General features: G+C 40.4%; 2 protein-coding genes and 1 long non-coding RNA gene across 6 annotated transcripts; 1 reads left to right on the plus strand and 2 right to left on the minus strand.

Moving 5' to 3' along the window:
* Positions 1-338: 338 nt before the first annotated feature.
* On the minus strand, positions 339-9428 carry NUDT15 (nudix hydrolase 15). Of its 4 annotated transcripts, none has more exons than XM_072135217.1 (4): positions 9394-9428; positions 5188-5381; positions 1862-2058; positions 339-645 (listed from the first exon to the last, which is right to left on the minus strand). In XM_072135217.1, exons 2-4 carry the CDS (start codon positions 5343-5345, stop codon positions 515-517), a joined length of 486 nt encoding a protein of 161 aa, XP_071991318.1. In that variant the 5' UTR covers positions 5346-5381; positions 9394-9428; the 3' UTR covers positions 339-514. The 4 variants fall into 4 exon arrangements, with proteins under 4 accessions (XP_071991318.1, XP_071991317.1, XP_071991316.1 ...); XM_072135216.1 differs by lacking the exon at positions 9394-9428 and adding an exon at positions 8278-8333; XM_072135215.1 differs by lacking the exon at positions 9394-9428 and adding an exon at positions 5725-5869 and having other exon boundaries at positions 340-645.
* A 37-nt stretch (positions 9429-9465) lies between these two features.
* Positions 9466-65212, plus strand: SUCLA2 (succinate-CoA ligase ADP-forming subunit beta). Its single transcript, XM_072135213.1, has 11 exons — positions 9466-9623; positions 34911-35088; positions 38788-38887; positions 42893-43055; positions 49602-49730; positions 50917-51055; positions 54239-54400; positions 57766-57908; positions 58441-58561; positions 59799-59887; positions 62600-65212. Exons 1-11 carry the CDS (start codon positions 9486-9488, stop codon positions 62672-62674), a joined length of 1437 nt encoding a protein of 478 aa, XP_071991314.1. The 5' UTR covers positions 9466-9485; the 3' UTR covers positions 62675-65212.
* A 51482-nt stretch (positions 65213-116694) lies between these two features.
* On the minus strand, positions 116695-120184 carry LOC140116529 (uncharacterized). The gene is made up of 3 exons (XR_011852794.1): positions 120158-120184; positions 118000-118214; positions 116695-116790 (listed from the first exon to the last, which is right to left on the minus strand). It is a non-coding gene; the product is annotated as an uncharacterized lncRNA (long non-coding RNA).
* Between the last annotated feature and the right edge of the window lie 23995 nt (positions 120185-144179).

The raw sequence follows: 144179 nt of genomic DNA on the forward strand, positions 1-144179 counted from the left end.
TAACATGTTTAAGTGTTTCTGATTATGCACGCCCCTGTACCTCCCTGCTGGGAGCATGGGAGAGCGGAGTGATGTCATATGAGAGGCGTGAATTCATGCCTCAAGAGGGAGGTGCAAGGGCGTGCATAATTAGCAGCCTGGAGCGCAGGACGTCTCAGCATCTCCGTGCTGCCAATTATCATTTTCTAGGTGATCCCAGTGTGTCAGGATAGCAACGGGCAGCACCGGGCTCAAGATAAAGAAGAGCAGAGGTGAGTATTTCTATCTTTTTTTTGTGGTTGATTTCCTTTAAGGTAAGTCCACTACATTAAACACTATTCATTTATAGATTCAGAAAGTAGGATTTCTCAGTGCTTCATATATTGTTTATAGATTTGTACAACAATAGTTCATATACAAACGTGTTTAGTTTGTTGACTAAAAAAAATTAAACATTACCTATGTATAAAATTTCCATTTATGTAAACAGAATAAATACACTATACATTACAGAATATATGGAAGCTCAACAGGTTCATTTTGGTATCGGTCTTAGATGATCAAAATCTTCATTAAAAGGGTCATATCCTTGCTTTCGTAAGCAACACAAGGCCCAGAATAGTTGGTGGTTTGGAGGAAATTCTTCCCATTTGACCCAATTCCAACCTGCAACATACATATCTATCATTAGCCAGTAAATATAGATCTGAGTTTGGAGCAGAACTGTAAAAAGTAGCATAGAGTCCCAGTATGGGTGCTTGCTTCAAGGTAGACTGGACAGCACTGGATAATCTAAAGTACAAAATAAAGTAATCCAAGGAAACAGCACTCCTGAAGAAAGTGGAATTTTCTCCAACCATGACACAGTACAACATTTCTCATTGGATTGCATTTATCTGTCAGTGTACTTTTTAGCCATTGTGTGAATGCTGTTTAAGAACACAGCCTTAATGTTCTATTAAAGCGGTATTCCCACAAAGACAAGTTTATTAAATGTACTCAGGATAACAAAACTAACACATTCTCTAATGTGAGCCAACAGCCATCTTGGTTTTCTCTCTCAGCCTCTAACCCCTCCCCTGCATTCCAGGATGGAGCTCAGACTGATACACATACACTGACTTCCTGCCGGCAGCAGCAGCAGCAGCCGGAGGAGAGCTTCAAGCTACAGACAGCTTTATCTGGGGAGACACAGCAGGAAGGCACAGCAAATCTAGCAGTGTGTTATGGAATGTAGGAGAGCTAACTGTGTCATTGTGTGTAATATGCATCTCATCTTTGATCTGTCTGATCTCTCTTTCTATGTTGTTAGATACTAGTACAATGTTCAGAAGTTACTGTTAAATGAAAGTGTATATAAACCTCGTACCCTGATAATCTAACCACATTTTCAGCACACAGAACTAGATGGATCATAATGTGTCTGCTTAATTTACACTGGAATTTTACACTGGGCATCAGTGATTAGAGCTAAAGATCAGAGCTAAAACACCAATAGAACTGAGTAAAATTGTAAAGTAAAGGGTTAAAAATTATTCTTATTGTGTTAACACTAGAGGATTGAAATTTGAGAATTTTCTTTCATGGAGAAACCCCTTAATGACCCCTATCCAAATGCTTTGTGTTATATGCTATATGGATTCACAACATAGGATACAAACCAAGGAGATGAAAGACCATGGATTCCATAAAGTGCTATATTACAGATGTATTCACCCTTAAAAGAACTGCATGTAGAACATGATCCTTCCTGGCGGAGCCATGTAGCTGTACACAGAGTGAATATTGGTTCATATTGCTTACCTGTAGCGATTCGATGCACCATTATAAAGGATTGAGTATGTAGCTTAGATTATAATGTACATTAAGTAAAGTTTCTTACCCTCATTTTTTTCTGGCTCTAAGTTTGAAGGTTCTGATGGATAATTCATGTCTACTTCTCCTTTCATTATTATTGTAATGTAATGATAATTATGTTCAATGCTGACAGAATTCACCACCGAAGCAAAGCGGACATTGTTCAGGTGAAGTCCAGCTTCTTCCAGAGTTTCCCGCTCCGCACAAGCCTCCCAGCTTTCACTGCGGAGCATCAAAATATAAATCTATAACAGCATTGTATGATACCTACAATAATTTCTTACACACAAATAAAATATAAATGTTCTCATATACTTACCTCAACTACTGCAGTTGTTTTTGAATTATGGTATTGTTTAAAAAAAAACAGATGTGAACTGCTTTTATATAAAAACATTTACAGTTTATACTGAACCGACCGTATGCTGTTTTAGGGCCTCAAACAACGAGCTGTGTGCCATTGTTTGCTGCCATGAGACATAGGCACCCAAATGCTGTAGTGTGTTGAGTCGCCCCCTGCTGTAGCTTCACAAGATGTTACACTGGGCAGGAGCATGTCTCACCTCACACCTGCTCCCTTGTACAATGTAACAGCATGTAAAGCTACAGGAAGGAGGGGCTCTGGTAATGCCTCCTAGAGCCCTTATGACTCATAATTGTAAAAGTTGATTTTAGAAGTAAGGCCATGAATAATAAATATAATAAGATTACCACAGTCTGTGAGTAAGTGTCCCTAGTTTATCATGCTTGTTGGTAGATTCGTAGATGGTAGATTTGATAACAAATCGCTCATAGATTATAAGCTGAGGATCCATGAAAAACAGATGCCATTAGCGGACACAGTAGTGGATTGTAATAATATAGTCGTTTGGGACGGTAGTCCATTGGCCACACAAACCGCCCACCAATTTTTATACTGAAAAAGACCTTCACCCATGAAATCCTCATACATTTGTTCCTGCTCTCAATACGCATGTTCACAAAAGCCATTTCAGGACCTTCAGAGGTCCTGAAACCACAGATTGTAAGCAGATAGGTATCCTCCATTCCCTAAGAAGTTTGATTTTAGTGCCATATGGCCATATGTACGAAGTGAATTTCTGTCTTGTAAGGACTATAATATTCATACAGCCCAGGGCAGTCTTAGAGGGAACCTGTCAGCAGATATTGACCTATTAAACCACTACCAGTATGCTGTCGAGCAGGGGACACACCTTCCAGATCATGTTTCTTTCATGGCCCAGTGTGGTGGCATCATCTACCGTATATACTCGAGCATAAGCCGAGTTTTTCAGCACAAAAAATGTGCTAAAAAACCCTAACTCGACTTATACTCTAGTCAAGAAAAAGTGTACTCACCTTCCGACCAAAGCAATGCAGGAGCCGCGATTGTATGGAAGAGGACCTGCTGGGGGCATGGGAAGGAGAGTACAATTTGTTTTCTTACATTCAGGCATTATATTAGGGGCAGGCGGCCGGCCATACACTGCGGGGGGCAGGGGCAGGCAGGCCATACACTGCGGGGGCCACTGAGAGCCATTTCTGTGGGCACTCAGGCCATCGCCCCAGGACAGAGCTCACCAGACAGGAACAAATCCACCAAATCTTTCTGCAGTTCCAGGCAACTTAAAGGAAACCTACCATTTAGAATGGCAGGGGTAAGCTGTAAGTACCGGGGACCAGCTCAGGGTGAGCTGGTGCCGGTACTTACTTTTATTAGTGTTATAAACCGCGGTATCGCGGTTTTAACACTTTTTAAACTTTAGAGCAGAAGAGGCTTCGGCGCTGCGTGCGCGCGCCTACATAGGAAATAGCGGAGATGTCGCGCGCAGCGCCGAAGCCTCTTCTGCTCTAAAGTTTAAAAAGTGTTAAAACCGCGATACCGCGGTTTATAACACTCACGAAAGTAAGTACAGGCACTCGGTACTTACAGCTTACCCCTACCATTCTAAATGGTAGGTTCCCTTTAAGAGATCCTGCTCTCAGCGCTATTTTAAGCGCGGGAAAAGTGAGAAGTTGTGGACAGGGTTGCAGTATCTTTTTGAGCTCCCCTTGCTGGACCCTTCATTCTTCCTCTACAGAGAGACCCGGGAGAGAAGGTACAATGAGAGTATGAATTTGTACTCTTTCTTTCAACTGTATTGGTGGCCTCAGGGGCTGATACGATTGAAAGATGTGGAATAACAGGTAGCAATATGTTACTGCTTAAAATGCCATGTTGGCACTTCATGGTAAATAAGTGGATTTTGGTTGTAGTTTGGGCACTTGGTCTCTAAAAGGTTTGCCATCGCTGCTGTATACTATAGGAGGCTGGCAGGTTATATACTATAGGCCAGTGATGGCAAACCTTTTAGAGACCGAGTGCCCAAACTACAACAAAGACCCGCTTATTTATCGCAAAGTACCAACACAGAAATTTAATTTGTGATTTATACTCCCTTCTCTGTCACAGTTTTCATTGATACCAGCACCTGAGGCACCAATAAAGCAGAAATAGTCCCAGGTAGAGCTGTCACTTTAAAATATCTCTGTGCACAGCAAGTCCTGGGCCGTCTGGGACTGCAGGAAGATACCTGGAGTCATCTCTGGTGATGGCCTGAGTGCCCACAGAAAGGGCTCTGAGTGCCACCTCTGCCACCAGTGCCATAGGTTCGCCATCACTGCTATAGGCTGTGACCAATGCATTTCCCACCCTCAGCTTATACTCAAGTCAGTAGGGTTTTCCATTTTTTTAAACTTAAATGTTAAAATTAGGGGTCTCAGTTTTTAGGCTGGCTTATTCTCAAGTACATATGGGTACTTTGAAGTGAGATGTAAATTGGTTGTTTAAAGCCAAGGAGGCGGAGATTTTAACACTGAAGTCAAAGCCCCTTTCACTGTAATTGATGGTCCTGCATCCACAGACATTGCCAACAAGATCGCTATGATTTCTATGACAAAGGAACAGGCGTTCAGAGCTCCCCACCTTGACTTCAGTGTTAAACTCTCCTCCTCCTTGACTTATACAAATAAATTTACATCTCAGTTCAAAGTTGATTTTCTGTATGACGTCACCACACTGGGACATGAAAGGTGTTATGCTGATTGACAATATTCTGGTAGTGGTTTATTAGGCAAATTGCTGATGACAGGTTCCCTTTAATCCAGTCCTGGGTGGAAAGTGTATGTTCATATGAATGTCCCCTTAGGTGTTGGGAATCACTTTATACCCAGAACTTTTTGAGCTATGCACACCTCTAATAGGTTTGCCCTCATATGCCACTAATGGTACAGGCGGTTGACAATCCTGAATCTATACACCCTTGTTACAGTTTGGAAATTTTGTATAGTGTTAAAGAATTGCTCTCCTACCCAAACTCTAGGTGTCCTCCTGGAAGCTGGTACATGCCTGCCCCTGGCGAGCCTCTTGCTTTCCGTTGTCCCAGTAAAACACAGCCTGGATGGAAAGGGTGTGTGACCACCACCCCAACTCCAACTCCAGGTCTCCCATTCACTGCTGATCCCGACATGGTCTTTCAGAAACGTTATTAACCAATGGAGAGCTTCTGCAAAAAATATGATATCAAATATACAGGAGAATCCAGAGTAATGGAGCAATATTATTATTATAATTAATACCATTTATTCAAATAAATTCCAAGTTCTAAACATACATCTAAATCTATAAAAAACCCAAACTGGTATTAATTATATTTACATATAAAGTGATGTGCAATGTACATATATCCAGTATAGATCGCAGTTTTTAATATCCTCCATTAGATATAAACTATGGAGATAAGCATGAATGACAAGCAGGGCTATATCGCCAGGTGTGAATGCTGGCCTTATAGACCAGGAATAGAGGAGTCCTCCGCCTCTCACACGTACCTGGGTAATCTTACTGACCTAGTATCGTTCACACTGCAGATTCCCTGCGGTTATCAGCATGCGATTAGCTCCCAGACTCCACAAGCATGTGAGCCGAGTCAGTGAGCTGCACAGCGCTCTTCCGGCTCTAGGGGGCGGTACATGTGACATCACTGGCAGCTCACTGCACAGAGTGGACTAGGCTATTGAGCCGCGGCCGCCTAGTGTTCAGGCCGGGCATTACATGAAGCCACTGGTGCATATGTGCAATGTTATAATCATAAGACAGAGTAACATAAAATGCTCCATATCTGCCTAAATAACCCACATGCTGGGGCTACAGCCACACCAATACAGAAATTAGGACAGATCAATATAAATATTAACCCCTTAAGGAAGCAGCCTTTTTGTACATTAAGGCTCAGCCCTTTTAAAAAAAAAAAAAAAAATTGACCAATGTCTCTTCCTGTGGTAATAACGTTTCAACACTTTAACATATCCTTGTGATTTTGAGACTGTTTTCTCGTGAGACATTGGTGTTTATGTTAGTAGTATCATTTCACTGATCAGTTACTTTTTAGGCCGGCGCCACACAGGGCGCTTTGTCTGCGCTTGCAAACGGGAACGAGCCGCCGGTGTTTTGCGTTAATTTAACGCGAAACACCGGTGGCTCGTTCCCGATCGCAGGCGTTTCCATAGAAACGCCGATGCGATCGGGCCGAGGCCCGCCCCGGTGGGCGCGACTTTGTCTGCGTTTGCAAGTGCAGACAAAGCGCCCTGTGTGGCGCCGGCCTTAGGGGGTTAAAAATTCAATAATTTGAATTGGAAAAAAATTTACATTTTCAAAGTTTCAAATGTTCTACTTTTTACTACTTTAAAAAGTCATACCACAAATTTTAGTTTTTAGAAACCTTTTTCCACTTGTCTTCTTTATATTTCCATCATTTGTTTTATGTTTCCTTTATTTTTACGGATGTCAGAAGGTTTATAGTTTTAGCAGCAAGTTCTTAAAAAGCTATATTTTTGGTGACCAATCTAGTTTGGAAGTGCCCTATAAAGGATGTAAATGTACTATAAACCCCCACAAGTAACACCATTTTATGAACCTAACATCTCAAACTATTTAAATCAACATTTGGGAAGTCTGTTAACCCTTTAATTATTTTGCAGGAATCAAACATATGGGTTTGTGGTGAGCATTTTAACCACCAACATGTTGGACAAAATGTAATACAAAGCAAATGGTGCAGAGTAAAAATTGCATTCTTTTCTCAAATATGCCATTTTAGTGCCAAATATAGTGTGCCCAATTCACTCCACTCTAGACAACACACCAAAATTCATTCTGCGGGTTGTCCCGAGTACAGCAATACCCCATATGTGCCAATAATAGACAGGCTGGGCACACAGTAGGGCTGGAAAGGGAATGAGCAAAATTAAGCTTTCTGGGCTCCATTTTCACAAGTTTGGATTTGGAGTGCAATGGAAGTGACACCATTTTTGAAACTTCACCCCTAAAGGAATTTATCTGATGTTGAGGTGAGCATTTTAACCCCCAGCATGCTGGCCAAAATGTAATACAAAGTAAATGGTGCAGAGTAAAAATTGCAGTTTTTTTCTCAAATATGCCATTTTAGTGCCAATTATACTGTACCCAACCCATGCCACTTTAGACAAACACCCCAAATATCATTCTGCAGGTTGTCCCGAGTACGGCAATACCCCATATGTGCCAATAATAGACAGGCTGGGCACACAGTAGGGAAGGAGCAAAATTTTGCTTTTTGAACTCTGTTTTCACAAGTTTGGATTTGGAGTGCCACGTCATGTTTGCAGAGCCCTATATGTACCAGTACAATAGAAACCCCTGAGAAGTGACACCATTTTAGAAACAACACCCCTCAAGGAATTCATCTGAGGTTGAGGTGAGCATATTAACCAAAAACAAAGTAAATGGTGCAGAGTAAAAATTTTATTTTTTTCTTAAAAGTGCCATTTTAGTGCGAAATATATTTTGCCCAACTCATGCCACTACAAACACTCCAAATATGATTCTGCGGGTTGTCCCAGGTACAGCAATACCCCACAAGTGGCAATTATCTAAATTTAAATTTTGGAGTGCCATTTCATGTTAGCATAGCCCCTGGGTACGACTACCATAGAAACTGTCAAAAACTTTCCCCCCCTCAATACATTTATTTAGGGCAGTAGTGAGCATTTTAACCCTGGAGATGTCGGAAATGTAATACAAAGTAAATGGAGCAGAGTAAAAACTATATTCTTTTCTCAAATAAGCCATGTTAGTGCCAATTTATTTAGCCCAACTCATGCCTATTGGGACAAACACATCAAAAATCACTCTCCGGGTAGCAATAAACTACAGGATAGGCACACAGCAGGGCTTAGTAGGGAGCAAGAAGAATTTTAGCTTTTGGAGCTCTGTTTTCACTAGACTGGTTGAGGTACCAGTATAATAGAAACCCTGAGAAGTGACGTCCTTGAAACCCGTCGTCCACAAAAATAAAGCCTTTACTATACATTTCGGACTTTACTGTTCTATTCTAGCCATAGGGGCAGCGTGCACCAATATACCTGTGTTTTTACACCAATTCATCTATTGATCCTTACACCGCTAGTGTTTCACTACGGGTCCCAGGGGACGCTGCAGCCCACCTGTATGACTATCAATTTATACCATCAGTTCACCTGAACCACTGATTCCACCAGAGCACTTGCACACCACAAATATTCCTATCATTTCCAACATTAGGCACCACATGTTCTGCAACTTGACAATGTGCGTCCGGCTGCTCCACACACCACAGGGAGCGACTAAGGCCGTGTTAACACAATCCGCTAGGCGTCCGTTCATAACACAACGCTAGCGCACAGGGGGCAGTCCTCGGCCCCAACGCACATGCGTTTCCAGGGAAACGCATGCGATCGGCTTATCAATCGCATGCGTTTCCCTGTTAACACATGTGCGTTCGGGCCGAGGACCTCCCCCTGTGCGCTAGCATCGCGTCATGAACGGACGCCTAGCGGATCGTGTGACCGCGGCCTAAGGGTCCGAATGCGGTACATTGGAACCCCACATTCTCGTGATCTGTGGGGGTCTCATCACCGAGACTTCCACCGATCAGCAAGTTAGGGCCTAACTTGTTTTGTGGGAAAACCCCTTTGATGGCTAAGCACCACAATAGCACACACTAATCCAAAAATATAATAGTTGCCCAATTTTTGTATGTGCTTTGTTTTTTTAATAATTATTTTATTCATTCTTTTGTTCATTCTTTACATGTACTCTTATGAAAGGGGTGGTTTTTTTTTTTACTTATTTTTAGGTTCGAACAGCTTTCATGGAATATACTGTAAGATGTGTGTGCTGCCCTATACAGCATATGCGCTGCGCTATACAGCATATGCACTGCCCTATACAGCACATGCGCTGCCCTATAGAACATATACAATACACTATACAGCTTATAGCTGCGCTATACAGTTTATACACTGCCCTATACAGTATATACACTGCCCTATACAGTATATACACTACTGCCCTATACAGCATATACACTACACTATACAGCATATGCGCTGCGCTATACAGTATATGCACTGCACTCCGTGATACACTTCTTTGCCCTCAGCTCCAGGTAACGGCCGAGAACTTGTACTTGTCACCATAGAGTTTGACCTTCTACCTACAGCGAGAGATAGAGCGTCTACGTCAGTGCAGGATCCCCGCGCCAGGAGTGCGGCGCTATAGGTTACTTTCTCTATGACACCGGCGGCCGCGCATGCGTGCTGAGCTGACTGCCGAGGCGTGTCTGTCAGAGACAACAGAGAACAACATGGCGGCCTCCATGATGTACAGCCGGCTGTCAGCGGGTCTGCGGAGTCGGGCGCCCCGGGCTGCCCTTGGCAGTGCTGCCCAGGTGACTTGTGTGTCTGAGGCATAATGGCGATGCATTACAGGGTTCCCCGGCTGGTGACGGGGCAGGTGTGGGGTACAGCTAAGGCTCTGGTGAAGACAGTAAAACTATAAGTTTGCTGATCTCTACTTGTATTTGCAGTAGTGACTGGTATTCTGTGTGCAGTATGGCGGCTGACCAGAAGTGGCGCTGCTGTCACCCTGCTCTCTCTCTGCAGCAGCTGTCCTGTCATTGACTGTGTGTCCTGTAAGCAAAGTCACCTACCTACATACCTACCTCCCCTGTGCTATTATAGACCTGATACAGGGATAGGCTGCCCAGGACTGGGCTTCACCAGTAAAGAATCTTAGAGATGGATAAGAATCTGATGCAGATTTCTGGAGCATTTGGGAGAATTGTCTAGTCAGCAGGTTATCACATGACCCATATTATATGTCTGCCATCTGTCATGTGACAATGACAGGTATGAAAGCATAACAGACGTCGTTACCCATAGCAACCAACCACAGCACAGCTTTTATTCTTTTAGAGTGTTCTAAGAAATGAAAGACATGCAGCGATTGGTTGCTAAGGTCAATAAAGATACTTCCTACTTCAGACAGTTTCCTCATTCTGCAGGGTGAGCGCTGGTCTGATGAATCTGTACATGACTTGTGATTTATGTGAACTTCTATGTGAAAGTTTAGTTTATAACATCTGCAGAAATTATTACTGGATCTGGATGCTACATGTTTTTGCAGAACCTAATGGACCCTATTGTATTCTGAGTCATTGGGTTTATGAGGTATTTTGCCCTCATTGTAATACAAAAACTATTACCCGACCATATAAACAGAAGGGGGTCCTGTGAAAAGTGCTAGAGATCAAGGAATAAGTATTTTGAATACTGAGGCTTTGACCCCTAGCAAACACAAAAAAGTGGGTCCCCTGTGTCACTTGAGCTCCACTAAGTTTACCACACACAGAAGGCCACCGAGGGACCCTTCAGCCAGGAATGTCCTGGATCTCTTCCCACAAATCTATTTATCAATTTGTTCAGATCCTCATGTTCTTTTAACAGGACTACTGCAGTTTTAATGTGACAGTTTCCTATGATGAGGTTTAGAGGTAGAGGCGGTCCCCTACTTAAGAACACTCGATTTACACACGACCACTAGTTACAAACGGACCTCTGGATATTGGTAATTTATTGTACTTTAGTCTTAGGCTACAATGATCAGTTGTAACAGTTATCAAATGTGTCTGTAATGAAGCTTTAGTGTTAATATTGATTCTTATGACAACCCAACATTTTTAAAATCCAATTGTCACAGAGACCAAAAAAGTTCTGGCTGGGATTACAATGATAAAATGTACAGTTCCCACTTACATACAAATTCAACTTAAGAACAAACCTACAGACCCTATCTTGTATGTAACCCAGGGACTGCCTGTAATGTTGAAGGCTGGGCTGCAGTTAGTGATTACAGGCAGTCCCCGGGTTACGTACAAGATCGGTTCTATAGATTTGTTCTTAAGTTGAATTTGTATGTAAGTCGGAACTGTATATTTTATAATGGTAACCCCAAACAGAAATTTTTTGGTCTCTGTCACAATTGGATTTTAAAAATGTTGGCTTGTCATTAGAACCAGGATTAACAATAAAGCTTCATTACAGACACATTTGATCATGGTTACAGCTGATTATTGTAGCTTAGGGCTAAAGTACAGTAACTTGGGGTTATCTGTTAGTCGGGTGTTCTTAAGTAGGGGACCGCCTGTAGCGTCTTCAGTATATATTTCCTGGTGCCTCAGAAAAATGCCTTAATTTATCTCTCAATATTGTGCTCCTTGGGTGTACTTCCAATTTTCTGTCATTGGGTTACGCTTTATGGAGTTCACAGCTGTCCACCTAAAGAGTCATTGGGTGTCATTTATCAAGTAAAGTTATGTTGATTGTTTGTTGGGTTTTGCACAATTTGTAGTGGTTTCTATGTGTTTATTTGACTTTGATAGGTGTGTTGTTGAAGCCAATAAACCTGTGAAGTGTCACACAACCACTTTATTTGATTTCCATAAACTTCACTTGTGAAAAACTTATTAACATATATTTTCTGGCTTTATGAAAAATAACAGTAGCCAAATAACAGAGCCCTGGAAAAATAAAAAGATTTAAATGTTAAAAATTATAAATTTCCTACCCGTGGTGTGCAGGGGGCTGCAAGAAGCCCCATTACGTTATTATGGAGGACGTATAAGATCTTTTTGTGTTGCATTATATTAGTTGTGCTTGTCCAAAGTTTCCATTAGGCCTATGTCCTGATGATAACTTGACCTATATAGTCTCATAGTTGAAAGTATAAAATAAATGTAATGCGTCTGTTTAACAGATGCTGAGTGACCTGACTCCAAGACCGTATTCCAGCAGCCATGATGCATTGGCCACAAATCCTGTGGTAGTTGTGGTCTGTTGTGGCCATTATGAATGCAGCATGCAGTACTTATTCATACATATTTTTTTTCTAACTTATTCATACACTCTCTGTATTCACCATGGACACAGATTCATTGATTCAAAGTGGAACTTGTCACTAGGAATGTCATTTTTAGCTGGTGACAGGTTCCAATAGCCAGCTATGCTGGTTTAAAAAATGTGTCAGCATCCTGAATGATTTCATTAGTTTACAATAGTTTGTTTTACATGAACTGGCTGCTCCCTGCCAGCAGTGTCTGGTGAGTCCCGGGGAGGATGGGAAGGGGGAGGATTGTAGCATGTGCATTGAGCAGGCAGGGTAGGAAGGGGGATTGTGTGGAGTAGGGGAAGAATGCATGAAGATTGAATGAATGCAGGGAGCCAGGTAATGTAAATCAAACCATGGCACAAGTGAAATTATTCAGAGTGCTGACCAGGCAGCATAGCATGGGCTATTGGAACCGGTCACCTGTTAGAGATCACATTTCAGGTGACAGGTTTGCTTTAATGTGTCTTTTTGGATATCCTTTTTGTTTGTGGCTCATTCTTTATTTGGATGTTATTAAAAACAACTGACTTCCAGATATTGCAAAAAAATTATTTTGGGACATTTAACCACCGACCGGTCCATATAGACCAGTATTTTGATGTCCCAAATTTCCTTATATCCATAGCAGCCAGATTAAAAAAAAGTTGTACTTAACTGGAGATGAGAGTATCAGACCCAGGTAAGTATAACTGATTTATGAGGAGATACAGTATATGCTGCTCTATCTGTATATTTGATGGGGAGGGGAGTTTTGTATTTTAGGCAACTTTAGTCACACAAACTCTCTCTCTGTGTCGCACCTTGTAAAGACCTACTGAATGCGACAGGTCCCTTCTGTTCAACTTTACTGGTTTTGGACAAAATTTATCTGTGTGCAATGGCCCTACATGTTAGTTCTCTCTTGAAAGCTACAAAGCTGAGAAGCTCTTTATGCATGTGTGTCGCGGCATTGTAGTTTTAGTGCTTACTGGCAAGTGAGGAAATGCTGTGAAGGAGGCAGGGGGAGGACTATACTGTGGAGAAGGAGCTTTGTGTCCTTGCACTGACATCTAAGATCAGCTGTGTTGCAAGCACAAGGAGCCTGGCCGTCCCTTAGTAGTATTGCGCTCCACTGATCTGCTAGTTCGCTACTGTACAGACTTGTACTCTAGACCTCACATGATGAGTAGCCTTCCATAACCTTTACATTCTCTGATAACAATGCTTCTCTCTAGCACATGGCCTTCAAAACATTGAACACATGTAATCTGTGCCCCAGCAGGCATGTGTTAGAATAGTCTTTTCATAGAAAAAAAAAGTATAAATGTGGAATAACAGGAAAAGACATTAGTGCTGACTTAAAGAGGACCTGTCACCTATAAAAATGGCACCAGGAGCTGCTTACTAAAGTATGACCTATCTTTTCACGGGGGAGGAAACGGTACGGTACTGCACCGTACCGCTCCCGTAGGGCGCCGTACGCCCATTGCCCTTTTTGGGGTATGTATATACGTCTCCCATACGGCAGTGTGAATGCAGCCTTACACTGCTAGCGTTATCGGAAACCTCTAATAACACTAGCAGACACTGCTACAATGTACACTAGAAAGAGCAGTCCGGCAAATACATGAGGGGGCCGTCTGAGACGCTGGCTCTTTCCTGGACCACCTCGCCCCCTCCATAGGCCAGCTGTGACTGACGCGCATCATGCGGAAGTTACCACCTCTAATCCTTCCCCCTCATGAATACGTTGGTCTGGCATTTGTAGTGTACATCACAGCAGTGTTCGCTAGCGTTATTGGAGCACTGAGACCCCCCTGATCAGCAAGTTAGGCCCTATCCCGTGGATAAGGCTTAACTTTCCTTCGTGGGAAAACCCCTTTAAGTAGCTATTTGTATCAGGGATTCGAGGCAAAGGTCTTTTTGGACCAGATTGATTGATATTGACGTGGCATAGATAATAGCTTAACTACTGTAATCATAATCTGAAGCTGTGTTCAAGCTTTTGTCTAGTATCTGTTTTTGAACGGGGGAAAAAAAGTCTCTGAATGCGTTGACACGTTAACGCAAGCGCCTTCAAATTCATCACAGCTAAGAAGAGAAGCTTACGCATGCATTTGTAAATGTTATGTTAACGTGTGTGTTGACATTGCGTTAACGTATGACAGCAATGTAATCGGACAAATCTCCACTTCTCATCTGTTATGATGCATTTCAAAATGCAAGCGTAAAAGAAATCGCCTAGAACCCTATGGGAATCATGGTTCACTTTATTAATGCTTTGTGGTGGGGTCACATGTTGCATTGCTAATGCAGACACCAAAGTGTGACCACATTGTGACTGTCATAGAATAAGTGTGTGCTGGAGGTCTATTTGTAATGATTCAATAAGGTTCTCAATGTGCACCACATGCTTATTAGTGCCAGTTTTATTGTATTTATCATGTACATGGGTAGAATTTCCTTTCATTGGTTATACACTTTAGCTGGCCATATACAGCTCTTCGTTCCAAACCCCTGTAGACATGTAAGTTATCCTCTGTGAAGAGTGCTTGTGTTCTCAGTAGTAAGAGTACAGTAGGTGGCACCAGTCACACCTGCCAGGTTCAGATCCAACAACCCAACCCTGATCTCAAGTTTTCTTCTTTGTACATTGCATTTCGGGAGTGTACTGTTTCTTGTTGTTGTTTCACTAATTTACTTAAGTTTTTTATAGTTCTGTTTGTTAGTAGTATAGATGAGCGGAATCCATGTTTCTGTACAAGCTCGTCTAGCACGACGCAGGACAAATTGCTGGATTGGTGGCTGAACATCCAATCTTTCAAATAAACGCCACTAGCAACTATCCACGGCTGTGATTGGCCAGGGACACACCCTGGTTCTTGGTAGTTAAGCAGCCAATCTGGCAAATTGTCCTGGTTGCGGTGGACAGACCAGAACCTGAACGAAAGCATCGGATCCGCTTATCTCTAGTGAGCAGCTTTCCCATATTATAAGCTGATCGTCAAAATATGCTAATATGTTTTCTAGACTAGGCTAGCCCTTTGTTTACAAAATGTTACATGGACTCCTTTTATCAGATCCTGTTCCGAGCACTGTGCTAGGTCTGTGATTTATGGACCGACCATGGTCAGCTAAAAATACCCTTAAAGGGGTATTCCAGGAATCAGCATAATTCATATACAAGTGGGCACTCAAAATATAAGCTGATGTGTAATTAGTTGTTATTTAAAATTTTGCTCCCCTTAGCAGAAAATGCTGATGACATAGACTGTGATGAAGAATTAAAATGTTACTGGCCCTTTAATCAGTCCGTTAATTTCCTCCGCGCGGTCCGTTGCAGGACAGAAGATGGCTGCTGGTCACATGTCCACATCACATGTCCTGCACCTGCCTGGGCAGGTCATGTGAGCACCACTACGTTTGTCTGTAGTCGGTTGGTTGCAGTGCATCCAGTATGGCCGGTGTTTTGGTGATGTCAGTTACACATCATTACTATGGTAACAGAGAAAGAAAACCTGTTACATCATCACTGGGAGCAGAGCATAAGTGGTAGGAGGAGTTACTGAGAACTAAAGGATCATGGAACTTGTAGTTTCCAGTGGCGGACATCTTAGTGATAACTCCACCTACTTTAGAGAGGCCATAAATTTTGTAAATCATAAAATCAAATTATTTAAGCTACGTTTTGTGACTAATGACATTGAGTATTGTTATATTCATTTATTTATATCATCATGGGTTTTTGTGTCAGACATTCATATTCCCGGAATACCCCTTTAAAGGAAATCTACCATCAAAATCAAGCATGGTAAACCTCCAAGCACAGTGACTGTGGTAATCTTCTTATATTTGTTATCCATGGCCTCCTTTCTTCTAAAATCAATTTTTTTATAATATGCTAATGACCCAGCGTTGCTACCCTTACCCCTTAGGCCGGCGCCACACAGGGCGCTTTTTCTGCGCTTGCAAACGCAAATGCAGACAAAGTCGCGCCCACCGGGGCGGGCCTCGGCCCGATCGCATCGGCGTTTCTATGGAAACGCCTGCGATTGGGAACGAGCCGCCGGTGTTTCGCGTTAAATTGACGCAAACCACCGGCGGCTCGTTCCCGATCGCAGGCGTTTCCATAGAAACGCCGATGCGATCGGGCCGAGGCCCGCCCCGGTGGGCGCGACTTTGTCTGCGTTTGCGTTTGCAAGCGCAGACAAAGCGCCCTGTGTGGCGCCGGCCTTACCTGTGATCTGGCTTTACAGACTGGTAGTCTGTTTCAACCTCCCCCCTGCTCCCTCAGCAGTGGTAGGTTGAGACGGTGTAACAGCCTGTAAAGCCAGATCATAGAGGAGCTAGAGTAGCCCAAAAGTAGCTTCTAAAAGCACTTTTCAGCTTTGTATGTAATAAAAAGACATCTGTAATAAATGACATATCTGCCACAATGCATGCCGTGTTTTGTAGCAATCAGGCATTTTTAGCTGCTATTTTTACTTTAACAACAAATGGTGGCTGTCCTTGTATTCAGCTTCTTCTCTGAAGTGAGAGAATTGCCCTGGAATTTTAGAAAATAGCCTGACCTACAGCGTAGTGTGTATAATAACTATACAAGTAGAAGCTGTCCCAAGCGGCTATTAATATTCACTATGTAAGAGGATCTCCGGCACCATTCTTCCCAGCTATAATTGGATGAATGGGTGGGAATCTCAGGATGTCCTCCTCTGCCCTTACTACTGTCCTTGTTGAATAGAGGAAACTTTCTTCTTGTTGCGTCTTGAGTAATGTGATTTGCTTTGATTTCTTCAGCGTTCTTGTGCAACTCTCAGACTGAAAGTTTCCTGTGAGCTTTCTGTTCCCATATATTACGACAGACTAGGAAAACAATAGTTTTTTTTTTTTTTGCTTGCTTGCTTGTTTGTTTGTTATTTACCAAAAACATGGAACACGGTGCCATATACCTGCAATGTTTTTTTACGGCACAACAAGTAGTAGAGAAAATAAAATTTGTGCAGCTCACCTGGTTCAATGTAAATGGTTGCTTGTGGAAGTCTGGAAATAGAAATTTTCACGTGCATTCGGCACGCTAGGAGTGCAGGTCGCGTTGCCTGCTAGGATCGCAGGTGTGAAATGGAGACAATTGACAGAGGAGATCGCGGCACTTCCCAATAAAACTTGAGTCTTTATTCGGTAGTCAGTTAAAACATGGTAGATGAAACAAACATATCGCCTACGCGTTTCGAGCTGTTGTAGCTCTTAGTCATGGCTAACATATGTTGAATCGTGTAAAACTTTTAAAAGAAAAATCCACCAATGGGGTTTGGGGGCGTTGTTTGATCATGTGGTGTGCCGTGTCAAAGGGAAACGGTACGTCATGAGAGGGTGTGTATATATCCCACATGACCGTCTCGCCAGAAAAGGCGTGTCGCGGTCATGCGGTATCACGTCATAGGAAGGCGTGTATACACCACATGATCAATTCAAAGGGGCGTTTCACGGTCATATGATACATGTAAACTTCGGTATTCCGTAGGAATATCCGCACAATAGTATGAATCAAACAAATATACTATACAATCTAACATCAAAGAATCAGGACCGGTAACACCACTTTAAACCCTTCAAGGGGATTGTTATTTCCACTGTAATTTAAAGGACAACACAAACAAAGAAGACATATAAGGTAACTCTAAATTGAATGGAAGCAGAAAGGGATCACAATATATATATATAGAGAGGGAGGATGGACCACAGGAACTTATGGCAAATGTTAAAACGTGTTAGACTCAGAGTCACACATTATATGTAATATTCTCAGTAGAAATGTGTGAGATCTGTTCTATAATTCAAACCCTGAGGGAATCTACTGCCCAATTTAAAAATCCATAGGGCTTCCCTTTGTAATAGAATTTTTCTTTTGTTTCCTCCTCTTTTTGGGGAAAAGATTTTTTCTATACCGTAAAAGCGCAGTGAGGAGGTTGCTCCTGCATGCACACTAGCAAAGTGTTTGGACGCCCCAGACATATTTGTCTGTATTGATTTTGTACTGTCCCTCAGATGCTCTGCTATTCTTGTTTTGAGTTTGCGTGTGGTCGATCCTATGTAAAATAGATTGCATATAGTGCACTCTATAACATATATCACAAACGTTGAATCACAATTGATAAATGATTTTAAGTGAAATTTCTCCAATGAATTATATGATAAAAAGTGGTCCGTACGTTTAGTATATACACAAACATTACAGCGGTTGGTGCCGCAACGATGGAAACCTCTAATGTCGTGCCTACTACTCTCTTTGGATTGATCACTTGAGAATAGACTGGGTGAAAGGATAGAACCCAGGGTCGATCCTTTTTTCGACACAAAATTACATCCTTCTTTCAAAATCTCATTTAGTTTATCATCCTGGTATAGAATTGGAAGATTTCTTTTGAGGATGTTAATGATTTGGTTGTAATTCACACTATATTTGGTAGAAAAGGTGACTTTGGATCTATTGTAATTATCGGGATTTTTTCTTTTATGGAGGAGGGCGGTGCGATCTTTGTTGCTCCCTATCTGAAAACCCCTTTTGATCATCCACCCTGGATAGTCACGGGCCGCTAATCTCTGACTCAACATTTTGGCTTGAGATGTAAAATCTTTTTGTTCTGTACAAGCTCTTTTGAGTCTTGTGAATTCCCCAGTGGGGATTGACTTAATTGTATGTAGCGGATGGTTGCTGGATGCATTGAGTAAAGTGTTGCCAGCCGTGGGTTTCCTGTACAATGTAGTTATAACCCTTCCCTCGACGGGGCAACCTTTTAATGTAATATCCAAAAATGAAATCTCCATTGGATTAGTGTCAAAAGTGAAACTAAGATTTACATTATTATGATTCAGGTAGGAAACAAAGTCTGGCACGGACGGCACACCTCCCGACCATACCATCAGTACGTCGTCGATGTACCGCCCGTACCAGACAACGCTCCCCCTGAACGGGTTATGATCGGAATATATGAATTCCTCCTCCCACCACGACATAAAAAGGTTTGCTAAAGAAGGCGAGAAACGAGCCCCCATGGGTGATCCTCTAATTTGAAGAAAAAAGGTTTTATCAAACATAAAGTAGTTGTGGGATGTTTGTGTATATACTAAACGTACAGACCACTTTTTATCATATAATTCATTGGAGAAATTTCACATAAAATCATTTATCAATTGTGATTCAACGTTTGTGATATATGTTATAGAGTGCACTATATGCAATCTATTTTACATAGGATCGACCACACGCAAACTCAAAACAAGAATAGCAGAGCATCTGAGGGACAGTACAAAATCAATACAGACAAATATGTCTGGGGCGTCCAAACACTTTGCTAGTGTGCATGCAGGAGCAACCTCCTCACTGCGCTTTTACGGTATAGAAAAAATCTTTTCCCCAAAAAGAGGAGGAAACAAAAGAAAAATTCTATTACAAAGGGAAGCCCTATGGATTTTTAAATTGGGCAGTAGATTCCCTCAGGGTTTGAATTATAGAACAGATCTCACACATTTCTACTGAGAATATTACATATAATGTGTGACTCTGAGTCTAACACGTTTTAACATTTGCCATAAGTTCCTGTGGTCCATCCTCCCTCTCTATATATATATATTGTGATCCCTTTCTGCTTCCATTCAATTTAGAGTTACCTTATATGTCTTCTTTGTTTGTGTTGTCCTTTAAATTACAGTGGAAATAACAATCCCCTTGAAGGGTTTAAAGTGGTGTTACCGGTCCTGATTCTTTGATGTTAGATTGTATAGTATATTTGTTTGATTCATACTATTGTGCGGATATTCCTACGGAATACCGAAGTTTACATGTATCATATGACCGTGAAACGCCCCTTTGAATTGATCATGTGGTGTATACACGCCTTCCTATGACGTGATACCGCATGACCGCGACACGCCTTTTCTGGCGAGACGGTCATGTGGGATATATACACACCCTCTCATGACGTACCGTTTCCCTTTGACACGGCACACCACATGATCAAACAACGCCCCCAAACCCCATTGGTGGATTTTTCTTTTAAAAGTTTTACACGATTCAACATATGTTAGCCATGACTAAGAGCTACAACAGCTCGAAACGCGTAGGCGATATGTTTGTTTCATCTACCATGTTTTAACTGACTACCGAATAAAGACTCAAGTTTTATTGGGAAGTGCCGCGATCTCCTCTGTCAATTGTCTCCAATGTTTTTTTACCCTTTTGTAAAATGTGGCCAGGTTTCTTCATTATGGTTTTGTAGGGAATTACACAGCGACCAAAAAAAACCTCTATATTTTAGTGCTTACTGTGATGGCTGAATGTTATGAAGTTTTACATTTGTTATGACGCTGTGTGGCTTCAAACCCTTAAAGGGCACCTACCACCACAAATCTACCTATAAAGGTAGATCGGGTGGTAGGTGGATCAATGGGACGTGAGGATAGCCCTTTTAAGGGCTAATCCTCACGTCCCCGCACTTTTTTAGTAACTTTTATTAGCCTTGTATGCAAATTTTCTTATGCGGCTACTGGGGCGTGGGGTAGCCGCATCTGAGGGTACATGGCGCGGCTACTCCACGCCCCGGTAGCCTCTTTTTCCCCTCCTACTCACCATCTTCGGCGCGCAGCTCCTCGTGGCTGCATGCCCTCGTCCGACGATCCTGCTGTTCTGCGCATGTAGCTGCGGGCCGAAGATGATGGAGGGGAAAAGAGGCTACCGGGGAGTGGAGTAGCCGCGCCATGTAACCTCAGATGCGGCTACTACACGCCCCAGTAGCCGCATAAGAAAATTTGCATACAAGGCTAATAAAAGTTACTAAAAATGTGCGGGGACGTGAGGATTATCCTTTAAAAGGGTTATCCTCATGTCCCATTGAGCCACCTACCACCCGATCTACCTTTTATAGGTAGATTTGTGGTGGTAGGTTCCCTTTAACTATGCAATGTAGTATAGCAGTTATCTGGCTCTGAACGCAGCAGGTTTAAGACTGCATTCACATGGTGCGTTTTGATTGCAACGCAACCCAAAGGCTTCTCCCGTGATCCCATGTTGAGGTAACATTGTGTATTCATCATGAGGAAACCCAATGCTACATCAACATGTGATCACAGTAGGATTCTTTAGATTGTGTTTCCAAACACAGTAAAAATGCACCGTGTGAACGTGGCCTAAGTTTTGCAGTCAAAGACACCTGTGTTGGGGTTTGTGGATTGGGCTGATGGCGCTGATTGCCTGCCATGATGGTCAGGAGCCTCTTTGAGGCTTACATGCTGCCTGTTTGGTCATTTCTATTGCAGTCTGAGTTTTGCAGTATGAGTGATCAAATACCCTTGGGGGGCCTTCAAAGGGCATCTATCAGCAGGATGAAGGACTGTATGCAAATGAGCCTGAGGGACTCCTGGCTCCATAGTTGTCAATGGAGCCTGATTCCCCTCAGGCTTATTTGCTTACAGTCTCTCATCCTGGAGGTAGATGCCCTCTAAGGTATCATTGAGAAGTGAACGCAAACTGAAAAAAACAAGCTCTGATCTGCTCCCCCCCCCTTAACTTTAGTGTACTTGGAATATTTTCCAGCTTTCCAGTATATGGCACAGCATATAAAATTGGTGCCAAAGGGCGGTACAATTTATCCTGCAGATAACCAGTTTTGGCATGCTGGAAGTGGAAGAAAACGCAAATGCATAAACTGAAAATGCCCTGGTTCTAAAGGGGGTTAAGGAAAAGCAAAATGTCAGTTCTCCACAGCCACTTTCAAGACCCTTAAATTGTAAAGACACACAAATACTTATCTTAAAGTTCCAAAACATCTGCTAGTATGCCAATACAATTACTTTTCTCTCCCATTGAAGAATGGATGTTCCCTTGTTTTATGCTAATGTTTGGTTCTGTGAGCTACATAAGATGATAAAGTAGCAAATTCCTGAAGAGATTTTTATCTTTAACCCATTGAAACTCAGGGTTTTTTGCTTTTCATTCCTCTCATTCAACAAGCCATTTCTTTTTGATATTGCCATGTACAGAGCCATATGAGGGCTTATCTGCGACACACATTCAACTTTTTTTTTGTGGTACTATTTATTATTCTGTGCAATGTACTGGAAAGCTTGAAAAAATTGTAAATCTCGAGGAACTGGCAAACGGAGATGCACTATTTTTTTCATGAGTCTAGATGACCCCTTTCTTTCTTTGGCTCAGTATTATTACGTATTATCAGTATAAAGCGCTGCTGAATTCGTTGGCGCTATATAAATAAATATTATTAATATTATTTACTGTTATCACAACTTCTGTGTAGTGTTTTATTTTTTTAACATCTTGTTTTAATATATTTTCAGCATACTGCTTCTGTATTATAGCCTTGTGTAAAGTTACTCATCTCAGGCAACAAGTGACTTCCCAGTTCGTTTGCATATGAAATTGGAGGAGATGTAATTTTTTTTAAATATGTAAACCGGTGCATTTTAACATTAACCCCTTCACGCAAATGGATGTAATGGTAATCTGATGCTACTATTTAGTTCTGGTGCTGGCTCTCTGTCACATCTCCCTTAGGCTACATGCACACAATGTATGTCCGCCGTACATCGGTGCCTGGGAGACGAGTAGGGGGAGAGCGCTGCTCACCCCCGCCCCTCTCCAAAGAAATACACAGCGCACGGCACCATATTCCGGGAGAGATAGGACATGTCCTATCTTTCGGTGGGCTACAGAACGGTACGGTGCCACACGTGTGCTGCACTGAGCTGCTTCCGTACAGCACGCAAGGCCATTGAAGTTTTTGGGGAACGTATATATACGTCCCCCATACGTTTGTGTGAATGTAACCTTACACAGAAATAATACCGCTGTAAACATGGTGATGCAAAAAATTTTTATAAATTTTCTATTTTCTCCCATATTGTTTGGGCAAATGTAAAAACCACTACATAAATGAGGTATAGCCGTAATTGTAGTGGCCCAGAAAATAAAGATGACATCATATTTTTTTGGTATGGTGAACAGAAAAAAGAAAAAAAATAGCTATAAATCCAAAAAAGGAATTGAGCATTTTCTTTTCCTCCACCCAAAAATGCTATAGCTGAAACAAATGGAAGCATCTGTGAAGTGCATCCTCTTATTGCAAATAAAAAGGAGCTGTCACTTGCACTTCAATTTTTGTTTTAAGCCTTGTGAAACACAAAGGGGTTAACAATGTTCCTAAAAGTTGTTTTGAGGGGTGTAGTTTCTATAATGTAATATTAATGGGGTTTCATTATTATAAAGTAGCTATGCACAGATCTTGAATTCTTTATACAAAATAATTTTAATGAGATAAACAGTGTTACAGTATTCATCATTGTTTAGGCCGAGCTGAACTTTTCTTCAAAACGTAAGATTTCATGAAATTGTGAAAAATCACACCCAGAGTTCTAATATCCTAGAAACGAGAGAACACATAAAAAACTTCCGAACATAAAGCAGGCATTGGTTTGTGAATGAAGTTATTTTGGTGGTATGACTATGACATATCACCGACATTTTTCAACTGACTTGAAGTACAATTTGTCTTAAAATCACTGGGATATTTCAAAAGAAACCTGTCACAATACTCACTAATAAGCATAGTAAGTTCCCACAGCACTATACTAACTTGTGCCCACACTGATTTTGGCTACAAGAATTGCACAGTTCCTATCCGCTGAAGTAGCAGGGTGTTATTACTTTTTATTAGGCTTATTAACCCCTAGGCGCACCAGGACGTTATAGTACGTCCCCTGGGCTGCATCCTAAGTGCACGGGGATGTGCTATAACGTCCTGCTTCTGGCACCGGCTCACAAACGGAGCCGGCACCAGAAGCATCGGCTGTCAGCTGTCTATCACAGCTGACAGTCTGCGCTAACACTCGCGATCGGAGCCGACTCCGATTGCGGGTGTTAACCCCTTACATGCCATGGTCGAGCATGACCGCGGTGTGTAAGGGTGTTTGCGCTATGGATCGGATCCCCCACACCGCTTACCGGGGGATCCAATCCACTTCTGGGCAGCTCCAAGGACTGGCATGTGCCCCGGAGCTGCCCGCTCTCCCTGGCAGTCAGACCCCTTCCGGGTCTGACTGTAAACTGTCTGAGCATGCGCAAGCTTGACAGACAGATTACACTGCTCTACAATAAAATAGTATTGTAGAGCAGTGTATTGAACTTGAACCAGCGATCAGAGCATTCAAGTAAGTATTGAATTTTAAGAGGGCTAATTTCCAAAAATTCAGGGCTGCAATACAGGATATAGACTGGGATCAGATACTGTCACATGGTGATACTAATGTTAAATGGGAGAAATTCAAATCTATCCTGGGTTTTTATACTTCTAAATTTATTCCAATAGGTAACAAGTATAGACGGGCTAGATTACACCCCGCGTGGCTTACACCTACAGTTAAAAGGGCAATTAATGAGAAAAAGAGGGCATTTAAAAAATATAAATCTGACGGGTCACCTGAGGCTTTCAATACTTATAAAAAACTTACCAAAATCTGTAAAAAAGAAATCAAATCAGCCAAAATACAAAATGAAAGACAGGTGGCTAAAGATAGCAAAACAAATCCCAAGAAATTTTTTAGGTATATCAATGCAAAAAAAAATGGGTCACAACAGGTTGGACCCCTTTATTCTGAAAATGGGGCATCGGTGACTGGAGACCAGGAGAAGGCGGAGATACTTAATAGGTTTTTTAGCTCCGTTTATACAATAGAAGAGAGAACTTCTGACTTGGGTGGTGCCAGTGCGGGTCATGGATCCTGTGATATACTAGGCTGGCTAAATGTAGACATTATCCAATCTAAGCTCAATAAAATCAATGTGTACAAAGCTCCTGGACCAGATGGGTTACACCCCAGAGTTCTTAAAGAACTCAGTTCTGTTATTGCTGTACCGCTGTCTAACATCTTCAGGGATTCCGTAATGTCTGGTGTGGTGCCAAGTGACTGGCGCAAGGCAAATGTGGTGCCAATATATAAAAAGGGCTCTAGAACTTCGCCTGGCAATTACAGGCCTGTAAGCTTAACTTCCATTGTGGGGAAAGTATTGGAAGGGTTGGTAAAAGACTACATACTGGAGTATGTGACATCAAATAGTATAATAAGTGACAGCCAGCATGGGTTTACTAAGAATAGAAGTTGTCAAACTAACCTTATCTGCTTCTATGAAGAGGTGAGCAGGTGTCTGGACGGAGGAGCAGCTGTGGATATTGTGTTCTTGGACTTTGCAAAGGCATTTGACACTGTCCCTCATAGACGCCTGATGGGTAAAATTAGGGCTATTGGTTTGGCAGAAATCATTTGCAATTGGACTGAAAACTGGCTGAAGGATCGTATCCAGAGAGTTGTGGTCAATGATTCCTACTCGGAATGGTCACCAGTTATGAGTGGTGTACCCCAGGGTTCTGTGCTTGGCCCACTACTATTTAATATATTTATTAATGATATAGAGGTAGGAATTAATAGCACTGTGTCTATTTTTGCAGATGACACCAAACTGTGTAGTGTAATACAGTCTATGGAGGATGTTCATAGGCTGCAGGGTGACTTGGACAAACTGAATGTTTGGTCATCCACTTGGCAAATGAGGTTTAATGTGGATAAATGTAAGGTTATGCACCTGGGGGCCAATAATCCAAAGGCAAAATATGTCCTTGGGGGAGTAAATCTGGGAGAGTCCCTTGTTGAGAAGGACCTGGGGGTACTAGTAGATCATAAATTGAATAACAGCATGCAATGTCAATCAGCTGCCTCTAAAGCCAGTAGGATCTTGTCATGTATCAAAAGTGGTATGGACTCTCGTGATAGGGATGTAATATTACCACTATACAAGGCACTGGTTCGGCCACACCTGGAATATGCTGTCCAGTTCTGGGCACCGGTCCATAAAAAGGATGCCCTGGAGCTGGAGAGGGTTCAACGTAGAGCCACAAAAATGATAAGGGGTATGGAGGGTCTTAGTTATGAGGAAAGATTAAAACAACTAGATTTATTTAGTCTGGAAAAGAGACGACTACGAGGGGACATGATTAATTTATTTAAATATATGAATGGTCCATACAAAAAATATGGAGGTAAGTTGTTTCAGATTAGATCAAATCAAAAGACGAGGGGGCACTGTCTCCGTTTGGAGAAATCAAGGTTTAATCACCGGAGGCGACAGGGCTTTTTTACTATGAGAACGGTCAATCTGTGGAATAGCCTGCCTCAGGCGCTGGTCACAGCAGGGACAGCGGAGAGCTTCAAGAAGGGTCTAGATGCCTTTTTACACCTAAATAACATTGATGGTTATGTTATATAGAATTGTTTCCCCTAAATCCCTTCCTCATCCAATCCCTTCCCTTCCTTGGTTGAACTTGATGGACAAGTGTCTTTTTTCAACCGTAGAAACTATGAAACTATGAAACTAAGTAGAAGTAAAAAAAAAAAGTGAAAAACACTGAACACTACACATTAGAATAAATAAAAAATAAATACATTAAAATATAAGCCCCTAAAATGTCACTTTCCCATAAAAACACTTAAAGTATAAAAAACACAAAAAAACCCTGCAGAATCGTTACTGGACCCGCATGGTAAACGCTGGAGAAAAAAAACAGCAAAAACGTTCAGAAAAAAGATCATTTAATACCCTATAAAAAGTGATTTAAAAATGTTATGCACTCTAAAATAAGACCACGAAAAAGAACCATCCTTCTCGCAAAAAATAAGCCCTAAACCAGGTTTGTAGGCAAAAAATAAAAAAGCTATGCATATGAAAGAGGGTGATGCTAAAATTAACAACATTTTTGCCAAATTACTTTTTAATCAGTAAAAATGGGAAAAAATAAAAAAATCTATATAAATGAGGTCTTTTCGTAATCGTGGCGAACCATAGAACAAAAATAATATACTATTTTCATGGTATGGTTAACGACCAAAAAAAAATCAAAACATAAAAATTTTACCAAAAATTGTGATTTTTCATTTCCTCCACCAACAAAGAGTTAATAAAATCTCACCAATTAGCTATAGATGCCCCAAAATTACCTACCAGAAAAGTGCATCTCATGTGGCAAAATAAATAAGCCCCTATAGGTCCTCATTAAAAAAAAGAAAAAAATTATAGCCTGTACAATGTGACATAGCAAATCTGATCTGCATGGCGCCTCCTTCCCTTCTCTGCCCGGCCGTGTGCCCATACAGCAGGTTACCACCACATATAGGGTATCCGTGTACTCGGGAGAGATTGGGTAACAAACTTTGTGGACCCTTTTTTCATTTAATGAGTGTATTGTGAAAAAATATTACAATTTGCAGACTGCACCTCCATTTTACAAAAGAAAAAGTGTTTTTGTGATGCACACTATCCCCTATAGGAGCTGCCAAACAGTCACAGATGGATCCCACATCTAGCAATTAGTAAAAATAAAACAGTCTGACCGGAGCTCCTTGTGTGTCCTTTTATATATCCTTTGATAAATCGATGATTTCACTCCTTTCCCAACTATGTTCCAAATTCTTCAGTACACTTCCACACAAACGGTATTTGGATGGGAATAGATCGCTATTCAGACAGTTTTAAGCTGCGTTTTCTTGCATCCTGTAGCCAAATAGTGTACAGCTACTAGGGTAGTATGTTCAAATATATGGAGTTTAAGCTGTGTAACAACAGATATTTTATTTTTCTCCTGGTAGAACATTCTTGTTAGTTTTTTATATATTAATATTGTATGTATACTAAATAGTTGCTAAATGGTCTGATGTATCTATTTTATAATAGAATGGAAGGCAGTAATTGTGCTATGTGTAAGGTATAAAAAGATTGAGAGGTTACTAGCCAGCAACGCCCCGGAAGAAGCTGTGGTAGCGAAACCCTGGGTCGGGCGAACTAGCGAGTCTGGCGTCCACATGGTGGATTTTATATGCGCATGTTTTTATTCTATTTTGTGAGTATGTTTTAATAAAATAAACTCCATATATTTGAACATACTACCCTATCTGCTGCTTAATCTCTTCTATAGTAGCTGTACACTATTTGGCTACAGGATGCAAGAAAACGCAGCTTAAAACTGTCTGAATAGCGATCTATTCCCATCCAAATACCGTTTGTGTGGAAGTGTACTGAAGAATTTGGAACATAGTTGGGAAAGGAGTGAAATCATCGATTTATCAAAGGATATATAAAAGGACACACAAGGAGCTCCGGTCAGACTGTTTTATTTGCACCTCCATTTTGTTTTAACCCCTATAAAACACCTAAAGGGTTAACAAACTTCTTAAAAGTGGTTTTTCATACGTTGAGGTGTGCAGTTTCCACAATGGGGTAATTTACGAGTCTCACTATTATTTAGGCCTCTCAGTGTCAATTAGAAGTTGAGCAGGTCCATCTAATACAGGTTTTGGCGATTTTATAAAAAAAAGTGGAAAATGTCACCTAAATTCTGAGCCTCATAACATTCTAGTAAAATATGTGGAATCTTAAAAAACCATGCCAACATAAAGCAGACATTTGGGAAATGTAAGTTATGAATTTATTTGGGTGCTAAGACTATCTGCATCAAAAGTACAGAATTTAGAACGTTGAAAATAAAGAATATTTCCAAATTTTTTCCAAATTTTCTTTTTCATAACTAAACGCAAAAGATTTCATCCAAATTTTTAAACTAATTTGAAAGTACAATCTCAAAATCCCCTGGATATGGTAAATCGTTCCAAAGCTATAAGCACTTATAGTGACACAGGGAAGATTTGAAAAATGGGTCCGCGTCCTTAAGGCCAAAAGAGGCTGAGTCCCGTAGGGGTTAATGAATCTGGTGACAGTTTTCTTGAGTGTTCCAAAAAAAAAACCCCGTTTATAGGGACACGTGCCAGATTTTAAAAGTAGGTCCTGGGCAGGAAGGTTAAAACTGGCTTTACCCGCAAAAGGTTAAGAGGGAATTCTAGAAAAGATAGTGGCGTTGATGATGTAATAGTGACAGTGTTACTTTAACCCCTATCACACATCGCCGGGCAATGTTTGGAGAGAGCTGAAGGGTGGAGCCCTCTCCATACCAGCTTCATAAAGATGACACCACTATATTGGTGGTGATCGCCGTGCCCCGTGACGTCATTGTGGAGCGGTGATCTGGTCACATAACAGCCTAGGGTCATAAGAAGACCTGCGGCTGTCTGATTTTAACCCTTTTATCACAATGTGCGATTTGCACATTGTAATGAATGAGAGGAAAATCCCCATATACTGCTATAATGTAGTACGGCAGTATATGGTAGGATCATTCAGACAACCTAGGGCTAAAGTACCCTAGGGCAGTGATGGCGAACCTTTTAGAGACCGAGTGCCCAAACTAAAACGCAAAATGTACCTACTTAACACAAAGTGCCAATAAGGCAATTCACACTCAGGGCCAGTACCTGTTCAGTAGTAACTCCTCTCTAGTGCTTCTAAATTGAATTGCGTTTTAAAATGCAAACTGCCCAATAATGCCAACATAGATAACTAGAAAATCTGCAGCAGTCCTAGGTTAGTAATTAATAAAATAAATAGTTCACTACATACATAGTGAGCTACTGGGCTTAACAGTCCAGTGTTAAGTTTACACAGAACTGCTGGGATACCAGACCGCATATATTACTCAGGACTGCTGCAGTCTGCCAACTTTCTTTTCTTGCATAGGACTGCTACCTTATACATCACTGTTTTACATGAAGGAAGAGGCAGCAGTCCTGTGTAATGAATGAAAACTGTCTAGCTACAGAAGTCCTATGTAACTTATGGAGCAATAAGATGCAGCAGTCTGTTACTCAAATTGGCTTTTGTACCATGCAGTGCTGTATTTTACACAGGACTGCTGCAGCCTATTGTCCCATAGTTTACTTGGGACTGCTGTATTTCCCTCAATGTGACACAAAAAGTACAGGGTAAAACCTTTTACAGGACTGCCTGAGGGAGGGTGAGGCAGCAGTCCTATGCATGTAACTTACATAGGACTGCTGCTTTTCCCTCCATGTAAAGGAGACAGTCCTGTGTAAGTACAATAGTGCTGTTCCATACACAGGGCTGTCTGATAGGGATTGGGATCCTGCAGTCCTATGTACAGTGAGTGAATAAGCATCAGGGCTGTTTGTGGGGTTGGGTGACAAAGGAGGTTAAATGCAAGTGGAATGAGCAGAACTGAGAGCTCACCCAGCAGCCTTCTCACAGCCTAGACTCCTGTGCTGCATCTGTAGCTTATCCTCAGTTCTTCCTGATGACAGACGGGAGCGTCTGTGACTCCGCCCACATGCAACCTCTGACCTCTGTGGCCGGCTCCGTGCTGCTGCATGCTGAGGAATGTGTTAGCTGTGAGCAGACAGCAGCGCTGGCACACAGGAAGCTCCACAGAGACCTGACACCTTCACAGCATGAAGATCGGCTGAGCAGGGTCAGTTCCAGTGAGCCTCCAGCAGTGGTTCAGGCATCGGTGCGCCTGCCCACAGAGAGGGCTCTGCGTGCCCTCTCTGGCACGCGTGCCATAGGTGCGCCACCACTGCCCTAGGGAATCTGAAAAACTGAAAAATAGTAATAGAAATTTTTTTTTTTTTAAATAAACCCTAATATTTAAATCACCTCCCTTTCCCTACAAGTGATATAAATATAAATAAATAGTAAAAATAAACCTGATGGGTATCGCGCGTCTGATCTATCCAAATATAAAAACTGTTTTTCCCGGTGTTTAACACCGTAACAGAAAATAGTGCCCATAGTCGAAAATGCCACTCTTTTGCCATTGGGAAATATAGAAAAAATTCGACAAAGTGATCAAAAGGCCGCACAGTCCTTATAATGGTAGCATTGTAAACGTCAAAAGGTGCAAAAAAATGACATCATACACAGCTCCGCACACTGAATTATGAAAAAGTTATTAGCGCCAGAAGATGGCAAAATGAATTTTTTTAGTACAGGAGGCTTTAATTTTTGTAAATGTATGAAAACATAAAACCTATATAAATTTGGTATCCTGTGATTGCACCGACCCAAAGAATAAAGTTGACATGTCATTTGGGTCGCACGTTGAAATTCTTGCTGGTTACAAGTCCTGCACATACTACCTTAAATTAGCTACCAGTGAGACACTGTGCCTTAATTACAGCAAATATGCTTACTTTATTCCGTTATTCCGCTTTCTCCCAGATTGCCAGTGAACCATGCACCTTATTTTGACAGCTTTGTGTCACTTTCAATCACTGCCCTGACTCCTTTTACTTGGGGTCCATCTGCCAATATTCAATTACAGACATATAAAGCTCTATTTATTGTCAATATTTTTACATGGTGCCTTGTGTTATGCTCATGTCATGTGACCAGGGTGATGTCACCAAAGGTCCTACACACTTTAAAATAGCAAAATGTACGCCTTGTATGTATCTTATCACAGGAAACGGGATGGAGGATGAAGCGTAATAGAAGTCCATGGATGCATGCATACACAACGTGAACTGCTGAATTGTAAGGAGGCATAAGGCATGGGGAGAAGTAGATGGGAGAAGCCGGCCATGCAGGACACCCCCCCTCCGATGCCATAATATAAGATCAAGTTGATGTATGGGGCTGTAAGGAAAACATTTTTTTTTTTTTTCCTAAAAGAAGGCTTTCTTTTAGTTAATAAAACTCTATCACTAGCTGTATATGTAAAAGGTGGCAGGTTCCTTTTTAAAGAGAAATATTCCACCAGTTTTTCATTTATGGCTGAACCAGTACCATACACTTCAGGGATAAAAAAAAAAACAATCTCTGCCACCAAAGAAATGGCATTGTCTGTGTTTTGGTCTCCTTTCTCTTTAGGGTGGGCCTGACTGGAAATGTATTTGCATATTCCTTACCCAGGATACTCCATGGAGCATGAGTGACCTTTAGGACTCTGTACTTCCACAAAGGCAGTCTCCAAAATTCTGTCCATAAAAATGTCAACTCGTCCCACTAAAAATGACACTTTATAACAATTATAACCTAAGCAAAGATCAATGTGGTAATGTTTGTAAGACCCATCTGTCCTATTTCTTTTCTTTTTTTTTTTTTAATGTATGTGCATTCCTATCCTGTCACACTTTATAGTACTGCCAAGCTTTACTTGTCAGCTGCCATGGATTATTCTTACCCATAAATCTGTATTTTCTTACTGGAATATTGCAAAATGCCTTTTTTGCATCAACAGGAAAAAAAAAGTACTCAAGAGCAGAACTTCCTGATTTTGTTAGGCAATGATCACCACAAGTGCGGGCATAAGCGTGCGCGTCATCATGAAATCTGTCGGGTTGTTTACTGCAATAGTTTTAGCGCTCATATGTTTCATATTCAGTTGTGTCTGCTGCACATGAGCCAGTGGGAGGTATTTATTAAGACTGGTGTTTTAAACGCCAAGTCTTAAAGGGCATCTACCACCAGGATGAAGGACTGTATGCTAATAAGCCTGAGGGGCTCATTTTTATACAGTCCTTCATCCTGGTGGTAGATATCCTTTAATGTTTCAGGCAGCGCTACACTGGTGAATGGATCTCCAGTCTCTTACCAGATCCGGACACAATCTCTACCAGGTTAGGTCTGTTTTTGACAGGCCTGACCTGGCAGAGTTTTCTGCTATAAAAAAATTGTTTGCTGCCTTTTTTGGGAGGGCAATAAGGTGCACCTAATGGTAAGATACATCCAAGATTTAGACATAAAAAGGAAAAATATGTTTGATGTCAATGAAAAATTCCCTGGTAAGCATAGAAGACTTCAAACCCCTTCACTTTTCTAACTTTTTTTTTTTAATGTCTTTTAATGCTGCTTTGTACTTGGTGCCCCACTAGGGGTAAAACTCTCTTTTTGCATGGATATGGACCTAAGGACCCAGTGACCACTATAGTTAAGTTTCATAGATCCTTTTTGCAGATGGAAGAAACTTATAGAAGGTCACTCATCACTGTTGCACTTCATCAATCTGGGATACTTCATCAGTATGGCAAAGTGGCCAGACACATGCCTTTCCTCAGTTTAAAAAAAACACAACTAAGATGAAACAATATAGGCCCTATCCACAGAAAAGAGACCCCACAGATCACAGGAACGTGGGGTCTGATGTAGCAAAGTTCGACCCCTTGTCGCTCTTTGTGAACGACAAGGGGTGAACGAAATAGAAATGAAAGGGGCAGCCTGGACATGCGCGTCCTGCTGCTCCGCTCAACTGTTGGAGTGCTGTGGGGTCCTTTTTTTTTTTTCGTAGGAAAACCCCTTTAACCCCCTGGTCCACATTGACTTCTGTTGTGTTTGGTAAAGTGAGGCACAGTGCATGCCCTATAATTTGCAGTTTGGATGCTCCTTTCCTATGGACATTGGCGGGTGAGCCATGCTTGCCCATCAATTTCCTTCCAGATGGATTATTTTCCCCTGTTTGTGTCCTGTAATGTGTTTAAAGTTATGTGCACGAAGTCTTCAACCATAGAAGTAAGATTCTCTAGTCTGAAGAAAACTAGATTGAATTTGTGTCAAGTCTGGGGGAAACGGGAGATACACATTACCTGTCCATACAATCCTTACTGGGAGGTGGTCAGGAGTGAGTGGTTGCTGAATGGAGTAAAGTACAGCGATATTCTTAATATACACCTGACCCAGAGTGCTTTCCAACAAGAGTTGCCCCTAGCACACAGCCAAGACAACTCCGGAGTGAATTAAGGACAACTATATGAATGTCATTACTTGTTTCAGCCGAAGCCTTGACTTAAACCCAATTCAACATCTCTGGAAAGACCTGAAAATGTCTAGTAACTGTTCCCCGAAGGTTACCAGCTCCGATTAAAGGGGTTATCTGGGTGTAAAAAATTACTTCAGGCCGTGCGCTATTTAAAAATAATAAACATGTACTTGCCTCGTCCAGCGCTGCTGATGTCCCATGCCGCTGTCCGTCTCATCTGTGCGCCAGTTTCTTTACAAGGGTGCACATGGAGCTTCCTGCCGGCCGGAAGCTCCCATCCGACACCATCTCCCATCGCTTGCAACGCTGAGAGATTGGGACGGATGGGAGGAGCCGGCCACACCGCCGGCCGAAAACTCCCTGTGCGCGGCTTCTGTACCCCTTTAAATAAACAGGGGCGTGGGACATCGGCAGCACCGGAGGAGGTAAGTACAAGTTTATTATTTTTAAATAACCCGCCCCAGCCCGGCCCCAAGTAATTTTTATAACCGGATATCCCCTTTAAGGATACATTGGTGCATCATGCCCAAAAAGACTGGAGGCTGTAAAGGTTCTGAAGACTGCTGACAATGCAATATTTTAGTTTTTCATTTTCAATATGTTAGCAAATATTTTCACTTTGTCATTTTGGATATTGAGTGAAAAGTGATAGCAGACAACTGGCCACAAATTTATGCAACATAAAGAATGAAAGTGTCTCAAGACTTTCCAAATGCTTTGAGTGTATATGAATATTTATACGTGGATAGAGAATTCTGTGTGTTTGTACATCTTTCATGTTCTGATATATAGGTAGATTGATGGAAAGTGTTAGGTGTGAAAAATCATGATATTGCACCGGATAATGTGGGAGACACGCTGAGCACTTCTAACACTGTTACCAGAGGCGTTATCTGCCATATCTTTTTATTATTCCCTCCACATACCTAACACAGTGGGTCCCAGAACTGCAGCTGAGCCGGAGTACCTGACACACATGAAGATTTTTACAACTTTTCCCTTAAAATGACTTGTTTATTTGACAATTTAAAAAAACAAAAAAAGACACTTTTGCTTGTAAACTATAAAAATCTTTTTATTTTTTCTCCATTCAGGTTCTCGGTGGATTCCCTGGCGTGTTTGGATCTAATGGAGTGCAAGCACAACAGCACAGAAACCTGTCACTGCATGAGTATCTCAGCATGGGACTTCTTAAAGATGCCGGCATCGCTACACCAAAGGGTTTTGTCGCAAAGACTCCAGAAGAGGCATATTCAGTAGCTAAAGAAATCGGTATGAATGTTCTATTTTTTTTAACTTTTTTTGATTTTGTAGATGCGCCAGGAGTAGGTACCAGTCTAAAAGTGTTAAAAGAGACACTGAGCTACTGTATATAGTAGAGTATAAGCCAACCAAGGGAATGAGCCAAGGTACCTAATTTTAACACAAAAACTATGTAAATTTATTGATTCGAGTATAAGCCTAGAGTGGGAAATACATTTGTCTTAGCCTCCAGCCAGTTTTAAGTTGACCAGCCCAATGCCCAACAGTATATAGCCACTTGCCATTTGCTGACGTCATTGTTTGTGCACTGCCGGCATCGAACGGGGACCTCAAGCGGAGCCGGAGCACCAGAACCAAGAGGAAGACCTGCGGGGTGCGTCAGAAAGGTGTATACAGTGTTTAATTTTTTATAGACTCGAGTATAAGCAGAGTTAGGATTTTTCCAGCACAGTTTTTGTGCCGAAAAACTCTGCTTATATGGTTATTCACAGCCCATTCTTAGATGAAAAGTAGAGGAGTTAGCAGCAGCTAGGTCTACACCCAACAGCTCAACAAGGAAGAAAAAAATCCTAGAGATCCAGAAAAAGGAAAAATTGCTTGAAAAATGTAGAAACCATGTTATATTGTGCACATAGTTTGTGCTGTTTATTATGTACACATAGGATCTTGCTACTTTAAAAATATGTTAAAAGGTGAGGTATGGTGCCCCTATAGTGGGTTTATAGAGACGTCCTTTTTACAGTGCACACAGTAGAGAAAAGAAACAAGCAGCACTACTCAAAAATGAGGAAAATTCCAAGGTGTTTAATTTGCCAAGAATGCAATGTTTGGACTACAAACGTCAAGCATATATTGTACAGACATGGTGCAAATATACAGTGTATCCCCTCAACAATGATGAAAATACATTGGCTCATACGCCTCTTTTTGTGGAAATGTCTCCAAGAGGGTTTTTTTTTTAAAATGAAAGATGTTAACAACGTGTCAGGTAAAGATGGAAGTATTTTTTAAATTCTTATTTTGGTAGCCCATCAAATAAAGAAAGTCACCGCATCTTGATACACAGTGTTTGTTAATTAAGGGCTTAAAGCTATGAATACCTTGAAATAAATACCTACCTTCATATATTGTTCTTGTGCATCTTCAATCCCGAACTGTAAAACTTTTGAAATGATCTACAATAAACATTTTCATTTTACTGCATGTTTATGACTAGCACAGCAAAAGGAGTATGGCGTTATGGTTAAAAGAGTGTGTCCCAATGACCGGTCTGCTCCATTAATTTCTTTGTAGCTGACGTAAATTGCTTTTCGCGATCTGCGGGGAGTCTCAGCACTGAGACCCCCCTGATCAGCAAGTTAGACACTATACTGTGGATAGGGCCTAACTTTCCTTCGTGGGAAAACCCCTTTAAGCTCCTCAGACTACAGGAGATTTGGGCCAGTAATTTGTCACCTCTTGGATGTTACATCCCTATGCAGTACAATCTGCTGTCAAAGTAGTAGATTTACATCCTGGGTGCATGGGGCACAGTCATTTAGGGTCTACAGATTAGAGGAGGGAGAGAGCTTACCTTGTATTTTCTTTATTTTATATCTATTTCCTTAATATTGAAGAAAATCATGGAAAACACTAAACATATGTTCTGAATGCTGGTTGGGAAGGAGCGGTGTCCTTTATCTCTTTGAACACATTGCTTAAGTCTCGTACATTGCCCATAACCTTCCTCTGCCTTTGCTGCAGGCTGACTGTGTGTAATTGCGTTCCAGACCTAAACACATTTAATATGTCCTGGATGAAGGAAAGCTTGTACAATCATTTGCACCCATTCATTACCGCTAACCTTTCTAGGGATATTCTGTGTAGTATCTGATGGGAAAACCTCAGTGGTGACATTTCTGATTTGTCACTATCTTCTTTTCTCTTGTATCACCAATATTTGGCTCGGGTGGTTGGATGGTGTGTATGGAATTGGAGCATATAACTTTTGCCCAAATAATGTGAAAAGTTGCGGAGTGATAGTTCAGGTTTTTTGGCTTTTTTTCTTGTTGCTTTCAAAATAACTCATTTTTGTAGGCAAAATAAAAGTTGAAGCTTGTGTAACTACTACAGAAACAACTATGCAAATTGGATATGAAGTCATCAAAATGTTACCCAATTCAATTGCTAAATGCCTAAAGTATGGATTTGTCAGGTGAATAAAATCTGCCTGGAGGAAAATCGGTGGGTGCAGGGGCTATGTTGTATGTGTTTTATTTTTTTCATATTTTTTTAAGCTGTACTATATATATTTTCTTATATGATTAAATTGTGCTTTCATAGTTGTAGCATTCTGCTTTTTGTTTTTGATCATTTGTAAAACTATATTTTATAAGGGGACATCAATGTTGGCATAAGTCTGCGGGATCGGCTGAACTAGTATTGATGGGTCTACAAATGGCTTTGTCTAAAACTTCCATTTGTTTGTCAGGTGTGCTGTGACCGGCTTTGTTATACCCAGTTGTACTCTGACTTTCATCTTACTGACACAAATGTTTCCTGTTGAGTAATGGTTTGTGTTTCCTAAGCTTTCAGCATGGATACTTGCAACATTGCAGGTGTTTTACCGTATCACAATAACGTTAAGATGGAGCATTTTGTATAGATTTCAGCATATTTTAGTTAAATGTTAGGAATCTATTACATGACATCTCATGGTGTGGTATAACCTAAAATAATTCGGTGTGAAATCCTGGTAGTAATGGTAATACAGGCTTCGCACTAGTTGTCACCAGGCACCCAGAAAATCTGTTCTATAAATCTATAGATCCAACGTGTTCATGATGTGAATGAGGGGGGAGGGGGTAGTTTTGAGTACAAGAAAGAGTATAAGAGGTATAGATCGTCACTCAGAACGGGTATGGAATAAAAACTGGTGAAATGCAGAAATAGCGATAACTATAGCGATAACTATAAAGGCCCTAGTTTTAGGAAAAGGAATTTGTTGACCAGTTAAACTATTGGGTGGGTCATTTATATGGTTACACCTAAATCTAATGGGAATGGTTGGTGATATCAACTTCCTGTTTGTGCAACATTAGTATATGGGAAGGGGGAAACTTTTCTAGATGGGTGTAGACCATGGGGGCCATTTTGTATCCAACTTTTTTTTTTCCCCATGGGAAGTGGGTCTTTCATGTTATTTACAAGTGTATGACCATTTTTAAAAGTGTTCAAAGTTCTTTCCATTGCTTGGATTGTCAATGCAACCCTCTTCTCCCGCAACACCGTAGAAGAAATGCTAGCACAGGCTTCCAGTATCAGATTTTTCAGATGCTGCATATCTGGTATCTTTACAGCATAGACAATTGCCTTCAGATGACCCCATAGATAAGTCTGAGGGTTTCAGATTGGGAGTCCTCGGTGGCCCTTCAACTGGCCCACAAGAACTAATCCACTAGATATGCAGCATCTGAAACAACGGGAAGCCTGTACTTTAATAATCCATTTAAAGAAGAAGGTATGTGAGGATATATATGCTCTATGATTCTAGATGTATAACAAATAGTTTCTGACCCCCCTCCCTCCCCTCCCCCCAGCATAGCGAATATATCCTTATATACCTTCTCTCTTCTTCAGCATATGTATGTATACCATACTTCTGTATACAACAGTCTGCGCACTTTCCTGTTATACTTTCAATGATTGTTCTCCGTCTTCTCCCTACAGGTTCCAAAGACTTGGTTGTTAAAGCTCAAGTACTGGCTGGCGGAAGAGGAAAGGGTACATTTGAAGGTGGTCTTAAAGGAGGAGTGAAGATTGTCTATTCGTACGTTTATGATTCAATACCTTTTTGACATTGGGTGAACACTGACCTGATTCTCTTAATTTGCTTAATGCTCCATAGGTATTGCAGTGTGGTCACAGGGGCAAACAAGCTCCTATTACAATAGGCCAGTTATATCATTGGTCATAATGCTTTATTGCTTAGATGTAGAGGGAAATGGTGACAATGGCATTTAAGGAGTTGCAACTGCACTTCAGTGATGCAGTGTATTACATAATAATCAAAAGATCACATGTTCATGTCCCCTTTTGGGACTGAGAAAACTAAAAAAATTAAGTATAATTCAGCTACCAAATAATCTTATTTGTTCTGCATATTAAAAATGGCAGAAGAGTACAATACATAAAGTTGACAATGATCGGAATTCCACCTACAGTGGGTACGGAAAGTATTCAGACCCCTTTAAGTTTTTCACTCATTATTGTACTCTTAACAGAAAAAACATAAATGTAGATATTTTTACTAATTTATTAAACAAGATAAACTGAAATATTATTGTCATAACTATTCAGACCGTTTGCTGCTAGACAGCATTTAAGTTAATTGTGAGTGTATTTCCTTCTGATCCGTCTTGAGGTTCTACCCCTTCATTAGAGTCCAGCTGTGTATAATTAAACTGATTGGACTTCATTAGGAAAGGCACACACCTGTCTATGTAAGACAGTGATGGGCAACCTTTTGAGCTTGGTGTGTCAAAATTCGCCAAAAAACCGAGCATAACTCGGGTGATGTGTCACCTTGAGAAAAAAACCCTAATTTTGTGATATTTAGAGTTTAAATAACAAATACGTATAGTTATTTAACTTACCTGCTTAGTGACTTCTTCGTTAATTGGTCAGTTGGTTTCTTTTGTTGGTCTCGCTGTTATTTAACTTGTGTGGGGTGCCATGAACTAAGATAAGTGAGGGGGAGGGGGAATTCTTCCAGTGCTGGCAAACCTGTGGCAGTCCAGCAACAGCTAGTTTTAAGGACATTTGTGTCCTGAGAAGTGCCCCCCAAAGAGTGTACATCACAGCCCAGCCCGGCAGAGCTCAACTCAATAAATTAACTGGCACAGGCTTCAACAAAACCACGAGCCTCCGTTACTCCTCTTCAGGCCGCTTTAGCTCCTGTGTAGATGTTCCCGCGCAGGCACAGCATAGGTTGCGTCTTTGCGAGCTGGGGCTGCTCTGTCTCCACACTCCACTCTGGCGTCATTGGGCGGCCTCCGCAGAGCAGGACAGGAGCAGCAGCTGCAATCTCTCTGACTGAGATGCAGCCGCTCGCTGCAGACCACATCGCCAACCGACAGCCCGACCGGCCCCAGACAACAGACAACTGCACTACAGCAATTTTTCTCCAGCAGCCGTGTGTCACTGAAAATGGCTACGTGTGTCAGTGCTGACACGCGTGTCATAGGTTGGCCATCACTGATGTAAGACCTCACAGCTTAGGGTACATTCACACAGCCGTATGCCCGCCTGACCGCAGCCGGGTGGGCATACCGCTGTGCGCTGGAGAGGTGACCCCACCATAGAGAAAAGTGGCACACACAGGGAAAGATGGAGCATGCGCTAACTTTTCCCCACGTACGACGCGGAACAGTGCCACACATGTTGCACCGTACTGCCTCCAGGCCGCCATTGCCATCTATAGGGGCGTATATGCAGCCACAAATTCGCATATACATCCCCCCCCAGACAGCTTTGTGAATGTACCCTTAGGGTGAAGACACACATGGCGTTTTTGGGCCGTTTTTACTAAGTGCGTTTTCAGATCGTAAAAAACGCATGCGTTAAAAAACGCATCAGTTTTTTAAAAACACATGCGTTTTTTGAAAACGCATCCGTTTTTGTCAGTTTTTAATTGCGCAAATTCGGAAAACCGGACAAAAACGCATGCGTTTTCAAAAAACGCATGCGTTTTTAAAAAACGGATGCGTTTTTTAACGCATGCGTTGTTTAGTATCTGAAATGCACTCGTAAAAACGGCCCATAAACGCCATGTGTGTCTTCACCCTCAGGGTGCGTCCACACATTGTTTTTCAGATGCAGTTTTTAAAGGCAAAAGCACGTGTGGATGATAATGGGTTGAAACAGATAATTGAAAGGTGCTGCTGCTCCTCCTACTTTTACTCCATTCCAGGTCGCATCAATAGCTGAACGTGTGGTTGCACCCTCTGGGTGCTGTCACGCGGTGCGTTCTTGGTCCATTTTTTTTAAACCCATGCGTTTTTTAATGTATACCATGCATTTGGCTGTTTTGAATGCTGAATTAAAATTTACCACATACCAAATTTACGACATCTACCACCACATATTGTGGTGGTAGACTGCCCCTAAACGAGTGCTCAGAGTTGATGGGGGACTCCTTCTGACATGGTCCGGGCTGTCTTCTATAACGAAATATCGGCACTTGGCTGGCCGAGATGTGAGTGCCTCCAGCTCATTTGTATAAAGTTTAAAAGTAGATATTTCATTCTAGAAGGCAGCCCGGAACATGCGAGAAGCCGTCCCCTATCACCACTAAGGTAACGAGCATACGTTTGGGGACAGTCTATCTCCCCTAACTGTGGTGGAAGATGTTCTTTTAAGCTTCCACATAATAAAAAATAAAATGGATACAAACCAGCCAAACCCAAGATAAGCATGCAAAAAAGAGTTTTCTGTGCGTTTAAAAACGGACCAAGAACACACCATGTGACAGTACCCTTATAGTTCATATCTGGGAACTGCCTAAGTAGCTCAGAGAGAATTTTGGCAAGGCACAGATGCAAGGTTACAAAAGAATTTCTGCAGCCCTCAAGGTTCCTAAGAGCACAGTGGCCTCCATAATCCTCAAATGGAACTTTGGGATGACCACAGCTCTGCCTCGACCTGGCAGTCCAGCCAAACACAGCAATCGTGGCGGAAGGGCCTTGGTAAGACAGGTAAAGAAGAACCCCAATATCACTGTGCTTGAGCTCCAGAGATGCAGGGAGATGAGAAAGTTCCACAAAGCCAACTATCACTGCAGCCCTCCACCAGTGGGGGCTTTAATACAGAAGTTGCCAACGGAAGCCTCTCCTGAGTGCAAGACATATGAAAGCCCCATACAGATGGCAAAAAACACACAAATGACACCTAGACTGAGAAATAAGATTTCCTGGTCTGAGGAGCTGAAGATAGAACATTTTGTTGTTAATTTTAAGTGGTATGTGTGGAGAAAACACGGCACTGCTCATCACCTGCCAAATACAATCCCAATAGTAAAACATGTGAAACATGGTGGTGGCGCCATTATGCTATGGGGGTGTTTTTCAGCTGCAGGGACAGGACAACTGGTTACAATTGACAGAAAGATGAATGTGCCTAAGTACAGAGATATCCTGGTTGAAAACCTCTACCAGAGTGCTGTGGACCTCGGACTGGGCAGAAGGTTCACCTCCCAACAAGACAATGACCTTAAGCACATGGCTAAAATATCAGAAAATATAAATATAAAAAAATCTGAGCCCTGACCTAAACCTAAATTGGGCATCACTGGAGAGACTTGAAAATGGCGCCCACCAACGTTCACCACCCAACCTGAGGGAACTGGAGAGGATCTGCAAGGAAGAGGCAGAGGATCCCCAAATCCAGGTGTTAAATACTTGTATCATTCCCAAGACAACTCCTGGCTGTACTAGCTCAAAAGCAGCTTCTACTCGATACTGAGCTAAGGGGCTGAATACTTATGACCATGTGATATTTCCGTTTTTCTTGTTTACTAAATTAACAAATATATCTACATTTAATTTTTTTTTTTTTTTTGTCAAGATGGGGCAGAGTGTACATTAATGAGCAAAAAAAAGAACTTTTATTTTATCTTATTAGCTGCAATGAAACAAAGAGTGAAAAAGTTTAAGGGGTCTGAATACTTTCCGTTGCCATGGTATATGATTCATGTATGTATCCATTTTCGTAACACCATTAGTAGCCGTGTGCAGAAACTGCTTCTAGGACTTTATCCTCTGTTCTCTCACTTTAGTCCAGAAGAAGCCAAAGCCATTTCCTCACAGATGATTGGGAAGAAGCTGTTTACGAAACAGACCGGAGAGAAGGGCAGGATATGTAACCATGTGTTCATCTGTGAGCGCAGATATCCCAGGAGAGAATATTACTTTGCAATTACCATGGAAAGGTCATTTCAAGTGAGTTCCTGCCTTCTTCTTAAGTTTCTATGCTGTAGGGAACATGTCTGCTGCAGAGAGCAATCATCACCAATTTCTCGCTGTGATAGGTTTTCCTCAGTGCCTCATCCATACATAACGCTCTGATAACTCTGCATGACGGGAACTGTCGTGATGCAAAAAAAAAAAAATCAATTTGAACAATTTGCATTTATTTGAGACTATTAAGGAGTTTTTGCTGAACAGAGAGACTCGCTACTTAGAGAAAAATATGTTTACATGTAAGGAGGTTGCTGTCCTTGTTATCCATTTTCAGCACTCAGTCTGATAGAACTAAATTCTTTCTTTATTATCCCAGCATAAGTTCTGGAAAGTACAGTTGCTTGGTAAATATTTATTGAAAATTCACATTTATCAGCTCTTTACTGGGCAGGCAATAAATGTTGCAACATATGGAGATGAAATGTGAGGATACCACTGATCACTAGGACGGCTTAGTGCAGGACGCAATCATTTCTGTTGGGATCGGTTCATACCTTCGTTGGGGAATAACGGAAACTAAAGATAGGAGGTCTTCCATTTACCTTCTGTTCCCCATGGTATTCAATGTATCTTCTGTTACACATCTGTTATTTATAGCATAAAATAATGTCGGTTTTCTTTCCTGCTATTTATAACAGAAAGTGGAATGGAACCTGCTGAACGTAGGTGGCATTTAACCTTTATATTATTGACATTATATACAACCCCTCTACAAATGTTGTTGTATCAATATAGACAGAACAGGGAACATTTACTAATATTATCTAAAAGTTAGACCATGCAAATTAATGCTAGACAGTTTTATACTGCGTCTGATTTATTACTCTGTCTGACGCTTGATGATATATTTGATGCATTATTAGAGTAGGCTAACTTAAAGACAAGCTGTCAACAGTGACCTCATTTTCACTAAAAACAGATTGCAGAAGGGTGTTACTGCAGCATTGCAAATATGCCTTTCTGCCTTCTCTAAGCATTTGCATTGTGTTATAACTTACCTTGCTCCCTGACAGAATCCTGTGTGTAGTCCCAGGGGTTGGGCTTTGGTTTGGATGCATTTAAAAAAATCAAGGAAAGGGAGGAGGAACTCCGGCACAAAATTAAGCTTCAATCCAGGTAGGTAAAATCGAAGAGACTTTTAATGCCTACGCGTTTCGGATAAACTCTGTATCCTTATTCATGGCCATGAATAAGGATACAGAGTTTATCCGAAACGCATAGGAATTCCAGGGACCCTTCCCACTACCCATGCCAATCCGTTTTATCATGTTGTTTGCATATCTTCAATAAAAGTCTCTTCGATTTTTACCTACCTGGATTGAAGTTTACTTTTGAGCCGGAGTTCCTCCTCCCTTTCCTTGATTAAGTGCCTCCTGTGAAGCGGGCGATATCCGAGCTTGAGTTCACTTCTCCACTAATCCACTACGTCCCAGGTGAGCTGTCAGAACTGTTTCTTTGCATTTAAAAAAATAACACTTGGCTTGTCTGTGCTTCAGACTGTACAGCTTCTCCCTCCACAGCACAACAAGTCACATGTTGTTTTTTGAAATGAATCAAAACCAAAGCCCAACCCCTGGGACTACACAGAGGATTCTTTCAGAGTGCAAGGTAAGTTATAGAATTTTAATGCAAATGCCTAGGAAAGGCAGAAATGCATATTTGCAATGCAGCAGTAATGGGCACCTGCTACCTGTCTTTAGTGAAAATGAGGTTCCTGGTGACAGGTTTCCTTTAAAGAATTATTTCCTGGTAGTGGGAACATTATTCTATGTCCAATTCAATGTTGAAAACCAAAAAAACACAGCTAATAGACCCTCTGAATGCATTGGTCACTTTCACTGTATTTTTGGTAATTTCAGAAATGGGCATTTTTAAAGGAGTTTACCACTTTAACAGGGTAAATATAACAGCATAATGGAGTCACCCATATTATACTTAACCTGTTAAAATTTGGTGTGCACCACAAGTGACTATCCCCAACCCTGCCACAAGCAGGACTTGGGACTGCTTGTCACTTCCAATGTCCTGCTGGTTTCCTCCGGATGAAGGAAGCCGTACAGTTCTTACTATGTGCATACCCATATTTGATAACCACGGAAGTTGAACAATGAATGTGAACATCCAGTAATGACCACCAGGCTCCATTGTACACCAGAAGCCAGCAGAACACAGGATGCAACATGCAGTGAATGGCAACTTCAACTTGGTAAGAACTATATGGGTGACCTTATTTGGGTATGGTATTTACCCTGTTAAAGTTTGGTACAAGTGGACAACCCCTCTAATATGATGCATTGTTATGGCTATTGTACGATGTATGTTACCTCCACACAATGATTTGATTAGTTTTAGGCTTTCTCTACATATAGTCCCTGTATCCCTTTATCCTAGTTTAAAAAAAGAACCTTGGGGGCACTGCACTCTACAAAATATTTTTCCATTCCTGCTACCTATGGAATAAGCCCAAAACGGTTAGAATTATTCATTTGGATCAGAAATGGGATATGCTGATGCCTAGGATGCATTGTATGGAGGTGTGAGATCCGGAGATACTAATATGCTAACTGAGTGCCTTGAAGTGTGTGGTGCCGGAGTCATTCCCCAGAGCAGAGCCAGTATTTCATCTCTTCATCTCTTTAGAAGAAGCCTGCAGTGATTTATCACACTGTCAGATGCTTAGCAGCCAATATTAACGTGCCCTGGAGAACAGATACCTCACATTTATTTCCAGAAATCTGTGAGAGTTGTGAATCACATCACAACAAACATTTTAGAGAATTCCCCGTAGGTTCTGTTCTCATTGGCTTTTAAATGTTAACTTGTTTTTAATCAAAGATGTGCTAAAAAGGCCTTAGTAGTTTTATTAAAATTGATAGCAATATGAGTTCTGCAAGTTGAATGTCATGGTACAGACCCTTCATTATGATTACAGAGGTATTGAAGACTATTTTGGAGATCTGTTGGTTAAAGGGAAAGTTGATAACTGGAGTCACAGTCATCATTATCTGTACAGAGCTCTCTGCTCCCCACCCCCCTCCCTCATGCAGACTAGAGATGACAGGGATTTGCTGGCAGTAGAGGCTCAGCTCCAATTTGCATGAGGGAGCAGGAAGTGCAGTGTGCAGACAATAATGAGGGCTGTGTGACATGATCCAGTTTGCTGGTAGGGAGCCAGGTTTACTTTTTGTCAACTTTTAAAATGTGAGTGAAACCTGTAATGTTGGTTATAAAAGCAGATTGGGCATTTGTATAAAACAGACTACCTGCCATTAGATGAAAATGTGAAATCCCTTTAAAGGCATCTTCCGGTTAGTAAAAGTTATCACTAAATGAAGAGTTTATAATCCCTGGTGGGGATTCAAATTCTGGCAAGACTAAAAATGTTTATTTTGAACAAAACCTATATAAATGTGGTATATCATACTAAAACAAAAAAAATGGGGAATGAAAACCAGAATGCAAAAAAAGGAAGAAAAAAAAAAAAGTGCCTTTCAATGATTTGGGATACTAAAAAAACAAACATTTAGCCGTTTTCAGCTCCTGGCACCTGCACAGTAAGGCTACATTCACACGAATGTGTGCCCCTCCGGTCACATATCCGGTGCCATGATGGGAAGCTGTGACCCCTCCCCTCTCCATAGCAATGCATTACTTCCGTCCCGTAACACGGAGAAAGATGGGACATGTCCTATCTTTTTCCAGTGTACAGAGCGGTACTGTATAGGTCCGTAAAGCCGCAATCTTTCCGCCGTACATACTCCCTCCATACGGTAATGTGCATGAGTCCTTAAACAGTGAAGACAGCATAGTACACCCTCGGCTTTACTGCACAAGTGCCTTTGGTTTTGGGGTGTACAATCCAGCTACAAACACAGGTGCTGGGAGCACAAGGGATGGGTCCTATACCCAGGGACTTGTGGGTGGTTTATGGCTTGGAGCAGGATTTCTGAAAGAATGGTGAGAGTCCTGTTTACTACCCCCCTCCCCACCACAGACTGTTTGACGGCTTTATTTTTTTGGCAAGTTAATTCATAATCCCCAATATCTCTACCAGGAAGACTGTCAAGAAATTTTGCTAATCAAGATCATCTTTCTCTCCCTCCTCATCTCTCAGAATTTCCTCTGCTTATTGTGTAAACTGCAGTTACTTTGCATTGCAATTCATCACGAGAGTAACGTGCCACACATTGCAGTTTTAAACTGCAGCAGTAGGTGGCAGCAGTGTACCAGAACAGCAGCACCTCTACCTTTATATACTAAAGTATGATCTGTCTTGTCAGCATCGTGCACACCTACCTTTCATGTGAAATGTGCGGTACTGACAGCATCTCTATAGTCTGCTTGACCTATCTTGCCTTCTACCAGTATTTAATACAGTTACACATTTAGTGAACAAACAGGCTTTGTTGGGCAGTTTTCATCATTGCCAAGAAAAACAAAGTATGTATGTGTACATGGCTTATAATAAAGATAGTGATCAGAATTGTCCAGTGGTTTTTGACTGCCCAGGTCACTGTGGGTGGATCTCTGTGCTGAAAGAGCCTTCTCCAAACCATCAGGGGGCCTGTTCTATTTAATGGCAGGTGCACAACACACTTTTCACTCTGGGAAAAAGGAGAACACTCCTCCTCTTGTTTTTCTTCTTGAAACACCTTATCTCTGTCTTATGAGAGACCCCGTTGGGATTTCATGCTGCCTCTTTTCTGGTGAACCTGATGAAAAACCCTCAGGAAGGAATTCATGTAGTCACAGAAAATGTTAGCAAATTTTAAAAAACAAACCATAATTACCTGTTTAAATCCACAGTGCTTCAGGCTTGTTGCTTCAATGGTCCCTCATCATTTACCTGCAATGATAACATTTTATACAGGTGGTCGGTGGCTTTGGGGTCTTGTTTAATGTATCTGATAGGAAGTTGCTGGATAAGTTGAAAAGAAAAGAGCTCCTTCTCTCATTTTCTGCCAGAGCCACAAACGTGCAAAGAATTAGGACATGCTCTTAGTTTTAGAGCTCAGAGAGTGGGCTCCTACAAGGGCTCCTGTGTATGAGCTCATAGAATGGCATGGGGATGTGTGCTAGAAACGACACCTAATACACATCCTCCAACAAGGTTCATGTGCGTGACGCCTTATACTCACTAAATATAAAGCACTGGACATCATTGATCTATAGGGAAAAATCTGGTATTATGTCGCCCTTGCTGTTTCTTCACAAAATACGGTTGGCTTTAGGGTTAGATGTGTGTTGTGTGTGTTTGGTCTCTGGGACCAAAATTCCACATTGGAGCATGTATATGAAAAACTAAATTGGTAGATGTGTATATTTCATCCATTTACATACAATATGTAAAAGGTGCAGCATTCTAACTGGACTTTTTCAATAGAATAAGGAAATAAAATCCTCAAAGTTTTATACTTCTACATGTTCTGTACTATACAGCCAGTCCCCTACTTAAGAACACCTGACTTACAGATGACCCCTAGTTACAAACGGACCTTTGGATGTTGGTAATTTACTGTACTTAAGCCCCAGGCTGCATTAAACAGCAATAACTTGTATTAAATGTGTCTGTAGTTAAGATTTATTGTTAATCCTGGTTCTTATGACAACCCAATATTTTTAAAATCCAATTGTCACAGAGACCAAAAAAAAATTGGGTTGGGGTTACAATTATAAACTATACAGTTCTGATTTACATACAAATTCAACTTAAGAACAAACCTATGGAACCTATCTTGTACGTAATCCAGGGACTGCCTCTACTTTGTTATGGACTGTGTAAACTGCACAAAAATTATTGTGTCTGAATGGGGTTTTACAAAGTTTAAGCACGAATGTTGGCTGCAAATGAATGTGTGCAGATCACTCTGAAGTGGATGGGAGTCTTTGCAACACACAGAAATATGGTGCAAGTGCCTGTCTGCTGCCATCAATGCAGCGCCTATTGGCTGTTACAGGGCCACTGCCCCAGACAGGGAGTCCTTGCGTCATATTTCTCTATAATACAATGACACCCTTGCTGTGCACATTAATCGGCAAGTTGATTCCACAGCTCAATCACAATCCAGCGGATGGGAGTCCTTGCTCCATACAGAAATGGGATGTCTGCGGCTCACAATGCAGTGTCATAACTTTAGCAACTGCTGTTTGCGCAGTAGACAGGGACTCCTTGCATCATATTTCTGTTCACTGCAGGTTCGATTCAAGGGACAAACACGTTTGTGTGCAGTCGAAATAAAGCGTTACTTGCTTTACTTAATCTATTTGCAGTTTACATGGTTAGTGTCCACTGCATCTTTTTCTCAATATAAGACTCGTATACAAATCATTATTTGTTGGAAGCAAAAACCAACAATTCAGGAATAAAAGACTCCATCTTCTTTCAGGGCATCTACCACCAGGGTGAAGGACTGTATGCAAATGAGCCTCAGAGGCTCCATAGGTGTTAATGGAGCCTGTTGGTAGATGTCCTTTTAAGTAGAACAAAAGACAAAGCTTAAATAATGCCGCATTTTTTTTTCTTAGGGCCCTGTGTTGATTGGAAGTTCTCAAGGTGGGGTTAACATTGAAGATGTTGCTGCTGAAAACCCTGACGCTATTGTGAAAGAGCCTATTGATATTGTACAGGGTATCCAAAAGGAACAAGCTGCAAGGGTAAGCTGTTTTGCTTCACAATTGTGAAAGTTGACAATTTCCATAGTCTGACCCTGCGGTTTCATAACATATTTTTCTACTTTTGCTATGCTTTCCTGTGATTTGAAGTACCTTTGCTAATATAATGTATAATTTTTTTTTGTGTGGACAATTTTTATATTGCCCCCGTTTTGCCTTCAAACAGTAGCAGATGCTCTGGCTCTATTTTGGAATTGCTCCTTTAGTTATGAATACATTAAGTGTTTCTGTGTCAGGCCCACCCTCTGTGCAGACTCATTTGCATTGATCTGCATTTCTTCATCAGTTTGTGGCTTCAAAGTTGTGAAAATACAGGGGTTCTTACTGGTAATGGGCAAAGGATGAGTGAAGGAAAGAAAGCATGAATGCAGCTTTAGAAGCCGATGCATAATCAATATGTTTTATATATCATTTTAGACTATTTAAAGGGGGTTTCCATTTGGAAAACCTAGGGGACAGGATAAAAATAAAAAAACTGATTCAGTTCCTGGTGTTCACATTGTTCTGGTGATTGCGGTTTCAGGTCTGTGTCGGATTGTGTAAGTGCTGGGGTTGACGCAGGTTCTGTTTCTTTCAATGAGGGACCTCCTCCAATGTGAGGCGTCACTTCCGTTTTTTACTGAGGACTTTATTTCCTCTGTTGTCCCAAAGTTCAAGGAGGCCACTCATTGAATGAAGTGGGTCCAATGACTTCCCTGGAAGTTACGACTGGGCATATGCTTAAAGTGTGAGCGACATTGGAGCTGTAATGGGATAAGTATGTTGTGGTTTTTGTTTTTTTTTGTTCTTTTCCACTGCCCCCTGTTATGAAAACTTTATAACTGGAGGGTCCTTTAAGGCGTTCCATAGCGGAGAAAATGTCCATTTTTGTTAGCATTCTATGTGTATGCAATTTTCTGGATTATTACTTTAAACAAGATAAAAGCTTGCATGCTTATTTTTTAAAATTTTATTTAACTTTTAGATGTGTTTATGGTTTAAAACCCCCTGAAAGAAGTGAATTAAAACAATCCATAATCTACATATTCTGTCCCTTTTTTTATGGGAAGCTTCTATAATGAAATGAGTAATTTACATGAATGCAATAGTACATAGGAATGGAGATGAGTAAATTTAGCGGATTTATCAAAGCACCATTGTTTTAATTTTTCATGTCTCTTGTGTGTAGCTTGCTCAGAAAATGGGGTTCCCAGAGAATCTTGTGGATGAGGCGGCTCAGTGCATGATCAACTTATACAATCTGTTCATGAAGTATGATGCCACAATGGTAGAAATCAATCCCATGGTAGAGGATGCGTCTGGAATAGGTAAGCAGCACCTTTTGCATCTTTTATAAAAGTTTTGAATAAGGAGCAAGGTTTTGAGAACTGAGCATGTCATTGTATTTTTCTTCTTACTATTGATTTATTCAATATAGAACCATACAAATTATCACTTCGTATCAGCCTTTAGTAAACCTGGAGAAGATGACACGACAAGTTACTCTGTGTAGTTTCACCTTTATGAAAAGTAAAAGATACATCATAGGATGCTTCTTTATTTCCTTGGTACATCTCTATGGGGATATCTAAAGCTAAAAAAAAATATTTTGTTTCTTTCTTTCTCACAACTCTAGTCTCTCTGGCTGATCGGTGACTTAAAAAAAAAAAAGTTTCAGCCACCGATTTCCTATTAGAAATATGGCTTCACCATATGTTTATATTCCTTGGGAAAGGTATTTTATACCATCATTTTTTAAAAAGACACAATAAAATGAAAATGTGGCATATTTTCTGTGACCAGAGGGAGGTTTTAGCTGTGCAGCTGTTAGAATGCATATTTTTTGTAATTGTCCTATTAATGTGGAAGTAGTCTACATAAAGATAATTCTTTAGCCAATCCATAAATTGATATTTAGGATTTGCATTGCGATCTAAGCATAATTAGCATGATTATTACTTCATATGAATGGCAGTCCAGGGCATGCTGGGAGTTGTAGCTCTGCTAGAGAGCCACAGATTGTAGATGGTCTCGTAAACTTAAATAACATTCATTCTATAACTTTATATACCATTATGTCATTTGTTGTAATAGTCAATAGAAAATCGTTTTCCTTGGATTCAGGTCTTTACACTAAGCACCAGTGACCATTTTCTACCTAAACCTAAGAATATAATTCCATCTTGTGCTAGAAATAATCTGATCTTTATACGTGGCTCCCCCACCGCTGGTTTTGCCTTGCTGCTTGCTTGCTGTGCTGCAGGAGTGTCTGACTCATCCTTTCCTGTGGAGTATTGTAGATGGAAGAAACTGATAATTGAAACCTTTCATGTCACAAAACATACATGGCAGAAATTAAATGAAGTATTTCCGAGATGCAGGGCAAGTCTGAGAAAAGCCTATAGTGTTGCCATGTCCTGAAAATGAAGCAGGACTCTTTGACATTGCATATAACAAATAACTTGTGCCGCATCATTAGCTTCTTATGCTAAATCCTTCATATTCATATCTCTAAAAATTGAATGAAATGATGCAAAATCTTGCTAAGTGATGTTCATTCAGTATAGTTGATACAGTATATGTGACTGTATATTCATAATTGATGGTCTAGCATGCTAAAATCATCAGAGTTTTGAGATTTTTTTGTCCGTATAGTGAAGCATAGCAAGAGATAAAGCAGTGAAGAAGAACAATGTAATCTCTGATGCATCTTTAGCCTGTTTGCCCTGCCTACTGTTTGTTGTTGTTGTTTAAGTTTCTTCCCTTCAGCTCTTCTAAGCAGGATACAGAGCAGAATGAATTTGCATCTTATGGAATACACATCTTACAATTCTAGCAGAGATGGAGTCTGACTAGTTGTATAACTGCAGCCAAAAATTGTAAGCACTTGCCTAATCGATCAGTGCATTCTGGTCTTCAGGTTATGGCAGATGTACAATGCATGGTGGGAGAGAAATAAAAAGGTGGCTCTTGATGGAGTGTTGAGGTGTCTACTTAAAGACCTTTGATAGATGATAATGTGATACTCCAGTTCTGGAAGTCAACCTTACAGATGACATAGAGGAGTGAGCTTTAGTGGTCAAAGTGGACAAAGCTCTGAGTAAGTGGAGTTAAATAAAAAAAAATGACAAGTTAGGGCCAGTTCACATCTCCGTTTCGTCTTCAGTTATTTTCTTCAGTAAATTTGAGTCAAAACCAGGAGTGTTCAAACATGCAGAACAGGTGAAAGTCTTGCAAGTGACTATACAGAGATAAGGTCTAATGGAAAGACCTTTAGTACCCGTTCTGCATGTTTGACCACTCTTGGGTTTTGGTTCACACAAACCAAGGGATTACTGAAGACCATAACTGAGATGTGACCTGGCATTTATGTTGGAAATTTTTAGCAAAAACTTAGAGCAGTCTGCTCCATAACATTCTGCCTGGTGGATGCTATATCAACACTGAAATGATGGAAACCAATGCATTTGCTTTGGAGTTTACAGTCTTTTCCTTTATATCCCCAGCACTGTCTCCTATTTGTAGAAAGCTGTTATCAGTTGTGATTTTTCCATCGTACCAAATGCTGGCAGAGGGCTCGCTGAGGGCATTTGCTGCTCCTGGAGTCATGTCACCTTTCCTTTGCACTGCATACATATGGCCAAGATGTCATTATGCTTCATTGAAAACTGCTTACATTAGGCTTATTCTTGGTGCAGGCTGTTTAATAGTCAGTTACCGAGGGCAGTCACCTGAAAGATGTAAAGAAAGAGAAAAACGGTGTCTTATTGTCAAGACCTACTTCACAGAAATTTAGCACCCATGTTCTATATTAGGATTTGTCTTTTGTGTAACCTTCCTGGCTTATAGAATAACATATATAAGTTAGGGGAATAACACAGATTCAGGTTTATTTAAATATGTAAATACTTTAATATTAATTAAAAAAAAATCAAAACTTGGCATATATCTCTTGCACAAAACAAATGGACAAAATAATGTAGACACTTAGTCGCAAGTAATAGATTAAAATAGGAAGAACACAATACAAAAAAGGGGGGACAAAGCAGCTCCATTCTATATATTACAAGATGTAAAATGTATCTGGAAAACTAAGAAGACCCAAAAATGAAGAAAATGTGACTTTGCTGTCCAAAAAATATGCTTACTATATGGAATAACTATATGGAATAAACTTGACAGGAGACTTACAAGGATATCTTAAGAACAATCCACAATCGCTCAGATAATATAAAAGAAAAGAGTGTCTTACCCGGTAAACAGTGTTGCCCTCACCCCGACGCTCGCTTTGCCTAAAGCTTCTTCAGGAGGCAATTCTGCCCACTGCCACAGACCAGATATTCATATATTCAGTTTTTCATAAATTTCTAAATTCTCCTAGGGATCTGTGTAGGATAATTTGGCAAGCTGTTTTATCTCTAGTCATTTGGTAACTTGCAGCTATTCTTCCGCTGCCTTTGTCAAAACTTTAGAATATTTTTTTTAATGTTGCTTTTCTTTTTTTTCTTAAGTGATGTGTATGGACGCCAAGATCAACTTTGACTCCAACGCTGCATATAGACAAAAAACTATTTTTGATCTGCGAGACTGGTCCCAGGAAGATGAGCGAGACCAGCAAGCTGCCAAAGCAGACCTCAACTACATTGGTCTTGATGGCAATATTGGATGTCTTGGTAAATTACTGTATTTCTAATGTTTCTTTTAAAATAAATTTCGTATATTTATGTTGCACTCGATATATTATGCCAAAAGTTGAAGTGTAGTGTAATGTGTTTCACCAATGTTTGTAGCATATTTTTGTTGACATTTTAGGCTCTTATACTACTGCTGCATATTTATCAGCACTATATAGTTTTCCAAGGAAAAAATACATACGGCAATCAAAAGTAAAAAAAAATATACACTGCTTCTGATAGGACATCTTTATGAGTTTCTACTGTTCACACTACGGTCAGAAGCTTAATGTGCAGCTTCCTTCAGAAGTTACATCAGATATTACATTATAGTTCTCAAAAGTGTTCCTAGATGTCTGACCCCCAGCAATTATCTGTGGATAGTAGCTGTAGCGGCCAGTTTTGTATATGGATTTTACCTCTTACACTGTGGGTCAAGGGAACTGCCATTTATCACATAGGCCAATCCATAGGTTCATCTCTTCTGCGCCCCCCCCCCCCCTTACTAGTATGGCTAGAGCAAGTAGTATAAAAAAAATTTTGTTTTATTTTTAATAACTTTGTTCAGAATTGCCTGGGGACCAGAGTATACACATAAAAAATTAATGTGTCCGTGTAGAATTTCGATGGCATACCTTCTTGTTTATACAACGCACTGCAATACACCTGCCTAATCCCTCGTGCAAGCAAATGTTGTTTTTGTCTGTATTAGTGCGAGACATTCATTCATTAGACTGAATACAAATAGTTTCCCAGCCCTGTGTGTGAGCCGACTGTCAGTGCTGCTAACGTGCAGAAATAGGACCTGCTCTCCCTTCGCCTACCTGGCATAGAATTACTCTACGTTTGCAGGCTTTAGCCATTGTACAGGTGCGTTGGTCTTCTCTGCTGCTGGCTGTGCCTTTCACACCCGTTTGGTGTGGAGGGTGAAAATAGTCTCAATACCTGTTAGTTAGAAAGGAATTACGATCATTTCAGGGTTTGTACAGCAGAAAACTGCCCAAAAAAGTTTCCACCTCCCTGATAAGTCCAATATACATGCAGATTATTACTTGGCAGGTTCACGGTGGTTTAGTGGTTGGCACTACATCCTTGCAGAGCTGGGGTTCTGAGTTCAAGTCCCATCCAGGTCAACATCTGCAAACAGTTTGTATGTTCTCTCTGTGTTTATGGGGAGGTCCTCCGGTTTCCTCCAACACCCCAAAACATACTGGTAGGTTGATTAGAATATGAGCCCCATTGGGGACAGCGACTGATTTGGCAAGTTCTGTGTGCGCTATATGAATAATTATCATCATGATCATCATTCTGTTTGCAATGAAAAGCCCACTTATAGTAAAATATAATCACAATAATCCAAATGACGTCGGGCAATTTTTCAGCAATGGACTCTCCCTAAATTTATAAATAAATGTATAGATTGGGTAATTATCAAAAAAAAGAAAAACCCTGAATTTATTTATACTTCACCTAAGGGTTAAAAGAGTACTTGCTATGAAGGATATGCATGATTTCAACAATACAGATACAGAAGACTAATTTTATACCACAATCTTTATATCAAATTGAAGGGGTTAAACAAAAAAAAATCCCCAAGCAGGTCCTTATCTCTGTGTTTTGGCTGGGGTATTTTTCATTGCAGTCATCAGGGTGTGAACAGACCTCACAAGCTAACGACTCCCAGGCCTCAAACAACTGACCGCAGGTTCTTGTGCATGTAGCCTAAAGAAATATAAAATCCCTATATGAATGAAATGTATACAAAATTTAAAGCAGAACCCCCTGCAATATTTTATCTAAAGCCATTTCTCATTACTTTTTGTCAATTCCACATGGAATTGTAATTGCAACTCCCTGGAGCAGAGGCTTCATTATAGGGAAAGCTTTAAGGTAATAAAGCATCAGCTTCCAGATGCTGGTGTCCATGATTATGTGCAGGTTTTTCTGTGTCAGCACTATTCACCAGAAGTGTTTCTATCGGACTTACATTATTGATTTTCAGCATTTCCACCTGACAGATTTCTAGCAGGTCACCAAAAAGTGCCTACAACGTGGTCTATCAGTTCGCTGTTAAGGTTTATCGCTACTTTCCTGCATCAGTGGAGTAAAGTAGCAGCTTGAAGGCAATTTATGTTCTTTATCTTAAGAATTTTATGAGAAATTTCCCCCCCTTAGTTGGTCCTTTTTATGATCAAATTTATAAATATAGCACATTTACAATTTTCTTAGTAAAATGGAATATTAAAAAGGCCTCATCATTTCTTTTAATGTCTGTTTTGGATTATACTGGATTTCTTACTGAAATAAAAATCCTAGGGCATCTTAATATGTTACCGCTCCATAAAGTACATTTTGTATAGTATGATGCCGATGGTATTGTGTGTCTCCCACCGGTGCTTATAGCACTACTGTATGTGGATGGACATTAGCACTATGTGAGCTTTTCTTTTTTTCGTACCGTGCTTCTCCAAAAGCACGGTATTATTTTTTTTATTTAAAAAAAATGGGTTTATTTTCAGGACATGTCTGATTTTTATTTTTTTTCCATGATCAAAAATTCACATTTATTATTGAACAAAATCGAAAATTTTTCAAATATAATATCTCCATCTTTTGGATCATAATAACTCCCCCATACTCTGAAATCTATTGCGCATTTCATATGACTCGTTGGTCCCAATTTCTCAAGTCTATTAATGGGACTTTAGTTGAATGAGCCCCTATTCTCTATGTAGCACGTTGCATCTTCCCTTTTACATGCAGCTCCCTTCTCTTCCTCCTTCATGATGCCTTCAGCTGACGGGCTGAAGAGGGAACACATTTCAAACGGCCATATCTTTTGAGCCATGGCACCTAGAAACATAGTTCTGATGTCAGAAGAGGAAAATCACAGTAATATCCACCAGATGTGTTTCTAGGTGCCAGGGTTCAGGAGATATAGCCGTTTGAAGTTGGCTACTGTCATGACGTTTATAAACGTCCTTTATGCACGGGCATGTGCAAATAGGAAAAGAATAGTCGTGTGGCAGTCATGAAGGGTTTAAAATGGATTATATTACATCTGAATCTGAAAAGGCTGAAAATCATGCTACAGCTTATTTTTAAGTTGTTTTTAAGCACAGTATATGTTACCTGTTTATACTCATTAGTACTGCAAAGTAAATTGGCTGAGCTAACTTACTGAAAAATGCACATCTTGTAACGGGTAAGTCGGAATTTATTTTGGGAGGGATCTTGGGAAAAAAAAAATGTAATGATAATAATGGTGTGTATTTTGCTTTCACTGCTGAAGGAATAGCTTGAGAACTTAAACTAGCATCTAAGAATAGGTTTTCCATTTGTGATTGTGTGACCTTATCTTGCAGTGAATGGCGCTGGACTGGCCATGGCAACAATGGATATCATAAAGCTTCATGGGGGAACTCCAGCAAATTTCTTGGATGTTGGTGGTGGGGCTACTGTCCACCAAGTAACAGAAGCCTTCAGACTCATCACATCAGATAAAAAGGTACCAGTCATGTTATCTTGCTAGCAATCCCTTCATTTGCAATCCATCGATCTGGTCTTGCTGTCCAGGGTGAGCAGAGAGGCAAAGAACATATGTTTTGTATTGAACCTGGAGCTCTTTTTAGCATTCTTCTGTTTGTTACGTTAGTGAATCTTTATGCCGTATTGATTCAGACTTGTATCTTGAAACATTTTCATTATTGACTTTGCCTAACAACCAGATCGCACAAGACATTAAATTCCAGGTTAAATAGAGCTTGAAGCAATTTTCTGAATACAAAGTAATAGTTCTATGTGTTTAGCCCGGTGGGATGTGTAGTATTGAGCCTGACTCCTGTTTGTATGGTCATATAACACATTTGTTCTTCACACCTACAGATTACTTCATGTAATGCTCTTCCCTCTGGGAATGTTATTTTCCTGAAAATATGTGAACCTACATTAGTTACCCATCCATTATAAAAACAGACTAGATTTCCTCACTAGATTTCCTAAGTTGCAAAGCTAACTCATTATTTTTCTTCTTTTTTTAGGTTCTGGCCATACTAGTGAATATTTTTGGTGGGATTATGAGATGCGATGTTATTGCACAAGGCATCATTATGGCTGTAAAGGATCTGGAACTTAGGATACCTATTGTAGTCCGCTTACAAGGTAAATAATTTTTATAAATGTTTATTTTTTGTAAGTTTTTCTTTTGTCAGTTGACCTTGCATACCAACAGCAGTTTAGCTCATTGTAGCTTCTTAACAATTATGAAAAAAAAGATAATCAAACACTTACCAAAGGGGGACAAGAAGCAGACAATAGTGGCGATTGGGAAAAATGAAGCACAAGTGCAAAAAATGCTCCAAAAAGGTCCACAAATATAAAATGTGTTATTCCCTGCTTCAAGCCCTCTTCTATCAATCAATGTATAACTTCAGCGATAAACCATACCTTTGAATCCGAAAAACTGCATCGAGAGTAGAGATGTATTCAATGTAGAATACCTTTTCCGCTTGTTTCAGACAGCACTCAGTGGTCTGCGGTGTTCCACAATGTATTCAGTACTCATGCCTTGGAGGCCCCCTTGTATTTAGCTTACATTTTGTTTCATCCTTCTTGTGTATACAGAGGTTTTGAAGACAATAAAGCAGCTAAGAAACCGAAATATATCAGGATATTGTGTGTTTAATATTTATGAGGTTTGATGTGTAATATACCGGTTTACATTTATATGACTGCTCAGTCAGTTCACACGGTTACGGCTACCATTTAGCATTAGTAAAAGGACACTGCAATGAATATAACAAATCTGGAGCATAAGCCACAAATTATGTGTAACGCAGGCAGAATTTCCGCAGAGCGCACTTTATTTTCAGCATTCTGGCATAAATAGTTTTTTCTGCATTCAGTAGACATTTATTTTCTGTGTGATGTGTGCAATGGACACAGTATAAGCTCAGTTTTCATGTTTCGCCAATCTGTACACTTAATCATATGACCTTTTATTCTAAAGGCTTGTGTTTGTCCGGACGTTGGCCAGACACATAACGGAGAAGCTGAGGTGATGTAGACTGAGCGCAAAGATTAATTAGACAGTGGTGTAGATAGAATAGAAACGTCAATAGAGAAAGTCAAAAGGATGACTACTGTGCACAGAGACAAAAGGATAAGAAGATATAAGAACCTATAAGAAATATGGGTTGATTTGCTAATTTAAGGGACTTGAAGCAATCCCCCAAACCAGTCATGACAGATTATGCAATCAGTGGAGAGAGAACAGATTATGGGGAGCCCTCCATCAATTGGCTCTGCACATTTAAGAGCTAAGGCTGAACAGCTTTTCCTTCAGAAAATGGGATCCCTATTTCTCCCAAGCTAAGTGGTTTCTCTCATCTTTCCTCAGGTACTAGAGTTGATGATGCTAAAGCACTGATCACTGCCAGCGGCCTGAAAATCCTCGCATGTGATGATCTGGATGAAGCTGCCAAAATGGTAATAGATGAGAAGCGTCTACCATTGACAGATCTTTGAAAAAAGAGCTTTAGATTTTATGCCCTCTGAACCTGGCTTATCCAACGAGGCTTTATGAAACATCTTATCTTTTGTTCAATGCACATAGTACTGTAGAACTGACATCACTGTTTAATTCTCTACAGACCCATGCACTATAGAATAAGGTTATATTATAATTACAAGCAAAGGTAAATGTGCTATGGTAGTGGTCATTCCCCCTGGCAAATGCAGCCAAAAAGAGACCCTGTACAAGTAGATCATGGGCAAAATTGACCAACCTCCTATGCACACATGAGCATTTATTAAAGAAAGTGTTAGCCAGAGATCTGTGGAAAATGAACACATTTGTGATGACTTGATGGAAAAAGAGAGCTTTATTTTTGCAAATTAGGAAATAATAGCAATACAAGGGTTAAACAATTAATGTGCAAAATTAATTCCATTTTCCATCGGGAAAAAGTTTTTTTTTTTTCCTTCTTACCTAAGTGTCTAGTTCTTTTAAATTGAGTTTTTCCCTATACCGCACTGATGTCCTGCAAAGCCAGCATGGATGAGACTATAATTAACAGAAAATGGTTCATCTTGAATATTTATACGTTTTCCATGAAGAAATGACTTTTCACTAGTAAATCAAAAGAATTGGCTTCTTCTAAACATATTTTCATGGTTTTTTTTTCAGGCTCTAAATAATAAATAAAGCTAATTTTTTTTATTCATTTCTTCCAATACTTGATTAGATTTGGGTTTTCTCCTGTCCTTGTACCCGAGCATTGTATCCCTTTAACATACGGTATTCATAGTTTCTTATTAAATCCTTGCTATGTTTTCCCTTCACTTGGGGACCTTTATGACACTATTGAAAATACTAGAATATAGATAATGAACGAGAATGATGAATCAAAGCCTAGCTCTTTCTCCATTTTCATATGCTCCTTTCTTCCCTTGTGTTCAAAATGTAAAGAATTAGGAAGAGACATTTGTCAGCTGAAAAAAACAATTATGTGAAGGCAAGGGTGTATGTACATAGGACAAAGGGCGAGGATGGTTTGGACAAAGACTGTCATTTCAAATATTTTTGATTCATGAAAAGTTTTTCACATATATTTCACAAAAATGTGTTCTCCGGCACCCCCTTAAAATCCACAGAACTTTACGGAGCCCAACAATGTGACATTAAAATAGCAAGACCTCCTTGCATAGACATTCTTACAACAGTTATGAGCGAACAAGAGAAGCATTTGCCAGGAGGAATTGCTGTTTCAGGCTGCATTCACACATTGAGTTTACGTTTCATTAACTATATGTTGTGGGCTAATATCGCATTTGCAGAAATGCAATGTTAACATAATGTAAACACAATGTGTAAACAGTGCAAACCGAATTGGTTTGCATTTACGTTTGTTCAAAGCACTCTCAATATCTAATTTTAGGACCTAATAAAGCTTTTTGGATTTTATGGAGAAGCTGGATGTTGACGTTTAGTAAAACATTGTATCCTCTGAAGCTGCGAGAAGTCCGATGCACCTTCCTTTTTTTCGGAGTGCTATTAGAGGAAAATGACTCCATGAGTGAGAGGGGCAATACATTTGACCTCTTGCAGAAAACAATAAGATATCTGATTTACTCATTTGGATGTGTCTGTATCTCTCCTACTAAGCACCTCCTCCATCCATGGACATGTAATGCGCACTTTGCCATCATTACGGGTAGATCAGAGCAGTGAACTAAGCAGTTTATTTGAAGGGATAGGGGGGATGAGGGGATAGAAACATTTTCATATGATAACATGTATTATTAAGTTTCTCATATTAACACAAACTATTCATTTACAAAAGATTTGGAAAGGGCATTTACTTACTGAGAAACTACTCCACCTGTCACTTTGACCATCTTCATTTTTACTCTGAGAAAAATTTGTTAAAAATTAAAAAAATTGCTTTTAATATATTTAATTATTAATGAAAGTTAGAGTACATTTATTGTTGGTTTGGCTGCTCTTCTGTCCAATTTCTTACTACTTTGTAGTTTTAATAAAATTTAAGGGCTTAATCGAAACTCGTCCTTAAGGCAACATCCAGTCTGTTCTTCCTAAACTATATATGCTCCCTGCTGTGAAAACATGAGTAGGAGAGTGGAAATAAATGTACCGATCAAAAAGCCACATTCTATCAAGACATTTGACATCTCAAAGTTATTTTTATGTGATTTAGCAACCCATAGCCATGTCAAGGTCAAATTGTGGGGTTTTTTATGAACCTGGGCAAACATATTGTATGGGAATAGGGGATGTTGATTGTATGTATCCAGCCTCATTCGAAAAATAAATGGCTTTTATGGGCTACATTTTTTTTTTTTTTGGTATTCACTTTTTTATTTAGCTAGTTGGTGTGATTTTTAATGCTATGTATAATATTATATTTTACCGTTAATGTACTTTTTCGGCAGATGTTTTAAGTTTTCACGTCTATGAACTGTGAATACAAAATAAAGACAAAGTTGTATATGGAGCATCCATGGATGAGAGAACCTATCTGTAGGATTATGGTTATTAGTAATAGGATACATAATGCATATCTTATACATATTGGTAGTTTATGAAGTCATTAAAATTACCTGCTGGACTGTTAAGTATTAGACCCTTCTTTTTGAGGTGCATGAATTATAATTCATATTTTCTTGTATCTTCTTTAGGTTGTAAAGCTGTCAGAAATTGTAACCCTGGCGAAACAAGCTCAAGTGGATGTGAAGTTTCAGTTACCAATCTAATGCTGCACCAGCATTTTGTTGGCTTGGAAATTTGTGTTTATTTTCTCCTTTTCTTGTCTAGGTTTTAATTATTTGCTTAAAATGACTTTATTAAAATGGTTGGTGTTTAAAGGACATACTGCTTCAGGAATCAACATCACTTCACACATAATAGTAACTCCTCAGTCTCCATATCCCACTTCCTCATTTATGCTTAAAGGAAACCTACCATGAGAGGAATCATCAGAAGTAGACCTGATGCCTTTCTCCTGCCTGCCTCTGCCCTAATCTGTAATTTTAATAATCCAGGAACCTAACCTAACTAATGGTTATTTTAGTAATATGTAAATTAACTGCAGAGGCTACTGGGGCGTGGAGTAGCCTTGGCTCCCAGTGCCCGGCCAGGCTAGTACACGCCGCAGCAGCCTCTGCAGTTAATTTACATATTATTAAAATAACGTTTTTAGTGAGTTAGGTTCCAGGATTATTAAATTACAGATTAGGGCAGAAGTCGGCAGGAGGGATCTACCATCACATCTACTTCTGATTCTCTGTCATAGGTTTCCTTTAAAATGACTAAAACTGTAGCTATTATACAAGTTGTCTCTCCAGCTATCTTGTAGTGCTAAAACCAGCAATGTATAGTATATTGGATATCAGAGCCCTACAACAATATTGTAACTTTCAAATTCTGGTCTGAAAAAGCATGTAGTCTGTGTAAACACCATCCAAGAATGGACCCGTGTCTGTCTTCCTTTATTTTCCTTATTGTAAAATAGAATTCAACAACTTGCATTTTAGCTATACATTTGCTTACTATCTAAATGGATAAAGGCACATGGAGTGCAACCATTTTAATATCTGATACCACATTTCTTTTGCAATCAATACAACATACCATACCACAACAGTCAATTACCACTATATATACATAGTAACACCACTTAAAGGGGAATTTCAATCTTCAACAAACATGGCTTCTCCTGACAACAAGGTCAGGAGTTGCTGAAACAGACGAATATGGTTGTTATACTCTGTTTCCATGATTCCCATAGAGGGGAATAGGAGTTTTGGAAGCTGTGAAGTAGGAGGAGCTGTGATAATGAATGAGACAGAAATAATCCTTTAAATTTTAAATCCTTTATTTTGTGATGATACCGTTATACTGAAGCAGGTTATTGCACTAGAGCGCCATATTTATATACTGGATAGTACACCAGCACCTACATAACAAGTCTCAGTGAATTGATTTGTAATAGTGATTCTTGTGCCACCATCAGCCACATTTATGATGGAACTGTACTATTTTGCTATATGAAATACAACCCTAGACCCATAAAGCAACAAACATATTGCTGTATTTGTTCCCTTCCACAGAGCTAGTAGTAGTGCCCTGTTAACGTAACATTTTGAGCCTCTGTCGTCAGCTGCCATCACTGGTCAGATGGGAGTCTGTTATCTATACCACTCTATAGGTGTACAGTGCACTGTGTCATCATAGGTTTCTACTGGAACAAAAGTAAAAAAAAAATTTCATTCAGTATTTTTTTTTCCTATTGCTTTTTTGTGTACACAGTGTAGAGCAGTATAGTCTAAAACATTTTTTCATACTACAAAAAGAAGGTATATCAGCCTGAATGATATAGTTTTAGCCACTATAGGATAAATAGAGCCCTATGGATATGTTTGGCAAATATGTGGTGATTTTTATTCCCTTTCACCAAGCTTGGAGCATAATGTGATTTAAACAGGGTCTTTGTTGTCCAGGCTGTCAAATAAGCCATGACCTGGTGCTTTTATACACACCGCTGCTAAATATAGAAGAAAATTTCAGAAAGTAAGTGCTTATTATGGGCCCATGGATCACCTTGACTTAAAATCGACATGTCTGGTTTCCTTTTGGGGTTATAAGGTTTTGAAGCTAGACTATATCATAACACTAGAGTCCCTATAAAGCTAAAAATACCAGAACAGAACAGAACTGAAGGGAGGTCATTTGGACATTCTTTATTATGTGATCCAATCCAATGCAAACTTTACTAGAACATGACAGAAAATAAATCTATTTTCTATTTATCCATTAGTAAGGTAACAACTATTTTCCAAGCCACTTTTTAGTTGTACTAGTCTATTGTAGTACTGACACAATAGCTTTATGGGTGTATTGGACCTGTCAACAATTTAACTTGTCCTTGTTAAGATGGGTTGTTTGACTTAAGTTACTCACCATAGTCCAGACTCCTTCTTTCCTTGTAGAAAGTGTTGATCATACTTCCATGTTCAATATATCCTGAGATTATATCCTGTAGAGCAAGGTAATGTTACAATATCAGATTCTGCTTGTTGGCAATTAGGATGCCTAGCGCACCGTGTGCTGCTTGTGCTTTATATACTCTTTATGCTGTTTTCCTCGGTGCATTTCTCCAGCCACCTTGTGTATATACAACACATGTATAAAATTATTTTGAAATCAGTCCTGAATTCTGAGCATGGGTGAAAGATGTTACATTTTGACAGAATAAAATATCAACCAATAAAGCTGTAAACTTAAAAGTTAAATGTTTTCCAGTTGTGTCTTAATGATTAGAATTGCTTGTTTGTGGCTACTGGTGTCAGCAGATGTTAAAAGAAAAGCCATAATTTACTCTATTTTACCCTTACTGAGTTTGGCATAAAATGGTGATACACATTAGAGATTAACTCCAAAGTTACCTGGCTTCTTCCTAGCCTGAGATCCAGCCTGAGATATCCATCAGCCCTACTTTTAAAATCATCTCTAGCTTTTCCAGCAAAAGTTGGAAACTTCCTGATTGACATCCATTAAAGTACAACTGTAAAGTATAAAAACTTTTGCCTTACTCTGCACTAGGCAAAAATAAGCATTTCTCTAATCTTATATAATTCTATAATACAGCTGTTTAGCAGCTAGCAATGGTTTTAACTTACCCCCCAGGCTAATCCCCATTTGCCATGCTTTCTGGTTGCCATGGAAAACAGTATAGTACAGCTAGAGACAACAGGAGGCTTGTTGAGAGGGGCTGTAAGACCTCTAGTGATGTCACAAGCATGTGACTCATCACATGCTTCAGATCGGCCAATTACAAACATGCTGTCCTGTTTTGGCTTCATTGCCCGTAGCTGATGTCACAACCTGGAGGTGCCCACCTACACTTTTATTTTTAGGCAAAAGTGAGATTGATAAATTATCAAAGTAGCAGACGGAAGAAAGACAGGCAAAAACTAGCCAAAACAAATCGAGATAAGATAAATGACCCCCTAAGTTTATACCAGCTATTGTGGCCGTGGTAAATCTTTTGGAGAACTAGTGCCCAAACTACAACCAGAACCTACTTATTTATTACTTATCTAAGTGTCAACACAGCAATTTAAAGGACATCTAGCACCAGGACAAAAGGCTGTATGCAAATGAGCCAGAGGGGCTCCAGGCTCCATTAACGCCTATGGAGCCTGAGCCCCTTGGGCTCATTTGCATACAATCCTTCATCCTGGTAGTAGATGCCCTTTAACCTGAAGACACCAATATGAAAGAAATAGGGCAAATTTGGCTTATCGTTCAAGCCTACAGGAAGAATTATGGGTCCCGCAGCAAAAACTTCAAAGATGATCTGGCCCTCTGAAAACAGTCTCTCTCTTCCTTCAGTCACGGGAAGACAAGGATGTGTTGCTTAAAAACAGCACTGAGTGTGGAAAGTCTTAAGCTTCCTGGGAATGCAGGAGTCTTGTCAGGCCATCATTCTAGCACAAGACAAGACTCAAAGCTTGAGTGCCAACTCTGCCATAGATTCCCCACCACTGACCTATAGGATGGCTTAGTTCATACAATTTCTGTTGTACAAATTGTACCAGAATTGTGGCTTGTTTTTAGTAATCAAAAAAAATTATTGTTGTCACTAGAGCAACGACCATAAAACCAGTAATATGAACTTTTACAATAGATCTTCTATGGCCTCCGTTTAAAGTTTTAGGCAAATTTTTACAGGGAAAAAGTCAAATGCCAATCATCTTAGTATAGATGTAAGAATACTGGACTTTTGAGGAAAGTAGAATCTTTTTTTCTTCATACTGTATGGGTGATAACAGGAACGACTTTCAGGGACCAGAGATGTTAGATCTAAGGCAAACATAGGAAAATGTCAAGAGTGCAATTCCCTTCCTAGAAGATGATAAGTAAAATCCAACAAAGGCTAAAGACAGAAGGTATTCCTCAGAGATATAGCACACAGAATACTTTTTTCATTAAAGGCATCTGTCGTTTCCCATAAACCTTGCTACGAAATTTTAGTGCAAAAAATCGAGAAAAGAATGCAGACTGTTTTAAAGCCTATTATAAAGCTATTCAACTCTCTGTAGGGTAGAAGATTTCTTTTTTTCCTGGTATATCACCAATTCTTTATAAAGAAACAAACTTTAAATACATTGAAAAAAAAAATTGTATTAGTCAAAGGAATGTGTCCCAAGAATATAACCTACATTTTCAAATTCAGTTTTTGTGTTCACTATTTTTTAATGAATACTTGTCTTGCCAGAGAAGAAATGGTAATGGTAAATTTCCTTTTGAGGCCCCTTCCACACTTGCGTTGCAGATCACGTCAGAGTCTGATCAGGGTGCGATCAGGGTTTGGTCAGTGAAAAACTGACATTTTGTATTAGAGTGCAATTAATTTTCAGTCAGAGTTTGTTCAGTGTCTCAGTTTTTCACGCGCGTTTTCAATGCAATTTCAATGGACTCAGGGCTGAGCTCCATCTTTTCTATGGCAGTTGATGCGTGAAAAATGCATTGCACTTGCAAGTGTCTCAGAGTGCAATGTGTTTTTAATGCGTCTCCATAGACTTGTGCGCGTGAAAAAAAATGAAACTTCTGTGCTTCAAAAGCACACGCAGGAAACGCGTGTGAAAAACGCAAGTGTGAAAGGGGCCTTACAGTGCTACTTCCTGTTTCACCTCCCCATTTCTTACCCTTACCCCTTACCCTTTCCCCTTCTGTTCCCTGTCAATGTTATATTTTGATGTTTTCTGTTTCTCTATCTTTTTCAGGACTGCCTGTATATAGCTGGTGTTGGGTTTTTTACTGTTTTGTCCTGTTTGGTCTAGACGTGACAGATATTCTCTTCCATTCTCATTTCAACTTTATAATCTTTGTTTTTTTTCCTATATGACAAAAAACTTAAATAAAATAGTATTGACCCACAAATGGTGACATTTCCCCTATTAGTACCATAGTTCTTAATAGGGCAAGTATGTTTATAATTCATAAAATTTTCATCCATTCATGTTACCATTAAAGGAGCTGAACAACCCTTTTTGTCCATCAGACAAAAAATAGGATATGGCAATTAAACACAATCGTCCAATTCCTATTTTATCCGACATACACTATTGGGATAAACTGGGACTTGGGGGAATATAAGATGAATAGCCCAACCTTGAAATCTACAATATGGTCAATACGCCTGCAATGTATATCACCAGCTTTATGGAGGTATGTTACCCAAACTGGAAAGTGGGATCTTTTTTTTAGGCTAGTCGTACAACCCCAAACTAGCTAAATTTGAATGCTTTACTAAATTTGAATTGGGCCACTATGATCCCTTGATGATAACAAATCCAAAAAATGTAATTGCCTTTGGGCTGAGATGGACCATAACTCCATAACTGTCCCTAATCAACGTATTGGTTTAAGAGTTTTTATGACTCTTTGTCTCCTGTTTGAAAATTGGAGGGAAAATCAGCTCAAGCCTGTGGATATGCCATGACTGGGGAAATTCTTTGAAGCCCGTCTCCCTGCTAAGCCAGAGTTCTTCTGCAGCCTTAGTAGTGTTGGATGACCCCATTAGACTAATTAAGCTCAGGCTGGGGGAAAGTGGGGGATTTGAATAGTATAAGGCCTCCCTCCTCCAGGCCCTATTTATCACAATATTGTTTTCTAAAAGTTGCAAAAAAATATCTTATTGCAATGAAAAACCAACACACACAGCCAAGTACTGTTACCCTTTCAACACTCTCCCTCTTTCTATACTTATTTCTTGGACTATAAAACTAGAAAAATATCCTGATAAAAAGTGCCCGTGTCTTATAGTCTGAAGGTCAGGAGGATCCAGCACTGCCAGACCCTCCTGACCGCTGTCCTGGAGATTGGGTGAAGAGCTGATGAAGCATTTCACACGATCTCTGACAGAACCTCTGCGCTGCTCTCTTCTTCTCCTTCTTTATCTGGACTGTGTTTCTGCAGGACCTGGAGTGATGTCAGAAGCATGTGACTGATCACATGCTTCCTGCATCACTGCAAGGTCCTTGAGCCTTTTTATGCTGCCAGTGGGTGCAGATTGGTGGTGTCTTCTTTCTGGACATATGGAATGATGCACCTTAACTTTTAGTCCATTATCAAAGGTGCTTTCTTTAATTTTAGATTTGGAACACAAACAATTGTGTATTAGGATTTCCTGAGAGTGTTTTCTTGGTTACCTAGTATCTAGCTATAAGGATAGGTTATAATTTCTATTTTTATTTGTTTTTCACAATCTTGTTACTTTTCATTGACTTTAATTAAATTTGTATTCCGTAGAGCCTCAACAATTTATTTATTTTACACTGTTTTTATTTAGAAATAAACCACACATGAAATAATCATGGCCCCCATTAGCCTACTTTTAAGTTCTTTCTGGCTATGTCTCAGAGCCATATTATTTCTAGTTTGTGTTAGAAGTTTCTGATTAGTTGTGTCAGCTTGTTTTGTTTGTGCATAATGATAAATCATAAATTTCCATGAAATTACTTTTTAAAACATTGGTGTCTACGGGAAAGAAAAGTGCTGCGGTAAACTCATCTAATAGATTATTGCCACAGTTGCAAATATTACAAATTATCATGATACTTGTTTTTTTCAATACACTGGAAAAGCGCCACATAGAGCCAAGTACTGCCACCCTGGAAATACTGGGTAATTGTCATGTTTATGTAGACAGCAGTTGCTCTCTAGATGAGAGACACAAAACTGTTTGGTTGCTAAGTTACACTACATCAGATAATGGACCTCTGATTTCTTTGTGCCGGATAAGAGCCGGTTTGTTTATTGCTTGTGATTTAGTTTAACAGCTTCATCAGTGTATAGATTAGGGACCGGATTTGTTATTATCAATCCCATTATATGGATTAGTGTGTAGATATTTAAATACAACCCTTTAACTTCCATTCATAGGAAATGTAGGGTCGGGAAGCAGAGGACGGCTCCTCTCTGGACTCTTTTCCACATGATTTGGTATGAGGAAAGTAGGACAGAGTCAGTCCAGTGCATTGCAATTACTTTCTTAATTATACTCTGTCTTACACCTGCACTATATAGGTCTCCCTAGAATTACATTGCGCATTTACTTACAAGCCTTTGCAGGCAGAAATGGCGATTGCTTCTTTTTCAACATTCTTCATTATAATTCCTAATATTTAATGTCTATCTAGGGTAATATTATAGTTCCCTTTACAATTTTTTCATGACTTCTAGACCTGTGGGGACAGCCTATGCCTGGACACTCATTTACCATTTGTCATGGACTTCTTGTGTAGAATAACTGTTGGATTTTAACTTTAAAAGGGAACCTGTCATTGGAAATTGGTCTAATAAATCACTACCTGTATGTTGTCAAGCAGTTGAACACCTTCCAAATCCTGTTTCTTTCATGACCCAGTTTACTGGCATCATCCAGAAAATCAACTTTTGACGTTAGACCTTTAAAGTTAACTTTGACTTGATGCAACCCCTGGGTCCTGCGTGTGCCCCGAGGCTCCCGGTTCCTCTTCTCGCTGGGTTCTGCCTCCTGGCAGGTCCGGGCTGTAAGTAACAGAGTGCGCGGAATGCTCAGTTACTTATACTGTACACTGCAATACAAGTGTATTGCAGTGTAAGGGCTTGAACAAGCAATCGGATGAACACTTGTTCAAGCTCAAGAGTGGAAAAGTAAAAAAATGTAAAAAAAACCCATTAAAAATCTTTTTATAATAAATAAAATAAAAGTCCCATAAATCCCCCAGTTGCATATAAAACGCAAATAAATGTATATAAAACACGAAAGCACACAAAAAAGTACATATTTGGCATTACTGCGTCCATATTAATCTGTACAATAATATTAATATTGAACCCAATCGGTGAACGACGTAAAAGAAAAAAACACGAAAAACTTCCCGTAATATACAATTTTTCATCAAATACCATCACAAAAAATGTTCTAAAAAGTGATCAAAAAAGTTATATTTTCAGCATTTTATTCATTATGAAACTGTCAGTTTTGGCCTAAATTAATGCATTTTCCCCAAAAATTCTAAAGTTTCTAAATGGCAGGTCCATTTTGTTTTAACCCATGTGAAACATTTAAAGGGTTAATAGATTTAACTAAGTTGTTTTACATATGTTGTATGTACGTTTCTATAGTCGGGTAATTTATGGGGTTTTACTATTATTTAGGCCTTTCAAAGTCACTTGTTAAAGGGGTTGTCTGAGTTAGGCCAGGGACTGCATTTAGATGGACCATCATTTATTTATGAACAGGACAATGACCCCAAACACACCTCCAGGTTGTGTAAGAGCTATTTCACCAAGATGGAGAGTGATGGGGTGCTACGCAAGATGACCTGGCCTCCACAGTCACCAGACCTAAACCCAATCGAGATGGTTTGGGGTGAGCTGGAGTGCAGAGTGAAGGCAAAAGGGCCAACAAGTGCTAAGCTTCTCTGGGAACTCCTTGAAGACTGTTGGAAGACCTTTTCAGGTGACTACCTCTTGAAGCTCATCAAGAGAATGCCAAGAGTGTGTAAAGCAGTAATCAAAGAAAAAGGTGGCTACTTTAAAGGACCTAGATTATAAGACATATTTTCAGTTGTTTTACACTTTTTTGTTAAGTATATAATTCACATGTGTTAATTCATAGTTTTGATGACTTCAGTGTAAATCTACAATTTTAATAGTTAGGAAAATATAGAAAACTCTTTGAATGAGAATGTATGTCCAAACTTTTGATCTGTACTGTATGCTTCACCAGTGTAACGCTAAGTACATAAATACAACACCAGCAAGGAGTTCAATACATAAATATAATACTAGAACTGAGCTGCATATAGAGACACTGCACTAGGACCAATACCCAGTCACACTGCAAACTGCCTCCAGTCTATAGGTACCCAGCACACTACCCCCTCAGGTATATAGGAGGCTAGAACACTGCAGCCATCCCACCAGTATTTAGGTAGCCCCAACACAATTCAGCCTCCACCCAAGTATATAGGTAGCCCCACCACAATACAGTTTCCCCCCAGTATAAAGGTACCTTCAGCACAATGCAGCTCAACCCCCAGTATATTGGTAGCCCCAGCACACTGTAGTCTCAGCACAAAGCAAGCCTCTGCCCCAAGTATTTAGGTAGCCCCAGCACACTGCTGCTTCTCCTCCCAGTATATAAGTAACCCATGCACACTGCAGCCACCCCCCAGTATATAGGTATCCCATGCAAACTGCAGCCTCCCTCTCAGTATATAGGTAGCCCATGCACATTGCAGCCACCCTGCCCCAATTTATAGGTAGCCCCAGAACATAAAAAAATATGTAATCACCTTCCGGTGCTCATTCTAAAGCCAAACCTTCCAGGGATAGAGAATGGGAATAGAATTGCTACTGGAACATTTAATTCATTGAGAATGTGAGCCAGAGCTATGAGCATCTGTAGGTATGGAGCCATGGGGGCTATGCTTGCCAGTACGGGTGCTGGGGGGCAACCAGGTCTTGGTCCCTGCCGGCGCTATGCTACAGCGGTGGTAGACGCCATGTGATGCTGCACACAATAGCGTAGGGACCCACCAAAAAGAGGTCACCTTGAAGTGGTTGGTGGGCTTATACAATTTGATCAAAATGTAACTAAGAACCTTGAGTTTGTTATATAATGTAGCCTAGTGGCAGTAGATCATTGTGTGATGTGTGGATGTGCGGTCCAGTTCTTTTTCTCTCCTCATGTTGGTTTAGCATCTGTAGGTATGCTGATACAGCATCTGAGCGTTTTCGACTAAAACATTCTAATATATAATATAATATAAAATCCTATGGCCATCACACAGGTTGCTTGCTATTCTTCCATTACCGAAATTATGCATGCCTCCAGCATGCATGAGATAGCAAGGCCCACCTTCTCTTTCCACTTCCTGAGAGTCGGTGAGGTAACCAGTGTTAACACAAAAGAAACAATAGGGCCACTGTCCCTTTAAACCACTGATCAGACCTTCACAGCTTGAATTAGAGGCAGACATGTCAACTTAGTGTTGTGGCTCTCAGTAGTATAGAAATAGAAGTCACCTCATGAACAAAAAAGTCCATAACCTTTATTTAAAATTACTTAATGAAAAAACAGCAGCCGATCAGGTGGAGTATGGGGAAAGAAACACATCCAGCCCCATCAGAACAGAGCGTGCATGTCCATGGCTCCACACTCAGTGCCCCACACATATATTATTTGTGTATAAATTCAGAGCAGCTGCAGGGAGCGTATACCATGTATACAGGTAGAAGCAGGGCTGATTCTAGCCTTTTTGCTGCCTGAGGCGAAAATTGAAAATGCTGCCCCCCGACCCCCATTTTAAAAATGTTGGGTTGTCATAAGAACTAGGAGTAACAATAACGCTTAGTTGCAGACACCTGTGATAACTGTGGTAGCCTAAGGCCGGCGCCACAGGTGGCGGTGTGTCTGCGCCTGCAAATGCAGACAAAGTCGCGCCCACCAGGGCGGGCCTCGGCCCGATCGCATCGGAGTTTCTATGGAAACACCTGCGATCGGGAACGAGACGCCGGTGTTTTGCGTTAAATTAACGCAAAACACCGGCGGCTCGTTCCCGATCGCAGGCGTTTCCTAAAAACACCACATGTGTCTTCACCCTTAGACTAAAGTACAATAAATTACCAACATCCAGAGGTCCGTTTGTAACTAGGAGTCATCTGTAAGTCGGGTGTTAAGTAGGGAACCGCCTGTAGTCGATAAAAAGATCTTTTGCAGATGAAGTGTACTGCTATACCGATAGAATATACAGTAGACACCAGATTAGTTCAGTCGCTACAAATGGAAAATACTATTCGTAGCTGATAAAGGTTTAGTTTAGTCTATGCAGGTGGTATACACAGTATTTGGTACAGAATTAGATCACTTGATGCACATGAGGCTACATAGTTGCTATACAATATACAATAGCGGATACCAGATTAGTTTAGTATATTGTGGGAGATTTGGCCCAGTAGAGACCGTGGTAGCGGGGTGCTGTGATGCAGTTCAAGACAGTGACACCAAAGTACAGTCCAAAACAGGTCTCGCCTGCGTTTATTGTAGCAGCAAAATAAAACAGCCTTTACACTCAGGCATTAAACAAACAAAATCCTACCCGTCAGGGTGCTAACTATACAGGTGTTCACTAACTCACCACTATACAAAAAACACTTGGCTGTTCCAGGCACAGAGGTCAGGGCTGTGTGCTCTCCAGCCTCCTTCCAGAGAGAGACAACCCTTCCAGCTCTGCTGAGCGGTTTAAAAAAAGACTGATTGGGCTGCTCCCATCACCTGTGTCCAAGGTGCTGGACACCCAACCTCAGCACTAAGGCCTTGCATAATAGCAAAACCTAGGGGAAACATACCGCCCATCCACAGTTAACCCCTTCAGTGTCTCACATACCCTCCTCCTCTGTTTGACCCTGTGGGGGCGAACACTTTTGGCCATCAGACAGTGGGTACGAGACAGGGCATCGGCATTCCCATGCAGCTTTCCTGCTCGATGTTCCACCGTGAATTTGAAATTCTGCAGCATTAGGAACCACCTTGTGACCCTGGCGTTCCTCTCTTTGGCCTGACTCATCCAGGTGAGGGGAGAGTGATCAGTTACTAGCGTAAACTGTCGCCCTATCAAGTAATACCTCAGGGATTCCAGAGCCCATTTGATCGCCAAGCACTCCCTCTCAACTATACTATAGTTCTTCTCAGGAGGTGTGAGCTTGCGGCTCAGGAATGTCACGGGATGTTCCTCACCCTCCACTACTTGGGACAAGACAGCCCCTAAGCCCACGTCAGAAGCGTCAGTCTGCACAATAAAGGTCTTGGTGAAGTCATTGGTGATCAGTACCGGTCCCTCGCACAAAACCGTCTTAAGTCTCTGAAACGCCCCCTCAGCCTCTTCACTCCACTTTACCATCACCGCCCTGCTACCCTTGGTCAGGTCAGTCAGGGGTGCCGCTATGGTAGCAAAATCGGGGATAAATCGGCGATAATAGCCCACTATGCCTAGGAAAGCCCTCACTTGCTTCTTGCTCATAGGTCGTGGCCACTGCTGGATCGCCTCCACTTTATTTACTTGGGGTTTGATGACACCTCGCCCAATACGGTACCCCAGGTAACGGGCCTCTTCCAGACCCAGAGCACATTTTTGGGGGTTCGCTGTCAACCCTGCTGCCCTCAGGGAGTCTACCACTGCTTGCACCTTGGCCAGGTGACTCTCCCAATCGTTACTATAAACTATGACGTCATCCAGGTAGGCCGAGGCATATCTCCGGTGAGGTTTTAGCACGAGATCCATTAACCTCTGGAATGTGGCGGGAGCCCCATGTAGCCCAAAGGGGAGTACCACGTACTGAAAAAGCCCATCAGGAGTAACAAAAGTGGTCTTCTCTTTGGCCCTGTCAGTAAGGGGTACCTGCCAATACCCTTTCGTCAGGTCAAGGGTGGAGAAGAATCTAGCCTGTCCAAGTCGTTCTATCAACTCGTCAACCCTGGGCATGGGATAAGAATCAAATTTGGACACCTCGTTCAACTTCCTAAAGTCATTGCAGAACCGTAGGGAACCATCAGGTTTGGGAATCAACACAATAGGACTCGGCCAGTCACTTTTAGACTCCTCGATAACCCCCAGGTCTAACATCTGCCTGACTTCTTCGGATACGGCAAGCCGGCGCGCTTCAGGGACCCGGTAGGGTTTTTGGTGTACCCGGATGTGGGGTTCGGTTATGATATCATGCTTGATGACTGAAGTACGTCCCGGTAACTTAGAGAACACATCCACATTTCGGAGCACAAACTCCTTCGCTTCCTGAATCTGGGCCCTGGAGAGGGACTCCGAGATCCGTACTTCAGGCACCTTGGCATCGGGTACACCTACCTCCGGTGTCACCTTCTTGGGGACAGACGCTTTTTCTACTCCCACGGCCATCAGGGACTCTCTTTCCCTCCATGGCTTTAGGAGGTTCACGTGGTATATCTGTTCGGGTTTCCTCCTCCCCGGCTGAGATACCTTGTAGTTAACCTCCCCCACTTTCTCCATGACCTCATATGGTCCTTACCATTTTGCCAAGAACTTGCTCTCAACGGTGGGCACCAGAACTAGCACTCTGTCGCCTGGGTTAAAGGTCCTGAGTCTGGCTAACCTATTGTAGACCCTAGACTGGGCCTCTTGTGCCCTTGTCATGTGCTCCTTTACAAGGGGCATTACCGCCGCTATGCGGTCCTGCATAAGGGAGACGTGTTCTATCACACTACGGTGGGGGGTCTTCTCCTGTTCCCAGGTCTCCTTGGCTATATCCAAAAGCCCACGTGGGGAACGGCCATATAACAGCTCAAAGGGTGAGAAACCCGTGGAGGACTGGGGAACTTCACGTATGGCAAACATCAAATAGGGCAACAAACAATCCCAGTCCTTCCCATCCTTGCTGACCACCCTCTTTAGCATCCCCTTCAAGGTCTTGTTAAACCTCTCGACTAGGCCATCTGTCTGAGGATGATACACAGAGGTGCGGAGCTGTTTAACGTGCAGTAACTTACACATCTCCTTCATTACCCTAGACATGAATGGGGTACCCTGGTCAGTCAAGATTTCCTTGGGGAGGCCTGTGCGTGAGAATACCTGGAACAGCTCCCTAGCAATGTTTTTGGAGGAGGTGTTCCTTAATGGAATCGCCTCGGGATACCGCGTAGCGTAGTCCAGGACAACCAGGATGTATTGGTGCCCCCTTGAGGATTTGACTATGGGGCCAACCAGATCCATTGCAATCCGTTCAAATGGCACCTCTATGATTGGTAGCGGGACCAAAGGACTCCTGAAGTGGGACACCGGGGCAGTAAGTTGACACTCAGGGCAGGAGCTACAATACCGGTTTACCTCCTCCCACACCCCGGGCCAGAAAAATCTCTGCAGGATCCTCTCCCGGGTCTTCTCAGCACCTAAGTGCCCTCCCAGCACATGTTTGTGTGCCAACTCTAGCACCAGCCTACGGTGAGATTGGGGTACTACAAGTTGCTCAACCTCCTCACCCCGTATCTGGTCAACCCTGTATAACAGCTCCCCAACAATCACCATTCGGGGGTATATTTTGTCAGCCCCTGGTATTTGGAGTACCCCATTTATCACCTTAACATTCTCCCGTGCTTTAAACAAGGTAGGGTCCTGTAGCTGTGCAGCCCCAAAATTCTCACGGGAAAACTCAAGGTCCGGCATGTCGGCCACCTCCTCGTGGCCCTCGACCTCACCAGCTAGGACCTCTAGGGGAGAGAATTCATCACATGGGGTCACCCCTACTGCTGGTGTGGGTACATCGGCCTCAAAGGGTTCAGGGGCCAAGGCCGGACACACCTGATGTCCATTATCTGCAACAGCACCTGAGGTGGGTCTTCGTCTCCAGAGGTCCCAAAACACCGGTAAGTCTCTGCCGATAATAGCCTCATGAAACAGGGTCCCCACCACCCCCACTTCATGGGTAATAGTACCACAAGGTGTATGTAGGTTGATGACAGCAGTGGGATATTCGCGAGTGTCCCCATGTATACACAACACTCCCACTTTACGCCCACTGTACAGTCCAGGATCAACCAAAGTTCCCTGCACCAGGGTAACCAGACTCCCTGAGTCTAGCAAGGCTTCCACCGTGTGACCACCGATTGTGACCATACACACTTGGGGTTCTGCATCCGTGACTGACTCGGCAGCCAGAACCGGCCGGGCAAACAGTGACATTCGCCGGGTCTGGTTGCAGTCCATTGGCTCCACTGACAGGGGACAGTTGGCAGCAATATGGCCCATTTCATGGCATCGCCAGCACTGGATACGGCTATGACCTCTGTCACGAGCCTCACTGGGTTTCTGTGTATCCAAGCCCCCCAGTGTACCCCCTCCCAACCTGACCTGTTTCCCTTTTTCTGCAGTAGCAGTCTTACCAGCTGGTTTAGTGGCCTTGTCACTGGCACTGCTTCGTGTGGGAGGGATAAGTAGAAGATCCTCTGTAGCCCGATATCTCTCTACTAGGGACACGAGTTCCTCAGCATTTGTGGGACCGGCCTGTCCAACCCACCGCTGGAGCCGAGAGGGCAGAGAACGGGTGAACTTGTCAAGAACCACTCTCTCAACCATCTGTGCTGGGGTGCAGTCATCGGGTTGTAGCCACTTCCGGACAAGATGGATCAGGTCATGCATTTGGGAGCGCGGGGGTAGTTTTTCAGAGTATGCCCACTGGTGGACCCGGCTGGAACGAACTTGAACGGTGACCCCAAGACGAGCCAGAATCTCCGCCTTTAGCTGGGGGTACTCACGGGCCTCCGTTTCACTCAGGTCGTAGTAGGCCTTCTGTGATTCGCCTGTCAGGAACGGCGCCAGGACATCTGCCCACTGCTCAGCTGGAAACTCCTCTCGCTCAGCTACTCGCTCGAACACAGTGAGATAAGCCTCCACGTCGTCGGTCGCCGTCATCTTTTGTAAAGCCTTCTGCACTGCAGCCCGTGAGGAATGCTGGACTACCGGGTACCCTTGCAAACCAGTATGGGACCCCTCAGTAGTCTTCGCTTGCGGTGCTGCCATAACGCCAGAAAACTTTTCCATCATCAGCTGGAACATGGCTCGGGACTCTTCCTGCTGTTGCTGTAGCATGGCTCGGGACTCTGCCTGCTGTTGCTGGAGCATGGCTCGGGACTCTGCCTGCTGTTGCTGGAGCATGGCTTGCTGCTGTCGGGACCTCTCCTCCTGCTGCTGGAGCATGGCTTGCTGCTGTCGGGACCTCTCCTCCTGCTGCTGGAGCATGGCTTGCTGCAGCTGTCGATTAGCCTGGGACTCTTCCTGCTGCTGCTGCCGATTAGCTCTGGCCTCCTCCTGCTGCTGGCGGGATCTCTCCTCCTGTTGCTGGAGCATGGCTTTAATAAAGTCCTCCATCTTGGCTTTATCCTGCAATTTGCCTGCTGCTTTCACCCAGGCCATGCAATGTTGCAGGATGTAGCGAGCCTTTCAGGTGTGTGTCTTTTTGAACTGCCCGCAATCCGAAGCACCATATGTGGGAGATTTGGCCCAGTAGAGACCGTGGTAGCGGGGTGCTGTGATGCAGTTCAAGACAGTGACACCAAAGTACAGTCCAAAACAGGTCTCGCCTGCGTTTATTGTAGCAGCAAAATAAAACAGCCTTTACACTCAGGCATTAAACAAACAAAATCCTACCCGTCAGGGTGCTAACTATACAGGTGTTCACTAACTCACCACTATACAAAAAACACTTGGCTGCTCCAGGCACAGAGGTCAGGGCTGTGTGCTCTCCAGCCTCCTTCCAGAGAGAGACAACCCTTCCAGCTCTGCTGAGCGGTTTAAAAAAAGACTGATTGGGCTGCTCCCATCACCTCTGTCCAAGGTGCTGGACACCCAACCTCAGCACTAAGGCCTTGCATAATAGCAAAACCTAGGGGAAACATACTGCCCATCCACAGTTAACCCCTTCAGTGTCTCACAATATGAAGAATACCATTTGTAGCTGAATTAGTTCAGTCTGTGCAGGTGACATAAGCAGTAGCGGATGGAGGACTAGTTGATGCAAGTGAAGTTTATAGTAATTACTAGTATCCTCAGCCTATCTATACAAAGCTGAACAAAAATCAATAGGTGAGCAAAGAGTTGATAAAATCTTTGGGGAAGTTTTGCCTCCATGCACACACAAAGGGGATAACAACCTGAAATTGGAGCACAGTTCCAGCCCCTCAGTACCTGAGCTCTATTTTTTACTGCTCTCTGGCACAGCAGGGGTTACAGTCAGCATTTCAGCAGCTCCCGTCTGCAAACCTGTGATAACCGACACCCGGCCTGCACGTGTGTAGCTGGATCCAGTGACTCTTCAGGTCCTGAGGCTCGGCACACTCCTGGGCTTCTCCACCTGCAGTCTCCTGCTGCTCCTCCTGTCCTCCTGTCTCCCTGCACAAGGTCCAGAGAGCGGGAGCATCACTCATGGCTCCTCAGTCCTGTTAGCTGCACGTGGAGGCTGGTAGGATAGGAGAACCTGTCAGAAGGCTGGAGATACTTGCAGTGCACGCTGTCAGGTCACAGCGTACATACACACCACGCCCCCCGTCCCATCTCCGCTCTGTATATTAATCGCGTCTGTGTTCTTTAAGAAACAGACGCGATTAATTTAATGTTGGGTGATTCGGGCGGCACTGGGCGCCCGAGTCACCCACATTACAGACGCCCAGGGTGCCGCTCTAATCAGGGCTCGGGCATCTGCTGCCTGAAGCGAGATTTTCATCTCGCCTCATGGCAGATGCGGCCCTGGGTAGAAGGCCACCCACCGGGAGGAACGGAGACTCTTCTCAGCACGGAGGATTCTCATGGTTTTGTTAGCAGGGCAACGCAGTTCCTAGCCAATCCTCAAGAGCCAGAGGAAATGATGACAGGGGATTAGTTGTTGCCTGGACATGTGTCCTGTTGGGCACCAGTGTAGACAGTTTTGTGATAGTCGCGAGACAGTGAAAAGGAGGGTGTCTGGGTCAGCAGGGTTCAAAAACAGAGCACGGGGCTAGCACTACTGGAATAGATATAATGAGGATCAAAGCATACAGAAAACAACCAATTATAAATTTAAAAAAAAAGTATGCTATGAGACCCAGAAATTAAGTATAAACAAATTTTATTTGTACCATAGTACACCATAACACAAAAATATTTAAAAACATTTAAAAGTGTGAACAACACACAAATGTAGTCAAACAGGGAGACCTGGTCCAACAGGTCCTTGTTGGACTACATTTGTGTGGGTTTTTTTTTTTTTTAATTTATAATGGGTCAGCAGGGTGACTGCAAGCGCTGATGAGGCTGTGTGCTGCACTGGGACCAGCACTACCCAATGCTAGTGAACATTCACTACAGCTTCCAAGATCTCAGTGACATCACCACCTCTTGGGAAGTGGTACTGGAGGGTAGGCCGTGCTATCTCATGCACGCTGGAGACGTTGTTCTCATTTTCCCCTGAGGATTGATCATCAAGTTTATTACGTTCATTCTTTCTAGTGCTTATCTGCAGTTTTTATTGATTTGGTTCAATAAATAAAAACTAATGCAGGCAGTCGCCGGGTTACATACAAGATAGGTTCTGTAGGTTTCTTCTTAAATTGAATTTGCATACAAGTCGTAACTGTATAGTTTATTTGTAACCCCAGCCAGAATTTTTTTTGGTCTCTGTAACAATTGGATTTTTAAAATGTTGGGTTGTCATAAGAACCACAATTAACAATAAAGCTTAATTGCAGACACTTCTTAGACTCTTGCAGACTCTAGCAGCTTCCAAATTGGGTTGATTTCTGTTGGAAATCAGTTCAGTATTCAGTAGGGTTGAACCAGGGCCCATCGGAGGATCCTCAGGAACTCTGTTGGGCCAGTCCAACACTGGCCACATGTTCCACTTGTATCATGTAGAAAATGTCGACTAATTGCAATACATCGCTGGTTTCTTAATTTAACTAAAGTTATTGAACATTTCATTCAACATTGCACTTAAACAATTCTACATTTTACAAGGCCCAGTTAATCCACTAAATGAATGGTATGAGATTGGTTTCCAGCTAATGGCATATATCTTAAATTATTCTAATGGTGTCAATAGATAATGTTTACAGCATGATTGTGGACAATAAGAACCAGACAACAAATATAGTATGATTGTATAATTAGTTATAAAGAACATGTTCACTCAAAAATTTTAATGATTTTCGAATGTTGACTTACGATAGTACCTAACATAAAAATATGTACATAAGATAGCAAAATTAACTTAGCTGTTTTAATGGTATCCAAATGTCCTTAATAGGGGACCCCCTGTACTGTATATACTCGAGGTTTTCAGCACAAAAATGTGTTCACTGGGCTTATACTCAAGTCCCAGGTGCCTGGAGCAGAGGTGTGTGCATCACAGCTAAAGGGGCATTCCTACGATAATAAGTTTCCTAAATGTACTGAGGATAACAAAATAACACATTTGGGCTCACTTATTAAGGGTGACACAAATTGGGGGGTGTGCCATCAGACGATCCAACTGATTCGGACTGAGCGCAGGATTTCTGAAGTTTCTGCTTAGAGAGTCCCCGCCAACACTCAGGAATGTTACACTGACCATCACTGATTTATAGGAGCTAAAACAACAATAAAACTGAGTAGAATTGTAAAGTAATGGGTTAAAAATGATCTTTATTGTATAAACATCACTAGGGGATTGCATTTTGAGAATTTTCTTTTGTGGATAAACCCCTATAACAGTTGCTTGATAGCTGAGCTGCAGAGGAAGCAGGTGTTGTGCAATGAATCTAAATACAGCGGCAACCTTAGCCACAGTTCACACACACAAAAACACAGCTGAAGATCAACATCTTCTAAGTAGCATTCTGCGGACAGAAGGCGATGCTGGCACGTATATTACAAAACCTGAATTATAAATTTGGTCAAATACAGACCTCAGCTGACGTGATTGTTGAAGTTTATGAATATAGACTAAACAAAAACAAACAAACATAAAAATAGATCAAAAAAATTGGTAACTTTAGCAAATGTCCGTGTGCAGCCTAAGGGAAGCACTTAAGGGACTTGGGAATAGTCAGGGTCTTTATGGATACGTGTTTGGAGAATTTTTTCTTAATTCTTTTTTTATCAAAAAATGTTGCAAAAATCAAGCAATGAACCTGGCTGTTTATACATTGGAGTAACCCATAACCTCTTCCAGGAGCTCTGATGAATAGCAGAGAATGAGCGCTGTCACTGGAGACTACTACATGGTTTAAACATATTATAGATGGTGCAGTCATTCATGTTGTACTTTATGATGGTTATTTCTACTTGAATATATTGTGCACAAGTAGTAAATTTTAGTCTTTGAAAAATCATCATTTATTAAGCTAAAAGAATTTTCACAAAAACTGTTTTTGGGAAAAACCAAAGCAGAAATCCTGGGTTGTGCCAAATTCTTTCTGAATAATAATTATTATTTAAATGACGCCTCTCTCTGAGTGCTGGTACAATTTATTAGTTGGAGATAATCATACCATACCATCTCACGTGGAAAAAGGGAAAATTTAATTAATTTATTTGACAAATTCTTCTTCTCATCCCTTTTGGAAAGAAAAAACCCTTTTTAAGCGCCAGTTATTAAAAATGTGTTCTCCAATTGGTTACAACTGCAACACAAGTTAATTTTTTGCACAACCGGGGGTACTAAAGAAGTCTATCCTAACATGCTAACATAAATCAGGCTAAATGAAACACACATAGAATAGATTTATGTATAAAATAAAGTATGTTTTAGGATACTTTTGTTTTCACAGTGATAATATATAGCAAGTTTAGTGATTTGAATAATTCTCTTAACTTATATAGTTTATTAATTATTATTATAGTAATTTAGAATATTTGGGAAAGTTGAACTGTCCGATTTTTACTTATTTGGATGAATAGATTTTAAATTTTTTGGTGTTGTAACATTATATACACACATGCTCTAATATTGGGACTGTTACCAAAGACCTTAATGTCCTTATAAGGCCTGCCACAGTGTCCGATGTTTTTACTTAAAAAATATTAAGTATTGGTATTGGACTAGGTTTAATGGATATACCGTATATACTCGAGTATAAGCCGACCCGAATATAAGCCAAGGCCCCTAATTCTACCACCAAAAACTGGGAAAACCTATTTACTCGGATATAAGCCGAGGGTGGGAAATACATTGGTCACAGCCCCCCCTCAGTATATAGCCAGCCAACCCCCTGTAGTATATAGCCAGCCCCTGTAGTATATAGCCTACCAGCCCCCTGTAGTGTTTTTTGTGCTGAAAAACTCGGCTTATACTCTTATCTAGGCTTATACTCGGCTTAAGTCTTATCTAGTCTTCAGTTAACAGGTTTTCCTGTCATAAATTATAAATGATCTGATCAGCTGATGGAGCCAGAAGCAGACAGTTATGACCATTGTATAGCAACTATTCCAAAAATACTCCCATTCACTTAATAAGAGCAGTGAGAGATACCTGTACAGGCAGTCCGCGGGTTACATACAAGATAGGGTCTGTAGGTTTGTTCTTAAGTCGAATTTGTATGTAAGTCGGAACTGTATACTTTATCATTGTAACCCCCAGCCAAATTTTTTTTTGGTCTCAATTGGACAATTGGATTTTAAAAATGTTGGATTGTCATTAGAACCAAGATTAACAATAAATCTTCATTGCAGACACTTGTTATAACTGTTACAGCTGATTATTGTAGCCTAGGGCTAAAGTACAGTAAATTGCCAACATCCAGAGGTCCGTTTGTAACTAGGGGTCATATGTAAGTCAGGTGTTCTTAAGTAGGGGACCGCCTGTAATTATATTAGACTTGGAGCTGTCTGTTTCTGGCTCTGTCCATAGTGTGGAACATTTGATCATTGCACCCCCTCAATATGGGCCATATTTACAGCTCACACTAGCTCACATTGCCTATTTACACATGGCAATTATGATTTACTTAATTCTGTGTACCGTATATTCCGGCGTATAAGACGACCTGGTGTATAAGACGACCCCCTACTTTCCTGTTTAAAATATAGAGTTTAAGATATATTCGCCGTATAAGACTACCCCTTTTCCAACGCATACAAAACACAGGTAAAAAGTAAAAAAAAAAACAGATTTGAATTTAACATGGTCCTTTTTTAAATTTAAATTCTTATGACATGCAGGTATATAGCAGGAAAACTGTCGCTCATAAACATAAGGCATACAACAACAACATTACCATTACAGCACAGCCCCCAGTAGTATACAGCACTGCCCCCAGTAGTATACAGCACAGCCCCCAGTAGTATACAGCACTGCCCCCAGTAGTATACAGCACTGCCCCCAGTAGTATACAGCACCGCCCCCAGTAGTATACAGCACAGCCCCCAGTAGTATACAGCACTGCCCCCAGTAGTATACAGCACTGCCCCCAGTAGTATACAGCACAGCCCCCAGTAGTATACAGCACTGCCCCCAGTAGTATACAGCACTGCCCCCAGTAGTATACAGCACCGCCCCCAGTAGTATACAGCACAGCCCCCAGTAGTATACAGCACAGCCCCCAGTAGTATACAGCACAGCCCAGCCCAGCATTAAAAAAAAAAAAAACTTATATACTCACCCTCCGGTGGCCCCGATGTGCTGCGCTGCTCCCCCGATGTCCGCGCGGCTCGTCTTCAGTGTTCCGCGCCGTCTTCTTTCTTCTGCTGGGGGCCGCCATTGATCTTCCCCGGCAGGCGCCTAGTATGACGCGCCGCTGCTGACGTCATACTAGGCGCCGCCCCGGGGAAAAACATGGCGGCGCCCAGCAGAAGAAAGAAGACGGCGTGGAAGGCTGAAGACGAGCTGCGCAGACATCGGGGCCACCGGAGGGTGAGTATGCGCCCATGTGCCGCTATCTTTTGCCGGCAGCCATCGCTGTGAAAACACCCGCGATCGGTGCTAGTACTGATCGCGGGTGTTACCGGTAAGCCTTTGCTGCAATATGCAGCAAAGACTTACCGGCTATGGAGAGGGCTCAGCCCGTGAGCCCTCTCCATGCAGCGCCATCCGACCGCCGCCGTGAATACACGGCGGGCGGTCGGGATTACCGGCGTATAAGACTACCCCAGACAAGACAGAAGATTTTTCTGTCTTCAAAAGTCGTCTTATACGCCGGAATATACGGTAATTATGTTATTTAGACAGTGTTAAAAATAGAGATTAAAACTAGTGATATTCTTCAATTGTGACCCCATAAAAAAAAGCCCCCACTTTTGAAGACTATAGACTATGAACCTCTTTGTGCTCTATTCCAATATTCTATGACCTACACTTCCACAATTTTACAGTGCTCTGCTCTACAGAATGTTACAGTGGGTACTTTCTGTACCCACTGTAACATTCTATAGAGTACAGCGGTGTCAATGTATGGTAGGGGAGTATAGAGTGGTCATTGAAGTGGGAGCATAAGTAGTAAAATTATGGAAGTATTTAGACCCCTTTTAAATTTTTATTCTTTGGTTCAATGCAGCCAATTGATAAGGTAAAAAGGTTTTTTTTTTTGCTCATTAATGTACACTTTGCACCTCATCTTGATAGAAAAAAAAATGAAATATAGATATTTTTGCTAATTTATTAAACAAGAAAAACTGAAATGTCACATGGTCATAAGTATTCAGACCTTTTGCTGTGACATTCATATTTAACTAACATGTTGTCCATTTCCTTCTGATGGTGGGGAAAATATTTGAGGGGTTTGTTAGAGATGCTGTCCTCGAGTATCTCACTGTGCACAACCTTATAACCCAGAGTCAGTATGGGTTTATGAGAGATCGGTCCTGTCAGACTAATCTGATTGGTTTCTACGAGGAGGTAAGTTCAAGACTGGATCTGGGGGACGCTGTGGATGTTGTATATCTGGACTTTTCAAAGGCATTTGACACTGTGCCACATAAAAGGTTGGTATATAAAATGAGACTGCTGGGAATAGGGGAAAATCTGTGTATTTGGGTAAGTAATTGGCTTAGTGATATAAAACAAAGGGTCGTCATTAATGGCACATTCTCAGATTGGGTTGACGTTACCAGTGGAGTGCCACAGGGGTCAGTATTGGGGCCACTTCTTTTTAATATTTTTATTAATGACCTTGTAGTGGGTTTACACAGTCAAGTTTCAATATTTGCAGATGATACTAAGCTGTGTAAAGTAATAAATACTGAGGTCGATAGTTTAGCATTACAGAGGGATTTGTGGAAGCTTGAGGAGTGGGCGGAGAAATGGTTGATGAGGTTTAATGTATATAAATGTAAAGTTATGCACTTGGGACATGGAAACAAAAAGTATAATTATGTTCTAAAAGGTCAATTACTTGGTAAAACTGAAGCTGAAAAGGACTTGGGGGTATTGGTGGATGGTAAACTTAATTTTAGTGACCAGAGCCAGGCGGCTGCTGCTAAAGCAAATAAAATTATGGGATGTATCAAGAGAGGAATAGATTCTCATGATAAAGACATAGTTTTGCCCTTATACAAATCCCTGGTCAGACCACACATGGAATATTGTGTACAGTTTTGGGCACCAGTGTATAAAAAGGATATAGTAGAGCTGGAACGGGTGCAGAGGAGAGCAACCAGGATTATTAGGGGAATGGGGGGATTAGAATACAATGACAGATTACAAAATTTGGGATTGTTCAGTTTAGAAAAAAGACGAGGGGAGACCTCATTACAATGTACAAATACCTGAACGGACAGTACAAGGATCTCTCCAAAGATCTTTTTATACCTCGGCCTGTGACCAGGACAAGGGGGCATCCTCTGCGCCTAGAGGAGAGGCGATTCTACAATAGCCATAGACAAAGGTTCTTTACTGTAAGAGCAGTGAGACTGTGGAACTCTCTGCCGCAGGAGGTTGTTATGGCGGACTCTATGTACATGTTCAAGAGAGGCCTGGATGCCTTTCTGGAGAGAAAAAATATCACGGGTTATGGGGATAAAACATTTATTTAATTCTTAAAGGTTGGACTTGATGGACTTGCATCTTTTTCCAGCCTTATATACTATGATACTATGATCCGGCTTGAGATGGTTCTACTCCTTCATTGGAGTCCAGCTGTGTTTAATTAAACTGATTGGACTTGATTAGGAAAGGCACATACCTGTCTATATAAGACATCACAGCTCACAGTGCATCACAGAGCACATGAGAATCATGAGGTCTAAGGAACTTGTTAACCATTAACTAAAAGAAATACTGTTACAGCCTACCCCTCTCCTCCGGTACTACATTCCATGTGCTAGTGGGAGATGGCACGTCACAGTGCAAGGAAGAAATGCTGGCTGGATTCCAGGGTATCCCCAAATTAACCAAAAAAGGACAAAAATGATCCAGCAGTGTGTTAAAGTTTTTTCAAGCTTTATTCTTCCAAAACATTTAATATTTAAGTATGTAATACTAATTCTTTTCAAGCCATTAATTGGCCCTTAGTCGTAGCAGGGGTGCAGATTATAGATTAATGAGCAAAAAAAAAAAAGAACGGTTGTGATTTTACCAATTGGCTACAATGAAATAAAGAGTGAAGAATTTAAAGGGGTCTGAATACTTTCCGTACCCACTGTCATTTCTCTGTCCTCACTCTTATGTACTATAATTTTTTGTTCTTTAATGTTTTGACATCCTTATCCGCTACTCTTAAGGACCATTAAGTTCTGTGTTTCCACAGATTAATCTCCCTCTTCTTTGTTCCCCATCACTCTCTTGCCTGTAATAATATGGGTAGATAGGTGTAAGGATTGCTATTTGAGATGAGCGAACACTAAAATGCTCGAGTGCTCGTTACGCGAGTCGAACTTTTCCCGATGCTCAGGTGCTCGTATCGAATAACGAACCCCTTTGAAGTCAATGGGAGATTCGATCATTTTTCCGGCGGACCAAGGCTCTGCAATAAAATGTGTCATTTTATTGAGAAATAAGGAAGTCAGTCCTGTTTGTTCGTTTTTTTAATTCAATGGAATATTCGTGGAACTTCAAAAAGGAGAATGACTGGCGTTAAACATCTGCAATGTGTTCTTCACACATATTGTTCTTCACATACTATTGTGAAGAACACCTTTCTGCACTAATGTCTTCTGATAAGTTAGCAGATGTACGGAAACATCTGCAATGTGTTCTTTACTGTGTTCTTCACTTAACTCACTGTTTTCATTGTATTCTTCACTGTTCTTCACTGTGTTTCCTAAAGTAAATGCTCGATCTCGAGCAGGCGAAATACTTGTCCGAGCAAAGAGCCGTTTCAAGTACGCTAATACTCGAACAAGCATCAAGCTTGGACGAGTATGCTTACTCATCTCTAATTACTATATGTGTGTGTGTGTTTTTTTTATACAGTGTTGTGGAGTGGTTCTGGGTATTGTGGGTACTGTGTTTTAGCAATGTATACTTTTAGTGTTGATAAAGATTTTTGGTATCAACCCTGAGTGTGGTAAATGAAAGTGCACAACACAGGGCAATTAGAGACAGAAGAGACATAATATTGCAAACAGTAGAGCAAAGAAGTTAGTGATATGAGCTGCATAATAACTGATAGTACTACAGCGTCCTTTTACAACAGCCCTACTCTCTATTATGACATCCTTGAGAGGTCATTAATAGTATAGGGTGACAAAACACCTTCATTATAATTTCTCTTTTACAGGAAATTGTGATAGTATAATTGCAGTATAAGGAAACTGAGGAAGTGTGAAACTGAGGAATTTTACCTTCATTATACCTGACTGTGCTCATCTTTAAAGGATATAACTTGTACATAAATGTGTAACATTGCTCTTTGCAAGTGTCAATTAACTGTGTGAAGTGGTTTTTCACAAAAATGTCATCCTACAAATTGAATGTAAGGTGAGACCAGTGACAATTGGCAATATATAACTAAATCTTACTGTATCAGAATTATTCTTCAGATGTAGTGAATGAAATGTAGAATCAGATTTTTCTAAAGTCATACATTTTTCAGTAAATCTCAAGAGACATTTGCTTTAAATCCTCAGTTGTCAAAAGTCATTGTTTAATGTGAGCTGTAACCTGATTGGTTATCAGTAGTAGTGGGTTTGGCCGGTAGCCCAGGCCCAAGCCTTCTAGGAGGCCCATGACAACTCAAACCACCCACCAAATTTTAGACTGAGAACGGCCTTCACCCATGATATCATTGTCTGTCTATTTATGCTCTCAATACACGTGTAAACGAGGTCCCTTAACAGGGTTGTTTGGGACTAAACTTTTCCTATCTATTCTACATCTACCTGCAATCTAACTAATTTTATATATACTTACCTTTTCAGAAGTGTCTTCTTTCTGCGGCTCTGGAGTTGGTCACGTGACGTCATGTCTTCTCCTCTCTCCAATTCCGCCGCTGTCATGGCCACATCGCTCACAATTCCTGCAGGATGGATAGGCGGGGTTTTTGGTCCTCTTCAGTGTCTGGGGGCCGGCGGTGTTGAGTCTCCATTAAGCATACGCAATTGGGGCAACACTTTGCTCCGTCTACTGCGCATGCTCACCTTGCGGGCATTACCCTGCAGGTCCTTGGCCCAATCCTCAGGCACCACAATGTATACAGATGTCATTGGTTAGCCATGAAAGTCGCCGTGCATGTCGGCAATCCACAGCAGGTGTCATTGTATATGTATTTATACCTTTGTGAACTCATGTGTTCATATATTTCATGGGGGAATAGTCACAAAAGAGCTTCCTACAATTAATGCTGCGACTGCTATCGGTACACCACTGCTGAAACCACAAATTGAAAGTAGGTGGAAGGCGCATCATCCATTCCCTATAAAGTTTGATTCTAGTATGCATATGTAGGAAGTGAATACCAGAATTGTAGGCTATAATATGCATACAGCCCAGGGCCCATAGCAGTCTTAACCCCTTCAAACCAGGCCCTTTTTCATTTTTTGCGTTTTAAATTTTCACTCCCCGCTTTCAAAAATCCATAAAAATAGTTTGTTTTACCATGTAAAGAGCTGTGTGAGGGGTTGTTTTTTGCATAACAAATTGCACTTAGTAAGGGTATTTAATATTCCATGCCATGTAGTGGGAAAACAATTCCAAATGAAGTGAAATTGGAGAAAAAAATGCATTTGTGCTTGTGCAGTACTTATGTGCTTGGATTTTACGGCTTTCAAAATAAAATGACATACTTTATTCTTTGGGTCAGTGCGATCACAGGATACCAAATTTGTATAGGTTTTATAATGTTTTCATACATTTACAAAAATTAAAACCTCCTGTACAAAAGAATTCTGGTATTTTGACCTGTTCTGGCGCTAATAACTTTTTCATACTTCGACGTACGGAGCTGTGTGTGGTGTCATTTTTGCAACTTTTGATGACATTTTGATGCTACTATTTTGAGGACTGTGCAGACTTTTGCTCACCTTTTATCAATTTTTTTATATTTAGCAAAATGGCTAAAAAGTGGCATTTTCTACTTTGGGTGCTATTTTCCATGACAGGGTTAAACGCCAGGAAAATCTGTCATTATTTTTAAGGGTTCATTTCCACGGCTGTGTGCTTGACCGAATCCCAGGTTATCTGCCGCAGTATATCTGCCAAAGTATAGGACAAGTCTTATGCTTTGCTGCACCACCGTGACCAGGAGCCATAGAAGTCTAGATGCCGTGGTGTGGCTGCAAGTCAGATTAGGACTCCCATAACAGTCATCTGAATGAGGCCTAAAGGTGTTTAGAGAAATTTGTGAGATTTGATTTTCGATTTTTTTTGAACGACATAGAATCTGTATTAAATGAAATCTAACAATAGCTTTAATCACACAACATTTTAGGCAGTGACCTTGGAGATCTGTGTAACCTCTTAATATAAAAATAATTGTCTCATACGATGAACATCAAAGAACATTATTTTTGCCATTTCACTACCCATAACATTTTTTATACAAATTGATTGAAAAAAACATTAACTTTACCAAATGGAATTAATGAAAATGTCAGCTGGTACCTTAAAAGAAAAACACTTTATTCAGCTCTACACTGTTGAGTTAAAAGGTTAATAATAGCCTTGTTTATGATGTTAGTAGACGCAAGACTGTTAAAAATTGATTGACATTCCACGATTGTAGATGGACTTGGATAATTGTTTTTTTTTTTCTTAAACTGCTGTGCTGTAAGATCATTACTGAGAGCATTACACTGCTCCACACTCCCTCCTCTCTGCTCTGATTCAACAGCTTGAGGAGCTGTGGAGCACCCTACTGTAAAGATCTATCAACACAGCAATTTGAGGACACTCCTCCAGTCCAGCTACAATCTTGGAATATAAACAGCTGAAAAGGGCTGCAAACAAACATTGTTAACCATATTACTGTTCCCTAAAGGATTTATTCCCAATCTTGATAACTGTTGTAATATTTTTTTTATGCCAGTAATAAATTTGCTAATTACCAACAAACATAACAGCAGTTGCAACAACAAAACATTCTTATAACATTAACCCCTTAAGGACGCAGCCATTTTGCAGGTTAAGGCTCAGCCCGATTTTTTGGATTCTGACCTGCGTCGCTTTATATGGTTATAACTTTTGAACACTGTTACTTATCAAAACGATTCTGAGATTGTTTTTTCCCCACATGTTGTACTTCATTTTAGTGGTAAATTTTGGCTGATAAGTTTTGCGTTTATTTACCAAAAAAAAGAAAATATGATAAATTTTTTGAAAAATTTGCCATTTTCGAAATTCAAAATCATTGCGTTTCCAGGCAGATAGATTTACCACCTAAATAAGTTGCTGAATAACATTTCCCATTTGTCTACTTTACATTTTCATAATTTTTGATATGTCTGGATAATTTATTTTGATGTCACGCGGCTTACAAAAAGAATATCGCTTTTCCGGATTTTCAGAATTGACTATTTTGGGGATAAATACAGTTTGGAATGAAATTTTACATATTTAGCATCAAAACCCCCTATATAACCAACCCATTTTCAAATCTGCACCCCTCAAGCTATCAGAAACCGCTTTTACGAAGATTGTTAACCCCTTGAGATCTTCATAGTAATTGAATCAAAATGGAGGTGAAATTTAGAATGGTCAAATTGTTCCCTTATACGTTCATTTAGCACTAAAATTTACACATTTCCAAAATATAAAAAGAGAAAACCCCCCATACAATTTGTTCTGCAATTTCTCCTGAGTACAAAGACCCCCCACATGTGGCCGTTACTTGTTTTATGGGCGCACAGCGAGACGCAGAAGGGAAGGAGCGCCCTGCAGCTGCCAGGATTTTAGTTTCCTCATTGGCCCCTTTTGAAGGCTATAAAATTTTCGCTTTTGCGTTATTGGGGCCATGTGATGCCATTTTTTTTGCGGGATGAGATGCTTTTTCCATTGTTACCATTTTGGGGTTGGTATCACCTATTGTTGAAAATTTAGGAACTTTTTTTGAGGGCAGGAGTAGAAAAGCATCAATTCTGTACTGGATTTTTTACTCTTTTTTTTTTTGGTGTTCACCGTATAGACTAATAATCCTGTTATCTTTATTCTATGGGTTGATACGATTACGGGGATACCAGACTTGAATATATTTTCTTACGTTTTACTAAATTTGTCAAACAAAACCCTAATGTGGGGAAAAATCTATCATTTATGTATTGCCGTCTTCCAAGTGGCATAACATTGTTACTTTTTTGGCTACGGAGCTGGTTGATGGCTTGTATTTTGCGGGACATGTTGTACTTTGCACCAGTATCATGTCGGAGTACACATGGTTTTTTGATCGCATTTTATAGCATTTTTTGTGGGATTGAATAGCTAAAAATCATAATTTTTGGAAGGTTTATAGCAGTTTTTTTTTACGGCGTTTATCGTGGGGGTTCAATAATGATTTACTTTTATTCTACGGGTTGTTACGGACGCGGTGATACTATATATGTGGGGTTTGTGTTATGATTTAGACTTTTTTTTTAGTTATATGTCTCTTTATATGTTTTGGGGGTTTTGGGCATTTTTAGTGATTTATTACTTTATTTTTTTATTGAATAACATTTTTTTTTTTACTTTTTCACTTTTATACCATGGGACATGAACAAGAAATCCTCTGATTGCTTGTTCATGATAATATTCTGCAATACTCATGTATTGCAGAGTATTATCAGTGTCAGCCTATGCACTTGCATAGGCTGGCACTGTGCCAGTAAGATGACGTCACAGACGCCATCTTACTGGCAATTCTTGCAGGTAACTCTGGGGTCCAGATGGGACCCCAGAGTTACTATAGCAACGATCGGCGCACCCCGAAAACGGTTTCGGGGGGGCCGATCGTGGGGGAAAGACCCCCCAGATACATGTTAGATGCCGCGGTCGCGCTGACCGCGGCATTTAACGGGTTAAGCACCCGCGATCGGAGTCAACTCCGATCGCGGGTGTTACACTGGGGTGCCGGCTATCAGTCACAGCCGGCACCCCGTGTTTCCCGATGCCGGTTCGGCTCAGATCTTGAGCCAAACCGGCATCAGCTCAGCGTCCGATATATCGGACGCTGAGCGCTAAGTCACTGAGCTCAGCGTCCGATATATCGGACGCTGAGCGTTAAGAGGTTAAATGCATTTGTGTAGAAAAGATCTTTCAGGAACAAATAGATTTTATGAGCAAATGGGAGTCATTAGCAATGGAGACTTAAACTAAAAGAGATTCTCCCCAGTTGCATTGGTCTTTAAGATGTGTTACTATAGCTATCTTTATATAATTGCTTGTTAATCATATATATAGCCGGTTTCTAGGTGTGAACAGTGTGCAAACACAGCACAGCTTTGCTTAGGTTTGAAACTCCTGCGCTTGTATAAATGCTGTTCAATCATTTTACAGGAATTTTGAAGCTTTACACATTGAGGAATGGTATGGGTTAATTGTTTGCCTTTTCTTCCACAATTGGGCAAATGGAGAATTTAATTAGATTGTGACCTTGTATTTTATGAATAAAAACAATGAAATACTCGCATGAATATTTCTTTTTCTTGGCGTTCTTTGTTCATATTTTAGAGAAGTGAAATTATTCAGCACCATTATCATTTACCCTTTCCTTTTTTTAACATCTAAGTTGATATTTTAACAGATGAAATTTCAATAAGTTGAAAAGCAAAAATATAAATCTTATAGTAAACAAACTGTGTCTTTAAGACTTGTAGGAGGGGAATGGGCTAGAAATCACTTTACTTAAGAGAAAATGATCCAACTTGATGTTTCTGCTCATTGAGCTTTAGATGCATTTTGTAGAGACAAGGTAGAATAACTAAACATCCGCACAGACAACAGTAGTCATATACGGTAAGAGAGCAGTTGTGAAGAAAGAATCTGCTTTGTGCAGGAGTTCAGTACAGGTCAGGAGAAGGCTGTTGTTGCTTTAACGTTTGGTGCATCAAGAGGTCATTTTCCATCAATATTTAACAGGAAATGACAAAAACAAGAACAAAACATCAAAAGTTTAAGAGTTTTATCCTTTAAAAGAACATGTAACTTCTCCTGACTTGTCTATTTTAGTAAAAAAAAATATTCTGAAGTATATTTTCTAATTTGCTGTTGTTCCATCTGGAAATATCTGATCAAACTGACAACTGGGTGTTACTGGCTAGGGGTATGTCCCGAGGCATTATCCACACTGCAGGCGTACACTCCTTTGACAAGCATAATGAACCACATTTTCCCAGCATAGAGAAGCTACAGATTATCATTCATTTCACTGCCAAGTTGCACATTTTTTAAATTGAAAAACCTTAACTTTTTTAAACTTGATTTATTGAAGAGTAGACAACAGTATATCATATTGGTTGTGTACATGAGCATAGGAAAATAGTAGGATTGTTCTCTAATATGAGAAAACCTAAATTCAAGGTCCATAAAAAGTAAAAATACAAAGATGTCTATTTTTTATGTTGCTATATGTATATACATGAGCCTTATATTATCCAGACTTACAGCTGATGTAGTTGGAAGGAGTTTAGTAGTATCCACTCATTTATAGACATGTAATGAATAGCTTTCTGCTGTAATCTCTGAAGAAGGCACATATGTTATGGTAAGTTGTATGATGTCTGCTCACCAATGTAGGAGTTGTGGACACATGCAGCATGGGTCAGGAACTGGAGCTATATCTATGCCATTAACAGAGGATACTCACTTTCCTAAAAGTCAAGGTCATTGCATAGTCCTATGTGAATACATCCAAACACGAAAAACATAGCTGTATTTTAAGCTTATTTCTAAACTTGTATATATTCTTAAAGTACAGAATAAAAATGTAAAAGAGATAATTGTAATAGAGCACTAATCAAAATTAGAGAACACTCTGGGGGTCATTTACTAAGGGCCCGAGTCGCGTTTTCCCGACGTGTTACCCGAATATTTCCGATTTGCGCTGATTGTACCTGAATTGCCCCGGGATTTTGGCGCACGCGATCGGATTGTGGCGCATCGGCACTGGCATGCACGCGATGGAAATTGGGGGGGCGTGGCCGAACGAAAACCCGACGTATTCGGAAAAACCGCCGCATTTAAAAACCGAAAATGTGTCGCTTGGGAAGCGCTTACCTTCACCTGGTCCAACTCGGTGTATTCCGGAGCGTTCAGATGATTTTCAGCGCAGCAGTGCCACCTGGTGGACGGCGGAGGAACTACCTTCATAAATCCCATCCGGACCCGAATCCTGTTCAGAGAACGCGCCGCTGGATCGCGAATGGGCCGGGTAAGTAAATCTGCCCCTCTGTGTTCATTTCCTTAACTTTCTGGAAAACCCTGGCAGCCTGACTTTCCAGTCATCACTGACAAAAACTGTGTGCTGTTCCAAAGTGACTAAAACGCTTTGGCACAGGTTTTCCAGATAAAGGCTGAAGGTGTGACCCTGTCAGCCATAGCAAGAGAAGTTGGTTGTTCCAAATCTGTAATTTCTAGAATATTGCATTTTTACAACATTAAAGCCCCCCAAGAAGGCTGGTCACCTTTAAAAGACAAATGCAAGAGAAGACACAATAATGCAGAGTATCTCCATGGGTAATCATTTCAACACTGCAACTGGAATTGCTCACCAGTTCAGCACTAAAAGGAGGGTAAGGATCTGTCTTGTCATACATTGTCTTGTTGTTTAAGAACATTTGGACTGAAAGCCCACTCTGCAGTGACCACAATAGTAGAAAGTATCAAGAAATACCATGCAGAGAAGCATGTTGTGCAGATGGATTTGAAGAGGACCACAATTCATTTTAGCAATGAAAGCAAGTAAATTAGTTTGGATCTGATGAGAAACATTGGGGAACATTTACTAAGGGTCCACAGACCGCGATTCCGTTGGGTTTTCCCAAATATTTCCGTTTTGCGCCGAATTGAGCCAGCTTGCACGTGACAGAAATGGGGGGGGGGGGGTGTGGCAACCGGACGGATTCAGAAAAAACGCGGAATTAAAAAAATGAAATGTGTCGCAAGATCAGCACTTACATGCATTGGGAAGAAGAAGGTGAAGAATGTTTTCTGCAGCAGAAGTTGGACCTCTCATACAGCTACATGGTAGAGCAAATGCAAGTGTGCATCAGAACCTTCTGAAAAAACACATGGTACCTTCCTCGTGTTCGGCACTCAATCAGCCAGCAATTTTCATACAGTACATGCCCCCTGTCATACAGCAGTTCCCACAGCTCTGATTACCCTCTGTGATACTAACGAGCCGTGCACCTGTGTGACCATGGTCAGGTTTCTGTCCACTGGAAGTAAGCATAAAAGTTTTCTATAGAATGGCAGCAAGATCTAGAAAACCTTGAGGAATTGATATAGAAAGTGTATTGGAAAGTTGTATAACTTTTAATAATACAAATAATAACATTAATTTTCTGAACTGGGAACACTCCTTTAACAGTAAATGCCTGTGAGGAACAGGACACCATGTGTAGAAATTTGTGTCTAAATACACATAAATAAAGAGAACTTCTAACCCCTCCGTACCTATGTTTTTTAATAAATATTTCTATTATTTGTTAAATATAAACTCTGGTTATCTTTTATGGGACATGTGGTGCTGTTCTCTGTTATTCCTGCAAAAATGTATGAAGACATTTGCAATTGGGTGTCAACAGTGGGGCGGGGGGATCTCAGCACTGATACTGACAATAGTAGACTGTAGGAACATGTTCCTTGACAAAAGTAATGGCAATACCCTGTTGTGAATGCATCTATAAGTTTAATAACAGGGGAATAACAGAAGAATAAGTGGAATAACAGAAGAATGGCACAATACTGAAATGATATGCTAGGTGCACCAGAATTGCATATTTTTTTTTACAAATATTTGTCAAAAGGGTGGACATATCCTCTTGTCAGTAAGTGTGAGTTTAACAGTGGAAGCCAAAATAGGGAAAGGAATTAACACTGGATTTTTTTTTCTAGGGTCTGCATATCATTTTCTAATAACTGAGTATTATGCTGTAGATACATATAAATCTATAATGTGAGTGAGCCAAGGGCTGGGAAATGTATTGTTTTTGCCTTAATTTACAGTTTACAGCTTGAAGCATGGTATTTGGGATAGAAGAGGTCAGTGATGTACATATAATACAGAAAAATGATAGCATAGCACATAAATCAACCTGGGGTGTATAATGCCCGCAAGTACTCAAGTCCTTGATGGAAATTCAAAGAGAGCGTAATTTGTGCTTTGCCAGTTAAACAAAAAGCCATAAAATGTACCCAGAAGCACGAGCAGCAATAGAGCTGTTCTTTTACTAGTGATGCTAGCAGTTTTCGGTTTGGCACAATACAGCTCTCATTTATCTTGGGCTACATATCTGAAAGTAATGTGCAATATGTCTTAGCAATTTGGCAACACGCTTGTTATTTTAGATTGTGATGTAATTTATGCTTTCTGTTCTGTATCAATAGAACCTAAGGCCTCGAGTTATTTGCTGAAAAAATTGCCTTCATGGAAACCAAAAAAATAATCACAATGTACATTGTTTTTGAAGTTATTGCATTGTAGGTTAACGCTTGGCAGAACTGATGCAATGATGTATTAAAACAAGGCAATCCAGAATAAGAATCGATAGACTGTGTAAATTGTATATGATAAAGTGGTTCCGGAAGCATAAATATATCTCTGACATTGCATTGGGAAAAATTACACAAAATCTTCTCTAGGATGCTTCATTTCACTAAACTTGAAATGGTAAGCTAAAAATGAATAAAAATGTGTCATCCTCTATACTCTATGAACTTGGTAATTGTGCTATATCAGCAATTTTCATCTAATTAATATACACTATTAACATGACAACCAATGAATAGTGTTGCAGACTTCAAAACAGTTGAACATTTGGCTCATATTAGCCTTAGGGTAAGTTCATAATTTTCCCTTGGCCCCCACTAGCTATAGCTCTGTAAGCAATCTGAGACTGGTAATATCTATACACGCAGTTATCTTCCTGATATCACAATAATGACCATTAAGCACAGTTCGGATTGGTCATGTCTTCATACCAAGTTTTGTCCTCACTGAAATGAAAGATGTTTTATAATAGAAGTAATTTCCATGCTAGGAAAATGGTAATGACCAATTACCACAGCTTGGCTGGGCATATACTCCTTAGGAAATTGTTGGCTGGTGATCACAGTAATGTCTCTACAAGCAATTTCCACCTGATACATCAGTAATTACCAATAAGGCCTAAAACAGTAAGTGTCAAGTAGGACGCAGTATCAATTTGGCTTGAGCGCTAACCAATTGGATTATTATCATCACAATTCTTAATGTTCTTAAATTGCAGAATCATAAACTCAATAGAAAACAGGTTACCTGTTTGCAGAAAATAGCCAACTTGTGTTAATTCTGTGCAGCAGAATTTATAACTTACCGAATGTTTATAGTTTTACCGAGTTTACCAAAATACATTGTGCATTCAGCATAAAGTATTTCCTTTAATTGTATGTAGTGATTATAATATAAAGAGTGCCTGATCTTCTCTAATAAACTATATATATATATATAAATTTTATATATTGAATAAAGACTACCATAATGAACTATAATATATTTACAAAAAAACAGGGAAAGATGACTGTGTGGCACTACTCTGCTAGGGCCTTAAAGGGGTATTCTTATCTGGGCATTCACATTCAGTTTCATTAATCAGCCATAAATAAACATTTCTTCATTTCTTCTTTTTTTACCTGGGTGAAGATAATCTCTCATAAATGTAGTCATATGGTCCCTGTGTAATTGGATACGGCCACCTCTGATGGAGTTATTGCACAGAAACAAAAGGTTTTTGTATATGAAATGTCCAGGAGTTACTACATGGCCTACAGCCGTCCTGTGGTAATAAATGCTGAATCCAGGTGGCAAGGCAGTACTCAATAGTGCATGTCTGGCCACCACTGCCAAATTGTGAGGTGGTCGTATCCGAGGAAGCTACCTCGTTTTTAAGCTAATAACAAGGCTTAAGCTCTACTTACAGTATTGATGAAAATTCCTTTCATGCACATGTGTGGTTTAATGCACCATAAATGGAGGGAAGGCAGTAGTTTAATCACGATCTCCGTGTAGTTAACAGTCCTGATGTAAAGATGGAGAATTTGTCTTACTTGCACAAGCATTGTCATCAATTGAGGTGCACTATTGGTTTCCATGGGCAGCTGTAACAGTTTTACCTCAGACCTTTCTAATAAATCTCCCCTTATCTCTGTATCCCTATCCTTATTACCTCACACATGAGCTGTCTTATACTCATTGCCTATAGCTCAACCAAAGCTCAGATTGATGACCTGTGGCAAAACAGCAACCAATCATGGCTCAGCTTTTAACTGCCACAGCAGCAGCAGACAATGGCTCCTATATATGGTGGTTAATAAGTGTATTTTGGAAAGCGCTGGGTTAAAATTTTGGCTCAAATCCTTGTCTATGACATTTCCTGAGTCACGTGGAGCTGCTGTGCAAAAGTTGGTGATTGTAAATGCAAGATTCCTTTAGCGGACATACATATATACGCACACATACACCGACACATACACTCAGCTTTATATATTAGATAAACTATATGTCATGGCACAGGTGGTGCAATGATGTCAGTGTAACACTTGTGACTTGGGAAGGGGGTAAGCGGCATGTAGAGTAAAGAATTTTACGGATGTCTTGAAAACACTGGTGCGATTGATTATTTCAGGCACTAGTACTCAAGTGGTCTCTTCTAGATGCACTGACCCTTCTAAAGTAATGAGTCGTATTGTTAAATAGAGGCTCTTTACTTAGGGCTATGACCAGACCACTTTACGACAGTACCAAATCTGTTGCATAAAAAGTTTAAATGGAACCAGTCTTTAAATTTAATTCCCCTAAACAAACAAAAACATATTATTAAAAACTTCTATTGCAAATAAGTGCAATCATTCCTAAATTTTTCCTCCTCAAGCCTATTAACTTTTACATTCTGTTCCCAAAGTTATCTTACCACGCATCACCCTATGTGAGTCTGATCTGCGTTTTCCTCAGAGCCGAGTCTGGCATATTCAAAAGTCTTCTCAGCAGCAATGTCTCATGACTCAGCATGAAGGAGGGGGGAATGAAGCAGTTGATTTTTCTTCAGCGACTCAATGGGGCAGATTTACTTACCCGGTCCTGTTGCGATCCCGCGGTGCGTTGTCCAACGAGGATTCGGGTCTGCCGCAATTCACTAAGATCGTGCGCCCGAGTTCCTGCAGGTGTTGCCGCTGCACCAAGGTCTGCCGGAGTTTCGATGGCCACGCCCCCTGATTTCTGTCGCGTGCATGCCGATGCGCCGCAATCCGATCGCATGCGCCAAAAACCTGGGGCAATTCAGGGCAAATCGGAAATATTCGGGAAACCCGACAAAAGTGCGGCGTTCGGACCCTTAGTACATGAGCCCCACTATCTCTTTCAATTTCTTTATCCCCTCCCCTTAAAATTCTTTTCAGCGAGACACACACCAGCCTCTCTCTCCTCTCCATCATTTCTCCTTACCTGAGGAATTCTCTTCAGCGATTCACATGAGGGAGGAGGGGAATGAGGTAGCTGAGGAGAGAAGAGAAGAGAAAACATGCCTCTTGTGACTTGGTGAGTGTCCTGGCAGGGTGCCTATAACTTGTGATTTTACCTAGATTTGAGGTATGGGTTTTAATACAAAAAAGTTTGAGGCAAAGTATGACGACTTCTGTGTGAACCTGTCATTAGGTTAGATGGTAAAAACCTGATGACAGGTTCCCTTAGAACTGTGCAGTATCATTAGATTGGAAACATTGAACTTCAGCAAAAATCTTCCTCATCTAGATGTAAATCTATAGATAATTTAAGATCATTTGTAATATCTATGATAGAATCTTTGTACCTAGGGAATTCAAGCTGTTATGTGCAAATAAAAGGGGCAGCAATTTTCATGGAGAAAATTGTGTCGCCATGATAGAATTCATTAGTTAGTACAATATCAGACTCTTTGTTTAAAAAAATCCTGCCTTGGGGATAAACTAATTACAGCAGCATAAAATATCCAAATTCCAATTTTTTTGCACTTTGGACATAAAAAGCGTAAATGATCAACCCCCACCAAGGTTAGAATAAAGAGATTTAAACAGAGATGTTTTTTTTACTATAAAGTTTCAATTTAGAGAAATATGTTTGCTGAATTATCTTATTATCTCAAAATCTTTTGAGTATTTCTCAAAAGACAAATCTACCGTTTTCCAAATTGTTGATAACCAGACAGTGTTTCACTGTTGACTTTTTGCCTATTACTTTTGAATAGGACATTAAATATCTTCCATTCTCAGTTATGTAATGGCTAAAATATATTATTAGCAGTACAAAGGAAAAGTGATGGGTGGATTCGTTGATGTACAAGTTCCTTGAGTTTGGCTGAACTTCAAGAACCTCAAATGGTGATAATAAACGAGCAGTTGCCCTGACAAAAATGGGCTAGGAAAAATACTTAAGATAATAACATGTTTTTTAAGTTGAATTTGTATGTATGTCAGAACTGTATAATATATCATTGTAACCCCAGCCAAATATTTTTGGTCTCTTTGACAATTGTATTTTAAAAATTTTGGATTCTCACAAAAACCAGGACTAACAATAAAGCTTCATTATAGACACCTGTGATAACTGTTACAGCTGTTTATTGTAACCTTAGGACTAAAGTACAGTAAATTAGCAACATCTAGAGGTCCATTTGTAACTAGGGGTCGTATGTAAGTTGGGTGTTCTTAAGTAGGGGACCGCTTGTAAAGGTATCAGTGTATAGTTAATGTCACTGTACTATAAGATGCAATGGGCATTCGGACGCAGTTATGTTCACTATGCTATAAGATGCTATGTATGACTATCCAGATGCAGCTATTCTCACTGCAGGATGCCATTAGGGAAATTGCCCTGCCAAAATTAAGAAATTACTTAAAATAATAACATAAAACATTTAAATAAATAAATAATAAACCCTTGAAACCCATGTCAGAGGTCCAGGAAGAGAACTGGTTGGAGGTAGATGTGGTAGTGGAAGAGGTGTAATTGAACACCCTTAGTTTAGTACCATGAGAAGTGTTGCAGTTACTGCATTATTACATCACCTATAAAAATGCAGTAACAGCGTAATAGACAATTCGATATATTAGAAATACAGTGACTCACTCTAACACATGGTCTTAATAAAGAAATTCAGGGGCAGGGAAGGGAAGGAGGCGTGGGTTACCGAATGAGGCGGCCTTGAGGGTGGCTGCCTGCTTAACTGCAGCTCCCCACACCCCACCCCCATGACTGGTAGCTGTACAAGAAAAAAACATTATTTTTCCTAAATGAAGGCAACACTGGCAGTTTATAAAAACTTGGCTGTAAAACAGTTAACCGCCTGTATAAGGTATGTTTGGTGGTTTAGAAGCAATGGCGCTGGTGACAGGTTCCCTTTAAGTAACCCTGTGTATAAGAGCTGTGACTGCTATGGTAATTTCCAGGAACTCAATACAGATTATCTGACCTCTAGGGCCAGAAGCAGCAGAGAGGTGCAGGGAGCTAGCCCTCCACTGTTTTGATATTGAGGACCTTTCCAATGCCTTTGCCTCACTGGGAATTAAAATGAGTGTTTCTTCCTCATTCTTCCTCTGTACCGTCACTTATCATATCTCCCTATTATCACATTTTCACATCTCATTAAGTAAAAATTATATTATATAATTCATAAATGATTTATTATGTTATGCCTGGAAAATGTATAACTTCAGTTATGACAGGATTTAGGTGGTAATATCATATAGAGCATGCTATAACATATACAAGAAATTCTGACAATACTGACAGGTTTTTAATAACATCATATTTCACACATTTTGTCGCCTGTGGAGACAAAGGTTGAGACATTATATGAATTATATACTGTGTATATATGGTTTCCAATGGAACTTTACTTGCAGTAAAGTATTTATCTTTTTCCAACCAATTTGTGTCATAATATCGGAGAGGAGTAGGCATTGGGGCAAATTTATCAATCTTTTTATGGCATAATTCTGTCAACATTTGCGACAAAAAATAGCTTGATACACATTTAACAAGGAGTTTTTTTGACACTCTTATGACTGGGATAATAAAAAGGGTGTCTCCTCAGTAAATGGGAGGTGCAAATAACCGTAGTCCTGGCACATAGTTGTTGTGTAAACTAAGATACCTTATTTACTTAAGTATGAAAAATGTGCAAAAAAACCCTAAACTCGGCTTATACACAAGTCTTTTAAAAAAAATCAAACTTAATACTCACTTTTTTAACACCCTCTTCTTCTTCATTACTGTCAGAGGCCGGTCCCTTGTGCGCTAGCCTCCGCCCACTTTTTGACGTCAGCCGCCGGCTGGAAAAAGGATAAAAAGAAGGATGGAGCTTGTACTCACCTGACATTGCTGTTTCCACAGGGCCAGGTGCCTGCCAAACTTCACTTCCCGCTCTTGTCCCACACCATAGATAGCTAGGATTTCTCACTCAGTCAATCATGGTCTCCTTTGATGATACACTTTGGCCGCTGGGTGACTGAGTGGGTAGTAGTAGTGTACTAGTAAATCACTGGAAAATCCATTTAAGGATGGTATAATATGTAACCACTAAAATTTATCTTGCAGGACAATGCAAGCTTTAGAATGCATTTATAAGCTAATCCAACTGAATGACTAGCCAGTAGCTTTTCTCTTGTGGATATTGCACAAATGGATATAATTTTTTGTGCTCATCTAGCTATTGGTACTTTGGGCCCTTTAGTATATCTGAGCCTTAGTCCACTATGGGAGATTTTAGTACTCTCAGTCAGCTAGAACAATGGCATGTACGTCTTTAAATAGTTTTTGACATCTTATATTGGTCACATCACTAAATTATTTAGAAACAACTGTTGTGGTCTGAAGCATTCAGAAGAAATCATTGGGACACATTTAACAATCTGTTTATGTGAGAAATCATGAGACTGGCATGGCCTCATTAAAAGGAGCTGTGAATGCACCAAAAACATGCAAAAATGTAGCTTATATTTATAGCGGGAACATGTATCAAGACTGATCATCATCATGATAAATTAGGTTCACAAATTCACCAGCTTTTGGTACAAGTGAATCCAGTAGGAGACTGGAGTCCATTGTAGGGAGCTTTCACACCAGAAAACCAGAAACCAGAAAAGTTCAAAAATAGTTCTGCCTTTTTCCTTCTTTTGCCGCCACCCCTTTTCAGTGGTGAAAGCGAGTGATAAAACTACATTTGCCAAACATTTTGTGCAAATGGACGAAAAAAAGATGAAAACTACTTTTTCACCTAAAAGGTTTAAACATTTGACCCAAGTACCTTTGCCATGATGTTGGCCAGACTTACAGCACATAACGAGTTCAGCCTGTGGAAACGGACCTGTATGTTGGTTGTATCATACAGAAATATGCCGCAAGGACTCCATGTCCTTGTTCAGTCCATGGGTTCAATTTTCAATTGAACGTGTTTGTTCCCACAGAGGACTGGTCATGATGGAGAACAGGATAATATAGATTTAGGGAATGAATGGGGTTATGTATTACTGGAAGAAATGTGGGCTAATAGTTTAAATAGTTTTTTTTACATAATTTTTGACCAATGTGTCAACCAGTCGACAACCACCCAAAAATCTCAAGTGACTTTTACAAATAACTACCGTACTATTTTTATTGTTTTTTTAATAATAAAATAAATAAATAAATAAATTTGGTTTCAAACTGTATTAAATATTCATTTTGACCATTAGAGAATTTACTTCAATGTAAAATATAATGTGTAAAATATGATGTGCCAAGAACATGCTGACAAGATTGAAATGTATTCATAATGGCAACGCAATAAACACATTTCTCAGATTCCCCAGTTACCAGCTGTCCTAAAAACCTTGTGCTCAAGGCAGCTGGCAGAAATCAGTTGGAATACAGAAAAATATCGTGCAAGGTAAAGGAAATGTTCCAGCATTCTAAGATCCAATGTAAGATGGTTTGATTTTGCAGTTCTTCTCACAACCTCATAACATTAGAAGAGACAAAATCTGAACGCTGGGAGAAACACAACATAAATTAAACATAAATTCAGGTGACTACAAGCCTAAGGTCTGACAGATGAGGAGGTGAACTCTTGAAATAACTTGACTGTTCAAACAAATTTTGTGGCCTATATTCTTTTGTAGGAGATGCCCTTGACTGTACATGAATGTTAAAATTTACAGCGAGGAAATGTGTAAGACAACTATGAGACTGCTCTGGTAGGATTCATAACTGGAGTAATATGACATTGGATTTTGCTCAGTTCATTTGTTACTTATTTTAATGAATTATAAATGATAATCTCGAGAACATTTACCGTATATACTCGAGTATAAGCCGACCCGAGTATTAGCCGAGGTACCTAGTTTTACCACCAAAAACTGGAAAAACCTATTGACTCGAGTATAAGCCGAGGGTGGGAAATGCATTGGTCACAGCCTCCCAGTATATAGCTGCCAGCCCTCTTCAGTATATAGCCTGCCAGCCCCTTTATCTATATAGCCTGACAGCCCCTTCATCTATATTGCCTGCCAGCCCCTTTATCTATAATGCCTGCTAGCCCCTTTATCTATATAGCCTGCCAGCCCCTTTATCTATATTGCCTGCCAGCCCCTTTATCTATAATGCCTGCCAGCCCCCTGTTGCCAGTAAAAAAAATAATAAACTTACTACTCACCATTCCGACGGCCCGGACAGCTCCTCTTCATCTTCATTTTCATGCCACTGGTCCGCTGCAGCTCCGTGGCCGTGCCGCTTCTGTCTTCATGCCGGCTCGAGGCCACGACAGCTCCGTGCGCAGGGGCCATGCGCACGGAGCCGGCATGAAGACAGAAGAGGCACGGCCACGGAGCTGCCGCGGATCTGCGTCATGAAGATGAAGAGGAGCTGCCCGGGCCGTCGGAATGGTGAGTAGTAAGTTTATTATTTTGTATACCCGAGTTTAAGCCGAGTGTTGACTTTTTAGCACAAAAGTTGTGTTAAAAAAACACGGCTTATACTCGACTATATACTCGAGTATATGTCTAGAAAGAGAGACTCGAGAGCTAGTTAGAAGGGGGGTGCAAATCACTAAGCGGTTGCTGGCCATGTACATGATGGAGCCCACCCTCTGGAGAACAGATCCTGCAGAATAAGGGTGGCCTTGCCCACCCCGTTGGCATGCACTGACATGTCCATATATACTGTAGGGAAAGGGGGTGAAGATTCTTTTCTTTTTTTCTTTTCTTTTTAACATTTTCTTACAATTATTTTAGGGTGTTTGAACCCTTTAACAGTATATTGATTGTATATTCATGTGTACACGCATGGAGGACTTAATGACCAATTTTGTAGGTTATTCATAAAACCTTAAAGCCAATGATATTCAATTTCCCAATCAAGCTGGGTTTTTGGTTGGTGCCCAATTTGCAGTCACCCAGAAGCCACTTAATGGGACCCAACCCTCAGAACCCTTGTCAGATCCTAATCTGGCAAGAAAACAAACACAAAAATAGAAAAAAATATATCTTCACTAACCCCTTGAGGATACAAACATTTTTCGTATCCAATTTTCGGTATCTGAACACTTTAACTTACCAAAGTGATTTTGTCAAAGATTTTTGTTACATGTTGTACTTCATGTTAATTGTATTTTGGTTGATATGTCATTAAAAAAAAAACAAAATTCTTTAAAAATGTTCAAATTGCTAAATTAACTGCTTTTCAGACCAATATTTTTACCCCCCCCCCAAATTATTTAGTAACATTCCCCGTATGCCAGCTTTTTGTTTTCATCATTTTTAAAACATTTTTTATTTTAATATGATATTAGACAGCTTACAAACAATCAGTGATTTTCTGTATTTCTAAGGAAATTTTGAAATAGAAGATTTTGGGGATCATTTTTGGTTTTAAAAAGTTTTCAAAAGTGCACCCTTCAAACTATTAGAAACAACTTTTAGGAAGATTGTTAACCTTTTATTGGTAATTAAAACAAAATAGAGGTGAAACTTAGACTGTTCTAATTCTGTCAGTAGTGCGTTCATTTAGCCCTAAAATTTATAGATTCACAAAAAAAAAGTAATCTTAAATTTTACTATGTAATTTCTCCCAAGTAAGGAGATAACCCTCTTGGTGTATGCGTGCACAAGGGGGAAGGAGTGGCACGCAGCAGCCAGTTTTGCCCTATAGCGTTTTTAGCTGTACAGTGTTTTTTTGAATTTCTTCAATGGTGCACTTTTGTGAGCTATAAAATATATGCCCAAGTGAGGTCTTATTTTTTGTGGTATGAAAAACAATGTTATTTTGGTGATGGCTTTGCCTTATTGATAGAGCTGAAGCTGTCTGAGGGCTAGTTTCTGCAGGACATCACCTATCTAAAGAAAAAAGCCATTCCGACCAAAAAATACAAAAAACATATATATCTTTATTAGCTAATCAAATGATACACAATTTAAAAACAGATAACAAGCTAGTCACATAAAAGGAAAACAAGGACACTACACAAAATCAGAAGAATATTGCAGGGTGATATATGGGGGTGGGTGCTACTCTCCTGAGAGAAGTGTGCCCAGAGAGTTTTGCTATGAGTCCAAAAAGGAAATGTCCCTATGGTAGTCTGGGATCAATATCAAATATTTAAAGTGCATGGTGCCTATAATTCCCAGATATAACGTAGAACTAATTCACATATTAATTTACATTAAATGGGCATACCTTGCTGTAAAAGCACATAAATTCATTACAGCCTATCACAATAGCAGCAAAATAAACATATTGCACATACCTATTGTTGCTGGTTCACCTGCCGTCTGAAACAAATGCCCCTGCAGGACAAGTTGTACTTTACACCAGAACCATTTTGTAACAGATGTGTTCTTTTGATCACTTTTTATTGCATTTCATGTGGGGTATGATGGATAAAAATCATAATTTTTTATGTTTTTATACATTTTTTTTACTGGACTGGCATCCATGAGATGATGACATTTTGCAGAGGTATATTTAGTTATCAAATTTTTCTTAATCATTAGCTAATTGCTTCATTAGTTTTTCTTGTGGATAAATGATGTACTGTATTTATAGTCTTACATAGACATATGGCTAGTAAGATTGCCAGCATTATATCTTTTTACATAGCACTCATAATTCTATTTGACAAGTGTTGCTTATGATTCATTGGTAATGTGAATTCATTTATAGCAGATACATATGGAAAAAGTCATATGTCCCAGAGAATATGTGAAAAAGATAGTCAAATCATCTTATGAGAACGCAATTGGTGTCGAGACAAAATCATTATAGATTTATTTCAATCTTTTTAAACAGGATCCCACCAAATGGTAGAAAACGATGTGGTTTGTATAAATGTATGAGATAAAGAAAGAAGCTGCTTCCGCTCTGCCATGTACCTTTGCCTCCCTTCTGCCCTCGGTTAAAGAAGAACTTTTTCTTCTTCGGACCCGTGTATCATCGGGTCAGTTGGGCATGGAAATGTTTGCAATGCGGAGATGGGATTCATCCATGACTCCTCCTTCTTTCTCAAAAATGTGCTATGTGTGGAGGGACCCGAAACCCCATACTATGGACGGGTATAGCGACAAAAAAGCAACAATGTTTACTCCTGAATGCTATATTTAGTCTTCTGACATACAGTGAAAACTCCTGTAAGGCACCATGGCTACACCACCTATAATTCTGTGTATTATTTGTGGATCACCTGCAGGAATATCTGTATCTCTGATTTGCAGTATCCTCAAAACTGTTGGATGTAGACCTAGCTGCCGTGACTGCCTACTTCTCCCTCAGTGAAATTTAGCAGAGATTTCGGGGAGAAATGTATTTTTATCTGGGAGAGTTAGAGGAGAAATGCATTCTTCAATTGACTTGCACTGTTGATTTATGTTTACTAAAACGTTGGATAACTTTTTAAAGGATTTATTTAAATACTTCTGAATGCTCATCATTCAAATCATCATATCCAGTAGCGTAACAACAGCCTTAGCAGCCATAGCGGGGGCCCGCATTGCTTAGGGGCCCGGGATGGATGGCAGAGTCCCTTGTGACAGGGGCGCAGAGGCAGAGCAACCAGGCCTGCCTATACACCGCCTCTGCCGCCCATCCGCTTCCCGCATCCAGCTGGATGCTGCCAACAACACAGCCACCTCCCCGCCACCACAGCCACCCGCCCACGACCCCCTCCCCGTCTGCGGCCCCAGCCCCCTGTGTTGTATGTTGTATATATTATATGCATGTGTGTGTATATACTGTATTCATGTGTGTGCATTTGCTGTATGTGTGTATATATACTGTATGTATGTGTATATATGCTGAATATACTGTATATATGTATGTGTGTCTGTATATAATGCATGTGTGTGTATATGTTGAATATTCTGTATGATGTGTATATATACTGTATGTTGTGTATATGCTGTATGCATGTATGTGCATATGCTGTATATTGTGCAGAATGTTATGTGTATGTATTTAAGTGTATAAATGTGTGTGTGTATATATATGAGTGTGTAAAAGTGTGTGATTGTATAAACGGGTGTGTACAAATATGTATATATATTTTTTATAGTTATGCCCCTGGTCAAATAAAAAATGCAGCAAGTTGGCTTTGTTTTTACCATTACAGCCTTGCAGCGTTGGGGTCCTGCGTTTAAGTCCCAGGGTCAACATCTGCAAAGAGTTTGTATGTTCTCTCTGTGCTTACGTGGGTTTCCTCTGGGGCCTCTGGTTTCCTCCCACACTCCAAAACATACTGGTAGGTTGATTAGATTTTGAGCCCCATTGAGGACAGGGACTGATTTGGCAAGCTCTGTGCAGCGTTGCGTAATCTGTGTGCGCTATATAAATAAAGATTTATTATTATTAGTGATATAAACGTAGGGGAAGCTAGAACTGGCACATAATTTTATTGGATAACAGGATGTAGCAGACTGCAGAGTAACCCAGTTCTTCACTATTTTTAGATTATAGTAATGTCTTCTTACATGACACAGAGACCATTGGGCCCTATCATCCACCAGGGACTGTGTGTGATAGCTTCCCCTATAGCTACATTTGTGCTGTTTCAATGAGAATAGTGTTTATACAGGCAGTCCCCGGGTTACGTACAAGATAGGGTCCAGAGGTTTGTTCTTAAGTTGAATTTGTATGTAAGTCGAAACTGTATAATTTTTAATTGTAGATCCAGACGAAAAAAAATTTTGGCCCAGTGACAATTGGAGTTTCAACATTTTTTGCTGTAATGGGACCAAGGATTATCAATAAAGCTTCATTACAGACATCTTACAGCTGATCATTGCAATCTGGGACTATAGTAAAGCATTCAGAGACTTCACCAGAGGTCAGAGGGGTCTGTCTGTAACTATGGGTTGTCTGTAAGTCGGGTGTCCTTAAGTAGGGGACCGCCTGTACATACTTGTCATATTTGCAAAGCTGTTTTTCACAAGGAATAAAAATACTTAAAATACTGTATATCCACATAGGTATTATCTGTGATGCCATTTCTTCTCCCAAAGGAGTGAATGATGTGAAAATTGTTAGCAATTTTGAGCTGTTAAATAAAGGAAAAAAATCATAAAACATAATAATATGAGTAGCTAGTAAAATGTAGATACAAAACAGAACTGCACTGATTTTTTAAATAGTTTTTCTAGTTATTAACTCGAGAATTTCCTCTTGAATATGTAGAAATGTGTTTATAGGAGCCACAGAAAGGGAGATACGGACTGTTAAAGTTATAGTCAAAATAGTTTTTTTCTGTATACAGCTCCCCATTTCCGACTGCAACTTTAGAACTGTATATCTGTGTTTCTGCGGCACCTAGAAAGACAAACCTAGAAACAAAATAATGCATATTAACTCTTAATGACTGCTGTGCTGGGTTTTTAGATTTGCCATTAAGGGTACTTGTTCTTATGCAAATCATTTCTACGGGCACAGCAGAAGAAGTTTGCAGGACATTTCATACTGCTTGTGCTGGGCTTTGTCATCACAGCCAAGCCTGGCACTAACAACCAAAATAAGAAAGGCTTTGATTCCAGGTGTTTAACCCTTTAGACAATACAGTCAAATATGGACTGTGGTGTCAAAGCATCAGCACCCATCTGCACCAGTAATCTTGGGGTGCCGATGTTGTCACAGGCACTGTTGCCACTGAAAGACCACCTGGGCTGGCGGTAGTAGCTTTCTATTAGGCCATGCCAGTGGTATGGACTAATAGAAAGCCTGTCACTGCAGTACATAAGTTGTGCAGTGCATTATACAAGAGATCAAGTGATCTTCTGTCAGTGCCCCCTTGTCAGGCAAAATAATAAAACAAAAGTGAAAAAAAAAAGATTATGTTAAAACAAAATCACACATAAATTGTACTTCCACACCCATACCAACCCAGATCAAAAATACATAATAGTATTTATCCCCCATGACAAGAAAAGTTTAAAAATAATGAAGAAAAAACAAATCCCAAACTGACATTTTTAATCATCCACCACAACAAAAAACTTTAATTGGAAAAAATGCATTAATAATACTATCCTATCAAATCTCACAGTTAAAAAATAAGTAACAATTGTTATGATATGTAAAGCTGTTTTAGTCATTTCATCATTTTAAGAAGAGCAAAAATTGACTTGGACATTCAGGTATCAATGACCCTTGATGACACAGTGGGGGGAATTAATTAATGTGAAGTGCAGAGCGCAACTACACTAGTCTTGTACTGCAACAGATTCATGTGTAGCGTCCTTTTTTTATATGCCTTTTTATGGTGCATGGACTATTTCTAGGATTGCCACCCCCCTTTCCCTTCTGCAGAGACCATGCCCCTTTGTTGGAGAAATGTAAAAAATGGTTTACAAGCGATAAATGTGTTGGAAAAGCTTCAAAGAGCTTTATTAAAAAAGGTCTGAAATAGAGTAACAATGATGTGACAGTAGAATGAAAGCAATACAGTGCCTTTTAAGGCAATGAGAACCAATAGCCATGCAAGAGCATTACAAATACAGTAGGGCAAATACGATACTGCACACGACATTCATTTATGTAGTCATATTTATAACTTAATTTAAAATCATTAGGTTAAGGAAGGAAGAGAGAAGGACTCTGGCTCTTTAAATTTTACATTTATCCTGCAGTGCGGATATCGCGGGGGCCGCTGCTGGATCCGGGAAAGGTGAGTTTACCCCCGAGCCTGCCTGCCAGCTGAGTAAGGCACACGGGTGCGTCTGCGACCCGGGATATGGGTCGCAGGGGCACCCGTGGCCATGACAAAGTGTTTCTATTATACTTAGTGTCTAATGTTTTTTTCAGAGGGAGTTCCTATGGCCAATCATAGCCATGGCTAGTAACTAGGGATGGTAATTTTCCAGATTGGCTGTTCGACTGCCAAACTTACAAAATGTCTATGCGGGCGACCGAACCTGAACAGGGTTTGCTCATCTTTAGTTATAATGAATCTTTTTTTTCTCAAAAAACGATTTATTGATCTGCTCAGCTTATCATGCTCTATGACATGCTAGGTCCAGGAGGGCTGTGTCTAGTTACCATGTGTAGTGTGGTTACCATGGGGTCAGTATTACGACATGAGACTTTCAGCAGCACATAAAAGGCTAAGATAATAATATACAATGATGTCACAGTACAGAGATAATGCACACAGTGATGTTATAATACACAGGGTAATGCACACTGTGATGTCATAATACAGGGGATAATGCATAATGTAATGTCACAGTACAGGGAAAATAAAGACAAAGATGGACACTTTTAAAGTGAGGGGAGCATTGCTACTATGTTGGGACAAATGGGGTTACTTATGCTGTAGCCCTGTCTATCGGGCAGTGCCACGCTTAGTTCTGCATTAGCCTTACTTACTTTAAAAGCTTCATTTAGTGCTGTATTTTTTGAAATTATTCCCCAACTACCACACGCAGTACTATGGCCAATACTTTGCTGATTTTTCATACTTGTGTTGGATTTTTCTGCTGCCAGTTTGGCAACATATACATTTTTTTCAAGGGCCACTTTATTTTCCTTAGCTGACCCTGTGTAGGGCTGGAAATCTTGAAATCTTAACTCACAAGCAATTCATTAGCAGTGACATAAAGTAATTGACCAACATAATAGAATAAACTGGGCAATATGTATACAAGATGCCCACTGAGACAACCAACCACAAACAGGGCAGGGTACTTACCTCTAGTCCCTGTGAGCTCTGACTGAGTGACCCAAACCAGCACACACTATTATGATGTTTGTAATTCCCCAAGTCCAAGCGTCACTTTCTCAAACAAAATATATTTGCCAGTTAAAATCTAGCTTAAAAGGTTTTAATTTATTCATGTGATGAAAAACAGAGTCTGAAATGTGAAGACAGGAAAGTCTGAAAAATTTATGCCAACAGCCAAGAAGCGCATATCATAAGTAATATGCAGACAGCAGATAAATGTAATAGTCTGAGGCTATATGACCTTTTGATTTTCTTGTGTTATGCTTTGCTATGATACAGATGAACATATACTTTACATATTACTTTGGCTTTTCAACACAGACATTTGTATTTGTGACTTTAGAGGCATTGTTATATGGGATCATTCAAGGTCAACCGCAACAAATAAGATGTGAAAGTAGAACGATCAATGTGTATTGACTATTCTGTATACACTAGATCTGTAACAGGCAGCTTTTATTCACCAACAAGACACATATTAACAAGAACAGTACAATCACATTACGCTCCTTTCCTTTAACCCTATTCTGATCAACACAATAGTTGCTTTTTATACTGATTCCAATTGATGGATATACTTAACCAGATGCTTGATATATATTAAAATAACTTGTGAGTACTAGTGATTAATAAGTGCAATATAAGTAGTGATGGTACCATCTCCTTGTATTATACTAAATAATTTATTTAGTATCTTCTTAAATTTGACAATGTTGTTGCGAATAGTCCTAAAATTATACTTTTTGCTATCTACAGCCACCAGCAAACCCTATGTAAACTGAGTTTTAAACCACATGGATTTAACGTTTTTAACCCAAGCGTAGCTTAGCATAGATAGAAGTATGATGTAGGGAATTTTTTTTTATACTGTAGGTCTTTTTGAAATGGTACAGCACATTGTTTTGTATATAATGGACCAATAGTAAATGGTTCCAGTAATTCACCTGGTGCCCTTCTACATAGGAAAATGAACAGGAGTTTATGATCCAAATATTTTTATAGAGAACAATTACATTCTTACTTTCTGATGCATTAGTTCTTTATATTGCAATTGAAACAAAAACATATTTAAAAACTTCTACATTTGTCCAAGGAGATCAACCTAGGGTTTCTGTAATCCTTCTCGTAATACTTGGTAAGGCTGCAGGAGGATTTCTTTTATGCTTATTCTGTAATAAAAAAACAAAGATTCTAAGACCTTTGTCTGTAGTCTCTTTCCCATTAAAAAAAAAATGCTTTCATGAGAGATCTAAAAATTTGCAAGCGCTATATAAATTATATATGAATCTTGTGACCAGGTACTATGTTGGGAAGAGTTTAAGGTGTATACCTGAACAACAATAAATTCAATTTGAGTTTCACTTTTAATGTAGCGAACAAAGTATTAGATTTTTACATCTATAAATCATAAAGGAAGAAAAGGGTTAATTTACTAGAACATAGAGTTATGAAGTTTAAAATGTGTTTTAAATGTGTTTAAGTCATTTTAGACCGTGATTACAAAATATTCTGAAGGGACAGTTCAAAAGGATTAAAAAGAATTGTTCAAAGAAAGAGGATTACGAAACCCAAATAAAAATATTAGAAGAGAGTTTTCTGGAAAAGAATGGAATAGCAATAAAAACAGAAATGGATGAAAAACTAGAAATACCGTATCAAGGACTTCACTAGGGAATCTCACCAGATTCAGCAAATCATTGAGAAAAACTGGTGGGTATTAAGATGTGATCCAGTGATTGGGAACAAGTTGACTAAACAACCAAAAGTTGAGAAATATTGAAAAGGGCATACAGGCAGTCCCCGGGTTACATACAAGATAGGGTCTGAAGGTTTGTTCTTAAGTTGAATTTGTATGTAAGTCGGAACTGTATATTTTATCATTGTAATCCCAGCCAGAACTTTTTTGGTCTCTGTGACAATTGGATTTTAAAAATGTTGGGTTGTCATAAGAATCAGGCTTAACACTAAAGCTTTATTACAGACACATTTGATAACTGTTACAGCTGATCATTGTAGTCTAGGACTAAAGTACAATAAATTACCAACATCCAGAGGTCCATTTGTTGTGTTCAACATGTATATGTTCAATTGGTATTAGTGATAGATGTGTTCTTTTAACTATAATAGATATAAAGATTTAATAGGATATATGAAAAACATATACCGACATGCACTATTGCACTTTAACTTGTGAGTATAGACAAAGTTGCAGTTTAATAACAGACATATTTATGAAAAAACTTTTCTATCAATATGAATTAACTTTAAATGTGTAATATGTATTATTAAATTAATTGTTATTAAATGGAAAGATGAAACACATTCAAGCACTATTTTCTTTTTATGATCATCCTTTTGCATTAAATATACACCAAGTTTTATAGCACAAAAATGTCTATAAAAAAAACAAACTCTGTACTAACCTTTCTGACTCTCCCCTGCAGGTCCTCTTATGATGCTCCAGCTCCGTGTCTCTGCTGTCACACACAAAACCGTAGAAAAATCATCGCAAGAAAGAATAGGACCTGCAGGGGAAAAGTGAGTACTGAGTTTCTTTTTTATAGGCTGGGCATATCTTGGGCAGGAGGCTGGCTATATGCTGGGGACAGGGGCTGCTAGCTATATACTAGGGGGCATGGGCTGCTGGCTATATAGTTGGGGCAGGGGTTTGGTTATATACTGAGGGGCATTGGCTGGCAGGCTATATAATGGGGGCAGGGGCTGCTGGCTATATACTAGGGGGTATGGGTTGCTGGCTATATATTTGGTTCATGGGCAGACTGGCTATATACTGGACGGCATGGGCTAGCTAGCTATATACTGGGTGGCATGGGCTAGCTAGCTATATACTGGGTGGCATGAGCTGGCTGGCTATACACTGGGGGACATGGGAATGGCTGGCTATACACTGGGGGACATGGGACTGGCTGGCTACATACTCGGGGCCATTGGCTGGAAGGCTATGTACTGGGGGCAGGGACTGTTGGCTATATATCAGGGGACATGGGATGCTGGCTATATACTGGGGGCATGGGCAGGCTGGCTATACACTGGGGGTATGGGCTGGCTGGATATATACCAGGGGGCATGAGCTGGCTGGCTATATACTGGGGGCAGGGGCTGGCTATATACCAGGGGGCAGGTGCTGGCTATATACTATTGGGAATGGGCTGGCTGGCTATATACTGGGGGGGCATGTGCTGGCTATATACTTGGGGCAGGGTTTGGCTATATACATGAGCTGGCTATACATTGGGGGGCATGGGACCGTCTGGCTATATACTGGGGGGCATGGGACTTGCTGGATATGTACTCGGGGCCATTGGCTGGAAGGCTATATACTTGGGGCATCGGCTGCTGACTAAGTATCAGGGGGTATGGGCTGCTGGATATATACTAAGGGCATGGGCAGGCTGGCTATATACTGGGAGCAGGGACTGTCTGGCTATATACTGGGGGGCATGAGCTGGCTGGCTATATACTGGAGGCAGAGGTTGGCTATATACCAGGGGGCAGGAGATGGTTGGCTATATACTGGGGTCAGGGGCTGGCTATATACTAGGGGGCAGGGGCTGGCTATATATTAGGGGGCATGGGCTGGCTATATACTGGGGTTCAGAGGGCTGGCTATATACTGGGGGACAGGGGACTGGCTATATACTGGGGGACAGGGGACTGTCTAGCTATAAACTAGTTGGAGGCTGTGACCACTGCATTTCCCACCCTAGGCTTACACTGTAATCAATAGGTTTTCTCAGTTTTAAATTTTTTATTATTTTTTTGGTGAAGAAACACTTTTGCACTATTCTTTTTCTTTACTCTTGGACGGAGGAACAAAAGAATTCAGATTGTGGAGACTGCTGTCGGAGTGCGTTTCAGAATGGAATACTTTACTGTCGGAGCCAGAAGCATCCAATGATACGATCTTCCATGATCGATCCAGTGGTTCCTACGATGGACAAAAGTAACATTGTTGAAGTTATCTCTCCTCCGTTCATTGGTCTGTGATTCCTAAGATGCTGTGATTCTTTAGGTGCTGTTCTGGAGGAAGAATCTGTCCCTTTTATTACTTTATATTTTTGAGGGAATTGGAAAACATTTTTTTTTTTTTTTTTTAATGCATGTAGCTATATAAACTTTTTTGTTTTAGAAAATTATCTTTTTAGCTGCATATGGGTTTTAAATGATCTTTTTTTAGCAGGCAGAATACAGTTTATATTTGACAGTGTTCATAATACTATAAAGTTTTTTCCAGTCTGTGAAAATCGCTGGTAACATATTGGATTTATGTGCAAATCTAGGGGAACCCCAGATGCCACACAAAAACACCCTGTGATTTTGTTGGGGGATCCGAACAGAAAATATTTCTCTTTATAATTATTTTGGTCAAAGAAAGGTAAGGTAAGGGGCTTAAGCGGAGCTCTGATTGAAGTTATTGCAGAAAGGATCAGAGTCATTATATACAATGTTGGGTATAAGACCACCTTAGGGGTTACATAGGAGAAGGGAAACAAAATAATATGTCTGTCACTACTATCTATATTATCGTAGCACATCTCCTCAATTTACTCTCGCCTTCTTTATTGGCTTTAATACATACAAGACAATCTACAGGTACACATGGGAGTGGTGGTGGAAAAACCAGCACATCAGAATTTCACATTTTCCGTTGGAACAACATACAGGGACTAGGGGCAAGGGTATCTCATGCATCGTTCAAAGATTATATGTTAATAGGCTGTCAAGAAACATTAAATCTTTATGCACATGATTTTAAATATAACACATAGTGGAAAACGTTTGGAAATCATGACTTTAAAGTGCCAAAAGCCATAATATTAGATTATCTACCACAGTATATCCAGGTGTGTGCAAAGTGCAAGTGCATAACTGAACAATTTATCGCATCCCACCTTCATGCAGCCATATTCTACCACAGTTTATAAGCACATCGCTTACCCTTAGTGTCTTATTCACCCTGTGTGCACCACGGACAGCAGAACTCCCCATTGTGCGTTTCGGCGCTAGCCTTCATCTGGGGGAATGTGTCTGACTGACAAAATTGGGCTTATATGCAACCTATGGGCAATGAATGTGCGAGTGCTCACCTGAGTATAATTGAATGGTCCTGATGGAGATATCGGATCGCCACTCCCTACCCGAGGTCTGTCCCCACTCACATGACCCGTCACTAACATCACTCCGGGACAGTGAGCTGGGACGGACTGTCAGGCGGAGGGCAGACGTATCTCACCACACGCATGCGCACACCGAGAGGACATATTGCTGAGTAGAATGCAATTCACACTGATATATCATTGATAAGTGGAACATTGTTGCATATAATTCACGCTGTCGTAGTGTAAACGGGGGTAAATGCACTGAATTATGACACCATAACATAATCACAGTTTTTCTCCTGAAATATAATTAAGATTACAGGTATTCCACGGTAGCACCAAACTATCATGGTATTTGGCACAGTCCTATTGATCCCAATGGCTGAGAGTACTTTGGATATTACTCAATATCCATCACTAAGTCCTATATAATTGCACATTCCCAAAGCCTAAAATACTTTTATGGATAACAAGTGAACTATTAATACATTAAATCGTGTCACCCCCCCCCCCCAACATCCACACACCCCCCATATCCTCCCTCCCCCACAACCTATATTTGTGAAAGTGTGACGTGCTTAGTGTAAGTGTGGCAACCATATAGCTGCAACTTAAAGTGCAATGTGCTTGTAAAGTGTATCGATTATTCCAATGTGTTAACTACCAAGTATATATCATATGAATGTTAGTGTAAAAATATAATAATTGTGAGGACCATATACCGATCAGAACTAAATAGATATGGATTAATGTGGTCTAAAGTGGAACTCACTCAATGCGGCAGATTTATCAAGCTGTCTGAAAGTCAGAATATTTCTAGTTGCCCATGGCAACCATTCCATTCACAGCTCAGCTTTTATTTAACCAATGCTCATGAATATTTTAAAGGGCAGCTGTGATTGGTTGCCATGGGCAACTAGAAATATTCTGTTAGTGTCGCAAGTGCTAGTACAGAAATTAGCCCGAAAAGGGCAACTCTGAAGAATGACCAATATAATTACTCAGACAGCCCTAACATAGTGGACTTATAGGATCACATTTACTTACCCGGTCCTGTGCCTTCCCCAATCCGGAGTGTCTGGATGCCACGGTTCACTTACATTGTGCGCCCGATATCCTGCATGTGTCGCTTCCCCGCTCAGGTCCGCCGGAGTTCACCATCTTCTTCCCGGCGCATGTAAGTGCATGGCTTGCGACAAAATTTTAAAGTTAAATCGGAGTCTTGTTTGCTGTTACTGTGCCATAATTATTAAGATGATGGTCTATAAATTTTCCGATGTTCCCCCATTACTCGAAATAATCGGTCAACCACTGGATTTTTTTGATTTCTGTGCACCTCCATGCGTGCGTGCGCCCGATATCTCCATCAGGACCATTTGATTATATACAACAGGTAAGCGCTCGCACATTCATTGGCCATAGGTTGCATATAAGCCCAATTTTGTCAGTCAGACACATTCCCCCAGACAAGGGCTAGCGCCAAAACACATGTTGGGGAGTTCTCCTGTCCGTGGTGCACACAGGGTGAGCCAGGGCCGGTTCTAGACAAAGTGGGGCCCTGGGCAAAACTAAAAGTGGGGCCCCAAAATAAAACAATTTTATGACCAGTCACAGTCAGCAAGAGGCTCTCTTTAGTATGGTAAAACAAATATGTAATATGGGAGAATTTTATAGGAGATAGATAAATGATAGGGAGATTGATGGGCAGCACGGTGCCTCAGTGGTTAGAACTTCAGCCTTGTAGCACTGGTCAACATCTGCAAAGAGTTTGTATGTTCTCTCTGTGTTTGCGTGGGTTTCCTCCAGGTCCTCATTTACTAAGGGCTCCGCGGCCGCATTTTCGCCGGGTTTCCTGAATTTTTCCGTTTTGGCGCAATCGCACCGGCTTTCACGTGAGAGAAATTGGTGGGGCGTGCCTGTCGGAAAACCTGACGGATTCGGAAAAAATGCGGAATTTAAAAAACTAAGTGTGATCGCAAAATCAAGCACTTACATGCATCGGGGAGAAGATGGTTAACTCCGGCGGACCTCGATGCAGCAGCGACACCTGCAGGAAGTCGGACGCACAAGCTTGATGGATCACCGGAAGACCCGAATCCTCGAAGACCCGAATCCTCGTTGGAGAATGCGCCGCTGGATCACGACTGGGCCAGGTAAGTAAATGAGCCCCAATATCACTAAACTGTGATAACTAGGTATCTGCTTTTCAGCTACAAAAAGACAGTCACAACCTGCAAGATCTGAAAAACTGAATAAAAAGTAAAAGCACCATAAAACCTATATAATTTTGAAAGCAGACAATCAGGCGATGCATTTGGCAATTAACATTCAAAATTTCCTCTAAAATATGTACAAATCCAGAATAGTTATATAAAGAAAATATACTTTCCTAAAACAGTAAGATGTGAGGAGATCATACAGACCCCACGCGTGTATATTCACCAAAATATGCAGGAAAGGGAACGTTAAATTCACAGGGGACACCAAACTATTTTTGGAGTATGTTGCACTGAGCGTCACACAGATCTATCATTGTATGCTCCTTACACAATGGTAACCCAAATAATAACTATATATCCATAAACCCCTCTAATGAGATAACAAAAGTCACTTTTAGATGTGTGCCATTGTATTAGCCGCACAATAACAGAACCCTCCGCGCTTCATAAGAATGAGAGTGAGAACCTTATAACATAGGTATAAATAATGGAGGATGATGGGAAATAAAAACTTTATTCCAGAACATGTGTGTGTTTTTGGTGTTACATATAACTTTATGGGCATGTTCTGGTCACGGTGTTAATATATAATAGCGACATTAGGGGAAGAGGATCGAATGTTCATCGTATTAGTCAATTTTCGCAATAAAAAAAAAAAAACTATCACGAAATAAACAGCAATAAGAGGGTAAGTTTGTTGTTAGATAGTTCTGGACAGGAGAGGGTTAAAAACATGAATATTAGTTGATATAATTCCTTATCAGAATGTAGTAACATATAAAGTGAATGTTTCCATTATCTGTGAGGTGCAGCAGCACCTGTGTGCAGCAAATTCTCCCTGTAGCCCGATGGCTAAGAATCTTGGGGGGGGGGGGCACACTTCAGAGGGCTGTATCTTTCTCTCTCTGACACATAGAACCTCACTTCTTTTTTCTATGAAAGAAGAGAGTCTCCTCTTTTATATGAATCTAAATGTTGAATCTTGTGTTTCTAATTGTCAGGAAAACAGAGTTATTAACTGGTAAACTGCCATTGGAGTGATTTTTATATATAAAAATGGTACCTGATATTCTCACTTTAAACCTGAATATCTCTGCATCCATGGCACCCAGAAACACAATTCAAGATTCAATTGCCCACTTTGCCTACCCATAGCGCTGGCCCTGGGGTGAGCAAGGGTAAGCAAGGTGCTTATAAACTGTGGTAGAATATGGCTGCATGAAGGTGGGATGCGATAAATTGTTCAGTTATGCACATGCACTTTGCATACACCTGGATATACTATGGTAGATAATCTAATATTATTGCATTTGGCACTTTAAAGTCATGATTTCCAAACGTTTTCCACTATGTGTTATACTTAAAACCATGTGCATAAAGATTTAATGTTTCTTGACAGCCTATTAACATATAGGGGCAGATTTACTTACCCGGTCCGTTCGCGATCCAGCGGCGCGTTCTCTGCGGTGGATTCGGGATTCATCAAGGTAGTTCCTCCGCCGTCCACCAGGTGGCGCTGCTGCGCTGAAAAGCATCCGGATGCCCTGAAATTCACCGACCCGGACCAAGTGAAGGTAAGCGCGTCCCAAGCGACACATTTTCCGTTTTTAAATGCGGCGGTTTTTCCGAATACGTCGGGTTTTCGTTTGGCCACGCCCCCCGATTTCCGTCGCGTGCATGCCGGCGCCGATGCGGCACAATCCGATCGCGTGCGCCAAAATCCAGGGGCAATACAGGGAAAATTGGCGCAAATCGGAAATATTCGGTTAACACGTCGGGAAAACGCGAATCGGGCCCTTAGTAAATGACCCCCATAATCTTTGAACGATGCATGAGATACCTTTGCCCCTAGTCCCTGTATGTTGTTCCCACGGAAAATGTGAAATTCTGATGTGATGGTTTTTCCACCACCACTCCCATGTGTACCTGTAGATTGTCTTGTATGTATTTCAATAAAGATTAAATTTCTTTCATTTTATCTATTGTCATGTGCAAATGGGCTTAGTTTCTGAATAGGTGCAATGTTAGGATTTACCAGTTGTATATTTCAGTTGACATTCTCTGCTGATGGCATTGACACAATTCCTTGCCTGAAAGTTTTTGAGTGCCACAAATTTACTATGACCCTGTGTAAACACACAATACAGGATGGAATTATATTGAATTAATTTATGAATCCTTTTTATGTCCATGGTATTTAGGCGTATGTCAAAGTGGAAAGGGTTTTATCAGTCTTCATCATATTCATCATGAAACTTTTCATTGAAGGCTTCCTCTATCATATCATATAGAGCATGGCCAGTATGGTGTGCTGCATCCCTTATATTAACGGGGAAATGTCTTTATTAAGATTTCACCTCTATCCTGAAACCATGTAGTGAATAGACACCAGTCTCAACAGCTCGGCCTCTTTTGATCAGAAGTTCATCAAGTGGTCAAGTGATAAGTGTTCGTAATGATAAAACCACTTATAAGAATGGATAAAACCTATGCAAAGTTCCCCTATTTACAGCTCGTAATAATAAACATGTCAGACATTTATCCAAGAAAAGGAATGAGGTCAAGCAAGTCCCAAATTTCATATCCAGGTATGAATATATTGACCTTATATTGTTTGCATATTCTAGGCATTATGGGGCACATTTTCTAAGAACAGGGCAAACTGTACTAAGTGCAGTTTGCCTGTGTATAGTGCAGGGTGTGCCAGATTCTGGATTTCTGGTGCCTAGTCTTCATGAATATGCTGCTCCTACACCGCCCGGACAGAGTGCACCAACTTTTTTTCTGGTGCACCTTTCACATGCTACACGTGCTCGCGTGCTACACATTTATGTCTGATTTTGCATGATAAATCTGTTGTATGGTCCAACTGAGCACCATAACACCCCCTAATATGTGTCACATGATGTCTAGTGCAGCTGCTCCACAAAAGGGTCGCATGTAACACAATTTGTACACAGTTTGCACTAAAATGATGTGCAAAGCCCACCCGAAAAATTTCCGCTTAGCCCTTACCGTAAATTTGCCCCTATAACTTCATTTAAGCATTTTCCGAAAGTTAGAAACACTCACAATCTTTGTAAAGTCTCTACAGGAAGGGAAAAGCTACAACCTGCTGTACTTTGGATTTACTTCTTCTTCTGTGGATATTTACGAAGTAACCTTACAGCAACCGATAGTAAAGTGTATACTTTCTTTTACATCCATTCATGTGTTTTTGTCAGTAATATGGTCGCATGCAGCGCCCTCTTTTTCTCTTTTGATCCACTGCAGAATTCAGACACAACAGCTCAGAACGATGACATGTGCACTTTTTCAATTTTCCCTTTATCCAAACCTTTTTGATTACATTTTATTTGTCCTCTGCAGCAGAGTTGTAGTTTTTGAGCATCTTATAAGATTTGTTGTTTCTGTCAGATCAGTGAAGTCCTGTGTTCCAATAAAGCCTCTGGTGTTTATGAAATGTCATTTAAGTGACCTACATTACAACATCCAAAACATCGCTTCCAGGGTAGATAGGTTCTGTCACAGCCGTCCCTGTACGATTGTACCTAATTGGTCAGACAATTGTTTTTCTTGGCACGATTGCATGACATCAGATTTTATGAACATAAATGTACATAGTAATATGCTATTAAACATTCTTTCTGAAGTTAAAACTCTGTAGAAAAAAAATCTGAAATAGTAACAATAAAAGAAATGATAAAATGATTTACTATTATATATTCAAATTCAAGGTCATTGCTTTCTTGACATGAGTGTAACAAGAAGGGCAATAATGGGTTAATCAGTGGCTTAACTTAAACCATGACAATGACCAGGGGAGACACTGCTTGCTGATATTGATTGTTGCCTACCACTGAGGATCAGTCATGGCCAGCGCTTGTTCAGGAAAGCGCAGCATAGCTCCATTCACAGATGGGTGGCTCTCACGATGGTCAGTAGATAACAAATATGCTCTTGAATTCCATTGTATAAATTTATTAATTATCTAAGGAAAAAAATCTATATAGCCCATTCCCCTGAAAAAGAAGCAAATGGTTAAATATTATTTTGAGATGTTAGTTATTTTCGTCAAAGTTAACCAATGAAGGCACCATCACAGTCACGAGTTGTCAGCCCGTTTTACTTCTTCATCTGAAACACCTTCCTACATGTGTCCTATTAAATGACCTGTCTCTATATTTCTGCAAGAAAAGAACACTTGAAGGGACTCAAATTACTAGCCCCCTTAGAGAAAAATGATAATGGAGTTGTTTCTGGAAGGACATTTCATACCCTAATCGTGTTTGCTAGTAGTTTAATGGGGTAAATTCTGATGAAATCTGATGTACATTAAAAGGGTTTTTCCCAATAATCACATCCATCCCCAATAAAAAGGATTTGTTATCACACCTTTAAAAAGCCATAGCTATATATCTTATTTTGTCCATTTAAAGAGCTTTATGAGGACTTGTTTTCTGAGGAGCACATTGAACATCCTAGTGGCACCAAATAATATTCCATGCAATTTACTAGGAAGGTGAAAAGAATATCCAAAAGTAGTTAAATTGACAAAAAGAAAACATAAAAACATAATGCCCTGGTGTAGATTAGCGGGTTCCCGACATGGTGTAATAGCAAACTGTACATGACTTTACTTAGAGAGGCCCATGCGCTGCCTCCTTTTTAGTGCTTACAATTGTGTTTGTATAGTACAGCAGACACTCACTATGCATAGAAATGAGGCCTGTTTGCCCTACAGGGTTATTAACCATGCACCATACATGTATAGTGTGCATTTTTTAATAAGGGAATATAAAACTCATGTTGATTTCCATGCATGCTCCACTTAAAATCAGGGTAAGGAATTACCAAATATTTGCCTTTGAGCTATAATTTTCATTTTTTCGCCATTTTAAAAAGGAGTCTATAAACTTACAAAACATTATAATCTGCTGGCAATATGTTTTAGAGAAATGCTGTAGAAATTTCCATTTTTATCCATATGCTAATAAAGCAGCTTGTGCACCTTGGATGCGTCCTTAGTAGAGAGCGCACTGCTATTCCTGACCAAATAACTACCCACTCCATCAGACAGTCTCCAGGTGCTGAGGATATGACCTTGGTGCACCAACTGGAAATATCTAAGAAATGGGCAGAAATAAAAAGGTGTTTTGGAAATCACAGCAAGGGGAATTGCTCTTCAACATACTGCCTGCCAGGTAAAAATTCTTGGAGGAGGTGGTAAATAGAGATAGGCAGGTTGGTTGAAATCTGAGCTTGTATGTACATCTGGGGAAAAATTGGTTTGGGACTTGAACCTAAACATATACCCTATTAAAATTAATGGGGACCTGAATTGTAACACTTAAAATGGTAGTAAGGGGTAGAGAGCTGAAAAATGTGGGTAATAACAGTAGTTGCCCTCACCAAAATCGGCTAGGGAAAGTACTTAAAGTAATAACACTAGTATTACTGCACTACAATTACTGCACTCTATTCACTGACAACAACACCTTTAGAAGCTAAAAACTATTTAGAGAAAGGACCGTCAAGATTGTGCTGGGTGATGCTGTAAATGTTTTTATTCCTCTCTGGTCTTTCCAAGTATTGTTGTATAATCCTCTATAAGCAGTATGGATACCTCTACTATAGCAGTAGCTTAAATGAACCTACCATCAGGAATCTACCTATTAAGGTAGATCGGATGGTCAGTTCCCATTAATATCCTAAAGCCTAAACTATTCTTCCTAACCCTATAACAATTTCCAACCTAATCTACAGTCTATCTAATATGGTAGTTTTCCAGAGAAGCTACTGGAGAGCTGGAGCAAAGGTGTCCGGCTCTGAAGTTGGCGCTACTGCGCATGCGCAGAGCTGTGACAGCTTGCGGTGTGTCAGATTCAACTTAGCTGCACATAGGTAGGGAGGGACAGCAGAGGTTACTGGAATGTGGATTAGTCTTTGCTCCAGTTCCCCTGAGATGCTACTCCCCGCCTCAGAAGCCTCTTAAATTAGCATATTAGTTAGATAAACTGTAGATTAGGTTAAAAATTGTTGTAGGGTTAAGGAAGCATATTATATGGTTTAGGATATTAATGGGATCTACTTCTATAGGTAGGCTCCTGATGGTAGGTTTACTTTAATTCAGTTCTTCAGGATGCCCTAAAAGGGCAATTATTTTTGATTTTCACCTTTTCCCTAATCAAAACAGCCTCTACATTCTACCTATGTACTCTGAAAAGGGCAATAACTAGTTTTTGAAAAGTCCCTGCCTCTCCCATGTCTGTCTCCTCTGTGTAATGGGGTCTGGATATGTGAGCCTGCTATTATAAAGTAAGTCACATATCCAACCTGGCCAATGACAGGCATTGCCTGTGGCTGCTAAGAGGCCGGAAGCTGCTTGATTGACTGCTCAGTAGTCAACTAAACAGTCTGGCATGTTTGTCAATTAAGCAGCGCAGATCTGGTCTCTGGGCCTTGGGTGTGGAACTCACCAAATTTGATGCAGACCTGAACGTGGTGGTTTGGACCCGCTCAAAACTAGTGGTAAACTACCTAAAGAAGGTTTGCCAAATAAATTTGAATGAAGTAGAACACGATAGGCTTAAAGGGGTTGTACGGTTTCAGCAAATAATTGATATGGTTTGTGTAATGAAAAGTTATAAAATTTTCAATAGTTTCTGTATCAACTCCTCACGGTTTACTATATTTCTGCTTTCTGTCCTGCTATCGAAATGTTCTATGTTTACTTGCAGTGGATAGAAATCTGTCCATGGTCATGTGATGGTCACACAGGTGCACTGCTTGTTATACCACACGGCTCTGATTACACTCTGTGATACCGTGTGTGACATCACATGGCCATGGACAGATTTCTATCCATTAGAAGTAAACATAGAAACTTTCTATAGCAGGAATTGTATAACTATTCCTTACACAAACCATATCAATTATTTGCTGAAAGTGGATAACCCCTTTAAGCTTACAGTTCTGTATTGTGGCTGTGTAGTGCTGGAAACTTGGGTATAAGTCCAGTACTTCAGTTTTCATCCAGGCCTAAAGCAAAACAAAATGTACTCATAGGCTAAATTGGAATTTACATTTTCAGACCGAAAAGGGACACAGACCACTGTAAGTGATGATAATCTCTGTAAAGCAATTAGGAATCTGTATGTGCTGTATAACAATGAGAATATTCTTAAAAAAAATTATGATTTCTTTATTATTCATTGAATGTAAAGTAATCCCCTGGCTTGTCAATTGATGACTTAAGGAGCAGAATGGTTTGTTGCACAAAGAAAACTAATTTGTCAGAGAGCACAGTAGAATATTGTGTGAACAATTTATCATGGGAAACCAACAAGATATTTTAGTGTTAATTAAGAGTATCTGGATTTGTGGATGTAGAGTATTGATTTTCAGGCACATTTATGGGTAACTGACTCTGAGACCCAGATATAGATCTGCACCAGTGTCTGTGTACTCAGATGGAACAGATAAAAATCTCATTAATGATGACAATCCAATTCTTTAAATAACTGTTAAAGTACAAGCAAAGAAATCTGTAGAATTTGCCTTTATGTTTATAGATGTTAAAAATATGAGAAAATAACGGTAAAGCCTTGAGCTAAGATACATTGAAATCAGGGTCGGATTGGCCCACCAGTGTCAGTGAAAGAATCGGGGGTCCCCAACACCAGTTGACTCTGCCCGCTATTGGCACCAACCCGCCCCCTTTTAACCTATGAGGGCTCTATGGGAATCTGTAAAAGCCAAAATTTCGGCAAAAGGTGGATCCATTTAAGAAAAATTAGGGAGATTTTTCATAAGCGTCTGAGAACAGAACTGTTCTAGTTGGCTGTGGCAACCAATAAGAGCTCAGCTTTGTTTTTGTAAACAGCCATGGAAAAATGCTCTCAGTCCCTTCTGATAAATCTTCCTTATATGTTTGCATTGCATTTTAACCCCTTTCTGACCAGGCCTCAAAAGGCTTTAATAAATGGGGCATTTTAACCCCTGCAGTGTATTGAGAGGACTCTGACTGCCCGACAGGTGATGGGATGTTTATAGTGGGTTATTAGATGCTGCTTCAAACAATTAAAATGTAAATGTAGCACAGCCAACAGTGAAAGGTAAAGTGAGCCTTTGCTGTAATTTCCTGAGATTTGTGCTCTGCTAGAAAATTATTTTTACAAAAAGATGTATGAATAATCTATATTCATTCACTGGTCTTATATTGTGTACATTCTCCTTTACCAGTGCTATGCGTCCAGCAATATTTTCTTTTATTTGCATATGAAATAGAACATGCTTGTGTAATTTCCTGAGTAAGGTAATATGCCCATGCTGTGACTTGATGGAAAATGCTTGTCTTTATAAAGGGTGATTGCAACTGGGAGATTATGTTGGATGTTTTGTACATAAATTGATACAATGTGGAAATGAAAACATATAAATAATCTTCCATGAGAATTGTAAGTTATTTATGATGTTTACTTTGTTGCAGTGATTACTTCGCCGCTTTGTTATTGAATTTAATTGAGACTACAATTAACGAAAATTGTTGAAATAGTGATACTACATTGTTGTCAGTGTTCTAAGCTCATAACAATGAGAATTATAACAATTATTAATATTGTAATTATAATTTCAATCTAAGAGTCATCTTCACAAATCTTTTTCTACTGCTTGGGTGATTCATCTTTCAAGTAAAGAGTAGTGTTCAGTAAACCCAAATATAAAAAAACTGTTATCCATTATGGGTGTTCATTCTTTAAATGCCACTGGCAAAGTTTAAATTGCAATGGTCGCCCACAGAACGCCAACATTTTGGAAAGGATCCTTGCTGCGCAATGGCGTCATTGGGGGCAAAGGCCCACCCCTAAATGGCGGTGCACAATGCCAATTTAAATGCTGCTGGCACTCTTGCCATTGTTGTTTAAACAGTTAAAGGGGTATTCCGGGAATATAAACGTCTGATACAAAAACCCATGATTCTATAGATAAATGAATATAACAAAACTCAATGTCATTAGTCACAAAATGGAGCCTAAATAGTTTGCTTTTATGATTCACAACATGTTATGGCCTCTCTAAAGTAGGTGGAGTTATCATCAAGATGGCAGCCACTGGAAAATACAAGTTCCATGATCCTTTAGTTTTTAGTAACTCCTCCTACCTCTTATGCTCTGCTCCCAGTGATGATGTAACAGACTTTCTTGCTCTGTTACCATACATATGATGTGTAACTGCCATCCCTGCACATCATCATAACACTGGCCATTCTGGATGCACTACAACCAAACGTAGTCCTGATCACATGACCTGTCCAGGCAGGTGCAGGACATGTGATGTGGACATGTGACCAGCATCCATCTTCTGTCCTGTGTCTGCTCTGCGTGGAGGAAATCAACAGACTGATTAACGGGCCAGTAACATTTTAATTCTGCATTACAGTGTAGGTCAACAGCATTTTTCTGCTAAAGGGAGCAACATTTTAATAACAACTAATTACATATAAGCTTATATTTTAAGTACCCACTTGTATATGAATTATGCTGATTCCTGGAATAGCCCTTTAATACCCGTGATCAGTGCCAGCTTTTTTAAATTGGTCCACTCATCACAAGTCAAGAGGTAGACTGGAAAGCCTAACGTTGTTAGGGCCTTAAACAGGGGTCCCAAACTTTTCCCATTGGGGGCCGTTCACTGTCCCCCTCAGACCGTTGGAGGGCTGGACTGAAGTATAAAAATAAATAGCGGTACATGTGACCGCATTCATAATACACTGGCACCCCCCTCTAAAGTAATTATTTAATATACTGCACACCCTTGTGAACTATTTTATATATTGGCCCAATTAATTAATTAATTGGGCCAATTAATTATTAAATATACTGGGACCCCTCTCCATTAATTATTGAATATGCCTCCCCCCCATTAATTACTAGACTGCCCCTCATAATTAATTATTTCCTATGCTGCCCACCACCATTAATTATTTCCTATGCTACCCCTCACTATTAATTATTTCCTATGCTGCCCTCCACCATTAATTAATTCCTATGCTGCCCCCACCATTAATTATTTCCTATGCTGCCTCCACCATTATTTCCTATGCTGCCCCCCACCATTAATTACTTCCTATTCTGCCCCCACCATTATTTATTTCCTATGCTGCCCCCCACCATTAATTATTTCATATGCTGCCCCCACCATTAATTATTTACTACGCTGCCCTCCACCATTAATTATTTCATATGCTGCTCTCACAATTAATTATTTTCTATGCTGCCCCCACCATTAATTGTTTCCTATGCTGCCCCACACCATTAATTATTTCATATGCTGCCCCTCACAATTAATTATTTCCTATGCTGCCCCTCATAATTAATTATTTCCTATACTGCCCTGGATGTACGGAGGTTCCTACCCGACTGTCGAAGGCCGCGGGGGTCCTGTAGTTTGGGGAACCCTGGCCTTAAAGATAACCTTTCCAGTTATATATTACACAAACATATGGACTTATAACAAAGTGTCTTGCATAATAAGTGTGCCTTTATTCTGAAAAAAATGTGGCCTGAATATCTTCATACAGTATGTAGCACTCATAACTGAGTCCTCCCCAGAAGCCTATCGATTGTGGACGCAAGGGGACTGGGGACCCACGGCTGTCACCGTTTAATTTCTGCCTCATCATTCCTGCAGACAAGTAGAAGTCGGGCCCTGGCCTGATCTAATATTGGTTTTATGTGAAACACATGCAAATGGTAACAAGTACCACATGCTTTACATTTAAACAATGCCAAAAACGTGGTGCTCCTTACCCAAGAAACACAATCCAACCAAAATGCAGCCTCATGCCTTCTGCACATGAATGATGTTTTTTTTAAATCTACAGCTAGAACACGTCCCTATTTCCGTATTTTTTCTACTTTTGTCGCAGTAGTGGGATTCACTTTTAGGGGGAAGGGGCCCGTGAGGAATCTTGTCCTGGGGCCCAGATGACTTTAGTTATGCCACTATCCCACATGTAGAAGTGCCAATAGAGCCAAAGATGTGCTTGTTCATGTGAAATCCGCGCAGATAACATGTAATCAGCATGCAATTTGGAAATTAGGATTTCTAAATGCATAAGAATGATAGCTCAGTGTTACTATAAGTAAAACTTGTTTAAATACAGCATCTAAGCACCATATATGTTTATAAATTTCCCTTGCACAAAGGTGTCCACAGCCTTAAGGTAGTCCCTTAAATGAATAATTTGTTTCTTATGCCAGTAAAGACAACAACATATCACATTACACATGTGGGCAAAAACTGGGCAACTCATTTAATATATGCAATGCAAACTGTCAATCAGAATTACATATTATTACTCACTTGTGGGTATGAAACCCTGGTAAGCTGGGTTTCATTCACAAACCCAAACATGTTCTATAAAATTTCTAAACAAGGACTTTATGCTTTTATCTGGAATATAAATACTTCGCTTAAAGACTAGATTTTAAATTACCCTATATACTCAGATATAAGCCAACCCGACTATAATCCGAGGCCCCTACTTTCACCACAAAAAACTGGTTAAACTTATTGACTCGAGTATAAGCCTAAGGTGGAAAATGGAGCCCCTACAATTTAATAAAATGCCAAGCACAGCCCCCTCAGTAATAACATGTCCAGCACAACCCTCCCCCCAAAGAAACTAATTCTCAGCACAACCCCTCAAGGAAAATAATGCCCAGCACAGCCCCTCAAAGAAAATTATGCTCAGCACTGCCCCCATGGAAAATAATGCCCAGCACAGCCCCCTTAAAAATAATAAATCTAGTAATTACCCTCCGCCGTTCCCCTCAGGTACTATTCTCCTCACTTCTCCCGGCTTCTTCACCATGCGGCTTACTATGCGAGCACAGTGCATACATTTGCCTGTCCCTGCACTGCTCGAAAGCTGAGTAGAGATTTTTCAGTACAAAAATTGTGCTGAAACAATTGGCATATATATGGTATGTATTTGCAAATAAAAAGTTTTACCATTTATGTAAAATATACTTTTTGTTTTGTATAAAAATAGTCACATAATGAGGAATATTAACTAATTAATTGATGGTTTTATATTGAGAAAATAAATGTTTTAAACCCTTGAGTAACTTTTTATACTATTTTACCACTGATAAGTGAAGTACATTCATGATGTACCATGATGATAACTGCGGGTCCTGGGACACCATTCTTCATTCAGTGCTACATACTTACGGTAATCTACATTTAGATCGAAATGATAGAAAAGTAAAGAGCAAACAGAAAATCAGTATACACAGAAATATTCCTGGGAGAAAAGAATGACCTGATTATTTTGCATCAGTTTGTACTATTTTTACAAATAACACTTAAACAGTAGCAGAAAAAACCTCAGCTACCCACATAACTAAATACATCAGTCTGTCACCACCAATAATGAGGTTAAACAGATGTATACTAGTGGGAATGCCGCTTCTGCACTTACGCCCTCTTTCTATGCCTTAATCTCTTAATCCCTGGATTGTTTTCATGGTTTTATTCTCAGACCAATATTCTTGTATTTTTCAAAATCTTTCAGATGTTGTTACAGATTCTATCTATGTATTTATTTACCTCTACCTATATCTTCCTGTCTATCTAATATAAATGATCATCTCGATTTCAGCCCAGTCATTTATTCTGCACTGTAAACACCGTAAGACTTTTCATGTAAAAATACAATAATAGTATAAGTGTTTTTATAATTTCTTACCAGAAAGAGTTAAAAAAAATTAATCAATAAGTTTCATGTACCCCAGTAGGTTACCATTGGAATCTACAAAAGAAGCTCTTATGCATTTTCTAGTATAAGGAACAGGTTTTTGTAGTCTGCAGGAACTGCAGGATGCCTCTGAAAAAGAACATATAAAAACATGCTAATAAGCTGGAGGCACCCTTGGCCTATTTCACCATAGCCCCTCTTGGCTCTAAAGACTTATTAAATATGCTGACTCTCTGAAGTTGAGTCTGGCTCCTAGGAAGATTACTATAATAAGCAGCGCCAAGATGTAAAAATGGTGGTAAGGTGGAAATTTGGTCTTATCAAATGGAAAAAAACATTTCTAACAGTGTTTTTGCAGCAATGCCTGCTCAATGCATATGAAAGGAAGGGGTGAGGGTGGAGGAGAAGAGACTGACACAGGCACACTCAGGTAACAGATGCTTCTAGTAGGGAGTCAGGTAATGTAAATTAAGCTTATATAAACTACTGCAATAATTCAGAATACTGACAAAAATAAAAAAATTCTGACATTTTTTGTCCTAAAATCAGCACTCATAGGCTATGGGACAAGGTCACCAGCTAAAAATCCTGGACCACCACAGATGATAAGACAAGCCGACACCTGGGACCAGAGTCTAAGTGGCACTGGTCTTACTGCGGCGTGGTGCCACCAGGTCATTCCACAGGAGCAACTAGTCTGCGATGGCAGCCAAGGTCGAGGTACAGAATCACTAGGCAGTCTTGTGGTCAGGAACAGCCAGATGGTCATGGCAGACGGCAATGATGCGAGGTTAGGGATGGAGCAGTAGGTCAAGGCTGGCAGCATAGGAGCAAGGTCAGCGTCAGGTCCGGGGTCACAACAGGAGGTCAGAGCAGAAACAAGAATCACAAAGGGAAGCTTTCTTTATGGCATATAGCTCAAAGAATCGGCAGGGGTTGCTGGGAGAATCCGGCTTATAAAGAAACCTGGAAGTGGTCAGCACCAATCAGTGGTGTGCTGACCATTTAAATCTGTGAGTGCTGGCACGTGCACGCCCTAGGAAGCGGGGATGCACATGCTGGCCTGCCGGGAGGGTGCAGGAACGTGGAGAGGTGATTGAGCTAGGGACAGGGCGCCATCACGGAGAGGGGCACAGTTGTGCCTGCGATCTGAGACATGGATCGTGACAGTACCCCTCCTCTTCGGCATCCCCCTCTTCTTTGAAGAAATCTTGGGAGGAGACTACGGTCGAGAATATTTTCTTCAGGCTCCCAGGATCCCTCTTCTTAACTGTGACCTTGTGATAGTCTATGCAAGGACTGAGAGAGCCATTCCTGGTCACGAAAAAAAAGCCTCCACCAGCCGGAGAGGAGGATTTGCGTATGAAGCCTCTCTGCAGGTTCTCTTTAATATACTCTGAAATAGCAGCAGTCTCTGGAATTGAAAGAGGATACACACGACCTCTGGGAGGCGAGGCACCCGGCAGGTGGTGCAGAATATTAAATTGTGTGACTATAAAATACAATTTTTCAGGTAAAAAGCTTTGTAAATTAAAATAATCAAAAAGAAGGAATGAATTGGAAATGAATAGAAACTAAACCAATTGGTCTTGAACAGGGTAGGCCAATGCTTCTTAAATAACTGGATTCTATGTACATGACATTCTACCTGCTTCAGTAGTATATTTCAAATTGTGTAACACTTATCCTCTATGACCTGAGCTGTCTGTTTTCTTAAAGCATTTCCAATTTGGGAGGTTTGTCTTGACTCTGTAACAGAGCATGGCTTTGTAAATAAGTATTAGCCTTGGAATGGAGCAGCATCCCCCAAGTGTTATTACAGATATGAAATCTAAGGACTACACAGTTATTATTGTGTCAAAGGATTTTCTATGCTCTGTGTTGTCAAGAATTGTTGCATTTGACATGGTACTGTACATAAAGGGAATGTACCACCAGATTGTTTTTACTGATTAAGACCAGATAACAGTTAAGATAAGAGTAAAATAAATCACATTTTGTGTTTTTAATCTTCAATCAGAGTGTTATGGGGACTGTTATCGTCTCTTCTGCTCTAGTAATAACCTCATGGCCATAGCCAGAAATGGCCTGGGGCGAACTTATTGAGGTATATAGTTTTCTCTTCAAAAAGGAGGAATAGATAAACTGTTACATCATCCACTATTAGTAGTGGATGTAACATGGAATATAGGTGTTAATGTCATGTCTATGATGTAAATGAGATGATCGCTGTATATTTATCAAGTGTCTATCAACTGCATTTTTTACACTTAGTGTTCAGAATGAAAATTGCATGATAGTAAGTGACATGGTTCTTCTAAATTCCCTACAAAATATGTTTAACATTATAATAGACTGTAACGTCTGTGCCTATTCCTGCTTCAGCGCCATCCTCTGCCCATACAGTAGAAAATGTGCTGCTGACTGTGATTTTGCACTTAGTTTGCATTTTGTCCATCACTACTGTGTCCTGCACAGCCTTACTTCACTCCTGGCTGTTCTAATTGATTTCCTTCACACCCATCTGTCTCCTGTTGACTTTCTTCTAGACTGCAGACAGTTAATTTAGCTGTGATGGACAGATGCCTCCTTCACACACATTCCTTCACTGAGTCTGGTTTAGCTGGATGTCAGGAGTCCATCCTAACATCTTTTGGACCAGGACTTTAATATGTAATAAGAGAATTGTTTGCCCACTTCCCTGGGCTTTCTATAAGCTTGCTAGTATTTCTGTACTTCTGTGTTTTTTGATCTTTTGACCCTTGCTTGTCTTCTGAACAACAGTGGGTCTTTTGATTCTGCACTCTATTTATACTACAGTTATTCTGTGCATGTTTGCCCTGTTTTTTGTCTGTGTTTTGTCACTTTTGGACAGGAAGGGAATGGCGACCAGTTGTCACCTACTGTCTAAGGTAGGATAGGCAAGCTGGTAAAGACAGTTTAAGGGCTCAATGTGTCTGTCCTTTCTTTTCTCTAACAGCAACATAACACAAACAGTTATGGAAAGATCGTGGTTCTCTTTAATAAGTTTAATATTACTTTTCTAAATGAATTATCTTAATCTGTACTAAAGGCTAATGTATCAGCTTTTCTGTATAGACATCTATCGTGCCAATGCTTAATGGTTCAACATCACAATGTTAGCAAAAGAAAAATAAAATTCACAGTAATTAACAGGGGTCAGACCTGCCAGTTTGCTGGAAGACAGTGAATCATTATAGAATATAATGTATATTCACTCAACATGCATTATTTATGTGCATGTAATTCCCTACAACTTCTTTTATGATAATTCAGTTTTGAATATATATTTCAGCAGCTCCTCATCTGATTAAGTAAAGTTTCTTTGTGATTTCACTTATTAACATAGCTTGTTCTGATACGAAAATATTGACATTAAAAAAGACAGTGATTTGCTTTTTAATATTAACAAGACATACAAAAGGATATGCTTGTTACAGAAATGCAGTATGCAGCCAAAAAATGAAATAACATTACATTTATAAATCTGTAAGACATTTTTTAATGGACATTATCAAGCAAATATGCCTCTTGCTGTGTTTTTAGGATTTTTGTAAAACAAATAATTAAACTAATAATTAGATACATATAGCAACATATAATCCTTACTTACACACACAACAGTTTATCCTGAAAAATGACTCTACCCAGTCAAAACGTTTAGTAACTGGTAACTGTCCCACAATCTATAGGACAGGCAGGCACGGGTGATACCAAAATCAAAGCAAAGAGTCTCCCGGCACTGTGATTAAACTTTAAGATTTTATTGAAATGATTAAAATGCCATGTGCAGCTACACAGAATGGCACCACTGATGTTTCAAGTGTAAAGTTGCCCTTAATCTTAGCATTGGAGGATGGTTATTGAATGCAGAGGTTACTTAGCCTCAAACATCATGTCTCTTTAAAATAGCAAAACAGCTTAAACCGGATGGTTGTCCTTGATGGAGGGGACATATAGAATATTTTTAAACCTAATTTACCAATTTACCACAGTAAACCAGTTGTTATTTAAGTGAGACAACCCCTTTATAAGGCTGATTTGAATCCCTAATGGCCAAATCACAATGGCCTGCAATTAGCATTTTTGCTAAACGCGATTATGTTCTCAAATATAATTACTCTGCAGTGTTTTGAAGGAAATAGCTTTTACAAATTGTGAAGTTGAATTATGTCAAAATTTCAGCAAAAACAAATTAGTGGAAATTAAATGAATACAATGGTAAACAAAAATGTGAAACAAAGGCCATGATTAGTATTATTGGATTGCCCTAGTGTACTCCCTTGGAAGTTAAAGGGACTAAGAAAATACCTGCTGAAAAATGGAACACAAATCACCAGATACACTTGTTTGGGTCAATAGTGGTCACCAAGTTTACAAATGTGACCCCTGTATGACTGTGAGTACCATTTGCATTACCATTTCCAAAAAATATCTACTAGTTTGTACACTATATGGATGGCTAATGGTCGTGAATATATAGCATTCAGTTTCAGACCATTGGCTTTAACATGGAATTGTGCAATTAGATTGAGGTAAGGTGTTACAGCTACTAAATTTGCAGTCTACCAGATTATGGGGCTTATTTACTAAGGGTCTGCGGACGCACTTTCACTGGACTTTCCAACATTTTTGGGGATCGCACAGCTGTGACAGGTATTTAACAGGGGATTGTGTCGCACACGATTGGATTTTGGCGCAGCTGCGCAGCTGGCTTTCATGCAACAAAAAAGGGGGGGGGCATACCGTCGGACGATCTGACTGATTCGGACTAAGTGCGGGATTTAACTTTCAAATTGTGTCACAAGACAATGCACTTACATGAACCAGGAAGAAGAAGGTGCACTCTGTCGGACCTGAGAAGGAAAGCGACACATGTAGGATATTGGGCGCACGATCTTAGTGAATCGCGGCATAGTGCATTATCGTCAGACAATGCACTTTCTGTGAATTCCTCGGACCGGGTAAATTAATGTGCCCCAATGTCTTTATAGACCCTGACTTAGTAGACATGGACTGGAACAGAAAAGCGCTTCCCAAAACCTGTTGGCAAAAAGCTGAATCCATTCAATTGTCTAAAATATCTTTGTTTGCTGTACAGTTAATATTACTACTTACTGGATTTCAGGAACCACACTCCAAAAACCTCCAAAGGTGACAATTTTAAAAGCACTACAGCACGTAGGTAACTCTGATTTTAGAAGGAAGGTAGCCATGGATAATAAATATATTATATATGAGTCTACGGGTCAAATTTACTTACCTGGTTCTGTTGCGATCCTCGATCCGGACGGTCCGACGAAGATGAAGTCTGGCCAATTCACGTAGCTTGTGCGCCCAAGTTCTTGCATCCGTCGCTTCCCCGCCAAGGTCCGCCGGAGTTCACCTTCTTCTTCCTGGTGCTTGTAATTGCGTGTCTTGCAACACAATTTGAAATGTTAAATCCTGCGCGTTGTCTGAATCCGTCGGGTTGTCCAACAGCCCTCCCCTCAGAAATCATTGGGAAATCCGATAAAAATGTGCTCAGTGGTCCCTTAGTAAATGAGCCCCTATAAGTGGTTTATCATGCACGATTGTGATGGTAGATTTCCTTTAAAGGTTTTATGCCTTTAATTATATTTATCCACCTTTTCACAGTATAGGGGATAAATATATGATCACAGGGCAGGGCCATTTTTGCTGATATTCCCCTCACAATCAGCAGATTGAAAATTGGCAATTCCCCCTGATCTGCTGTACAGCACAGGGACTTTTGGGTTTTGTCATGCTGTAAGTTGATTCAGAAGTCCCATAGACATCAATGGAGCACAGGACGGAGCTTCATCCTGTGCCCCATTGAATTCAATGGAACTTCTGGTAAGTTAACAGGATATATGAAACCTGGAACTGTGAATCAAATGAGGGGACAGGGCCGCATCTGCCATGAGGCGAGATGAAAATCTCGCCTCAGGCGGCAGAATGCGGGTCCCTCTAAAGGGCGGCGAAATTCGCCGCTCTAAAGTGGGCGATTCGGGCGTCCATTAACGCCCGAATCGCCCATCAGCTAAATTAATCGCGCCTGTCTCTTTAAGACACAGGCGCGATTTATATGCGGAGCGACGCAGCGCCTTTCCGGCAGCTGCTTCGCTCCGTTCTAATCAGTGACACAGGCGTCATTACGTTACGGCGCCTGTGTCACTGTGCGGAGCCGCGGCTCACAGGAGAGCCGCGTGAAGACGGGACCCGCGCGCCGAGGGAGCAGCTGCCTGCAGGTGAGTAGGATTTTATTATTTTTAATGTACTGTCATTTATTTTATGTGGGGGAGTTATATGTGGCCATAATTGATGTATACTGGGGGGGGGGATACATTACATGGGGCCAGAATTGTTTTACACTTGTTGGTTACTGTATATATGGTATTATGGGGCCAGAATTGTGGGGGGGGGGAGGGGGGGGGGTTGTGTATATTATATGGGGCCAGATACATTTAAACTGGGGCGGGGGGGAGGGGGGTGCTCTATATATTATATGGGGCCAGAATAATTTTATACTGGTGGGCTGTATATATTGTATTATTCTTTTCCTGGGGGGGGGGGGGAGTTATATATTTATATGGGTCCAGATTTCAGCTGGGGGGCTGTATATGGGGTACAGTATATTACTAAGCTGGGAGGGGGCTGTATATCGGGTACAGTATATTACTAAGCTGGGGGGCTGTATAGGATACAGTATATTACTAAGCTGGGGGATTTATATGGGGTACAGTATATTACTAAGCTGGGGGGCTGTATATGGGATACAGTATATTACTAAGCTGGGGGGATGTATATGGGATACAGTATATTACTAAGCTGGGGGGCTGTATATGGGATACAGTATATTACTAAGCTGGGGGGATGTATATGGGATACAGTATATTACTAAGCTGGGGGGATGTATATGGGATACAGTATATTACTAAGCTGGGGGGCTGTATATGGGATACAGTATATTACTAAGCTGGGGGGCTGTATATGGGATACAGTATATTACTAAGCTGGGGGGCTGTATATGGGATACAGTATATTACTAATCTGGGGGATTTATATGGGATACAGTATATTACTAAGCTGGGGGGCTGTATATTGGGTACAGTATATTACTAAGCTGGGGGGCTGTATATGAGATACAGTATATTGCTAAGCTGGGGGGCTGTATATGGGATACAGTATATTACTAAGCTGGGGGGCTGTATATGGGATACAGTATATTACTAAGCTGGGGGGCTGTATATGGGATACAGTATATTACTAAGCTGGGGGGCTGTATATGGGATACAGTATATTACTAAGCTGGGGGGGCTGTATATGGGATACAGTATATTACTAAGCTGGGGGGCTGTATATGGGATACAGTATATTACTAAGCTGGGGGGCTGTATATGGGATACAGTATATTACTAAGCTGGGGGGCTGTATATGGGATACAGTATATTACTAAGCTGGGGGGCTGTATATTGGGTACAGTATATTACTAAGCTGCGGGGTTGTATATGGGATACAGTATATTACTAAGCTGGGGGGCTGTATATGGGATACAGTATATTACTAAGCTGGGGGATTTATATGGGATACAGTATATTACTAAGATGGGGGATTTATATGGGATACAGTATATTACTAAGATGGGAGGCTGTATATGGGGTACAGTATATTACTAAGCTGTGGGCTGTATATGGGATACAGTATATTACTAAGCTGGGGGATGTATATGGGATACAGTATATTACTAAGCTGGGGGATTTATATGGGATACAGTATATTACTAAGCTGGGGGATTTATATGGGGTACAGTATATTACTAAGCTGGGGGGATGTATATGGGGTACAGTATATTACTAAGCTGGGGGGATGTATATGGGATACAGTATATTACTAAGCTGGGGGCTGTATATATAATACAGTATATTACTAAGCTGGGGGGCTGTATATGGGATACAGTATATTACTAAGCTGGGGGGCTGGGGGGCTGTATATTAGGGGGTGCTATATATTCACATTGGTCAGGGTTGCACTGTATGTAAAATCATGTAACATAATAACCGGGTGGGATATATTAGTTATAGGATACAATAGATTACTTTGCATAATTTAAACTAAATGTTAGGGGTCTGTATTAATAAATTAGGGGTGTTGTATATTGATTGGTGCTGTGTATGCTATAATTCCAGTAGAATATATATATATAAGAAGGGATGTTTTATATGTGGGAGAGTGCGGTCAGTTGTGTTGTGAGGGGTATATACTTCATACTGTAAGTGACTTTGGTATTTTTAGGGACGCCGGGTGGAGATGCTGCACGGAGCTGAAGATATCCGGCCGTGAATTCAGCCGTGATACGTCATGGATTGGAGAACCTGGAATAAAGTCCTCCTGATGGAAGAGATTGTCATCTATAAGGTACTAGATGCCACTAATGCCTCTCAGATCCTGTAGTCAGTCACACAGTGTCAGGGAGTTGTCTGTAGGGATGTTACTTGTTGGTAAAGTTTTCAGCATTTACTTAACAGGGAGCGGGGGGGGAGGAGCAGCATTTTAATATTCGCCTCAGGCAGCAAATATGCTAGAATCGGCCCTGTGAGGGGAACCTCAAGATCTGCTTGGATATCCCTGAAGAACAAGCCCAGTGCTATCCCTACAACAAAGACTTGGTGACCAAAGAGCTGAAAAACTTACTAAATAGGAAAAAGATAGCCTTTAGATAGAAAGAAGGATAGCACTGCAATGAAATAAGCCCAAGCAGAATTGTGAACAAAATTAAATTTGAGATAATAAGGAAAAAACCTGGAAGCCAAGTGAGAGATAAATGCCACAAAGGAATTTTGGGCTGGCTTGATGAAAATATGGGAAAGGATAGGAGAGAAACTTGGGGAGAATGAGGATAACAATGTGGATACAGTAGAGAGTCTTAAGTAAACCTCAGCGGGGAATCAATGGGAAAAATCTGCCTCAAAGAAGGGAGGGTTGACAAAAAGGAGGTATGTGATATAAAGTGGCCCTCAAACTAAACCAGCCATATGTGCTTGCCCTTGGCAACTAAAAACATGTTAAAGTAAGTTATGTTACGTTCTGGACGAGCTGTTCAACCGCAGTCTCAGGGAAGTCATGGAACAGAACGGAGAACGAGAAGCAAACTGGCTCTAAATGTTGAAAAAAATAGGGAGATGGTGATAGAAATGTGGGGGAAATAAGGTGGTCTCAGGATCGCTTGTAATCAAGGGGCAACTCATAGGTCAGGTCAACACATACAAATATCTGGGTGTCTACATATATGACTGGCTGAACTGGACGACACACAGCGACAAAGTATATAAAAAGGAAATGTTGAGAATGTATTTTCTCAGGAAACTAAAATGATTCCTCATATGCAACAAAATCCTGATAATGTTTTATGAGACAACAATTGCTAATATAAATTACTTTATTGTCATCTGCTGGGGAGGTATCATCAAAGGAAAAGTGAGGAACAAGCTTCATAAAATTATTCGGAGAGCTCAGGGCACGATAGGGGAATCTCTGTATTCATTCCAGGAAGTTTGGCGCAACAAATGCAAAAATAAATCTAAACCCCCCCACCTCATGATGTCTATTATTTGTAAGGAACATGATGTGTATTTGTTTGTATGTTTTTCTTGTGATACAGCTCGAAGCTGTACTGTACTGAACAATTTCCCAGAGGGATAAAGTTTCATTCTATTAAATTGTATATAGGGTATATGGTATCTTTGTAAAGTTGAGTACGTATCCACTATGTGCTTTGCTGGTAGAAA

Source organism: Engystomops pustulosus, chromosome 2 (assembly GCF_040894005.1).
Source record: "Engystomops pustulosus chromosome 2, aEngPut4.maternal, whole genome shotgun sequence".
Taxonomy (NCBI): Eukaryota; Metazoa; Chordata; class Amphibia; order Anura; family Leptodactylidae; genus Engystomops; species Engystomops pustulosus.

Coding starts and splice junctions, on each gene's coding strand:
- NUDT15 (XM_072135217.1), bottom strand. CDS start 5,345: ATGTCGGGATCAGCAGTGAATGGGAGACCTGGAGTTGGAGTTGGGGTG. Junction 2,059..5,187: donor GGAGGACACCTAGAGTTTGG/GTAGGAGAGCAA, acceptor GATGCTCCGCAG/TGAAAGCTGGGAGGCTTGTG. Junction 646..1,861: donor AGAGCCAGAAAAAAATGAGG/GTAAGAAACTTT, acceptor TGTATGTTGCAG/GTTGGAATTGGGTCAAATGG.
- SUCLA2 (XM_072135213.1), top strand. CDS start 9,486: ATGCGTGCTGAGCTGACTGCCGAGGCGTGTCTGTCAGAGACAACAGAG. Junction 38,888..42,892: donor GGAGTGAAGATTGTCTATTC/GTACGTTTATGA, acceptor CTCTCACTTTAG/TCCAGAAGAAGCCAAAGCCA. Junction 51,056..54,238: donor AGAGGATGCGTCTGGAATAG/GTAAGCAGCACC, acceptor TTTTTTCTTAAG/TGATGTGTATGGACGCCAAG.